Below are 144,179 nucleotides of genomic sequence, written 5' to 3'. Positions count from 1 at the left end.
TTCACATAGACATTCTGGTTATACCAATCTCAGTTTCTTTGAAGAATAATCATTTCTTCTTCCAAACAAATTGCAAATTTATTGAACAATAACTCAAATTTTATTGTTCCAATTATAATCATTTTAGATATTATTAATCATTCAAGTATTGGACTTTATAAATGTAATTGATTTGTTAATTTAAAGTCACCCTCTTTAATCTGATCCACTAGAAATATACATGTTTAATGAACAATTATCTTCAAAATTACAATTTTAAATCCATGCTGTCAGATCTCCTTATTCAGCACTCTTTCTACTTGTTAGAATAAATTTTGGTTACTGATAATCATTTCTACCTTTCTTCCTCAATTTGAGTATTTCTTCTTGGTTCTCATGCTGATTACTTGATACAGGGTCAGGCTAGCATGGCAAGTCATCTGAAGCACAGTGCTTCTGGACTGGATTTGAGGAGGCTTCCTCAAAGCAGTTCACACATGGTGCCTTATCTGGAAGAGATACCAGAGTCTCCCATACCTACACAAATCCTTCATAGAGTGACTTGCTGCTCCACAGCCCTTGACTGAATTACTAAAGTTGTCTGTATAAGGGTTTGTGGGTCTTCATGTTGATTCCTCCCTCCTTATTTAGCATCTACAAATTTAACCAATAATCTCTCACCTGATGTAATATCAGGTTTTCTAATTATTATACATATGCTTAAATTTTACTATTTCTGATTTTTGTGATCCATTTCATTTACTATTATTAAATCATGAAGATGCCTTACCCACCAGGTAGGTATTTTGTCAAAATAATGTGCCAAAATTATCTTCATTTTTTGTGTTTTGATATTATTTACTATTCTTACCATTAACAATAATAAGAATATACTGCTATTTTTGTCACTGGACTATGGATGAAGGGATGAACCTGAAAATATTTTCCCATGGACTCTTCTGCCTGTGATGACTTACTTACTTGAGTGCATTCTTCTCTTGTTTGTGATCACCTCAAATCTTTGATTTATTAGCATCCAGGGAACTTTTAAAAATTGTTAAATATGTTGTCACCTGGTTCACATTTTTCTTCTCTATCACTAATTTTATCAATTACTTATATAAACTCAAAGTTCATCCCAAACCCCTGACTCACAGGGTGATGCTTGCCCTTTTTTTTTTTTTTTTTTTTTTTATAACACCTAAGACCGATATCTAGGTTCCATTTCAGAAAGATATTCTAGGGTAACATGTTTATATTTTCATTTACAATTTCCTTACTTCTCAAATTTTAAAGTTAACATGTCTCTTACTCTTCTTGTATAATCAGCCTTGCTCTTACTCTCACAATTACCTTCACTTATACTTAAGCCTTATGAGTTCCACTCCAAATTTTCTTTTTTTGATCAAAATCTATCTCTGGGTCTGGCATCATTTAATTCCCAGGTTACCCATTGTGGTAACTCTCTCAAATCTTCAGTCACTTTCCTCTACCTCCAAATTCTCACCTCTGCCTCAACCCAATATTCACCTTTTTGTTTTTATACTAAATCATCTGAACATTGCTGGTGAACTCAATACAGTGCAGTTGGGTCCACTACAATATTTTGAAAATCAATCTCACTGTGATCCTCATTAACCCCATGAGATTCGTCTTCTATTGCTTACTATCAACTTTAATTACTCACCTGGCATTCCATTTTCCCCAATCACAGGCAGTTTATGGTGAAGTCTGTGTTGACAAAATATATTACATGCACTCATATATGCAGTCCTTTGAGGAAGGTTCAACTTGGCCTCCCTCAGCTTCAGACAGTGACAATGCCATTTTTCTCATTCCCATAATTGGTGCAATGCTATTTTCATAGCAAGCATCACAATTTCTTTTTATTGTCTGATACATGTGGAAAGTAGTATCTTGAGGATAGAATTTTGATTTATTATGTTGCATCTCTAACAGTGCAAAGTTCAATAAATGAATGAAAATAATAAATAAATGAAAATTTCTGGAGAAATCATTTGATTTTGCTTATCTCTCATTTTATGCAATGAGATTGTATGAATTTGGAAGAGAGTCCTTATTGTATCTTCTCATTTATAGCACATAATATTAATTCCAGGATTTTAATTATCAAACAGGAATTTTTAAGTTTCATTCTACTCTTTAAATATTTAATATATTAATTAATAAAATTCTACAATTATATAATTACAATTTAGGTATATCTTTTATAAAATAGAAAAAATGTTTATTACTACATACCCTCTTCTTTGAAATCTTTTGTCATCTAAAAATTTTCTCCCCATCTCGTAAAATTCTATCATAAGAATATAGAAGGTTTTTTACATTGGTTCAGTTAAAATATTTTTAATGCTTATCCACTTACATGAATCCCTTTTTTGTCTCAGTCTAGAGAGAGAAAATGAGATACAGATAAATGTATTCCTCTCTATAGGGAATAATAGTGTATCACAATGGGAATGTTTACATTTTTTTGTTGTTGTTTTTAGAAATACAAATGCATAGGACTTGTAAAAGGGTGCAATTATCTCTCTTGAGCTTAACACCCTAGAGGGCTGAGTTCTGAATTCATCTTCTAATGATTTTTACCTTGCTTCTGAATTACTTTCTCTCATTTTTGAAGGTTTTCTTCTTATTTTCACAAAATGAAATATTAAATAGAAGGAGAAAGACTGAAAGCCAATGAAGGTTGTTAGATAAACTTCCTTGTCTTTTATAGGGTAATAATGTTTGGCAGAATGAAGGACAGGAATAAGTGAGACATAACCCTATCTATTCCATTCTCCTAATGCTCAAGGTGGTCATTAGCCACTGATGCTACAGGGCCAATCAGTGTTATAAAGGACGAATCAGAAGAAGTCACACTTGGTTTCAAATCTTTCTTTGTAAATAGTTACCGAATCTTGTACATGGTACTTTACCACTGTATACCTTAGGGTTTTCATCTATAAAAGGACATATAATACGCACCTAATTTAGTCAATACAAGAATTATACCATATATGCAAAATCGTTAATATTTTTCCCAGCCACAGACTTTTTCCTAAAGCATCTAGCTAACAAATGATTAATGGCTAGAATGACTAACAATGGAGCCACACAAATGAAAGTCAAGAGAGAATTCTTTCTGAAATGAAATTTTTTTACTTTACACTGATGAAAGTGGTTATTATATCTAGATTATATTTACTTTTTGTATATATATAATTTAAAATAATATGAGGTAATCCTCAGAGCTATATGTTAGTCTGAAAGCTACACCTAAATCAACCATTATTAATGCAAAATATTTTAGCACACTATTTACATGAATCCAAAGATTCATTTCTACCATTTGATTATTATATACAATTTATCAAATATATTGTTTTTAATTTTATTAGTTTAAGTAAAGATGGCATCTTTAAAAAAATACATTTAAATCACCTTTATACATACAACACTTATATTAATTAATTGAGTGATCAAGTAAATATGAATATATGTATAAACATACATACTTATATGTATACATACTTATACATGGGTCCATATATGTATGCTTTCCAAATGTAGGGAAAGACCTTTATATGTAGATTTAGAAGGAGAAACAAAATAGGGATTCTTTGAATTTATACAATGTTACCAATTAAGAGATTTTATGAAATACTTTTCAAACTTAAAGAATTTTGCTTTCTTGCAGGAAGTTCATGAAATACTGGAATACACACCTGATTTTGAAAGGTAGAATGGAGCAAGGGAGGAATCAACTTCTATTAAGTACTCATCATGCATGCTCCATCAAAACCTTATGAAAGAGTAAAAACTTTGAGGCATGAAACCCCATTTTAGAGAGAAAGAATAAAAAAGACTCAGAGAGCTTAAATATGTCAGAATAGAAGAGCATCTGGATGTTGTCCCAGTGTCTTCTTGATATCCTTTATCTAATCCTTCATTTTATTGACTTTTTAATCATATTTGTTATGCCATCCTTGATTAGTTATTCCACATTTTGCATTTCCTCCTGCTTTTAAGTTCATTCATTAGACTGGACCATGGCTTTCTGTTTCTTAGTATGGTTTGTAATTTTTTTCCCCTGATATCTAAGCATCTTTTTATTTTCCTGGATGTATTCAGTTGGTCAGTTTCTCTTTGTCGTACAGAGTTTAATTTTTGTTTGCTTTTTTTTTTTTTTTAAAGATTTATTTTTATTTATTTAATTCCCCTCCCCTCCCCCGGTTGTCTGTTTTCTGTGTCTTTTTGCTGCGTCTTGTTTCTTTGTCCGCTTCTGTTGTCGTCAGCGGCACGGGAAGTGTGGGCGGCGCCATTCCTGGGCAGGCTGCTCCCTCCTTCGCGCTGGGCGGCTCTCCTTATGGGTGCACTCCTTGCGCGTGGGGCTCCCCTACGCGGGGGACACCCCTGTGTGGCAGGGCACTCCTTGCGTGCATCAGCACTGCGCATGGGCCAGCTCCACACGGGTCAAGGAGGTCCGGGGCTTGAACCGCGGACCTCCCATGTGGTAGACGGATGCCCTAACCACTGGGCCAAAGTCTGTTTCCCTTGTTTGCTTTTATGTTTAATCCTCTTTAACACTTGGTTCTCATTTATTCTATATCTTAGTAGATGCCATGTTCTTTGGAAAAAATTCTGGATCCACAAAAATGAAAGAAAGAAGGTAAAAAAGAAAAGGAAAAATTAAAAAGAGGGAGAAAGAACAAAAAGGAGACAGAAAAAAATAAATAATAAGAGGGAAAATAGTAAATAGGGATAAAAATGTAAAGAAGTTAAAATATGAAATAGCAAAAATAAAATAAAAGATGAGATAAAGGAGAATGAAGAAGAAAAAGCAAAACAGGGAAGGGCAGAAAGGAAAGGAAGAAAAGAAGGTCAATTTGAAAGAAAAAAGAAAATATTAAGAGAAAGGAAAGAAAAAAGAGGGTAAAAATAAAAAAATAATAGTTAAAAAGGGAGGAAAATGGAAAGAAAAGGGGAAATAAAAGACAAGGATAAAGAAGAAAATAAAGAAAATAAAAACAGGAGAAAGAAAGAAAATAGGGAAGAGGAGAATAAAACAAACAAAACAAATCTCTGGGCCTCCATTTTAGTCCACCAGGCTCCTTCTCTCAGCCTGCTTGTTTTTGCCAATAGATAATTTCACAGTCCCTCTCTGCAGGTATCTGAGTGAAGAGGGAAAGAGAGAGACAATACAACAAAAACAACATCAACAAAAAGGCCTCCTCAGGTCACCACAACTCACTGGTCTACTCCTCTCCAGCTACTTGTATCTGCCAATCAATCACCTCACAGCCAGCCTCCCCACTAGTACTTGGATGGAGAAAGAGAAAAAAAATGAAAGAAAACAGAAAATAGGAAAAAGAGAGGGAGAGAGAAACATGGCTATGTCTCTCAGTTCTCCCTGAGCCTCACCCACTCCTCCTACTCTAAGCAGGCTGGGCACAGGCCCACCTGTGGTTTGCTCCCCTCTTCCCCCACCTAGCAGGCTGGGTGATTTTCATCTCCCTCTGGGCTATCTGGGCTCCTGCCCTCTTCTGGGGCTGACTGGGCAGCTCCCCATTTCCCTTGTGCCCATTTCCCCCCACTCTCCAGCTGGCCTCTCCTATCACTGACAAACACCCCAGCTTCTCTTATGCCCAGCTAGCCTGCTACCTTCCCACAGTTTCTAGAAGTGTGTAGTCTGCTGTTCTCTACTCCACCATCGTGGATCTATCCAGGAGAGCTCATGAATGTATGCTATGGTTTCTTTCACCAACCATTTGCAGTTGTTGAGACTTATTAGCAATATTCCAGTGGAAAAGATTACTTCCAAGAAGCAAAAATGTCTTTGTGTCTTGGACTCCTGTTTCAACCGAACTTTGAAGGGCATGGGTTGGGACAGTCATAAGACCAAAGAACACACTACACAAGGGGTTAGGCATGAGCTTTACTGAGACTTAGGAACATGAGTGACTTCCATGACAGCCAATCAAAGCATGAAGTTAGTGTCCCACAAAGAAGTGAGAAATGGAAGGGGATATATAATGGGCTTCAGGACAAAGGCATTCCATAGGGTATGAGAAGAGGGTCATGTGTCTGTGTACTTGGTGTTTGGTGATGTTATCTCAGGAATGAGGTTTTACCGCTCAGAGGAGATTTGGTTTAAGACATTCTTTCTCATCCAGGGGTAGGGGTTTGATAAATTTAATTTAGGCTAGGTCATGCAGGCAGCTGCGTGCCAAGTGCTTGGTGAGGGCTGGGGCACTGGGGCCCCAAATCTCCCCAAATTTTATTAATCTTATCATATACTGATGAAGGTATAATGATATGCCTAGGAAATATGAATGATGAGCTTCATGTTAATAATTTTGCATCGAGGCAAAACTACAGATTGTACTCATTCACAGCCAGTAGTTATGGTGTGTGTGGGTGGGTGAGAGAGAGACAGAGCTCAGTAGACACGTGAGTGCTTGAGATAAATAATGTGCTGTAGGTGGCGGGCTTGGCCCTGTGGTTAGGGCATCCGTCTACCACATGGGATGTCCGCGGTTCAAACCCCAGGCCTCCTTGACCCATGTGGAGCTGGCCCATGCACAGTGCTGATGCACACAAAGGAGTGCCCTGCCACGCATGGGTGTCTCCCACGTAGGGGAGCCCCACATGCAAGGAGTGCACCCTATAAGGAGAGCCACCCAGCATGAAAGAAAGTGCAGCCTGCCCAAGAATGGTGCCTCACACAGGGAGAATCGACACAACAAGATGACGCAACAAAAAGAAACACAGATTCCCATGCCACTCACAACAACAGAAGCAGACAAACAAGATGCAGCAAATAGACACAGAAAACTGGGGTGGGGGTGGGGAAGGGGAGAGAAAAAATAAATAAATCTTTAAAAAAAATAATAATGTGCTGTGTTTATAACTGTATGGTGGCAGGGACATTTCTGGAGTGCCAAATCTGAGTTTGTGGGGATTTCCAACTATGACATTGTCTAAGTGCTGCCACAAGGAAGTTGGGAAATAGTATTTAAAAATCAGATTCCTTCATTTCACAGTCCATTCTTTTCCCTTCTTCTACAACATTCTTCCAGTTCAGCCTGCCCACTTACTTGTAGTGTGCCTTAGGGAAAATATTCATTACCAATTCTCATTCTTAAATTTCCATCTTTAAAAGTATTATATTTTTATTTCATGTTTATTTTCATGTGATAAACATAGGCATGCTTAATTTAGATGAAGTAATTTACTGAATCAACTATAACTGTGAAACATATATATTTTCAAAACCCTCTGCTCTGAGAGATTTTAGGGGGTGGAAATGTATATTAAATGACATTTTTATCATTTTTATATTCAAGATATCTTGAAATATGTTTGCTCATGATATTTAGAATTTTTCACAAATTTTGAATTTGTGTGCATCATTTAAAGTTGTATGTCAGCTAATTATACCAGATTTCTATCAAGTGAGTATGTACTTTACATTTGCATGTATGTTTATCTTAAAAAAAGTTAAAACACCCAGAAACAGAAGAATTATGTGAATATGCAAAAGAGGGTTTCACTTTTCCCTCTATTTACTTTCATCTTTGCACACGTTTTACTTTATTTTTATCAGTATTATCATTTTTAGGAGTTTCATGAGTATGGACCTAGACATTGTATGCATGAGAAGGAATGGGCATTGCCGTGGAAGCGATGTAGTAACCAGGGTGTGTGCTGTGGTAAAACAAGGCAGGCATAAAACTCTGAAGACAAAGAGTGGAAAATTGTAATGTCAAAATGATCAAATATTTCTTAAAAATTTATTCAAACTAAATTCACATAATGTAAAATTAGCCATTTAAAAGCAAACTATTCAGCGTCATTGTTAGTATGGTCAAATTATTGTACAACCACTACCTCTGTCTGGTTCCAAAAGCCTACCAACACTCCAAAGTAAATCTCCTTACTCCTTGGGCATTTTCCCTGTTCTTCCCATATCTCAACACTAAGCGTGCAGTAAATCTACTTTCTTTCTTTATAATTTTGCCTATCCTGTAAATTTCATATTAATTAAATCATATCATATGTGGGCTTTGTTTCTGTTTTCTCTCACTTAAGATTATATTTTGGAGCTTCATCCACATTGTAGCATGTGTTAGTACTTCATTACTTTGTATGGCTGAATATTCTTTTTAATGTATATTTCAGAATTTGTGTGTTTATTTATTCATTGATGGATGTTTGGGTTCTGTCTATGTTTTTTCTATTGTCAATAGTGCTTCCATGAGCATGAATATACATGTTCTGCTTTAAGTACTTCTTTTCAATTACTTGGTTTATACATGTAGGCATGGGTTTGTGTGGTCATATTTTAATTCTATGTTTAACTTTTTCAAAGAACCATCAAATTCTTTCCCATAGTTTCTTAACCATTTTGAAAATATTTCTTAAAGAACAAATATTAATTGACTCATCTTTTTTTCTGGAATTGTCTTAATTTATCTTTCATTATGAAGGATTGTTTTGTCAGATATAGAATTCTTGTCCGATAGTTTTTGTTTGTTTTTAAATATATTATTCTGCATTTTAAATATGTTCTTCTGCTACCTTCTGGCCTCCATTGTTTCTGATGAGATATAAGCTACTATACTTCTTTAGGATCTTTTGTATGTGGTAAGTTTCTTTGCTCTTGCTCCTTTCAAGATTCTTTCTCTGTCAGTTTTTCAAAATTGTATTAAAATGTGTGTGGAATTAATCTCTGGTTTACCCTACTTAGAGTTTGTTGAGCTTCATAGATGTGTAGATTCATTTCTTTCATCCATTTTGAGTTATTGTAAAAATTATTTATTCCAATATTCTTTTCACACCTTTCTGTCTATTGTCTTCTTCTGGAAATCCCATAGTGAATATGTTGGCCCAGTTGATACTTTCCAAAATATCCCTATGATCTCACTTTTTTCACCCTTTTTTTAAAATTTGCAGCTGAGATTGGATAGTTTCAATCATCCTGTCTTCAAGTTCACTGATTAATTCTTCTACCAGTACAAATCAGCTCCTGAATCTCTCTAGCAACTATTTCATTTACTTACTGTACTTTTCAGCTTGAGAATTTTAATTTGGTTACTTTATATAAATTTAAATTCTTATTGATGTTCTCATTTTGTTTCTGTATCATTTTCTTTGATTCCTTTGATTCTTTGAGCATAATGAGGACAATTGCTTGAGAATCTTTTTCTAATAATTCCATGCCTGTGTTTCCTCAAGGATAGTTTCTGTCAATTTCTTTTCCCCTTCGAATGGGCAATCCTTCCCTGTTTTTTGTATGCTTTGTGATTTTTTCCCCATTTTTTTCTCTTTATTATTTTTTAAATGTTACATTAAAAAAATATGAGGTCCCCATATACTCCCCACCCTCCTCACCCTACTCCTCCCACATCAACAACCTCTTTCATCATTTTAAATTAAACCATAACCCACTGAATGGACTGGGAGAGAGTGTAAACTACAATGTAAACAGTCATCCATTTTGTGTAGCAGTGTTCCAAAATATATTCTTCAAATGCAATGAATGTGCCACACTTATGAAAGAGGTTGTTGATGTGGGAGGAGTGGAGGGGATGAGGAGTGGGGGTATATGGGAACCTCTTATATTTTTTAATGTAACATTTTGTGTGATCTATGTATCTTTAAAAAATGATAATTAAAAAGCTGTATATTTTAATGTAATAATGTAGTAACTCTGGAAAGAGACTCTTCTCCTTACTAGGATTTACTATTCTTGATAGTGAAAGTCTCTAATCATCTTTTATTTAGTGAATTTTCCAAACTGTATTTTGAAGACTGTATTCACTGTGGTGTGTAGTCCTGAATTTTATATCCTTAACTGTGTTTTTCAAAGAATTATATGGAAGCAAAGAAAAGAAAAAGTAAGAAAAAAAGTAAAAAGCACCGTCTCTCATAGACTTTGCAGATTGACTCAGTGCTAGAGCATGCCTTCAACACATTAGCTTGTAATTCCCAGCTATGATTGAGTCTTAACTACCTTTTGGTAATGACTCTAGAAATCAGAGCCTGAAAGCATAGGGCCTTTTCAGGTCTTTTCTGAGCATACAACTTTTTTGGTTATATACAGACATTTAAAAATTTCTCAGCATACACAGACATTTTTTAAAAAAATAAATTTTATTGATACATATTAATAAAGCATAAATCCATCTAAACTGTGCAATCAATGGTATTAAGTATAATCACATAGTTGTGCATTCATCACTTCAGTCATTTTATAAAATTTTCATTATTCCAGTAATAATAAGAATAAACAAACAAAAAAACAACTAAAAGCTCATTACCTCTCAATTACTCTATGCTTCTTCTGCCATATATAGCTGCTGTTCTGTTTCTGTCTTTCTCTTTTATTTGGATATATACTTTGTAAAAACAGTCTTATATATGCAATATCACCCATATTAATATTTCATATAAGGTTTCTCTATGTTATATTGTTCCATGTTACATTTTTTAGCTTTCCTTCTACTAATATGCATGACCACAGACTTATCCTTTCAACCACTGTACATGGACAGTTTTTGATGTTCTAATTTCCCAAAGAAATTTTCTCCTCAGCTTTCCCAGTCAGAAACTTAGACTGTGTATTAGGAAGTATCAAAGGAAAAAATTTTTAGGTACCAGAGGCAGGGATTGAACCCCAAACCTTGTATGTGGGAAGCTGGTGCTCAAAAACTGAGCCACATCAACTACCCTCATGGATTTTTCATGCTTTTTGGTGTTTTTTTTTTTTTCCTTTTTTGCTCTTAGGAGGCACAAGGAACTGAACCCAGGACCTTCCATTTGGGAAGCAGATGCTCCACTCTTGAGCCACATCTACTTCCTTCAAAGATTATTTTGACACAGGTTATGTCAAATTTTTGTGCTTATCTTACAATGATTTGGAACAAGGTTGACTCTTTTATTTTTTAAAAGATACATAGATCATACAAAATGTTACATTAAAAATATAAGAAGTTCCCATATAACACTCCTCACACCCCCCATTCCTCCTACATCAACAATTTCTTTCATTAGTGTGGTATATTCATTGCATTTGATGAATAAATTTTGGAACCTGCTACACAGCATGGGTTATAGTTTACATTGCAGTTTACACTCTCTCTTTCTGCCCTGTGTGAATACTGAGAAGAAAGAAAAAGTTTTATTTAACCGATACTCATATTATCAATATTTCTCTCTTGTTTTATGAAACAAATTCATTCATTATTTGAAAGAAAATTCATTATTTTATATTAGATATGTTATATCTTTATGTGGTCCTTGTTATGTTATATAGCCCTGATTAAGTTACAAGGCTGCATTTTACAGGATATCCTTATGCACAGACTCAGAAAAGCTATACAACATGACCAAAATTGATAGGAGAAACTTTAAACCCTGGTCTGTTTGGCATGATGTTTTATTTTTCATCACTATGATGAACTGGCTTTCACATACACTATGTGAAGAATTTTCACATGTAAGCCTCATAAGCTAGACTTGTCTGAGTCTTTCTTTGATCTAATATATCCCATTCATTTTGGTGGGAAGCTGTCATTTTATATGACTCCCTACTATATGCAAAACATTTCACATAATTGGCAAGATACATCAGATCAAAGCATAAAATAGGGCAGGGAATCCACAAGAAGGGATATCCCAGAGTGGTCCACTGACCCCAGTTGGGGTGGTATCACAAGTTTCTTTGGCAATTGTTGACTGTTTGATGCCCCCAAAATGACAATGAGACTGGACCACATGTTGCAGGAACAGAAGATATAGTAAAGAAGACAAGTGCATTGCTGCAGCAATAGGCAGGCCACTGGTATGGGTGGTATCATTAGCAACAGCTGATTTTCTAGAGAAAGGCAAAGAAATCCATTATTTAAGGGAAGAGTTATAATCAGAACAGTATTTGTGGACTTCTCCCTCCTCCTTAGTGACAGGTCTTTCTGAGCAACTAGATAAGGATGAACACATGAACATATCTACCTGTTTGTTTTTAAAACTTGAGCATCATAAAAGACTCTCCCCAAAGGTTTGGAATCCTAAGATCTGGAACTCCTGAGAGAATGAAGATAGCAATTCAGATATAGAAAGAATAGAAGAAGAACCCTTATTTGTTAATTTTAGACCACTTGTGCAGAGAAAGGCTAAATCACAAACACAACATTCTGCATGAGAAGAGGTGCTGAATGGCAGACCAATTAATGTGACCATGATTGTCAGTGAATACTTTCTAGGAATTGATTGAGATAGAGAAAGCATAACAGGAGCAATGCTATGAATCCTTTGTCACCCTGGAGGGTGTGCTTATAGGATAGTGAAGCAGATGGAATTTTTTTTTCTGCAGGGGAAGAAGAGAAACTGAGTAATATTACCACTAACCCCAATGAACACAAGAGTTCCATAACTTGTGGGGTACTGAAGGAAACCATTCTCTTATGGAATGGCTTATTCTTGCATGTGGAGATACATGAATGATTCCCAGAGAGCTTCCCAACCCAACTATGGGTGGAAAACAATTGCAGAAAGCCAAGCCATATTAGGAGAACTGGATTTGTGAGTGTCAATTTATGATCAGTTTTTTGGGGAAAACAGAGCATACAATGTTTACTGGAGAAATGAAAAAATCATAAACTTGAGGCCAATACAGTTATACACTGCCCTAGTCACTCTCCTAAACCCCTTGGTCACAGAGTAGGTATATGCAATAGGGGAAGCTGTGATGGATCTCTCTGAACTGGACAGAAACAAAGACAAAGTGCAGAAATTTTTAAGTAGACCCAAAAGTGGGAGAAACAAAAAGACAGTATTCTCCTGGACACTCAAATGAGTATAACTATCTTATAATGGGGAAATAGACTTATATATATAGCCAAATAAGGCCCTTCTGGGGGGTGTTAATTTCATGAAGCTGTGTGCTTTGCTGTGGTATCTGGATGTCCCTAGAGCCCCCAGGAGAACTTTTGCTTGAGACATTGTTTACTGTGCAAGTTTGTGAAATCTGACTGAGAACTGCATACATGTAACCTGAGAATTACTTCCAGGCTCACTTTGAAATATTTAAGCTATAAAAATATAATTTTACAAATTACAAAATGTATTTTTCTAAATACATTGCTAAATAACATTTGGTAATAATCCTTCAGTGACAGGGATGCCCATCGCCAGGAGTCATAGTTCACATCAGAGGGAAGGTAGTGAGTTAATTTGCAAAATTTAGCTTAGAAAGATGCTACAGTTGAGTAACAAGGAGATTATCAGGAGGCAACTTTGGCATTAATTAGAAAAAAAGATTAGTTTCATTTCTATAGAAATAAGATAAGTAAGTACAAGCATTAAGACTGAGGGCTTGGCATATTGGCCTGTTTCCTTTTATTAGGCATGGCTTGTGTATTCCAGAGATTTTTGCCATACTATTTGAGGAAGTAGCAGGATTTTGGCAAGATACAAGTTTAGTATTTTGTCACCTAATAATGTGAGCCTCTATCTATAAAGAAAACATACCTAAAACAAAAAGTATAAGTTTATATCCTATAAAGGATGCTTTAAGTGCAGTTTTCCCCCATATACCACCCCACTATCAACATCCTATACTAGTGACATAACTTTGTTATAGATCCTGAAGGAATATTCTTATATTTGTTTTATTAACCACAATCCTTGGCCACCCCAGAGTTTTCTGTGTTATACCATCCCTAATATTATCTTCTAACTTTCCTTCTAGCAACACAGGTGATCCAAAACTTCCCCTTTCAACTATGTTCACACTCATACTTCCAGTGTTAATTATACTCACATTGTTGTGCCACCATTACCACCATCTGATTCCAAGACCTTACTGCGGCGGCTTGCTCGGTCGGTAGAGGTGGGGTCTGGCTGCGGACGAGGGGTTGGTCCAGCTCTGGATGAGGGGTCGGTCCCGCTCGGGACGAGGGGTCGGTCCCACTTGGGACGAGGGGTCAGTCCGGCAGCAGACGAGGGATCGGTCTCACAGGGGTTGCACGGTTTGGCTGACGGGGTCGCCCGGCGAAGCTGGCGACGAAGGGGTCACCCAGAGAAGCAGGTGACAAAGGGGTCGACCAGAGAAGCAGGCGACGAACTGGGGACAAGGGAGGCCAGGCCCTTGTCAGGGGCTCTCAGGACTGGAGGGCGCACGGCAGAAGAACTACCGCGGAGACAAGGTAAACACGCAAGTCCAACTTTATTGAGGGAGAGGCAACAGTTTTATAGGGACTGGGGAAGGCTGATTGGTCGAAGCCACGCCCTGTTCTGATTGGTTGCCGGAGAAAGGTCAGTGGGCGGTACTGGATGGGGGAGGGGTGGTGATTAGGGATTGGCTGTTGCTGTTGCTGGGGGAAGTGGCAGGGTTTAGTGATTGGTGGCTGCTGTTGCTGGGGTAGAGGGCAGACTTGAGTTTCCCGCCCACGCCTGGTTGTTGCTGCTGTCGGGGGGAGGGAAAAGGGCAGACTGGAATTTTCCGCCCTGCGCCTGTGCAGGGAGAAAGAAGGCATCGTGTGGCGCTATCTGGGAGGAGGGGTGGCCACGGAAGCATGGCTGCCGAGAAGGGGAGACCCGAGGGCACTCTGCGCCCATGCCGAGCTTCCTTCAGGGGTGGCAGTGAGTCCGACCAGCCACCCTATTATGGGGGCAGCGGCTTGGCCTGCCGCAGCTGCTCCCCCGCCAGGCCAGCAAACCACACTTCAGCCCGAGGGGTGACTGCACTTACATTCAACCTAATTATAAATTCTGCACAAATTAAATATCAACTCAATATTCTCAGCCCATTGTATCTCCTTTTAACCTATCCTCCAGACTGTACCCCACTATACTTATATCAGTGATATCATGCAATGCATACCATTTTTTTGTCAGTTTTATTTCATTAAACATAAAGTCCTCAAGGTTCATCCATGTTGTTGCATGCATCAGTACTTCATTCCTGGAGGCAGGGCAAGATGGCATCTGAGTGAGTGCATCTTACAGTCTCTCCTGCAAAGAAGTGGCTGAGAGGGGTTGGAGTCTTGCCAGAGCAGGCTGTTTTGGGGGCTTGCAAGGCAGAGGTGTATGGACATTGATTTGGAGAGACAGTGATGGAGGTGGTGCTTGCTAAAGGTAGAGTTGTGAGTTACAAATACAGAGGTCAGAAGCTGTGGGGAGGGGGGACCCTTCCCCCTAGAGCTGGTGGCTGCACTGTTCCCTGAGAACTGGCAGTCATGCAGTGGTGTTCCTGGGTCCTGTGATCCCCAGATATGTGGTCCCCAGGCCTGTGTCCCCTAAGCCCCCATAGCCTGTATTCCACAGACCTACATACCCTGAGTCTGCAGTGTCCCAGACTTCCCTTTTCTGAGTCCAGCACTCCTGGAGGTCAGGGATTCCCCCAGCCCTCTGGATTTGGACTGATTCTGTGAGTGGGAGGGATTCAGTGGGAGGTGCAGGAGAGGGGCTGGGCTAGTGTGTGTTCAATTTTCTGGTCTCCCCATCTTTATATGTGTGTGTGTTGGAGGAGCATACCTGCTGACTTGGGGAGAGCCTGGGTAGAATGGAGTGGTGAATTTGTTGAGAAAGCCCAATTCACTTAAATACCTTGGGATAGGAAACTTGGTCTGGGAGAAGGTGGAGTCAGAAAATCAACTAGGCCTCTGGTAGCACACCTAAAGGAGAGGGACTGTAGGAGGTGCTTTCCAAGCTTCCAACAGCATACTTGGGGCTCTTGGTGAGGTGTAGGTGCTCTCTCTCTGGAAATTAAGAGTCACCGTTTTTTCCTGTGGAGCTGGTTCAACAAGGACCCACTTGAATCACCTACTGGACCTCTCAGGCAGTATTCCTGCTGCCCTGGGAGAGAGGGAAGTGAGAAAGGGAGAAAGGGTAAATGTCAGGTCCCTATGCATTTTATTTAACTGCAAAGAGGATTCCTTGCTTGAAACTTTGTCTGGTATTTTGTTGGTTTGTCTTCTTACTTTTCCTTCCTCTTTATCCACCCAAGGCCCATTTTTCTTTTTTGCTCTTTTTCTTGCCTCCTTCCCCCCTCCCTTTTGTCCCTTTCTTTTTCTTTCCTTTCTTTCTCTTCTTTTTTATTCTTTTTATATTAGGCACTGCAGGGAATGTGTCACATTTGTTGTATTTCCTCATCCTCCATTTCCTCTTTTCTGTGTGTATTAATTTTGGCCACCAACACAATTCCCTTTCCTCTACATCATTCTATCCTCCATCATTTATTGTCTCTCTTACATTACACCTCTCTTTGGTTACCCCACTATTTTTCTGACTGTTTATTTATAATACCCTTGTTCTGTTTTCTGTTTTATAATCACTCTTTATATTATTGTCCTTTCTTTTCTTTTTACCTCTCTCCTAATCAAACTAGTCTTTTAATTCACACTATACATCTCCCCATATTCAGTTTACTATCTCATTGTATGTACTCTACTTTTCTTACAGTTATAACTCTACATACCTTACATGAGTCTAATATACATTCTTCTAGATTTCACATGGTTCCTCTGTTAATATTTACTATCAATACTGCTATTGTTCATTTTTTTCTTACTCTTTTTCTTTCTCTGGCCCTAATATTTTCCTTCAAGTGAACTTAGCCAACAACAAAGTAATAGAATAAGAACAAAGTGACAAAAAGAAGACTTAACATGCATGCAAAAACAGCTAATTAAACCCCAAACTAGACAAAGAAGCTAAGCAACGATTAAACCCATCTGGATAAAATGATGACCAGATAGCAACAAAAAACTACAAACCAAACCAATAATCAGGAAAACATGGCCCAATCCAATGAACAAACTAAAAACCAGGAAGAGGAGCAGAACATCAAACAAGTAATTAAAACTCTCAAAACATATATTAGGGACCAATCTGATGAAGTAAAGGAAGAGATTAAGAAGGTGAAGAAGACACTTGGAGAGAATACAGAAGAAATTGCAATCATACACAAAAAAATTAGCAGATATGATGGTGATGAACAGCACAATCCAAGATATAAAAAATACACTCTCAGCAAATAAGAGCAGACTTGAAGAGGCAGAGGAAAGAGTTAGTGGTGTGAAAGACAATACATCTGAAATCAGATAGTAGAACTGATTGATAAAAACATAGAAAAAGTCCAGCAGGGACTTAGGGACCTGAATGACTATGCAAAATGCACAAACATATGCACTATATGCATCCCAGAAGGAGAAGAGAAGGGAAAGGGGATAGAAGGTGTGTTGGAAGAAATAATGGCTGAAAACTTCCCAAACTTATTGAAGGAGTTCGATGTACATGTCCAGGAAACAAAACACACCCCAAACACCATAAACCCCAACAGGCCTGCATCAAAACATATACTTGTCAAATTATCCAAAGCTCAAGACAAAGAGATAATACTAAAAGCAGCAAGAGAAAAGAGAACCATTAAATACAAAGGAGGCTCCATTAGATTAAGTGCCGATTTCTCATCTGAAACCATGGAGGCAAGAAGGCAGTGTTATGACATAGTCAAGGTACTAAAAGAAAAAAATTTCCAACCAAGACTCCTCTATCCAGCAAAGTTAGCATTCAAAAATGATGGGGAGTTCAAAATATTCACAGATACACAGAAATTAAGAGAGTATAACAACAAGAATCCTGCCTTTCAATAAATACTAAAGGGAGTTCTGCTGGAAGAAAGAAAAAAACAAGAGAGACAGGGTTGGAGGAGAGTGTAAGAGCAACTAAAAAGACAAAAACAAAAAAAAATAAAAACAAACAAAATATGACAAACACAAATCCAAAGAAAATATGGCTAATATAAGTATTTCCTTGAAAGTAATAACACTGGATGTCAATGGATTAAACTCACCTGTCAAGAGACTCAGACTGGAACAATGAATAAGGAAACATGGCCCATCTATATGCTGTCTACAAGAAACACATCTTAGACCCAGGGATTCAAGGAGGTTGAAAGTGAATGGCTGGAAAACAATCTTACTAGCAAACAATAAACAAAAAAGGGTAGGAGTAGCTATATTAATATCAGGCAACATAGATGTTCTTTCAAGAATAAAGAACAATCATAAACATTTATGCTTCTAAACAAGTGTGCCTCTAAAAATGTGAGGCAAACACTGGAAAAATTAAGTGGAGGAATAGCTGCCTCTACAAGTATAGTGGGGAACTTTAATACACCACTATCAACTTTGGACAGAACATCTCAAAAGAGAATCAATAAAGAAACAAAGACTTTGAACAATATATTAGAGTAACGGGACCTAATAGACATATACAGAGTATTAAACTCAAATACAGCAGGATATACATTCTTCTCAAGTGCGCATGGACCATTCTCCAAGATAGACCACATGCCAAGACACAGAAAACGTCTCAATGAATTCAGAAAGATGGAAATGATATGAAATATTTTCTCTGACCACAGTGGAATGAAGCTGGAAATCTGCAAGGGCCAGAGACTCAGATTAGGCACCAAGATATGGAAGTTAAACAACACACTCTTAGAAAACAGTGGGTCAAAGAAGAAATCTAAAAATAAATTAATAACTACCTAGAAACTAATGAAAATGATAACACAACATATCCAAACTTATGGGATGCAGCAAAAGGAGTACTGAGAGGGAAATTTATAGCCATAAGTTCATACATCAAAAAAGAAGAGCTAAAATTGAAGAACTAACTGCATACTTAGAGGACTTAGTAAAAAAACAACAAACTAACCCCAAAGGAAGATGAAAGAAAGAAATAGCAAAGATCATAGCAGAACTAAATGAAATAGAAAATAAGAAAGCACTTGAAAAAATAAACAAAACCAAGAGCTGGTTCTTTGAGAAGATCAATAAAATTGACAAACCTTTAGCTAGACTAACAAAGAACAAAGGAGAGAAGATGCAAATACACAAAATAAGAAATGGGAAAGGAGATGTCACCACTGACCCCACAGAAATAAAGACTATCATAAGAGGATACTTTGAAAAACTATATTCCAACAAGAAGGACAATTTAGAGGAAAGGGATACATTCCTAGAGACACATAAGCAGCCTACATTGACAAAAGAGGAAATTGATGATCTCAACAAACCAATCACTAGTAAAGAGATAGAATCAGTCATCAAAAATCTCCCAACTAGTGGGGTGAGCGGGGTGAGGGGTATGTGGGTACCTCATATATTTTTAATGTAACATCAAAAAAAAAAAAAAAAAAGACAAAAAACAAAATCTCCCAACTAAGAAGAGCCCTGGGCCAGATGGCTTTACAGGTGAATTCTACCAAACATGCTGGAAAGAACTATCTTGCTTAAACTCTTCCAAAAAATTGAAACAGAAGGAACATTACATAACTCATTCTATGATTCCAACATTACTCTAGTGCCAAAGCCAAACAAAGACACCATAAGAAAGGAAAATTACAGACCAATCTCTCTAATGAACCTAGACACAAAAATCCTCAACAAAATACTTGCTAATCATATTCAGCAACACATTAAACAAATTATACACCATGACCAAGTGGGATTCATTCCTGGTGTTCAAGGATGGTTCAACACAAGAAAATCAATTAATGTAGTATACCATATAAACAAATTGAAGGAAAAAAATCACATGATCATATCTATAGATGCATAAAAAGCATTTGAAAAAAATACAGCACACTTTCTTGATAAAAACACTGCAAAAGATTGGAATAGAAGGAAACTTTCTGAACATGATAAAGAGTATATATGAAACACCCACAGCTAACATCATTTACAATGATGAAATTCTAAAATCTTTCCCTCTAAGATCAGGAACAAGACAAGGATTCCCACTATCACACTTTCTTTGATCTTTCTTGAGTTAAGTTTTGTGTAGTTTCAGATAGTGATCCTCTTTCACTCTTTTGGATATGGATATTCAGTTCTCCCAACACCATTTTTTGAAAAGATTATTTTGTCCCAGTTGAGTCAGCTTGATGGGCTTGTCAAATATCAGCTCACCTTCTATGCACAGGTCTATATCAGAACTCTCAATTTTCTTCCATTGGTCTGTATGCCTATCTTTATGCCAATTCCACACCATTTTGACCACTGTGGCTTTATACTATGCTTTAAGGCCAGATAGTTTGATTCCTCCAATTATTTTTTTCAGCATGTTTTTGTGTTTTCATGGTCTCTTTCCCTTCCAAATAAATTCCATAATTGCCTTTCCCAGTTCTGTAAAATAAGCTTTTGTAAATTTTATTGCCTTTTCTTTAAATCTGTAAATCAATTGGACAGGAAAGTTATCTTAATGATATTTACTCTTCCAATCCAGGAACATGGAATATCCTTCCATTTAGTAAGTGCTTCTTTGATTTTCTTGACAATATTGTATAGTTCTCTGTAAAGATGTAAAGATCTTTGCATCTTTAAGTTTATTCCTAGATATTTCATTCTTTTTGCTGATATTGTAGATGCAATTTTTTTCTTGCTTTCCTCCTCTGATTGCTCATTATTAGTGTATAGAAATGCTACTTATTTTTGCATGTTGATCTTATATCCTGTCCCTTTACTAATCTCATAAGACATAGTTTGTGCCTTTTGGGTTGTAGTTCAATTTGCTGATCCCTGCTGAATTTTTTTTCTATTTTTCATCTATCTTTTCTACTCTCCATGTGTTCTCAGATATTCTATTTTCAATGTCACTAGTTCTTTCCTCATCTTGTTCAAATATTCTGTTGCATACTTCTAGCCATTCCATTTCTACAAAGAAAGTTTTTGGAATTTTGATTGGGATTGCTTTGAATCTATAAATTATGTGCAGGATTGACATCTTAAGTATATTTATTCTTTTAATCCATGGATACAGAGCATTCTACATTTTATGTAGGTCTTTTTTCTCTTTTAGCAATATTTGTACTTTTCTGTATATAACTCTTTTATATCCTTGGTTAAATTTATTTCTAGATATTTGATTCTTTTTTTTTTTTTTTTGCTAGTGGGAGTTGTTTTCTTCTTGATTTCTTATTCTGACTGCTAAGTACTTGTGGATAAACACTGATTTTTGAGTGCTGATCTTGTAACCTGCCACTTTTCTGAATTCATTTAAGTGTACAGATTTCTTGAGGAATTGTCAGGATAGTTCATGTTTATGGCCATGACATCTGCAAATAAGGGATATCTTAAATCTTTTTTTCCAACTTGGATGCCTTATTTTTTCTCACTTAATTGCTCTGGCCACTACTTCCAGTAAAACTTTGAATATCAGTGGTGAAATGGTCATACTTTCTTCTTCCTGATCTTTCAACATAGGTAGGATGTTAGCTGTGGGATTTTCCTATGTTCTCTTTAACATGTTGAGGAAGTTTCCCTCTATTATCAGTGCTCTAAGTGTTTTAATCAAGAAGTGTTTCTGGATTTTGTCCTATACTTTTCTACATCAATTAGGATGATCATGTGCTTTTTACTTATTCATTTGGTAAATATGCTGTATTACATTAGTTGATTTTCGTTTGTTGAATCTACCTTGCATGCCAGGGAAAATTCCCACATGCCAAGGATAATTCCCAATTGATCATGGTGTATATATTTTTTAATATTCTGGATAATTTGGTTTTCTAGTAGTTTGTTGAAGATATTTGCCCTTATATTCATAAGAAATATTGGTCTATAGTTTCCTTTTCTTGTGCTATCTTTGTCTGGCTTCAGTGTGAATGTGATGTTGGCCTTGTAGAATAAATTAACCAGTGTTGCATCATCTTCAGTTTTTTTTTTAAGCTGGAGCTTGAGAAGAATGGATGTTAAGTCTTCTTGGAATACTTCTCAACTTCTGAATTTAATTATTTGTTTATTATTTAATTATTTACCAGAAATCTGCTGGCTTTTATAAAGAGTATTTATTTGGGGTAAAAGCTTATAGTCACAAGGCCTTAAAGAGTCCAACTGAAAGTTACTTCCTTACCAAACTCTGTTGCCACATGTTGAAGCAAGATAGCAGACTTGCCATCTTGTGAGGGTTAACCTTTCTCTTCCCTCTTAAGGCTCCATGGGTCCAGCTTCTTCTGATCTCAGCTGTTGGCTGGCACAGGCCTCATCTCTCTTCCCAGGGCCCAATTCTTTCCAGTCTCAGTTGCTCTGTTCTCTTCACAAGGTCAGCTGTGAACTCTCAGGTGAATGGTTCATCTGTCTTCCTGAGGTCTCTGCAGTATCTATGGAGGTCTCTATTCCTCTGTGTGTCTTCTTTTGTGTATCTACTTCTGTGTGAGAGTCTGTTCTAAAGGCCCACCAAGGGGCAGGACTAAGTCTGCACACCCTAATAATTTGTTTGAATCAAAGCCCTAATCTTGATTTAATCAAGTAAATATAAAGCCTTTGGATTTAAATCAATCAAAAAGTATCATTCCCCAGAGATACAGACCAGTTTAAAAACATGATCAGTATCTATTTTTTAATTCAAAAATATCAAACTGCTACAGTAACCAAATATCATTTCACAGTGACCCACAATTCTCTAACAAATCATTCAAACCTGATTGTTATGAAATTTTGCCTTCCAATATCATACCCTAGGTGATAGCTTCTTGATCTCAAAATGTTTTGGGGGAATTTCAAGAGGGCCTCTGGAAAACCACAAAGGATTTGCTCTTTCATCTTACAAAAAAGAGGTGATAAAACATTATGTTTCCTTGATATTTTATGAAATGCATGGGAAGTTTGTCAAAATTTAAAGGATTTTCTAATCATTTTTGGGGTAAGTTAGTACAGATAAAATGCTACTAATATAAACACTTCAGAAATTGTATAAAGTTTTAGATGTTTGTCAATACCCTCACATTCCATGAGTTGTCCTAGCTCTGATTTGCCTGATGTTAAACAGCAGTAAAATTACTTGACATAATTTCAACTATTCTTAAAATATTGTTTAAAGAATACTCAGCCTAAAGTTTATTTTTGCAAAAGAGCAACAATTTAATCATTTTAATGTTTTGTCATCGCAATTAGTTTTTATTCTGATGTTTCTCTGAACACATTTGCCAACAGCCCCAGGCTAGAAGCCTTCATATTCAACAAAAACACTATCTTAGTGACTCATAGAAAAGACTTTGCCGAGTGCTTTTGGGCACAGGCTACTAATCATGTTAATAAATAACTTTGAAATCAAAACACTGGACTGGGCCAAGATTCCAGAACTCTAGTGAAGGAATAGATATGTTCATGAGATTGCTAACCCAAAATTCAGTAGTAGAAGGAATTATTGGGCCCAAATTAAAAGATAAACAATCATTATAGTTTTGTTTAAATTATTGCTAATATTTTAATGTTCTATTTTCTAGGAATGCCTTACTCTCTTACCTTAAGATACCCAATTCATAAAATATTTCTCTTTTCTCCTTGCCTGACTTCTCTAGAATTTGGTAGCTCTTGTTAAACAATTTTATTTTTACAGCACTATAATTATTTGCATAGGTTTAATCAGAATCTGTACTCTTTATTAACAGGACATAATTGAAGACATTGGTTATATTACCAAGGCTTGGACTGGAATGTCATGTTTGAGAATGATGCTCAATTACTCACACATGACCAGAGCCTTTTAAGAAACTAAGGCTGACTTTTTGGAGCCAATGCTTTCAAAACTCTCTTGGAAAATCTCGTCTGGTACCTTGTTCTTTGTTTCCCACCCTTATAGGTCAGTAAAGAAGGTTAATTTCTGGCAACTATTTCCTTATTTTCTCTAACTTTAAGAAAGAGGAATTCACCCAGATGCATTGGCAAACTGTAGGTAAACTCTGGTGTTGAATTTTTGTCTTGGTTTCCTATCCTCAGGAGGTTTTTCAAAGTCCAACTGGAGGTTCCTTATGAAAACTTCCAGGAGACCAGACTTAAAAAGGCCTACATAGCAAATCACCATTCTTGTTGCACCTATGTAAATACTTAGGCCAAATCTAATGAAACCAGACTTATTTTATGATCAAGAATAATCATTTTGTGGTTATATTTTATCAAAAGGAGGGAGACTATATAGAAAAACTTTGGATTTCAAGAGAAAACTATAGCACGGTCCTACGGATTATCAGATTCTGCTCCTGTTTATTGTCTGAGCTATTTCAGATACCCTTATAAATGGCAGATAACTGCATGCTTTTGTTATCTACCTGTAAAATGGACTGGGTCCTGTGATCTTATATATCTTGTTCTACCCCAAATGCCTGTCAAAAAGCTAACAGAATCTTTGGTAAATGAGGGCTCCAAAAGACAAAAGGGGCATAATAGCCCCAATCCTTTGACCTGCCTCACTACAGAGTCCTGCTCTTTGATGTGCACCATCATACCTTCCCCATGAACATATGACCTGGAGTGAATAGTTATAAATACACCTGAAGTTATGAAACAGCTTTAACACCATTGTCAATGTACTTTGGGCTCTTCAGGCTGAATTTAACAGCCTAGCACCAGTGGCCTTGCTACACAGACCGGCTCCAGATTCCCTGACTGTCCATGAACAATGTTGCATTTACTTTACTACTTCTGACAACATACGTAAATAACCTAAATATTTTGAAGAACTAAGTTAAGGGGTTTTTATCATCAGTCAGGCTTAAACATTTCAAAGTTCAGAACTTCCTGAACTTGGTTCTTGGTTTAATGGAATATGAAGACAATTAGTTTGATTTGGATTTAGGTTTTCAGTTGTGATTATTACTCTATATCAGTTTATTTCTTGTTGTATAAACTGTTTCATAATCTTGTTCAATTTCCTTGTCATCCTCAAAATGGATGTCTTCTCTTAAGACAGCTACTAAAAATGAAAGCAAGATGGAAGTGGGACTTTCTCTAGTGGACCAAGACTAAAAATAAAAAATAAAAATAACCAAGTCACTCTGACTTGGAGAGAGGATCATACCCATAGACTACTCAGCTGTGTAATCCACCCTAAAGTATTAAGTGTAATGTAACTGCCAGCCAATGAACCTCACTGCAACCAAGTAAGGAAACAAATGTGAAACATGAAAAGGAAAAACTGAAGAAAATAACTGACTAAACTTAACCACCTGACAAGAAATCATTGGTAGTGATCAGAGTGGTTTGATCAAGTTTCAGTGATATCCTAAATTGCTTGATCTTTTTATCTTTTAACAATAATAGCCATCATTTTCTTTTCCTGATTTTAACAATAAAATGTTCAGTGTCCTACAATAACAATCATCTGTACTCTTAGTATCATTTTGGAACTCTTTATGAAATTATTAAACCTACTTCTGCGACGGCTTGCTCGGTCGGTAGAGGTGGGGTCTGGCTGCGGACGAGGGGTCGGTCCCACTTGGGATGAGGGGTCGGTCCCGCTTGGGATGAGGGGTCGGTCCCACTTGGGATGAGGGGTCGGTCCGGCAGCAGACGAGGGGTCGGTCTCACAGGGGTTGCGCGGTTTGGCTGACGGGGTTGCCCGGCGAGGCCGGCAACAAGGGGGTCGCCCGGAGAAGCAGGCGACGAACTGGGACTCAGGACTGGAGGGCGCACAGCAGAAGAACTACCGTGGAGACAAGGTAAACACGCAAGTCCACTTTATTGAGGGAGAGGCAACAGTTTTATAGGGGCTGGGGAAGGCTGATTGGTCGAAGCCACGCCCTGTTCTGATTGGTTGCCGGAGAAAGGTCAGTGGGCGGTACTGGATGGGGGAGGGGTGGTGATTAGGGATTGGCTGTTGCTGTTTCTGGGGGAAGTGGCAGGGTTTAGTGATTGGTGGCTGCTGTTGCTGGGGTAGAGGGCAGACTGGAGTTTCCCGCCCACGCCTGGCTGTTGCTGCTGTTGGGGGGAGGGAAAAGGGCAGACTGGATTTTTCCGCCCTGCGCCTGCGCAGGGAGAAAGAAGAAGAAGGGTGCCGCCCCACAAGGCATCGTGTGGCGCCATCTGGGAGGAGGGGCGGCCGCGGAAGCATGGCTGCCGAGAAGGGGAGACCCGAGGGCACTCTGCGCCCATACCGAGCTTCCTTCAGGGGTGGCGGTGGACCTGACCAACCACCCTATTATGGGGGCAGCGGTTTGGAATAGGCCTACCGCGGCTGCCACCCCTCGCCAGGCCAGCAAATCACACTTCAGCCCGAGGGGTGACCGCATACTTCCACTTCCTCAAGGCAATATGTACATCACATGTAAATGTTCAAAAAAAAAAAAAAGACATTAGCTCCAGGTATCACTCTCAGTAATCCTTCAGAATCTGATTTACTATTTTGTATATGATGGTCATATCCCAGTGATTGCTCAGTGGTATCATGGCAGAGATAGAATTTGCCTTCTTCCCTATTTTGAATGCATCTACCAGCACTACCATCTGTGGTCTCACACAGTCCCTTTTCATGAGCGGTATATCCAAAACAACACTGTTTCTAAAATATCAACTCCTTTTCTTTAATATCTTCCCACGTAATGTACTATTTTATTAACCATACAAGCAATAATATCAATAACTGTACAATTATTACATATTGTTATTGAGTATTACTAATAAATTTGAATAAGCTGGTACTGAATTAAGGACTTTATATTTATTATCTCTTTTAATTTTGTCACAACTCTTGTCTAAGATCACCAAGCGTGGAGTAAGTGTGACACTTGAACACAGATATGCTGATATCAGAGTTGTCTTTTAATGACTGCAAAATGCTTCCTCCTTATTAATTTGAATACTTTTATGTCACGTTGATGAATTGTGGTGTTCATGTATTCCAAATTAGTTATGCATTGAAGATCTGTGAAGCAATCATTATGATATATTCCTGAAATTAGAATTGTTTAATAAAATCTTGTTTTTCAAACTGTGTTGGTAAGTATAACTACAGAGGCTCAAACAAAGGAAATATCAAATTAGGACTAAATTATTGATCATATCAACAGTATGATTATAATCATTTTAATAGATTATCAAATTCAAATGTTAAATTCTGCTAAACGTTTGGAATTAAAAATATTTGATAACAAGAGAAATGTGATTACTTTATTTCACATTGTTAATTACCTTTCATGTATCTTACTCCTGGATTTTATATTTTGTCCTTTTTAAATATTTCCTTTAACGTTAAAACAGTTTAATATGCTTATTAATATTGGTTATAGTGTTTTATCAACTCATCCCTGTGGATTGATTGATCTGGACAATATCCTGAAAATAAAAACACAATCCTCAAAATTAAAATTCCCTAGTCTTTTCTATTTTCTTGTGCATATAAATATCCATATGTAAATTTATAAGTATGGAAGTAATTAATATATGTATCTATATTTGTCTCACGGCGTTTGAATATATTTATGGCACACCTTTATATCAAGTTAAGTCTATGTGGCATTATAATTCTGTTAAAATGTACCTTTGCAGTTTTTCAAAAAGTATTCCGCAGCTATTGTCATCCAGATTTGTTGATTTTTCATGTTTACTGTTTTTCAGGACCGTTGGCGCTAATCAGCTCCCGGTCTCGCGTTCTGAAGGCTCTTTGTCCTGCCCCAGGGCTACCACGCCAGGGACACGTCCGGGCCGCAGACCTGGCTGCAGGAGTGAGGCCACCCTGGTTAAGTCCCTGCAGCCCCCACTCCAGGCCTGGCCCGAGAGTGAGGCCTTAAGTGGGTGCACTGGGCAGCTGCAGGCCCGCAGCGGGCTAAGGGCCAGGGCGCGGGGCCACGGGCGCAGGTCGCTACTGCGGGCGACAGAAACCGGTGCACGCCGACCGCCTGCAACGCCCCGCGGGTGCACCCGGCCCCGCTTCCTGCCAGAGGGGCACCCAAGCCCGTCTTGGGGGCAGGAAACGGGGCACGAGCACGCAAGAGGAGGAAAGTCACCTCATTCCGCGCCATGCCGGCAAACTAAAACCCCAGGAAATAATAGAAACGGGGAGTCAAGGGGACTAGTTCCAGCAGAGCCCCGCAAAGCTGAGCAGCCCCTTTGGGGAGCGGGGGGCAGCGCCGCCCTGGGGGCTGGAGAGGCGCGGGCCGGGCAGGAGGTGGGGACGGGGGCGCCCCAAACCTAGAGCCGCGATCCGCCCTCAGCTGCGGCCGCGGTGGGATCGGGCCAGATGGCGGGTTCCAGCCCAGCCCCTCACTCCTGGGGCTCCCCCAGTCTGCGGGGGGCGCCGTACCCCCAGCCGGGGCCGGGCGGGAGCGGCCGCCGCGCGAGGTGCAGGGGCTCCGCGGCGGAAAGACCGGCGGTCGACGCAGCCGCGCGTCCTCCCCCATCGCCTTTCCCGGGTCCCCGCCTCCAGCAGTTGTCTGTGGCGCGAGAAAAGGGGTGCGGGCACCCTCCCCGCGCCCCCAGGCCCCGCCGCGAGGCCCTTCCCCTGGCCGCCTGCGCTGCCCGCCTGGGTGTACAGCCGGAGGAGGCGCTGCAGCCCCGCGCGCTTGGAGAAGGGGTGGCGTGAGGGTGCCGGCGCCAGCCCCCGCCTCCGCCACCGCCGGGAGCAAATGCGGATCTAGTTTGTTGAATTTTTAAAAAAGCATTTATAATTTATTCCATCTTATCAAAACCTCAATGTTAAAAAGTTTATATTTTTAAAATTGTAAACAATATTTTCTTAATGTTAATTACCTGTCCACCACTATAGTTTCTCTGTTGTATATAAAATGAAATTACATCTTTTTTGAAATAAAATTTACAGGTTTTTTAAAATCTACCTTACTGAGTTTGAAAAGATAAAGTTCATGGAACAAAGTATCAATGCTAGTTTATTTCCAAGTTTATCTTTTATTTTCTCTACTCCAGGCCTTAATCAGCTGATTCTCCAAAGAATCCCATATCATTTTTTCTGGGTAAAGTTCCTTAGAAACCATGATTTCGGCTTTAAGAAATTTGCTGCAGTTGGAATGCCAATCCTTTTAGGTCCTCTCAAGATGTACTTTATAAAGGCATATACGTTCATAGCCAACATCATAGCTTCAAAATATACAAAGCATAAATTAAGTCAAAACTAACAGGAGACAAAAGAAATACACAATACTAACAAGAAACCTTAAGCCTACTTTTAATCATAACTTTTGGAACACACAAAAACTAAGAGTATATGGAAGATGTGAAAAGTGTACATAATACTTTTTATCTAATTGGCATAAATATAACACTGCACCTAATGTTATAATTGTCACTTTTTCAAAATCACATGGAAGATTTATGAAAAACATACATTTGCTGGAGGTTAAAGAAATCACAAATTTCAAAATCCAAAGTATATATAAATTACAAAGGAATGAAGCTAGATGTCTGTAACATGGTTATAGTCATAGAACTCGAGCTTCATGACTATTCACTATCAATATTGGACAGAATTCTCTATAGAATAGTAAAATAGGAAGCTAACTCCCTGAATGGAAACTGGGAGAACATTCTTAATAATGGACAAGGAAACAAAATCCACAAGAAAATATGAATGGAAACTAGAGAAATATTAAATGGATAATATTTCATAAAAAGGAGAATCAATCCATGTATATGATGTGCTTTCACTTTTGTAAAAGCAATCAATGTAGTTCACTACATTAACAAAAATAAAAAGAGAAAAACCTGTTATCTCAAGAGCTGTGGAAAAGCACTTGACAAAATCCAGTCCAGTCGATGAAAAATCATTTTAAAAAACTAGAAATAGACCATCCTTATTCTCACAAAGAATACCTATACCAAAACTTGTTTCCAACATTATAAGCAATGTTGGGATTTTGAAAACTTTCCACCTGATATTCTATGTAGGAATGACTGCTACCATCATTGCTATTTAATTTGTATGTTGTGAATTGCACAAGAAATGAAGACAAGTAGTAAATAGCATATAAAAAGGAAGACATAAAATTGTCATTATTTCAAAATAACATAACAGTATTTCTAGAAATTTCAAAATAATCTATAATCTATTAGATTTAATAACTCATTACAAATTGGAAGGTCAATAACAAATCATTTGTATCTCCATATTCTGGAAACAAAAGATAAAATTTAAAAAGGTACTGTTTACAACACCAATGAAACTGTCAAATAACACTCATAAAATGTGTTTAAAACCCTTACATTGACAACTACAAAGCATTATTGAGAGAAGTGAAAGAAACTTTAATAAATGGTGGCACATATCATATGGAATATAATTGTTAAAAATTCCATTAACTCCAAATTTTTCCATATATTAAATTTAACAATTCCTCCTAAGATTGTAGGGTTTATTAATGTGAGTAATTCGCAACAAATTCTATATTCCTAAGCAATGGACCAAGATGGGTGAAAGTCAACCTAAATTAGAAGAACGGAATGGGAGGACTTAAGTCACCAAGTGTGAAGAACTCTCATGGGATCTATTTATTAAAGAGTATGTTAGTGGCACAAGGGTAAAGAAAAGAATTCGCATAACAAGTTAAGGAGTTTGAAAGCCTACCCACAATTATGCAACCGTCTGATTTATAAAAAAAGTGTGATGCAGTGGGTCAAGTTATGGCCTTTTTAATAAATGGTAATTTGTGAAGTGGTTGCCCATAATGAAGAAAAATTCCGGATTCCAATCTCACACAACAAAACAACATCAATTCCAAATAGATTAAGGTATAAAAGTTATGGATAAAAATAGAGGAATTAATTAAAAATACAGATTTTAGAAAAAGGATGTAAAATGTAATTTGTAATTTAGAATGGTAAGCATTTTGTAAACAAGCCAAATTAAGCGTTATTATTAAAAATTAATAAAGGGGCATTTGTCTTCTCCGTTCCATCCTCCCTCTCGCCCTCCTTCCACAGCGGGCGGGCCTGCGCCTCCTCCGCGGCGGCTCCCGGCTCAGCGACCTGCACAGCCCCCTCTCCTCCTCTGCTCTCCCAGGCTCTCACGCAGGTTCCGACTCTTCACCCCCAGCCTTTGCCTCCCTCGTGACCCCCTGGTCGTCCTTCCTGGGCGCTCCCCGCGCCCGCCCCCGCGCCCGCCCCCGCGCCCGCGCTCGCCCCCAGCTCGGCCCCAGCACAGCTCAGCCCCGCTCGGCTTCCGACGACCCCCGCCACGTGCAGCGGAGCTAGGGGCATATCTGTGACGTCACGTCCCTCCCCACCCTAAGTCGGAGCTAAGGGGAGAGATAGTGAGAGAGAGAGGGAGAGGGAGAGAGAGAGGGAGAGAGAGAGGGAGAGGGAGAGGGAGAGGGAGAGGGAGGGAGGGGACAGAGAGAGGGAGACCAAGCGGGAACGCTGGAGAGGAGCAGGAAGAATCCCCCAGCGACAGCTGGATTCGAAGTCCACGGGGCACCCGCGCACTCCCGACACTTGGCATCCCGGGAGCCCCGCGCTCCCCTCGGGCCGGTTTATGGCACTTGCGGCCCAGCCCGCTCCTCGGCTCGCTGGAAATCTTCCCGGGAAGCGGGGAGACGCGGACACCCCCTCTCGGTAGGGGTAAGTGAAGGCCGTCTCTCCTGCAGGGACGTGAGCTAAGGCGAGTCTGGAACTGTCTTCCACTTTGTAGAAGCTTCTTCGTAGGTGATTTGTGGCTCCCGGGGCTGCGGTTTCCCCGGCTAACGCAGCTGGCAGAGAGACCTCGCAAAGCCCTTTTCCCTTCGCGCATGTCCACACAGACACTAACACTCTATGGTGTGTTTAAGTCGAGTGGGAAGTAAAACTTTCGGCGGCATATAAAACTAGGCATCTTCCCTTAAATGTCTGTGTCAACGCAGCAGCAGGGACAAATCTTCAGGCCCAGAATAGCATTCTCAAGATAAAGGGCGGGTACAAAATTTCCTAACTGAAAGATTAGACCCCTTTCCATTGTTGCTCCTTGGAAAAAAAACAAAAACAAACCCTCCCATTTTAATTGGCAGTTTGTGACCTCTAAGGCCCAAGCAATTACCTGGGAGGCAGGCCTCCAGGCCAAGCATGCACAATGATTTTGGATTATAAATCCTTTAAATTAATCACCAGTCAACTCCAATCTTGCACTTCAGGAGATACATTTTAAATGGGTGCAAGGGAGAGAGCTATTTTCCAACTGGCTAAGAAAAATTGCAATTCTAAACCTGAGAAATACGCCACTCTGTTTATTCCGATTTAATTGCATTAGTATCCAAAAGGATTTTGAAATCAAACTGTCATGGGTTAGTGTAATTTTTACTCTTTTGTGTGAGCATTATAGTTTACTAAAAAGCTAACTAAATGGGAAAAAAGGTTTACAGTATGGACTAAAATAACATAGAATTAATAAACTCAAATATTTTAATGAAAAAATAACCTGCTTTAGATAGATTTCTATGCAGGAGTAATGACTACTCCTAGGTCATTACTAAGAATTAAAAGTGCTTTTTATCACAAAACTGTTTGGAGGAAATCCATCTAAAATCGAACACCACTATCAAGAAAACAAAGCACTTAAGCATAAATAGACTGAGGAGTTTTGTTGATGTAACAAAGTAAGCACACAAAATTTCAATAATCAGACTTTCTCTTTAAGTTAAATAGCTACTTCGATTTTGGAGTTGTTTTATTTCACAAAACTACCCTTAAACTATTCAGGTGCTTTATCCTTGAATTATGTATGTTTGTCTTCAGATGTTCCTATAGCATCAATATTAATTGGTTTTTAAATAGACTTAAACATGGTAAAAACCAAAACTACATTAAGTACTATTTTAATTTCCTTATATAATTACCCAATGCAAATTAATTTACTGGTTAATTTCACCAGTTTAGTTCATTTGTAGCATGTGTTCTTGTGCTGCTTATTTTTAAACTTTCCATTAAAGATGTTGTTCTGAGTAACAAATTAAATGGAAAAGGGAGAAATGTGAAATGATTTGAAATTCTTAAAACTATATATTTTTCCTGCAGTTTTATTCTTAAGGCAATTGTCAGAAAATATTTTTAAGTTGTGTTCTTTCTTAGTATTTGCCTGCCTGAATTGGCCAGTGTAATTCAGTGTGCCCATTTGCTGTGCAATACTTTTTGGCATACTCAAAACATAAAACTCAAGTTGGTCAAAACAAGAGTGCCTGGCATATAAATTCCAAACACAGGACTTGAGGTTTTGGGGTAGGGAACAACTTCCCATCAGGTAAAGTTGTGCATCTCAATTTGAGAGAGCAATTAGCCTTTGAAGCCAGCCCAGAAGTCTAACAACCGAATTTGTCACCCAAGATTTGTCTTGACATGACAAGGTTAAGGATCAGCAGGCAGGATTTGGAGGTCTTCTTTTAAAAACTACCCCTCTCCTCCCCCCAGCTATTTCCACTCTATTCATCTACTTGGCCTGGTCATTATATGAGCATTATATGCAGATTTCAGGGCTAATTTTGACTGCAAAATAAATTCCCAAATCACAAGGATATGTAGGCGTGAGATAAGGAAGACTCCTTGTGCTTCTTTTCAATCCTTAGAGCCCAGCCTTCTGAGTTCTTGAAGAATTGCTTTGTATTGCTTAGTTTGGCCTTCAGCACTGAAGCATTGGGGTGCGGGGAAAATGTGTAATAACTGATTGACTTTACACCCAGCGACCCCATCTTTTTCTTTTGTATATTTCATTTTTTTAAAAAATAAACACAATTTGCTGTTAAAAAATTAATAAATGGGACTATATCAAAATTAAGAATTCCTTTTCTTTATAAGACATCAGTAAGGTGGAAAGTTATAATCTACAATGTGGAAGAATGTATAAAGTCTCCTACCAAAAAAATGAGAACAGGATAGGTGACCAAAATAAAAATTATCCAAAAGCTTGAGCTTGTAATTCACAAAAGAGGATGTGCATGAGGCCAATAAACATACAAAAGGGTACTCTACATATCCAAGCATCAGAGAAGTGCAAACATTTTTTACATTACCACTTACAAAACTGGCTAATATTTACATGACCTATACCATCAATTGTTGGTTAAGATGTAAAGCAACAACCAATGAATACCTTACAAAGCAAAGTGTTTGGATACATTTTTTGCGAGCTCCTTGGAAGTTTGGGGGCAGTTCCAACAAAGACTGAACTTATTCTCAGTTTATAACCCAGCAATCCCCCCACACCAACAATTTATATTCCACAAATTTAGATATGCATTACCAAAAGATACATACTCATTTATATGTGCACAATTTAAAACAAACAAAAGAAACTACCCAAGCATCACCAAAACTAACATTGAGAAATGCATTTTGGAACATTCACACAGTGAAATAAAATACAGGAAGTAGCATAAATTAAATACAGTTATGATAAACAAAAGAGATAAATAACACTAATATAACATTCTGTAAGAGGAGAAACAAAAAGAAGTAACACATATAATTTCATTTATATGAGTTACAAAAATGTGAAAATAGTATGTTCTGATGGACCTCAGGAAAGTGGTTTTCATTTGTATGGTGTTGACTAGAGTGGGGCATGAGGGCATCTCTGGGGTTCTAGCACATTTCTTAATCTGGTTGCCAGTTACACAAGTATTCTTGATTTGCAAAAATTCATGAAGTTATCATTTTACTGAGAACATATTTTAGAATTTTAATATACTCAAGGCAAGTTGCCTGAAGAATTTTACTACTATGTCAGTAATTTCCAAAAGAGAAGCCCAGTTATAAGGGTGAGAGGATTAACCATGAACTATTTGATCTCTCCCTTGCCATTTTAGCAGGAAATTGTTGACAGCGTCTGAGACCTCCCAAAACACAGAAGTGGGATGGGTGGGTGGAGGTCAGCAAAACACAGCCCAAACAAGATCCTTATTCTCTTTCCTCAATCCCAGGTTTTCCTTTACTCCTCACCACTCTCTCACAGGACAGGATACTGGGAAATGGCTTTTAAAAAAGAAAATTAGCTTGAAATCAGAGACATTAATTCAGACTTGGTCAGTTTGGGGGCACTTATGAAAAGAAACAGCTTATGAGCAGGAGAAAGAGGTATATAAATGGGACTTAAGTCAGTCCCCAAATAGTTTCAGTGTAAAAATTTTCAGGAAGTCTCTCACATCATTTCAGTGGAAGCTAGTCTCACCGCCTGAGCCAACCAAATATGCTGAATGTCATCTTTTCCTTGCAGAATGTGCACCAAAAAAGCAGGCTTTTCCTGTTCAGATACTAGATACAGCCTTTCCAGAATCATAGAAAAAATAAACAAAGTTTCCCAGCTAAAATATGGCAGAGCCAGGACATAAAAATGATTTTTAATTGTGGACATTTGATAACAAATAAATCATTTCTTAATATAACCATTTCATGACACAATCATTTGCCAATTCATCCTCATTTAGAGATCTACTGAAGTGAGTGGGTGGATGCAGGCTCTGAATTGGTATGGTCTAAGTTTTGCAAGATAGTCTGACATTATATTAAAAGACTATTTTAATAGTTTGGATTGTTTTCTTATTCACCAGAAAATATACCTATCTAATTCAATATCCATGCTTTCTCTACAGTTGTGGGAATTGGAGAGGTCTGCACAAATTTTAAAATATATGTATTTTTATTAGAGAAGTTTTTAACTTACAAAACAGTCATGCACATTGTGGAATTCCCATATAACAACCCTCCACAAATGCACTACATTGTTGCAGGACTTTTGTTGCAGAATACAAGAACATATCATCAGACTATAGCTTGCATTTGGTAATTTGTAAATATACCACTATTATTATCACAGTACGTCTTGGGCATTGATGCAAGAATATTACAGTATTGCTGTTAACTATAGGCCATAGGTTACATTCCCATGCTTCTCCACATTCTTACCCCCTTTCAACTGTAATATATATTTGTTCTAGTTCATAGAAGGACATACTTGTATCTGTATTTTTAACCACAATTCTCATCTACCTATGTGTGCAGTATGCTATTCATTCCTTACATTATTCGTGGACTTTTTTTCAATAGACATTTTATTAAAGATTTATTTTTATTTATTTCTCTACTCCCCCACCCCATTTTCTCTTCTCTGTGACCATTCACTGTGTGTTCTTCTGTGTCTGCTTGTATTCTAATTAGGCAGCTCTGGGAACCAATCCTGGGACCTTCCGGAGTGGGAGAGAGCTGATCACTCCCTTGCAACACCTCAGCTCCCTGTTGTGCTATGTCTTCTTATTTTCTCTTTTCTGTGTATCTTGTGCGTCATCTTGCTTTGCCAGCTTTCTGCATTGGCCGGCACTCCCACATGGGCTGGCTCTCTATGTGGGCCAACTTGTCCTCACCAGGAGGCCCTGGGCATCAAACCTTGGACCTCCCATATGGTAAAATGGGAGCCCAACTACCTGAGCCACATCCATTTCCTCAGTTGACATTTACATCCCTAGACTTACCCTTTTCATCTACAATCCCATTTATGAATCAGCTGCATTAGTTCTACTCACTGTAATGTGTTAGCATCAACTTTATCAATTTCCACACTTTTACAGTCAAGTTAATTAAAACTTCGACATATATTAAGTATCAGTACCCCTTCTCAGCCCTCCTCTTGCAAAATTTTAAGTATGAAACGTAACACCTGTAATGTAAATTATACATTTTAGTTAATTTCTCTTATTATTTTGACTACTGAATTTTCTTCACTCACTAGATATTTGAGTTAAATTGGGGTTCAAGATTCAATAGTGTAAGTTTCACAATATTGATTCAATGAAGAAGTTAATAGAGGAAAATAAATTTTCTCAGATATATGTCAAGTCTTGGCCCATTTTTAATTTTGTCTTTTTTATTGTTGAGTTGTAGGATTTCTTTATATATTCTGGATATTAAAACCTTAATGGATAAGTGTTTTCCAAATAGTCTCTCCTATTGAGTTTTTTTCAATTTCCTAACAAAAGATTTATAGTGCTTAATATTACCTAATGGGTAATATTAAAAAGGAAATTAAGCAAAAAAAGGGTTTTGTATATCATGTCATCTGTTAGTAAACAATTAAACCTTATCCAAACAAAAGTCTGAGTTTTGTCCTTGGGTTCTAAATTATTATCTAGGCCCTAGGAATGTCATGGCATATAGAATTGTCCCTGTTGGCCTGTATACCTTGGGTCAGAGATGTGATAACAATGTGATTTAGGTTAGTGGCTTGGATTATATAGTATTAGCCTTCAGAGGGGCTGGTGGATGTAGATTGAGATCAGTCATGCTTACATGATGGGACCCCATAAACTGTGGACCCTAAGGCTCACATGAACTTCCATCTGTTTGCAATATCTATGTGTGTTGTCACACATTAATGAATGGAAAATAACACTGCCTTGACTCCTTGGGGACAGGATGACAGGAAGCTCCATATTTGATTCTTTTCGTGAACTCTGCCACATGTGTCTCTTCCCTTGACTGACTTTAATGTGTGTCCTAGCCCAGTTGATAGAATATAACTGTGAATATAACAGCTTTCAGTGAGTTCTTAGAGTCCTTCTAGCAAATGGTCCTGGGGATTCTCAAACTTTCAATTTACATTAAAAATGAGGATATATATTTCACTAAAAAGCCTATGAAAAAATGCACAGCATCACTAGCTATTAGGGAAATGAAATTAAAAGCCCCAATGAGATACTATTTCACATCCACTAGAATGGCTATTACTAAAATAAAAAGGGAAACCACAAGTTTTGGAGAATTTATGGAGAAATAGGAACACTCATTCATTGAGTGTGGCAATGCAGGTGGCAATGTAAAATGGTGCAGCTGCTGTGGAACAGGGTTAGATAATTCCTCAGGATGGTAAATAGAGAATTACCATATGACCTGATAATCCCACTACCTGGAATATACTCAGAAGAATTGAAATGAGGAACCAAAACAGATATTTGCACACTAATATTCATAGAGGCATTATTCACAACTGCAGAATGGCAAAAAGTTGGAAGCAAACTCAGTGTCCATCAACAGGTGAATGGATAAACAAAATATGTATGTATATACAAATGATTATAATTCAGCCAAATCAAGAAAAGAAGTCCTAATGCATGCTAAACTTGAATGAACCTTGAGGACATTACGCTGACTGAAATAAGCCAGAAAGAAAAGGGCAACTATTTTATTACCTCTCTTGATATGAATGGATTATAATAAGCAAACTCATAGAGTTAGACTGTATTATATAAGTTATAAGGGGTTAGATTGTGGTTAGAGAATGGGGAGTTGATGCTTAATCTATAAAAAATTTCTATTCATGTTTATTATAAGAGTTTGGAAATGGATGGTGGTAATGGTAGCCTATTATCTTGAGTGTAATTAACTGCACCAAATTATATAGGTGAATATGGTTAAATGGGAAAACTAGGTCATATATGTTACTAGACTCATAATTTAAAGATAAACCGTAAGGCTTTGTAATGCAGTGAACCCTTTTGTAGAGATGGATTATAGAAAATAGCACAAGTATAAGACTGTTCTTTCATGAATTATAACAAAGATATGCTAATACAAGATGTTAATAATAGGTGAAATGTGGAAAAACATTTATTGAATATAAACTATGGACCATAGCTAATAGTGCTATTTTAGTAAGTTTTTGTCAATTGTAACAGAGGTAACCACAGTTAAAAAGAGCATAATTCCTAGAGAGTATTATTATCAATTCTAACAAATGTTCCGCACCAGTGCGTAGTGTTGGTGGTGGGCTGGTGTATGGGAATCCTGATTGGTCTGTAAACCCACAACTTCTCTATTAAAAAATTGTATGGACTTCTTCCCAAATAATACATTTATATATTACCACTAATGTATTACTTTTACAACTTCCAAAGCAGTAATGAAGTTAACAGAAATGAATTCATAATTATGAAATAGGTTTAGTGTAGTCTCTGCTAAAAATCTTTTGGAAACTAACTTGATTCTGACTAAAATTTGTACCATAATCAGGTAAACATCAGATTAAAACATTCTAACTTTTAGTTTTACAACTGTTTAGTTGCAATTCTCAAAATAACTTGGATCTTGTTGATAATATATTGATGTATTAATTGTAATTTAAACAATTCTGCAAACAAATCTCTTACTACAGGCAAGAATGTACATATCCATGGAAATGTAATTAGGGGGAGACAAAGTGGAGGAGAGTTAATTTCCCTAAGGATTATTTGTGAAAAACTTTCTGCTCGTATACTGACAGTATAGTCTTTCCAATGTAATGAGATCATCGAGTTCTCACACTTTAAAATGAAGACAAAATTTTCAGAGGTTTAAACATTAGACTAAGACTATAAACACAGTTTGAGTCTCTGAGATGACTTAACTGGTTGTATTAGTCAGCCAAAGAGGTGCTGATGCAAAGTACCAGAAATTGGTTGGTTTTTATACAGGGTATTTGTTTGGGGTAAGAGCTTACAGTTACCAGACCATAAAGCGTAAATTACTTCCCTCACCCAAGTCTGTTTTCAGGTGTTGGAGCGAGATGGCTGCTGACATCTGCAAGGGTTCAGGCTTTCTGGGTTCTTCCCTTCTAGGATCTTGCTTCTCTCTGGGTTCAGGGTTCCTCTCTTCCCAGGGCTTGCTTCTTCCTGGGCTCAGCATTCCTCTCTTCCTGGGACTTGCTTCTGTTTCCTCTGTGAGCTTACTTCCCATGGCTCTGGCTTCAGGATTCAGCATCAAATTCCAACATCAAAACTCCAACATCAAAAATCCTCAACTCTATCCTTTGCCATGCCACCAAGGGGTGGGGACTCAACACCCTAATGACATGGCCCAATCAAAGCCCTAATCATGACTCAATCATGCCCAGGTACAGACCAGATTACAAACATAATCCAGTATATGTTTTTGGAATTCATAACCATATCAAACTGCTACACTGGTTAAATAAACTGAATTATAGGCCCACTATGTTGTTGCTCTTCAGCTTAAAAAGAGGGTAGGCTTGTGTGCTGTGTTTGTGACTTTGTGCATGTGTTTCTATGTATTACTGTTGTTTGTATGCAGTTATGTTTGCAAGACATATTAACTTAATCGTGAACTTTTCATTGTGGGCTCCAATCAAGTATAAATTTAATACATTGATGAAAAACTGGAATTAAAATGAATGTTTGCGACGAACACACAACAAATGGACACAGAGTGCAGACAACAGGGGAAAGGGGGGAGAAAAATATAAAAAGAAAGACATTATAATATACCAAGAAGAAAGAACAATCTAAATATTTTTGCACCAAAATACCTGAGGCAATACTGAGCATTCTAAGGAGGAAATTAAGAAAAATATTCCATTTACAATAGCAAATTAATGAATCAATTATTTTGAAATAAACCTAAGAATGTAAAGGACTTGCACAGAGAAAGCTACAGTCCATTGCTAAAGAATATTTCATGTTAATCGATAATCTCTACTATCGTGGCCTTCATCCTCGTAATTGATATTTCTTTTTATACTTTCAGTTTCTTCCTGACACATTCCTTTTTTTTTTTTTAAGATTTATTTATTTATCTCCCCTCCCCCCCGCCCTGGTTGTCTGTTCTCTGTGTCTGTTCGCTGCGTCGTCTTCTTTGTCTGCTTCTGTTGTTGTCAGCAGCATGGGAATCTGTTTCTTTTTGTTGCATCATCTTGTTGTGTCAGCTCTCCGTGTGAGTGGCGCCATTCTTAGGCAGGCTGCGCTTTCTTTCGCGCTGGGTAGCTCTCCTTATGGGGCACACTTCTTGCGTGTGGGGCTCCCCTACACGGGAGACACCCCTGCATGGCATGGCACTCCTAGCGTGCATCAGCACTGTGCATGGGCCAGCTCCATATGGGTCAAGGAGGCCCAGGGTTTGAACCGCGCACCTCCCATGTGGTAGATGGATGCCCTAACCACTGGGCCAAGTCCGCTTCCCCACATTCCTTTCTTAATATCATTTTTCTCTCTTTTTTGTTCCTAGAGAATTTATGAGTTTACAGATCCAACATGCAGACAATACTGGTTTCCTATATACCATCCCACCACCAAAACTTTGCATTGGTATGGAATATTTTTTATAATTGATGATAGCACTTTTTTGAAATTTTATTTTTCAAACAGTAATTAACTTGTTGCCAGTGATGAAAAGTCATTAAAATTGTGCTATTAACTATCATCTGTAGTTTACACTTGCTGTGTTTTTTTATATACCATCCTACTTTTCCATATACCACCCTATATGCTGGGAAGACTGTAGTGCATTTATATGCTGAGTTTGGCTTACAGCGGTCCCATTTGAGCTACAAGGAGGCTTTCAGGAGATAACTCTTAGGCAATATATAATACTAAGCTAAGTTTCAAGAACAAGGTTCATAAGAACAAATATCAGTATCAAGGGTCTGGGGCATTGTTCCTTTCCCTTGGCACTGCCTATGTACTCTAGGATTCTTGCTCTTTATTACAGAATGTAGCACAACTCCCCAGGTTGGGAAGTCAATACCCTTTTTGTTATTGTACCATTGTGTATATTTTAATAATTACAAACATATAAACTGAAATTTGGTTTTAAAAAAAGGTGAATTAAGCCATGTCTTTCAAAGTTCTGTCATTACACTTCACACCATTAGAAAATATCATTTTTGTTCTGATAACATAAAGGCAAATGGTGTCAAATGTGTGTGTTTTGGACACATATTGTATTATACATATCTGATATGAAATATTTAGAATAAACATAGAGTCATAAAGTACAATGTAAGTTTCCAGCATTTGGATAAGGGTAGGAAGTGAGTTAATCATTACATTGTAGAATTTCTGTTTGGATTGTTGGAAAAGTTTTGGTAATGAATGGTAAAAAATGGAAACACAATATTGTAAATATAATTAACAACACTGAATTATATATTTAAATGTGGTTAAAGAAGAAATTTTAGGTTATATATATTGCTACAATAAAAATTTTAAAAAAAATAGCCCTGTACAACACAAAGAGTGAACCCTAATATAAACTATGGAGTACAGTTAATGGTACAACTACAAAAAAGTGAGTTCTTAAATCAGTTGGAACAAATGTACCACAGTAATGCAATGTGTTAATAATAGTAGGGTGATATATGGGAACTCTATTTTATACATAATTCCTCTATAAACCTACTTATCTATTAATTTTTAAAAAAGTCTAATAGACATATAGGAAGTCATTGTAGGTGACTAATAAAAATGTGTGTATATGTCTCTGTAGGTATATGAATTATGACTGTGATAGAGGATAGAATGAGCATGGCCTGCTGCCTTTCCCTGTGACCCCAAATAAAGCCTGTACTCAGTATTAGATTTGTTACCCTTGCTCCTGGTATAGGTTAACAAATGTGGAGTGTTTGTGGAAATCTCTCTTTGCTGGCTGCAAATCAAGCCCTCCTGGTCATGGGTCACCTCTGTTCACTAGTGAAGTTATCCTTGCTCTCTCCCTTCTCTCTTTGGGAGTGTTGGTCTATCCAGTGTCTGTGTAAACTTTGTCTTTCTTGGCACCCCAGATACTTATATCGACATCTCGATTGCTGTCTTCTGTGTGGTAAGACTTCACCCCAGGAGGTGATAGCGGGTGACTTTCTCTCCTGACAATTAACTGTTTTCTGAAATTCATACTGGTAAAGTGAAGAATATTAGTGTGTTTTGTTCACATATTTACATCTTGGGAGTGTTACTAGAGTATAGGTCTGCATTTTGAAAAATTATTTTTATGGATTTTTCAATCAAAAGTATAGATCATGCTCTTAGTTGTTTTAGAATTATTATAGAGGAAGTAGTGGGCATGTTTTCTATGATTTCTGTCATTATTTACTACTAAGTATAGGTCATTCCATTGTCATCAGGTATATGTAATACTTGAAGTGTATGTTATTTCATTGTCAAGCAGGACTCTCCAAAATTAAGGTTATTGGGTAGAAAACATTGATTATTTCTGAAAACATGCACATTTGATGAGAAGTAATATATCCCAGAGACTACAATGGTCTTTAGAGAGCTTGGAGAATTTATTAAGCAACAAATTTGAGTCTGGGCCACTATTAACAATTGTTTTAATTAATTTGAGTGGCCTCTTAGAAGAACTGATTTAGTCATTTATAAATTAAAGTAAATAAATACACGAGAATGTGTTTTAATCCATTGCTTTTCAGCACAGGATTTTGAAGATCTAAAGTGCTATATTTTAGGTATAAGTACTGTGAGTAAAGTAATTATAACAGCAAAGTACTCATGAATCTTATACTCTCAGCCACAAATAAATCTCATAAATGCATTATCATCATTATAATACCATGAAATGATAAGTTCTACAAAATAAAATAAGGCAGAATAAAATAAAGAATAACTAAAAATACCAATATTGATAAAATAATAAAGTTCCTCTGAGATAGAAATATTTGAGTGAGACTTAGAGAAAATGAGAATGCAGGTATTTAAGGGAGAATTTTTTTCAAGCAGAAAGGCAGCACATGTAATAAGCTTACGTAATAAATGAGTGTTATTTCACAAATAAATGAAAGCAAGGTGGAAAGAAGGAAAGAAGAAAGAGGCCAGGTTGTGGAGGCTGCAGAGCAGATGAAACACATATGCTCCTAAAGGCTCTATTGACTTCCGATTTTGTTTCATTTCAAGAGAAATAATTTGAACGACTTTAAGAAGACAATGAAGTATATTATTTCAAAAAGAGTTTACCTTCTAATTAAAAGGATAGTGTGAGAGGTTCCAGGCCACGCTGTGCTTGCATGGAGGCCGATGCTCTAGCCCCCCCACCCCCTCCACCCCCCCCACCAGCTTGTCAGGTGGATAAAGTATATGGATTTTGCCTCCAAAAGTCCATCACTTTTTCTTCTCAGCATGCAATATGCATAGGTCCTTATCCCTATCCCTATCCCTAACCTTAGCCCTAACCCTAGCCCTATCCTGAACCCTAACTTCATTTTTTGTAAGTTATACTTTTTCTTCTTTCAATTTCCATAGAGAATAAAATGCAATATTAAGAATGTCTGTGAAGTTTTGGATAGTTGTAGTTTAATAGTATATTGTCAAGTCCACCTAGATTCAATGGAAGCCTAAAATTCAACCGTGTAACTGTGGGGTGATAGCATATTAGACAGATGTACTCCTGGAGACTTAAGGGTACTTTAGACAGCATCAACGTATTTCATGTGATGAAAAAAAGTAAAAACCTAAATATATCTTTTATAGTCTGAACTCTAAATAAGATTATGACCTCTTAGTAGATAATCCTATTCTGCTTTCCTTATTTTCCTTTCCCTCTGGGAGCACTTCAGTTTCTACCATTTTAAGGTATAACCAATTTTAATTGTTATAGGTTCCAAATCATTCTTTTGTTTTTGTTGGTTGTTTGTCCTTCATATCAGAGTTCTTCATTAATTTTAAAGAAGTGCACTAAGTGATTGGTGTTATACAGTAAATCTGGCTCAAGAAATAATCACCATTGCCTTCATTGTATGGCACCAACCCTATTTCCCTTTGGCAATCAGCATCAATCCCCCTGGCCAGTAAATATTCCTGTTTCTGTAAGTGAATGAATAAAAATAATATTGACTATGGCCATCTCACCCAAATCTCTTCTCCTTTTGGATACTGGCTTCTCAAAGCACTCAGGTACTTGCCATGATATAAAAATACTGGCTACATAAGATTTCATAGGAAATGTACATTGTTAAAAGAATAATCAAATTTGGTCCCTGGAATATTTCAAAATTGGACTGGCACAATCTCTCATCATTGATAGATGTAAATATAAAATTTATATATGACATTGTGTTCTCATCATGTGATCAAGTTGGGTCTATTGAATATCTGAAGAACCTATGCAAAGAGAAAAGAGAGATACAAGATGACAAAAAATGCCAGGTATCAGTTGTTTCATGTAATTGTCTAGTAATAAGGCTGGGACCTTTTATAAGAAGTCAACACTTTCTTTGATATTTAAGTCCTATTTTGAGGTAATGATAAAAGCAAAAAAATAATTGTAAAGTACAATAAAATTTCATAATGGCAATGGTATAAAGGTTGGTGAAAGCTAATTGATTTGGTTTTATCTTACATCTTTAGAGTGGTGAAATGTATAGTACAAATAAATGTCAAGGTAACTGGAGAAGAAACTCTTTGCAAATGGAATAAAATGAGGACTCATAAAGAAGACGCATAAACTAACACAAAAGAGAAATGAAACGTTAAAAGCAAAAGTTGGAATCAACCCAAATGCCCATCAATAGATGAATGGATAAACAAAAGGTGGTATTTACATACAATGGAATACTACTCAGTTTTGAGAAGGAATACAGTACTAACACATGGATAACATGGATGAATCTTGAGGAACTTATGTTGAATGAAGCAAGCCAGGCATTGAAGGACACATATTACATGATCTCTCTGATATGAATTAAGCAAATCAAGCTGTCTCATACAGCTAGAGACTGGAGATAGGCTTAAAGGAAATAGGGGGTGAGAGCAAGGTTGTGAGCCAATGCCCACATTGGCAGGCAAAAACCTATGATAGGAAAGTGGATTTGGCCCACTGCCTACCACACAGGAGGTCCAAGGTTCAAACCCAGGGCCTCCTGACCTATGTGATGAGCTGGCCCATGCATGGTGCTGATGTGCACAAGGAGTGCTGTGCCATGCAGGGGTGTGCCCTGAATAGGGGAGCCCCACACACAATGAGTGTGCCCCATAAGGAGAGCCATCCAGTATGAAAAAAAGTGCAGTGTGCCCAGGAATGGCACAACACACACATGGAGAGCTGACACAGCAAGAAGATACAACAAAATGAGACACAGATTCTGGGTGCCGCTGACAAGAATACAGGCAGACACAGAACACACAGTGAATGGACACAGAGAGCAGACAAATGGAGGGGGATGGGGAAGTGGAGAGAAAAAATCTATAATAAAGTGGAGGTAAGTACTTGTGCAGTGAAGGGATAGATGGGGACATGGGGATAGTATTGGTTTGGGCTTTGCAGGCTTAAAGTTGCCTGGGTTGGGAGGATGGGTCAAATTGTCCAAGGAATGAGAAGGAGTGTTGGGGGGGAGCAAATGAACACAGGAGATTGCTGGACATGTGGTTGAAACTATAATGTTGAGAAAATACTTTAGAAAATATATGGAAGGGTTACTGGTTTAAAGTGTTTGATGGAGGCATCTGGCACAGGGTGGCACAAGCAGGCTTCTAGGGAGTGTGAGTGCTCATTGTGTTATAGTGGATTTTATCAGTGGATGGAGAGCCATAAAATGAGTAGAAATGTGTTATGCCCCCATCCTGGGGAAGCCTGATGTTCTCAAGCAGAGGGGTGGGTATCTCTCAAGAGCACGGGTGGCTCACCATGGTAGAGGACAGACTAGTGTGTCAAGCCCTCAGCATTGTTGCAAGTATCTATGAATTTTGTCCTTAGAGCAATGAAGCTTGGTTGTCACTGTGGGCCCTAAGGGGAGGGGGAGAGGAATAGAATAGTTGGAAGAGGGGGTAACTGGGGGGGGGCAGTGGAAGTGTTCTGCATGATCCTGCAATGATAGATACAAGCCATTTTAAATATTACCAAAATTTATAAATGTAAACAGTCTAAAATGTAAACCATAATGGAACTATGGTTGGTAGCTATGTTTCAATATCTGTACATCACTTGCAGCAAATATAACATCTATATGTAAAAAGATCTTTCCTGGGGAAGGGGAAAAGGGTTTGATGGATATATGGGAGATCACAGAGGAGTTCAACTGTGGCAGGGGAGGAGCAATGGTGTGGGGTGTCATTGATGGGGGGATGCATGAGTGAGAGGGAGGTCTCCGGGGCATGCATATAAGCTATATAGATATGTTCAGATGTTCATTGGGTATTGACATAGAGGGTAGAGTATCACACCACAACTGAGGAGTGTTGATGCCCCATTCTGAGACACTTTTTTGCACTCCCTAATGAAGCAGCAACAATTCCCCAAGTACAAGAGCAGAGACCAGTGAAGAAGGATGGTCCAATGATGGGCCCTTGATACTGATAACTATGCTTATGGGCTTGTGTGCTTGAAATTTCAGCTCAGCCTAGAGCTGCAGGGTGCCTAAGAGTTACCTCTTGAGAACCTTCATGTGCTCAAATGTGTCCACTCTCTAAGCCAAATTCAGCATTTAAATGCATTACCTTCCCCCAGGGTGGGACATGACTCCCAGGGATGAGCCTCCCTGATGCTGAGGGATTACTACCAATCACTAACTGGTGATGCAATTAGAAAAAGACCTTGAATACAAAGGAGGAAATGGTAAAGACAAATGATTTTATATGGCTAAGAGACTTCAAAATGAGTCAAGAGGTCATCAGCAGGGTTGCACTTACTTACACACATCTCAGCAGGATCTCAGAGATGGCCAAAGTAGAAACAACACCAGGTAGTGATGCTCCTGAGTGCTGCAGAGACACCCAGGCCCTACAGTCCATGACAGATAACTCTGGAGTTCAGTGCCTTGCCAGTTGGCCCTACTTTAGAATTTGTGCTCATAACTGCGATGGAATTGGACTCAGACGTGACCTCTCTATGCATGCTTCTTCTGACACTTTTCTGAACCTGTGGTTGACACTGGGGTTGGTGTAAGCTCAGGAGACTAGAATCTCAGGACTTTCTATGTGCCAGCTGGGCCCTGAGCCTCAGCAGAGTTGCAAGACTTACTCTCCAGTTCATTGGACTTACCCAGTCAGCTAATAGGGAGGTGATAATGGTCAACCACCACACCTAGAAACAGAGAGTTTACAGCTGCAAGGAGCAGAATTCCATCCATCAGTCATGTGATATCTAAGCCCCCTCTTGATTTAGAGGTGGAGTGGACATCACCATCCCCAGGGTCCTCAGGATGGAGGAATAGAATATGGATTACAGTGGACTCACTGGTATTCTTCTAGAGAATTATTATGACTTCAACAATGGAAGAAATTATATCATTGATGTGGCTACAGTGGCTATGGGAGTTGCTGAAGGCAGGGAAAGGGAAAAAGAGATGTGATATTGGGGTATTTTCGGGACTTAGTGTTGTCCTGAATGATATTGCAGGGACAGATGCAGGCCATTATATATCCTGCCATAATCCACTGAATGGACTGGGAGAGAATGTAAAGTACAACATAAACTATAATCCATGTTGTGTGGCAATGCTTAAAAATGTACTCCTCAAATGCAATGAACGTACCACAGTAATGAAAGATGATGTCAATGTGGGAGGAGTGAGGGCTGTAGAGAGTGGGGTATATGGGAACCTCTTATATTTTTTACTATAACGTTTTGTATAATTTATGTATCTTGAAAGGAAGATAATAATTTTTTTAAAAACATGTTAAAGTGTTAACAAACATTTGTGTGGAATCAAACCAATTTGAAAATGGTTTCTTAATATTTAAGGTGAGACAGGGCGTTGACTCATTTATGAATAGGATGTTTGAAAATCCTTTGTCAGAAATGAATGAGTTTGGGTCCAAATTCAACTTGGCTGTAGTTTATAAACAAAGAAAATTTAATATGGAGATCAGGAGCAAAGGACCAGACATAGAAGCCAGAGAAGAGACACAGATCACCATGTGACAGAGAAATGCCATCACCAGAACCCTTGCAAATCTGAGAGAAAGCATGGCCTTGCTAACATCTTGATTTTGTACTTCTAGCATTCAAAACTGTGAGGCAGTAAATGCTGTGTTTTATAAAAAAAAAAAGAAGAAGAAGAAGATGCACGAACTGTCACAAAAGAGAAATGAAATGTTAAAGGCAAAATCCGTGGGAAAATGTGAGAAATAAATATTAAAATGAATAATAAAAAGTCAATAACTTCAATAATAGTCAATGTTAAGTTACCATTGAAGTTTATGTACCACAGAATTTATTCTTTATTTATATTCTATTGTGTGAGTGTATGTGCATGCCCTTCTTACCCGACCCAGAGCTGAATTGTTCCTTTTTTCCAAATTCCATACATATAAATGCAACCAAGTACTAAACTCATACATTACTATATTTTGACCATTCTTAACCAGTAGCATTAACACCAACACATATATTAACTACTACATCTACCACAAGGGTCCTATTACCACCAGGATATTATAATTTTTAATATTTTCTTAGCTCTTTAAACATATATACAGTAATCCATTCAAACTATTATTTATGATTGGAAATGATATATATACATAATATAGTAATGTCCAGTTTGCACTATCACATTGTGGACTGTAAGCCTTAGTAAGACCGAGATTCCCCATGGTTGCAATGATTCTCAAACATTTCATTACTTGTACCTCATCCTCTTAAGGAATTCCTGGGACTTAGACAAGGTATCCTTCAGTGCATCTTTCATGGATTCATTCCGTAAACTGAAGATGAAGGGATTCAGGAGAGGTGTGATGACACTGGAGAGGATAAAGAGGATCTTGTTGAGATGGAGACTACTATTCTGTGAGGGACGGACATATACAAAGATGGAGATCCCATAGCCCTTGGAGACTACAGTGAAGTGAGAGGCACAAGTGGCAAAGGCTTTGCTGTCCTTGTCCTGATGGTATCTTTAGAATGGTGGAGATGATATAAACATAGGAGATCACTGTAAGTGAGAGGGAGCTGATGAGCAGGACAAGGGAACTGAGGAAATCCATGAGCTTGATGGCACGTATGTCAGCACAGGCCAAATGGAGGAGTGGAGCACTGTCACAGAAAAAGTGATCAATTTCATTGGGGCCACAATATGGCAGTTTTGCTTTAAGGATGGTGGATGGGAAGATGAGGGAAAAACCACCAACCCAGGAGAGGATGACAAGCCGGATACAGAGTGAGCTGGTCATAATTGTAGGGTACTGAAGGGGACTGCAGATGGCCACATAGCGGTCATAGGACATGACAGCAAAAAGGATAAACTCAGTGCATCCAGAGAGGAAGTAAAAATAAGACTGGGTGAAACATTCACTAAATGAGAGTCTGTTCCTTTCTGACAGGAATCCTGCCAGCATCTTGGGAACAGCACAAGTTGTGGTTAATATTTCACTGAAAGAGAGGTTGCTGAGGAAGAAATACATGGGTGAGTGGAGCCTGTAATCCACAAAGATCAGTGTAATGATAAGGGTATTTCCAAGGACAGTCACCAAATAAGCCAATAAAAAAATGAAGAATAAGATGCCCCTTAGTGCTCCAGTAGTAGGTATCCCAATGAGAATAACTTCTGTCACCATGGTCCAATTTCCTCTCTCCATGCTCAGTAGGGAATCTCTTCTCCTAAGAGAACTAAGAAAGAGAAAGAAGCATGATTCATCAAACACTAAAACAGAATTTTCTAAGATAAGGGAGTTGGGCAATTTGATTCCTTCTAACAAGTTACATGATTGAAAAATATAGTTGTGCTTAATTTTTCTTATAACTTCAAGATAAGAATATATGAAAATCTATGTTCTTAATAATGATATGTAAAAATCAATTTACCTAGCAGTTATTTTAAACCCCCACATCCTTCCTTTTATCCCATATGTAAAAAGTCAGTAAGTATAATATACTTATTTTCATACACACACACACAGATATACATACTGTGTGTCATAATTGCAAGATTTTTGGTTAAGTTGGAATGAAAGCAAAAAATATATTTTTATTAAGCATTATTTAATTTTGTAGTTGATACTTTCAAATGAACTGATGTGCATTTAGATGTTATCTAGTTAACACAAGGCCTCAATTAAATCTACAAGGCACAAATTGTGTGCTGCAGCTATACCTCCAAGTTTAATTAATTTAGAGTGAAAAGCAACTGCAATTATGCTGGTTGCTGGAATGTAGAAATCAAATTAACTTTTCATCATTTATAAGCTATAAGTGACCCCCTATATAGAACTGACTCTTCACTAATGCTTTCTTTAATTTTTACTATAGTCAATGGAGGTTAATCTATTATCATAGAACTTTTAAATTGCAAGTTAATAAACAGCTAAAGGGAAGAGATATGAAGTGTATTAAACTTTTAAAAATTAGAGACTTTCCAGAACAAATTCTAGAACAACCTCCTAGCATTTCATTGATGCTTTGGAAGATCTCCAGAAATGTGTGCATGTCCATCAAGCATTAATCTTTAGCCTTAGCCAGAAATGTGTGTGATGACTCTTCTCTACATAGAAGTTAATGCAAGAATTATTCTCACTTTATGCAATTAATATAAATTTGCAGCATGTACAGAGAAAACTCCAAATTTGAAGATAACCTTTAAAAGATTTATCATTTTTAAAGAAAATTTTAACAACAGAATGTGATTTTAATAGGCAGGAAAACATCAAAAGAGATCCTCAAAGACAATCAAAGAAAATAATAAGAAAGTTTCTGAAAAATAAAGGAAGCAAAAGGAAAAATAAATATTTCCAAAATAATCACATAATTGAAAGTCAATATATCAATAATATTTGAAAAAACAATAACAAGTAATTATAACTTTCAGAATGAAATAAAAACAAAATTTTACTGTAGGCAATTTGATGAAGCATATGTAAATATAATGTATCAAACAGTAAAAAAAGCATTGTTGTATATGTCAGTGGACTTAATATATAAGAATAATACATGTTGCAACATGAATAGGCACATTAGAAATTGAGACAAAAAAGAATACAAGGAGGTTAAGAGTATATTATTGAATAATAAATTTCAGAAGACAAAGAGGTTGAGTATATATTATTTATAATAAATTTCCAGTAAACACAAATATATCTGTAAATTTATGAGGTAAGTGGGATTATATTATGCTTATCAAGGAAGATAAAACACAGGGAATAACATAAAATGAAATAAAATAATTTGACATACTCCATTTTTATTGCTGAATAAAGCAGAAAGTGAACAGTATGAAGGACAACATTAATATTACAAATGAACTGTAGCATTTCTAATTAAATTATGGAAATATATGGAAAATGTGAACATATGTAGAGAAAGATTCTATTCCTGGACTTGAAATCAGTATCTCAAAATTATATATATATTTGCATATATAACATAATTACAATTAAGTATCAGTATGATTTTTATTTTTGAAATAGGCCAAAAAATAAAATGAAATTCTGTAGAATAATACAGTTTTAAAATCTATCAGCTTTGATAATATACTATTCAATTACAGCAACTTAGGACAAATATCTAAAAATTATAAGGATGTTTTTAATATTTCATTTTATTTTTTAAGAAAATTGAAAGAAGTAAAATTTCAACTTACAAAAACTGAGGTTCCAGTGGAGGTTCTCTTGCCTAAAGACACTGGATTAGGAGACTGTCACCATGGAGGTAATGTAAAAATATGTAAAATTGAAAGATGAGATCAGGTTCTCAAATATTGGTATGCTCTCAAAAGTGTTAAAACCATAATACTGCATGGTGTTACTCAGGAGTTTAGCAAGGGGGATGAAGAAAGAGAGAGGTGAGATAGAGATAACATAGAACTAGAGCTAGAGGGCAGAGAGAAAGTGAGGGGGAGAGATTATTCAGGGAAGAAATAATAAAAATTGTAGGCATAATGTCTTTCAATGATGGTTAAAGAAAACGTGATAAGGAATAGTGATACTATAGAAACCAAAGTGTTGATGTTATGAAGCAAAATATTCTGAGGGTCTGCATTATTAAATTATTGATATGATTTCCTTAAACTTTTAAAAAAAATAAATATTTAAATCTATTAGATTGGACAAAACTATGCCTACTATCTATCCTTCAAGTAATTCTTAGGCATTTAATATGGGTCAAAGGCATCTTTTGTTCGTGCCTAACATCTAGGTATAATTTAGTAAATATTCTCTGTACGTTCCAGTCTCATTTTCTTGAACATTCAACTTTCTCCTTAATAATCCCAAACCTTGCTTGATAACATGTCTCCAGTGCCCAGTGTAACGTCCTTCGCTGAGGAAAAAGGAAGAGAATGTCCTGATTTTGATCCATTTTTCTTTCCTTTGGAATCAGGTTTCATAGCTGAGAAGATGGTTGTTTGTCCAGGAACTGTGGAGCCCAGATCCTCCAGTCAAATTACCACAGGAAATTGTCACAGCACAAACCTAGAAGAAAGTCTCACTGAGACTAGCAAGACTTTAAAAGCAGACCAGAACCCCTCAGGGGCAACTTTACTGAGGAATAACAGCAAGCTTGTTTCTTCTCACTCTTCAAATTACTTTGTAAACTCAATGACTCTATTCCATAGAGATACAAATACATGTAAAAAACTTTATTTCCCAGGAGACTTTCTTGGCTAAGGAATTTCAAATAATTTGAACAATGTTGTTCTGAGCTGTCTATACAGCCACAGAGAAAATTCATGAACATTCAAATATGTATGTATGTATGTATGATCTATAATCATGCAGGACCTGAGAGCTTCAGCTAGTTGTCCTTCAGTGTTGGAGAGACTTGAACTCAGTTACTGCTCATTTTCAGAGGGTGACTTTAATGAATGTAAAGGAGTATTTCATAAACAGAAATGCATGAATGCGAAGTCAGGAAATATCAAGTAAGGTCTGAAAATAGAATAGCAGAAGTATATGAAACAAAACTTTGAGAAATTACTCATAATGTTAAAATTTTAATTGTTTTAATTATTTAGGAATTGCAATTACATTTTATATGTATGCACATTTTATTTATTAGTAAGAATTGTGTACATTTGTACTCCCTGCTTTAAACCTTGGTATTATATCATATTTTCCTTATTCCTAACCATTTTATTCATCTATTGACAACCACTAATGGTGACAGAGTTGTTCTTACTCTTCAGGATTTATGTGTTATTATGTGACTCACTAAATAAAATAGTGTCACATAAAGGAATACAAGACATCACTAGTAGACATACAACCTAGGAGAAGTAGGACCAGGTAATAAAAATTGTGGTCTTACCGGCAATTCACGAGGATGTTGAAATGTGGTTGCATTTGAACATGTGAAGATGGTGGGAGGGAAAGTGGTTTTTGTTGGAAAAATAATTAAAAGGCTGAAATGAAAATATGCTTAGAAAAAGAAATACCTGGAAATAAAGAAATGAGACAAATTTAGTAAATACTAATTTTCAGTGCCCTTTAATGATAAAAATGATACACATTTCAATATAATCAATATTGTGAATAAATAAATTAGTTTTGTGCTCATTTGAAATCAGCAAAATTATAATACTGTGCCTTAAAAGAAAACGTTTGTTGAACATGTGGCCTGGCTTGACAAATGGACTCCCGACTTATCCCCCATTATTCCCCTTCTTTTATCACTCCCCATTCCTCATTAGAAATTCTTAAATATTATTCTAGAGTCTTATTTCTCATGGGATGTTTCCAAATATACCTGTGCCCATAAATGTCATTATCCTGATATTAGTAGTTTTGATGAAACCTGTTCTCATCAAGTTTCCCAATATTATTCTACAGTCCACATTATTGGTCAGAAGTTCCTAATATTATTACTTAGAGCCACAACTCTTCGTAGGACCTTTACCAGTAATACACAGTGTCACCACTCCTCATAAGAAGGCTATTACATTAATCCAGGGTCCCCGCTCCTTATCAGAACCATCCCATATTATATGCCACCCCATCCTCATTTCCCAATATAATGCTAGGAACTCCATTCCCCCAGGATGTTCTAAATATTTAACCACTGTCCCATGACTTATCAGAATCTTCCCAATAGTATACCAGTGCCCTGATTCCTCATCAGAAATTTCCCAGTATTATAGTGCTGCTTCCAATCCATTGCAACTTCACTGGTATGTCAATGCCCCTTATCCTATCAGAATTCCCATTAATATATCCTTATCAGATGTTTTCCAATATTACACTATTGTTCCCATTCTTCATAAAAATTTCCCAATATTACAGTTGTGCCTCTATTACTCTATAGGACATTACTAACATTACTAACATTATACCAATAATCCAATTCCTCAATATATGCATCCCATTGCTGCTATTCCTCATAAAAAATTTCACAATATACCAGTTTCTCCATTCCTCTTTGAGATATTCTTAGTATTATATCAGTGCTTTTCCTCATTATAAATGTCTATATGTGATTCCAGTTCCTCCATATTTCATCAGTTATTTCTCCATATTACTTCACTGCAACAACTTTCATAAGATATTTGTGAATATGCTTTCAGTTCAGTTTCTCAATGAAGTCCCAGTCTCCCATTTGTCTTCAGAGTTCCTCATATTATACCACTGCCCCCTGTCCTCATCTAGTTTCCCTCATCTTATACTATTGTCTTCATCCATCCTCAGTGGTTCTGAATATAACTGTAGTGCTCCTATTCCTCATTGGAATTTTCATAACATAGTTCAGTGTCAGAAATTCCTCTTTATAATAGTTACATGGATTCCTAATTGGAAATTTCTTATTATTATATATAAGACATTATTATTTGTTTTTCAGTATTTTAGCACTGCCCCTTTGATCAACTGAAGTTCTCTATGTGATATCAGTACCCATATTCCTCTTCATATAGTTCTTAATATTAGACCATTACCCCTTTCTCTTTAAAATCTCTCCCATAATACTCTAATGCTTCCATTCCTTTTCAGAAGATTGCAGATGTTATACCAAGACTCCCATTCCTCATCAAATTTTTGCCATATTATACTTTCTCTTAGTCTGCATCAAAAGTGTCTTATCTTCTGAACCCCCAATCCCAGGCAGAATTATACAATTATCACACCATTATATCCATTTCTCATCAGAAATTTTATATTTACCATTTCCCAGATACTCCTGATAGGTTTCTCCACATTAAGGAAGCCCACCATTCCTTGATAGAAGATTCCAAATATATTGGTGCCCCCCATTTCCTTTAGAGTTTTGTCCATATGATACCTGTGTTCTTAGTCGTCCTTAGAAGCTTTGCAATATATCAGCTGTTACTCCATGATCATCAGAATTTTCTCGTATTTTACCAGTATCCCCATTTGAGAAACTTCTTAATATATTATATGAATGCCCCCATTCCTCATCAGAAGTTTCTCTATTTGTTAACAGTTTCATATTCCTCTTCAAAACTTGTCCAACATCACACTATTTCTCTTTCCCCATTAGAAGTTTAACCCACACAATATCAGTCCTCCCTTTCCACACTTCAAAGTTTCCCACTGCCCATTTATATTAATATATTTATCCATATGATACCAGTGAATACATTCTCATTGAAAAGTTTTACAAGTGATGTCAGGGTCCACATTCCTAATAAAAGTTTTGTTATAAAAAGAAGCCTTTGTTCATTAGAATTTTCACAATATTACCCAAGGTTGACTATTCCTCATAAGAATTTTTCTCATGATATTATTGCCATATTTTCATTAGGTGTTTTTCAATATTGTGACAGTGTCACCATGCTTAGTAAGTTTTTCCATAGGGTTACACTATTACAGTGATCTTATTTCTTTTCTGAATATCCTCAGTATTACAGCAATGCAACCATTAATTTCAGATGTTTTGTCATATTATACCAGTGTCTGATATGGAAGTTCTTAATATTTTTTCAGTGTCCTGGTTCATCATTAGGAGTTTCCTTGTATTATATCAGAATCTCGATTCTTCACTGGGAATTTCCCATATTATATATTTACCTTCTTTATTAGATATTTCAGAAATTTCTCCATATGTTCCCAGTATCACCATTCTTCTTCAGAAGTTTTCTAATATTTTACTAGTTGCCTGTATACCTCATAAAATTTTCCCAAAGTTACCATTCCCTACTCCATTCCTCATATCCCATTTCCCATCAGGTATTTCCCATTAGAAGTTTCCCAATATTCACCTGAATTACCAAACATTAAAATGCACCTCCTATCTTCATAGAATCTGATCTATTATTATACTAGTGTCCCACAGTTTTCACAAGATGTTGCCCAACAATTATGCAAGTGCTCCCGTGTCTTATTAAAATTGCCCAAGATTATATCAATTCCACCATTTATTTTGTGAGGATTCACTGTATTATACCAGTACTCTAAACACTCACCATGAATTTCCCAATATTATACTGATTTCTTCCTTCCTTTTAAGAAGCTCAGCAATATTATACCATTACCCCCATTCCTTATTAATAGTTTCTCCTTTAGATACCAATGTTCCATTCATTTTCAAAAGCCCCAGTATTTATATCAGGGTTCCAAGTTCTGTTTTTCCTATTTTTTTCTTTTTGTGAATTTGAAATAAACTTGTTTATTAAAAATATCAAATTCTCATATTAAACAAAATCACAAAATTTTCATGAGGTTTGACTCTATTATAAGGCTGTGACTATTGCTTATTTGAAAATTCACTATATTATACCAATGCTCACACATTCCTCATCAGAAATTTGCTAATATTATAATTGTGTTCTCATTCCTCTTTGGAAATTTCCCAATATTATTCCATTCTTCCTACCCCTCATTCAAAATTTACAAATAATACATCAATAACCAGGATTCTCATCAGAAATATCTACCTATTATATAAGTGTACACTTTCTTTACAGGAGTTTCACAATATTATACTAGCAAACCTATTCTTAATTAGGAGATTTCCAATATTGTACCAGTACACCTTCCACATGAAAATTTGACCATTATTATATCCAGATCTCCATTCCTCACTGGACAGTTTCTAGTCCATCTTCCCTCATTAGAATTGTCACAATATTATTTTGGTTATGCTTTCTTTCCTAGAAGAAGATTTCTCATAATACAACAGTTCCTCAATTCTTATAGAAATTTTCCAAATATTGTACATTCATTCCTCTTATACAATTTTATATTGTTATACAATTATTCCTATTCCACATTGAACTTCAGAATTTCCCCCAGTTATGTTAGTGTCTCCATTTCTTGTAAGAAGTTTTCTCATATTATACCAGAGCCCACATTCCTTGCTGTAAATACCCTGGATAGTGCTATGGGTTATGTGTCCACCAACGTGTAAGTCAGTAAATAGTAACAAGGCAAGTGGAGAGTCAAGTATATTTCCAATGTTCTAAGTAGCCTGCAAGAATTGAGTATCTTTGAATAATTGATGATATAAATTTAAGTAGGAATATGCTCTTCTTACATGTTCATCTATGTATAGACCCTGTCATCATTTTATATAATGTTATCATAGATAGATGTCTAAACATTAGACATTCTTTCAAATCAGTAAATAAATTAAACTTAACAAGCAGCATATACATTTAACCAATTTCACCCCATTATTAATATTTGTACTCTCATGGGATGAAATTTTGCTCATTAAAAGTTTGAGTTCCAGTAATGAATCCCTGGACATTTACCAGAGTTTGCAGATGAGCAATAGGTTTATTCTTACTTAAGACTCAGATTTTAATTGATCACTTGTGACTCACTGAGATACATTGTCCATTTGGTATGGAAAACTCAATAGCCCAGAACTATCAAGCATAAGTACATAAAATACACATGCACACAGGCAAAGACATGTGTTGTCACATTTCAATAATAATACAGCTGAAATATTGACGTGATACAATAATGCATTTGGAACAATTAAGTTCAGTGGCTGTGGCCAAGGTCCTCAAGATCACTCTCTGGTTTTTATGTATTACTAGAAGGAATCATAGAGTTCAGAAAAAATGGTTAGACTCATAATTATGGTTTATTACAGTGAAAGACAAAACTCAAGATTAGTGATGACAAAGGTGCATGGAATGAAGTTCAGAAGAAAGAAGGTGCAAGTTGTCAATTTTCCTCTCCTAGTGAAGTTGCATGGATGAATTTAATTCACCCAGCAATAATGTTGAATATCAACACATCACAGTGGGGCCAATCAGCAAAGCTCCCACAAAACTTGCTGTCCAATATTTTTACTGAGAATTAGATAGCCATGTAGCACCAATATGACTTACCTCGGGTATTCATACTCCAATTCCCACAACCCCGAGGTAAAACTGACATGAAGTGATTGAAAGGCCCAGAAATACAAAAACAAGTATTCACAACAATCATTTTGCTATTGTAAAATACATGGATTGGCCCAGGGTCTCAGATATACAAATCACTCTTACTGTACAGGATATGCCAATGGCTTAGAGGATATCTCCCATTAGCCTGCCAACAGCCAGTTCTGAAGATCTTTGGAATGTGCAGAGCTTGGGTAAACTAAGCCTCCTGAGTTAATCCCAGCCCCCTGGCCCTTGGTCCGGGTTCTCTTAGAGAAAAATGATCATATTTTTTCTGTGCATCTGCATTTAGTATGCCATATATATAGATTTACAGAAATAGTATATGAATAAGTGTAACAATATTTGGAGGATTCAGGGTGGGGTAGGGATTCATTTAAAGAAACAACTAATCCACCATATAAAACCAATACATACATTTTCATATTCTTGTATTAATTTGGTTACTCATTTTTGCTTTGGCCTACAACTATTTGTATTAAACCATGGTGAACTATTTAGTATAGAATGTTGGAAACTGAGGCACAGTGGCCTCTCAAGGAGAGACATGCTGTCCCCATGCTAGTGCTGTCTCCATGGCTACACTTGCAACCTAAGGAATGTGGCAATTAAGAGTTCCCAGCAAATGGGATGAAGCTGTTAAAGGCTGAAAGAAAAAATGAGCACATACCTTTTGTAGTGAATAGAACACTTAGACTTTGTACCTTGAGATAAGATTTTTAAAAATTCCTTAGACTATGGGTAATGCTGCTTGATGTCACATAGGCTACATGGTCCTGCTTGTTGTCATGTACACTGGGGAATATAGAGAGCCCCTTGTAAACAACAAAGTTGTCTGAGGAATTATTACTCACAGACCCCCTGATCCCAGCTCTCTTATGCGTCCTTTCCCCCTTTTCTCTTTCTTCCATTCCCGATACCCTTTGGGTCCAAATCTCCAACATCTGGCACCCAACATGGGGCCCAAAGAAGTTAGTGAATCTTCCACATCAGTATTGGGAACCACGGAAAAGACCTCGCTGAGGGTTGTGTGCCATCCTAAGCAGTGTGACTCGAGTCTTCTGTTAGGTAAGTAACATTTTCTGTGAAGTCATCAGGGTAATGGGTAATCGAACTGGACGTGTGGAAGAACATTCACAAGTGTTAAAAACCTTATTGAAAGCTAGTGGGGTGCCTGTAAAAAAGTTGTGAGTTAAAAGAACTGTTTGCTTTAATACAAAAGCATTGTGGTTGGTTTCAGCCTCGGGGACGTAATGTCTTAAATTCAAAACAGTGGAAACGTGTAACAAAGGCTTTATGAAGAGCGTATCGGAAAGGGGAATCCATTCCTTTATCTGTGAGGGCTTTGTGCCAGCAAATTGCTGCCACCTTAGATCCTTTCCAATCACATGAAGATGAGGAAGAAGAAATTATTCTCTTTTCAAAACCCATAGATGAAAATGGAGGGCCATTTGAAAGAACTAAACTCTGAACCAAAAGGTGGAGGAGAATCTCCTGGCTTTATGCCTAATCCCAGTACTAATCCTTTTATAGATAAAAAGACAACTGTCTGCTCTAATGAAATATCCAATCTCCATATATCTTATCCAGGTGCTTATCCTAGTTTATAGTCAGTCCAACCTACTATACTTGATGAGCCACCTAGCTTATATCCAGTCCAACCTACTGCGCCCGATGAGCTGCCGCTTGTGGCTGCCCCATCCTCAGCCCCTGGAATTTTTTCAGATATGGCAGACACTTTACCCTGTGTTAAAAAGATAGTTGTTTCCAACCCCACTCCTCAAACACCCTTGAAGCGCTGTTTACTGCAAGGGTCTCGACAAGGGGATCTGGAGGCTGTGCAATTTTTATCAGGTTTTCTGGTTATATCATGACCAATTCCATCAGATGCTAATAATCCTCAGGGATGTGCTGAGTTCCATCATGAACCAATACCTTTTAAACTATTGAAAAATTTAAAACAGGCTTGCATGCAGTATGGGGTTAATTCTCCATATACGTTTGGCTTAGGTCAGGGCATGGCTCAGGCAGATAGATTGATTCCTTGGGACTGGGAAATGTTAGCCCGTACTGTTCTTAGCCCTGCTGAATTTTTGCATTTTAAAACTTGGTGAACTGATGAGGCTAATATGACTGCACGGTGAAATGCTGGTCAAGACCCTCTGATCTTGATATTGGCAGAACAGCTATTGGGAATAGGAGCTTGGGCAGGAGTGGGCAGACAAATGCAACGTGATGATGTAACAATAGTTCAAGTTAGGGGAAGTGGACTTGGCCCAGTGGTTGGGGCGTCCGTCTGCCACATGGGAGGTCCACGATTCGGTCCCGGGCCTCCTTGACCCGTGTGGGGCTGGCCCATGCACAGTGCTGATGCACGCAGGGAGTGCGCCCGTGAGGAGAGCCGCCCAGCATGAAAAGAGGGAGCAGCCTGCCCAGGAATGGCGCTGCCCACACTTCCCGTGCTGCTGATGACAACGGAAGCGGACAAAGAAACAAGACGAAGCAAGTAGACACCAAGAACAGACAACCGGGGGAGGGGGGGAATTAAATAAATAAATAAATCTTTAAAAAAATATATATAAATAAATAAAATAAATAAATAAAATAAATAAATAAATAAAAGTCATGCTTAGTTTTAAAAAAAAAATAGTTCAAGTTAGAATGTCCTGCTTAGCAGCTTGGAGAAAAATTTCAGCCCCTGGGAAACCTGCACAATCCTTTGCTAAAGTTATACAAGGAGTAAATAAGCCATATGTAGAGTTTGTAGCTAGGCTATCGGATATTATTTTAAAAACTAGGAATTCTAGATGCTAGAGACTTGATTTTATTAACTCTTGCATTCAATCAAGCAAATAGTGAATGCAAAAAAAAAAAAAAAAAAACCATTAGACTCGTTAAGGCAGCGGGAGGGTCAATACAAGACTATATTAAAGCTTGCCAGGACATGGGTTCCACCACCCACCAGATGGCAATACTAGCTGCGGTAATAAGGGGCAGAGACCCCAGACTAAAAGAGGAAGTTGTTTTAAATGTGGGAAATCTGGTAATTTTCAAAGGGATTGCAGAGCAAATTTCACTCAGTCACAAAATAATGGGGGAGGAAATACCCCCTCTAAACTGTGCCCTATATGTCAAAAGGGCTTTCATTGGGCTAATGAATGTAAATCTAGATTTCATAAAATTGACTCTCCCATGTCACTGTTGGAAAACTGCTTTGTGGGCTTAGCTCAAGGCTCTCAGACAAACAATATGAGCCTACAGGAAAGATACCCAGTCAGCAATGGCCAGCAGCATGCATCCCAGTTTCTGAATTAAGGGCAGCTACTCGAGGGAGCGCGGCTGTTGATTTACCTTCTACAGAAACTAAACTTATTACTCCTGCTATGGGTATGCAAATGATATTTACAGGTGTAAAAGGTCCATTACCTCCTGAAACTGTTGGCTTAATTGTAGGTAGGAGTAATTTAACTATGAAAGGACTGCTAGTGTTGTAGAATTTGAGAGAGATTCAATTATTTGTGTATAGAAAGGCCAGGACTCGGGAATGATTTTGAGAAGGAAAAATGGTTTATTGATGGCCGGCCGGACTCAGGAGCTTTCTGTTTCAAACCTGAGCCCTGAACAAGATTTTTGAGTCCCTTTTATACAGAGAGGAAAGGCCAAATGGTTCTTTTGTTTCAGTTCTCAATAGGCTTGAATTAGCATATATATCTTCCACATCCTAGGTAAGCTTTTAGCATGGACTTCATACATTCTAGATAAGCTTTTAGCACATTTGGTTTGCATTTTCCCTGAATATTTAAAGTTTATAGACTTAGCAATGTTAAACTGTTACCTGGGACTGGAGTCCTTGCTATGGTCACAAAGGGCAGGACTGCAGCCTCTTATGGTTCCACACCCACAAGTCAGGACAGACAGTTTAGGTTAAGGTTATCTCCAAAGAGACAAAGAGCCTCCCACCCAGAGACCACATCACTAGTACAAATTGGCATTATAGACAGTGATTATAAGGAAGAAATTAAGGTTATGGTGCAAGCCGTTACTCAAGTACAAGTTACTTTGGGGCAACGTATAGCTCAATTATTACTCCTGCCTTATTATAAACCATACACTCTTCCTTCTGCTAGAAGTGGGGGATTTGGGTCTATGGGGAATGAAATTTATTGGCCAACTTTTGTAGGCAATGATCGGCCTGAAGTTACTATTACCATTGATGGAAAAGTGTTTTGGGGATTAATAGACACAGGAGCTGATGTGTCCATCATTTCTAAATGATATTGGCCTCAGTCATGGATGTTACAAAAAGTCCTAACAGTCTTTACTGACATTGGCACTATGACAGATATTTATCAGAGTACCTCTGTTTTTTATGTATTAGGACCTGATGGCAAAAATCTACACTACAACCTGATGTGGCTGATGTTGGACTTAATTTATGGGGCCATGATTTACTAAGTCAGTGGGGAGCTTTTGTTCACATTCCTATATTATCTGAGCAGGCAAAAGCTTTATTTATGGATATGCAGTATAAGCCAAACATACATCAACAAGGGGATCGTAGAGGACTTGGTTCTGTTACACTGAGACAGGATTCAGAGACACAAAACTTAACATAGGGGCCATTGCAATAAAGGGCATTACTATTCCCATAATCTGGTTTACAGAAGCACCAGTGTGGGTTGATCAATGGCCCCTGCCTATGGAAAAACTCAATGCCCTTTGTAGTTTAGTAAAATAGCAATTATCTCAGAAACAGATCGAGCTCTCAAATAGTCCTCAGAATTCTCCAGTGTTTGTAATAAAAAAGAAATCTGGAAAATGGTGAATGGTAACTGATCTAAGAGGTGTTAATAAGGTTATGAGTCCTATGGGTCACTGCAACCAGGCTTTCCACAGAATTGGTCTTTGATTCCTAAGAACTGGTCTTTGATTATTATAGATTTGAAAGATTGTTTCTTTACTATTCCTTTGCATCCTTCTGATAAAGAGAAATTTGCCTTTTCTGTTCCTGCTCTAAATAATCAATCCCCTATGCAGAGAGGTCAGTGGTGTGTGTTGCTTCAGGGCATGATGAACAGTCCTACCATGTGTCAATTATTCATTCTTCAGCCTCTACAGGTGCTAAGAAAAAGATTTCCAAAAGCTATGATTATTCATTACATGGATGATATATTATTTGCACATTCTTCAGACGACAAGTTACAGAGTTGTTTCAGTGTGCTGAAAAGGTGTTTCCTGAGTATGGGTTACAGATTGCCCCTGAAAAAGTTCCGCGGAATGCCCCCTATTGTTATCTAGGTATCAATTGGCAAATGGACACATACGCCCACAGAAAATACAATTGAGACATGATAAATTAAAAACCTTAAATGACTTTCAAAAACTTCTGGGGGATATTTATTGGATTCATCCTACTCTAGGCATTCCTAACTACATGTCGCAGCACCTACTTCAAACTTTAGAAGGAGAGCCTGCCCTCTTAAGTCTGAGGAAATTATCCTCAGAGGCAGAAAAGGAATTAAATCTCATTGAAGAACAAATTTCACAGGGACAATTAACTCAAAACCTGACAAAACCATAGACTTGGTGATTTTTTCTACCCCGCAATCTTCAACCACCCTGTTCTGGCAAGATGGCTTTTTAGAATGGGTATTTATCCCCAATAATAAACAAAAAAGATTGCAAACATATTTACAAAAACTTATTTCTATTATTGCTTAAGGACAATTACGGCTCATGCAACTTAAAGGGACTGATCCTGATCGAATAATATGTAGTCTGTCTAATGATGAATTTAAACATCTTTATGCTACAAAAACACAATGGCAAGTTGCTACTAGTGATTTTCAGGGAATTATTTATAACCATTACCCCACTTCTAACATTGTTACAGAGAACAACTTGGACTTTACCAAAAATAGTTAAGTCATTTCCAATTGAAAATGCACTTACCATTTTCACAGACGGTAGCAGCAATGGTAAAGTGGCTTATGTCACTCCTTTTACAGAAAAGGTTTGGCAAACACTACATATTTCTGCACAACGTACAGAATTATCAGCTGTTCTCATGGTCCTACAAACTTGTAAAGAGCCTCTCAATATTATTTCTGACTCTGTGTATGTTTGCTCAACTGTTGCTCAAATTGAAACTCCTAATATCTCTGTAACAGATGAGATTTCTCAAATGTTCCTGCAATTGCAGGCACTCAATCATCAACAAGTAAATTCTTTGTACATTACCCATATTCGATCACATTCTGCTTTACTTGGCCCCTTATCCACACATAATGCACAAGCAGATATTCTGGTAGGGTCTATACAGAATGCTGCCAAATATCATGCTCTAATTCATATTAATACTAAGGGATTGTGACATAAATTTCCATCTTTAACAAAATTACAAGAACAAGATATTATAAAACATTGTTCTACCTGTGGTTCTCTCATGTCAGCACCATTTGATAAAGGCACTAATCCCCGAGGGCTGGCTCCAAATCAGACCTGGCAAATGGATGTCACACATGTTCCAACTTTTGGTAAATTGCAATATGTTCATGTTTGTATTGATACTTATTCTCACTTTGTCTGGGCTACAGCCCACAGTGTCATGTTCGTTCACATTTGTGGTCTGCATTTGCAGTTATTGAATGTCCTACAGAAATCAAAACTGATAATAGTCCAGCTTATTCTGGCAAACAGTTTGCAATGTTTTGTTCTTAATATTCCATTGCTCATGTCACAGGAATTCCTTATAATCCTAGAGGTCAAGCCATAGTTGAACGGTCGCATCATACATAAGCAATAACATAAGCAAATGTTATTAAAACAAAAAGGGGGAGATGATGGCATTATAGTACCAAAGGACCAATTGGCAAAAGTTTTATTCACTTTATTTTTTTTATTGACTTTGTAATAATATTACATTAAAAATATATATATGAGGTCCCATTCAACCCCACCCCCCCACCTCTCCCCCCCCCCCCCCCAGCAACACTCGTTCCCATCACCATGACACATCCATTGCATTTGGTAAGTACATCTTTGGGCACCTCTGCACCTCATGGTCAATGGTCCACATCATGGCCCATACTCTCCTCCATTCCATCCAGTGGGCCCTGTGAAGATTTACAATGTCCAGTGATTGCCCCTGAAGCACCATCCAGGGCAGCTCCATGTCCCAAAGACGCCTTCACCTCTCATCTCTTCCTGCCTTTCCCCATACCCATCAGCCACCATGTCCACTTTTCCCAATCCAATGCCACCTCTTCTATGTGGATATTGGATTGGTTGTGTCCATTGCACCTCTATGTCAAGAGGAGGCTCAGATTCCACATGGATGCTGGATGCAATCCTCCCACTTTCAGTTGTAATCACTCTAGGCTCCATGGTGTGGTGGTTGTCCTTCTTCAACTCCATCTTAGCTGAGTGTGGTAAGTCCAATAAATCAGATTGTAGGTGCTGGAGTCTGTTAAGGCTCAGGACCTGGCTATCACATTGTCAGTCCAGAGATTCAAATCCCCTAAATATATCTTAAACCCCAACACTAACTGCACCTCCAGCACATTAGCATGAAAGTCTTATGAAGAGGGATCCCATCTGAGTCCAGATTCATCACATATAAACACCATTTCCAAAGAGGGGTCATCTGACCTGGTAGTTAACCCCATCGGCCATGACCATAACTTCCATGGGTCTCTTAAGCCCTCAAAGGAACCAATATCTGGGGGTTGTATCTGCTTTATCTGTCTCCCAGACTCTGCTCAGTTGTGCTTAAGGGCAATCCTTCTGCCAGCCTCCAGACTCTTTTTTAGAGACTCGTAGCCATATAAACTCATTTCTCCTTTCCATTTCCCCCTTACATTAGGTCAAACAGCATTTTAAAGTCATGTTATTTTATGTAGACAGGGATATTCTGCTGATCCACATTGAACCTTCTGTATAAGGTCATTTTCCAGTTGCATCATCAGTTGGTAGTTGATAGTGGTCCCTCGGTGCCAGGGAGGCTCATCCCTGGGTGTCATGTCCCACGCTGGGGGGAAGGCATTGCATTTACATGCTGAGTTTGGCTTCGAGACTGGCCACATTTGAGTAACATGAAGGCTGACAGGAGGAAATTCCCAGGCACAATGCTGCTCTAGGCCTTGTTCTTATTTTAGGCTTATCAGCTCACAAGCATAGTCATTAGCGTCAGAGGCTCACTGTTGAACCCTCACTCCCTCCCGGTCCCCGTCGCTGCACCTGGGAGACTGTCGCTGCTCCCCTAGGGACCACAACAGAGCACCACTGGCCAGAAACCCAGTACCCCCCCTGCTGTGGTTTTTAATTGTTGCCACTATGAGTATATCCAAACATTACCATGCACCCTGGACATATGTTCTGTACAGCTCCCTGTCAGCCATATATCACCTGTCAATGGTATCCTATACCAGTATCCCTCCATTGCCATTGTTGAAACACTCTGTGATCCAGAACTCCCCGAAATTTGAAGCCCAATATAATGTCAGGGTCCCTTACTAGGGAATGGCATATAGCGATGGGTTTAAAGGTTAGATAAAGAATATGTGTTGACTTGGAAAAAATTCTATATCCTATCTTTTTCTTTCTTTTTTTTCCCCCTAATTATTGAGCTTCTCCTCACAGGAGCCCTAGACCACAGCAATTCATATATGCAATATACAGCACTCCCACATATCCACCACAAAACCTTTTCCCTTCCACAGCAATACCCTTACACCCTATTCACATCATATTTACTTAACGGGATGTACAGTGTCTAAGACAATAGCTTTCTAACAAGGTGACATCTGTGCTTACATTGTGTTGCATACTTTAGGATACACATTTTTTTACATTCTTAGTTATCCTATGTTTTACATTATGGTTTACATTATCAGTCTGTCATCTCCTATATGTTATGGTGTAATATTACATGTTTTATATCCATCCTTGTGTACTCTCACGAAACTCCTCTCTTACCCCCCATTTACCTTGGTTACACACATTTAACTCCATTTTCCCTTCCACCTTCTTGCCCACAGTGACAGCCAACCTCCGTTTCCCAAGGAGCCACTTCCAGAGATAGATGGAATAGTGTTCAGGGCCTAACTTGCTCAGCTGCCCCAATGCCCTGGGAGCCACCCTTTCTCTCAAGGGATACAGTTCCCTCTATTTGATGGCATTAGTCCTCCCCAGGATGTGGGTCCACCCCCACTCTCACTACTTGGGTTTCTACCCCATGGTGTCACCCACTCTGGCAGAATGAGCATTTAGACATTGCCCAGGAGCCCGTCCTGCATCAGACCCTCCCCTCCGTGCGTTCTAAACAGGTAACCCTTTATATTATATTTTGATATGATTTTCTCGGCATTTTACTCTCCACCAACACCTGACCCTCTCCTGTGTTCGTATGCCACCCCTCCCTCCCCCCACTTTTGGGCAATGTTACCCATCCGCCCCTCCCCAGCCACCCTCAAACCCGCAAAGCCCCAACCAGAGGCAACCCCTTGCCCCCCTTCTATCTCTTCTTTGTGTTCATACTTACCACCATCTCCTCTTAAATTCCACCCCTGCAGACATTGGCTCACTTCCTTCCTCCACCCTCCGATTTCTTGTAAGCCTATCGTTCAGTCTCTTGCTATCTAGGGCAGCTTAGTTATTTCATATCATTGAGGTCATGTAGTATTTGTCCTTCAATGTCTTGGTTGCTTCACTCAACATAAGGTTCTCAAGATTCATCCATGTTATCACATGTGTTTGTAGTGTGTTTGTTCTTACAGCCGAGTAGTATTCCTTTGTGTGTATATACCACATTTTATTGATCCACTCATCTGTTGATGGGCATTTGGGTTGATTCCAACTTTTGGCGATAGTGAACAGTGCTCCTATGAACATTGGTGTACATATATCGGTTTGTGTCCTTGTTTTCAGTTCTGCTGGGTATATACCCAGCAGTGGTATTGCTGGGTCATATGGCAGATCTATGGCTAGTTTTTTGAGAAACCGCCATACTGTCCTCCAGAATGTTTGGATCCTTCTGCATTCCCACCAGCAGTGGATGAGTGTTCCCCTTTCTTCACATCCTCTCCAGCACTTGTAATCTTCTGTTTTTTTCATAGCTGCCAATCTTATGGGTGTAAGATGGTATCTCATTGTGGTTTTGATTTGCATTTCCCTGATAGCTAGAGATTTGGAACATTTTTTCATGTGCTTTTTAGCCATTTGTATTTCTTCTTTTGAGAAGTGTCTGTTTAAGACTTTTTCCCATTTTTTAAATGGGTTGTTTATCTTTTTATTTTCAAGATATAGGAGTTCTTTATATATGCAAGTTATAAGTTTCTTGTCAGGTATATGGTTGCCAAATATTTTCTCCCACTGTGTCGGCTCCCTTTTTACTTTCTTGACAAACTCCTTTGAGGTACAGAAGGCTTTAATTTTGAGGAAGTCCCATTTATCTATTTGTTCTTTTGCTGCTCGTGCTTTTGGTGAGATATTCATAAATCCATTTCCTATTACAAGGTCCTGTAGATGTTTCCCTACACTGCTTTCTAAGGTTTTTATGGTCTTGGCTCTTATATTTAGGTCTTTGATCCATCTTGAGTTGATCTTTGTATAAGGTGTGAGATGGTAATCCTCTTTCATTCTTCTACATATGGCTATCCAGTTCTCCAGACACCATTTGTTGAATAGGCCACTCTCTCCCAGTTGAGAGGGTTTGGTGGCTTTATTGAATATTATGTGGCTGTATATGTGAGGTTCTATATCAGAGCTTTCGATTCCATTGGTCTGTGTGTCTCTCCTTATGCCAATACCATGCTGTTTTCACCACCGTAGCTTTGTAGTATGTTTTGAAGTCAGGTAATGTGATTCCTCCAATTTCGTTTTTCTTTTTCAGTATGTCTTTGGCTATTCGGGATCTCTTTCCTTTCCAAATAAATTTCATAGTTAGTTTTTCTAGTTCCTTAAAGAAGGCTGTGTTGATTTTTATTGGGATTGCATTGAATGTGTAGATCAGTTTTGGTAGGATAGACATCTTAATAATGTTCAGTCTTCCTATCCATGAACAAGGAATAGTCTTCCATTTATTTAGGTCTTCTTTGATTTCCTTGAACAATCTTGTATAGTTCTCGGTGTATAAGTCTTTATCTCTTTAGTTAAATTTATTCCTAAGTATTTGATTTTTTTATTTACTATTGTGAATGGTATTTGTTTCTTGATTTCCTCCTGATCTTGTTCATTATTGGTGTACAGAAATGCTACTGCTTTTTGCGCATTGATCTTATAACCTGCGACTTTACTAAACTCATTTATGAGTTCTAGAATCTTTGTTGTAGATCTCTCAGGGTTTTCTATGTATAGGATCATGTCATCTGCAAATAATGAAATTTTGACTTCTTCCTTTCCAATTTGAATGCCTTTTATTTCTGATTCTTGCCTCAGTGCTCGAGCAAGTACTTCTAAGACAATGTTAATATAGGAGCGGAGACAGTGGGCATCCTTGTCTTGTTCCTGAGTTTAGAGGGAAGGAGTCTAGGATTTCTCCATTGTAAACAATGTTGGCTTTAGGTTTTTCGTATATACTCTTTATCATGTTCAAAAAATTTCCTTGTATTCCAATCTTTTGGAGTGTTTTTATCAAGAAAGGGTGCTGTATTTTTTCAAATGCTTTTTCTGCATCAATTGATATAATCATGTGATTTTTTTCCTTCAATCTGTTTATATGGTGTATTATGTTGATTGATTTTTGTATGTTGAACCATCCTTGCATACCTGGGATGAATCCCACATGGTTGTGGTGTATAATTCGTTTAATGTGTTGTTGAATACGATTAGCAAGTATTTTGTTAAGTATTTTTGTGTCTAGGTTCATTAGAGAAATTGGTCTGTAGTTTTCCTTTCTTGTGATGTCTTTGTTTGGCTTTGGTACTAGGGTAATGTTGGCATCATAGAAGGAGTTGGGTAATGTTCTTTCTGTTTCGATTTTTTGGAATAGTTTCAGCAGGATTGGTGTCAGTTCTTTCCGGAATGTTTTGTAGAATTCACCTGTGAAGCCATCTGGCCCTGGGCTCTTCTTAGTTGGGAGATTTTTAATAACTGATTCTATCTCTCTGCTTGTGATTGGTTTATTAAGATCATCAATTTCTTCTTTTGTCAATATGGGCTGCTTATGTGTTTCTAGGAATTTGTCCATTTCCTCTAGATTGTCATTTTTGTTGGAATATAGTTTTTCAAAGTATCCTCTTATGATAGTCTTTATTTCTGTGGGGTCAGTGGTGATATTGCCTTTCTCATTTCTTATTTTGTGTATTTGCATCTTCTCTCTTTTTTTCTTTGTTAGTCTCGCTAAAGGTTTGTCAATTTTGTTGATCTTCTCAAAAAACCAGCTCTTGGTCTTGTTTATCTTTTCAAGTGCTTTCTTATTTTCTATTCCATTTAGTTCTGCTCTTATCTTTGTTATTTCCTTCCTTTTTCTTCCTGTTGGGTTACTTTGTTGTTGTTTTTCTAATTCCATCAAATGTGCAGTTAGCTCTTCAATTTTTGCTCTTTCTTCTTTTTTGATATATGAATTTATGGCTATAAATTTTCCTCTCAGTACTGCTTTTGCTGCATCCCATAAATTTTGGTATGTTGTGTTATCATTATCATTTGATTCAAGGTAGTCATTGATTGAGATTTCCTCTTTGACCCACTGTTTTTCTAAGAGTGTGCTGTTTGATTTCCAAATCGTGGTGTGAAATCTGGGCTTCTGTCCCTTGCAAATTTCCAGCTTGACTCCGCTGTGGTCAGAGATATTGTTTTGTATGATTTCAATCTTTCTGAATTCATTCAGCCTTTCTTTGTGGCCTAGCATATGATCTATCTTGGAGAATGATCCATGTGTACTTGAGAAAAATGTATATCCTGCTGTGTTTGGGTGTAGCGATCTATATATGTCTATTAGATCCAGCTCCTCTAATATACTGTTCAGATGTTTTGTTTCTTTGGTGATTCTCTTTTGAGATGTTCTGTCCAGAGTTGATAGTGGTGTATTAAAATCCCCCACTATAATTGTAGATGTATCTATTCTTTCACTTAGTTTTTCCAGCGTTTGCCTCACGTATTTAGAGGCACCCTTGTTAGGGGCATAAATATTTATGATTGTTCGATCTTCTTGACAGATTTTCCCTTTCACTAAAATGTAGTATCCTTCTTTGTCTCTCACAATTGTTTCACATTTAAAGTCTATTTTGTCTGATATTAATATAGCTACTCCTGCCTTTTTTTGGTTGTTGTTAGCTTGTATGATTGCTTTCCAGCCATTCACTTTCAATCTCCATGCGTCTCTGGGTCTAAGATGTGTCTCTTGTAGACAGCATACGGATGGGTCATATGTCCTTATCCAATGTCCCAGTCTGAATCTTTTGAGAGGTGAGTTTAATCCGTTGACATTCAGTGTTATTACTGTCAAGGAATTATTTGTGTTAGCCATATTTTGATTGGATTTGTGTTTGTCATATTTTGTTTGTATATATATATTTTTGTCTTTTTTTTTTTTGTTGTTGGTCTTATACTCTCCTCCAACTCTGCCTTTCCTGTTTTTTCCTTTCTTCCTGCAGAACTCCCTTTAGAATTTCTTGAAGGGGAGGTTTCTTGTTGGTATACTCTTTCAGTTTCTGTTTGTCTGAGAATATTTTGAACTCTCCATCATGTTTGAATGCTAGTTTAGCTGGATAGAGTATTCTTGGTTGGAAATTTTTTTCCTTTAGTACCTTGACTATATCACACCACTGCCTTCTTGCCTCCATGGTTTCAGATGAGAAATCAGCACTTAATCTAATTGAGCTTCCCTTGTATGTGATGGTTTTCTTTTCTCTTGCTGCTTTTAGGATTTTCTCTTTGTCTTGAGCATTGGATAATTTGACAAGTATATGTCTTGGGGTGGGCCTGTTGGGGTTTATGACTAGTGGAGTGTGCTGTGTCTTGGATATGCACATATGTCTCTTTCAGTAGATTTGGAAAGTTTTCAGTCATTATTTCCTGCAACACTCCTTCTGACCCCTTTCCCTTCTCTTCACCTTCTGGAATGCCTATAATACGTATGTTTGAGCGTTTTGCATTGTCATTCAGGTCCCTAAGTCCTAACTGGATTTTTTCTATCTTCTTATTGACCCCTTCTACTATCTGTTTGATTTCTGATGTACTGTCTTCCACATCACTAATTCTCTGCTCTGTCTCTTCTAGTCTGCTGATATTTGCTGCAAGTGTATTTTTGATTTCTTGAACTGTGGTGTTCATTCCCATCATATCTGTTATGTTTTTGCATATGTCTGCAATTTCCCCTCCAAGTGATGTCTTCATGTTGTTAACCTCTTTCATTACTTCGTCAAATTTGTCGGTGATAAATGTTCTGAGATCTTTCATTGCTTGTGCCAAGTTTTGCTCCTCTTCGTGATTTTTGGTTTCTTGAATGGATTCAGCCATGTTTTCCTGATTACTGGTTTGGTTTGTAGATTTTTGTTGCTTTCTGGTCATCTCTTTATCTTGACAGATTTAATCAGTTCCTTAGCTTCTTTGTCTACTCTTGGAGGTTAATTAGCTGTTATTTTTGCTTAGGTGTTATATCTTCTCTTTGTCACTTTTTTCCTTATTCTAATTTCTTGTTGTTGGTTTAGTTCACTTTAAAGGAAAGTATATTAGTGTTGGGGAAAGGCAATTGTGTGAGCAAGGGAAAAGTTTATAGTAGTATTGGTGATTTATGTTAACAAAGCAAGAATATGAGATCTGGGCGGATGGAGGTTAGATTCATGTAAATTTTGTAGAGTTATAGCAGTAGGTAGAGTACTTATTATGAGGTAGATGATTGAATATGGGAGGAATGTGGTATGAGCTAAAAAGCTATTGTTTTCGTGAGAGAGGGGAAGAGAAAAGAAAGGTACTAGTTTCAAGTGTGGATAACAGACAGAAAACAAAACAAAGGTATTAGGAATTAAGACTTAGACTCTTCGTGGATTGAAGAAAGGGAGGTGGGAGGTGGAATATAGGAGAGACAGTTGAAGGTGGTGGATATCAAGATGTAGGGGAAAGAGGATAGTGTAGGTAGCCTAAATCAGTTCACACAGAAATGAAGCAGTGGAGGATGAGAAATCCAAGCGAATGTGAGGTGTTTCCTGCCGCACCTATTGTATAATTGAGTTAAAATAAACTAAGTAGAATATGAGGGACAAGAGGGGAAGAGACAACAGAAAAAAAAAGGGGGGGAAGGGATGAGAGGAAGAAAGGAAAAGAGGGTGGCAAAAGGGTGGGGAACAGGTAGGGGAAAGAAAAAAAAAAAACCAAAACAGATATACACGAACCAGAATTAAAACACCCACTACACAGCACCTACCACACACAAAAAAAAACCTTAAATAACTGAGTAAAAAAAGACTTTGGGGGATACGCTGTGAGAGAAGACTTGGGGATAATGTGGTGTTAGCAATCAGGAAATTGAAAAAAGTAAAGAATAAGTCAAAAAGAAAATAAAAACAAAACAAAATGAAACGATAAAGAAAGAACGCCAACGTTGAAGGCTAGGGCATTTAAGGACCTCAGATGGACCTCAGTGGGTGATGGATTCAGGGATGGAAAGTCTGAGATATTGAGGACTCAATAGGTGTGAGCCTCTGTGGTTTGGGCCACCAGAGTTTAGGTAATTCAGGCCTGGCAACCTCCAATCTGGTCAACAGGAAGCCTGGGAGCCTCGCAGTGTAAACAGCCCTCAGGATCCCCACAGCTGGCTGCCAGCCCTATGGGAGAAGTCAGATCTGCAAACTCTATATTGTGACTGAACCCTGCAATTCACTTACTTAGCTGGGCTCATTAGTAAGTGTATCTTTCACTTCAGCTTTTGGACAGCTCCCGTCCTGTGATTCCAAACCACTGCCACTAGATGGCGCCTCTACACTGCAGCCACTTTACTAGTACAGATCCGAAGCCTGGCCTGTGACTCCGAAAACAGATTCCAAAAACCGGAATGCCCAAGCTTCGCAGAATATTCCCTAATCGGCTTCCAGGCGTGTCCCCCTCCCTTGCCGCAGTCTAAAACAATTTTCCAATTATGTCCCTTTTTTGCCTACAGCCTATTGGGTTGGAGACCAGCTGCCGGGCTTTTGGGGGTGGGGCTTCAGGCAGAAGCTCTACTGTTTGTGCTCGCAATCAAAAGTTTCTCCCGCTTCACAACAAAACACTGTCTATCTTCCCAAATCGATCTGCAAAGGCGACCCGTCGCATCAACTCGCCAATAGCTTGCCCAGAACTCGCGAACTCCTTAGCAACTCAGAGCCATCTAAAAGCGGAGCTGCCGGGCAGGACCGCGGTTCTCCCCACCCCCAATAGGGAGGAGCCTGTGCGTGGGTCTCACCTGCGGGCAATAGAACTGAAATTATATCTACTAGACCAATCCTTTCCGTTACCTTTCCACCCAATCGATGTCCAGGCACTTCTGCCCTGCAAAAATCCCAAAAAAGCCGTGCCTTAGAGAACCTGCAGCCGCGCCCAGCCGTCTCTTCCCGGAACAGACCACAAAGGCAAGTTCACTCGGCGTCCATCTTGCCTCCTTCCTTTATTCACTTTAAATTTCCTTAATGTATATGATTCAATAACACCTGCTGAACGGCATTATGCATTGAATAAGAATAAAGAAAAGGTATTGTGTGACTCAGCTAAATATCAGTCAATATATTAGAAAGATGTACTAACACTTCGCAAAAGGGAAAGGTTAAAATATGGGGGCAAGGATATGCTCTTGTCATTACAGAAGACGGGGAACAAATTTGGTTGCCAGCTCGACGGATGAAACCATGGATAGAAAAGAAGAAAGAGAATTTTGATGATTTCTCCTCTTTTGGTCATGTTAATGGTAACTCTGTGTCATGCAGGTGAAAATCACACTTATTGGGCATATATTCATAACCCACCTCTAGTACATGCTCTAACATGGAGAAACTCATCATTTCCTGTATTTTTGAATAAAACACATGTGTTTCCTGGGCCTATAGATGACAGACTACCCTTAAAACCTGATGAAGAAGGGAAGGAAATATATAATCTTATCCTTCCTTTTGATCATAGACCATTATGTATTGGAAAAAGTCCCCCTTGCATGCAAACAAAAAATCGGACTATGGTTATCATGAAAAATAATAGTACAAAATTATTAATAACTTTGTTTCCTTCATATAATTCTTCAGTAACTAAAAAGCAAAATGATAATTGTCCACTCCAAAAACCTGAAAAGAAAAAGGGATGGCAGGAATGCCACATAGAAAGAAGATCTGTCATTTTTAATGATTCCTATGGAATAGTGTGAGAAAGTGCTCCTATGGAGACCCCCAAAAAATATAATGGCCGATTTATATGGTATGGACTTAACAACAAGGGTCAACAAGTTAGTAATATGCAATATCCTTTTTCAGAACCTCTATTCTTGGGTGAACAAGTGGTATATACTAACAATTTTTCTATTTGGAAATGTAAAGGAAAATGGTTACCAACCCCTTGGATTAATGACACCTATAATCTTAATATACATAAAAACTTGTGGAAAGTATTTCTTGGAATTGCCCCTACTTATGAATGGATTGGTAATTACATTCAAACAGGTCAATATCTACAATTCAATCAAACCTATCAATTGAAAGTGTATGTCAGGGATCCTTTCATATTCATTACTGGAAAAGTAACCATACAAAATAATGCCTTGTTTTATAAGAATGGTGTCTTGTATACCTGTCTATCAGAAAGTGTGTTGCAGGATGGAGACACTGTCACAATAGCCAGAAGAGGACAAGGTATATGGATTCCTGTCCAAATGAACCAAATATGGCAGTCATCACCTGAAAGTCAGCTATTGCTCCACATGGTACAATAAATCATGAAATGGACAAAAAGATTTACTGAACTCCTAATAATTAGTATAATGGGACTAATTGGAATCATCACAGCTGCTGCAATCACTGCTGTAGCCTTGCATGAGACTTTTCAGACTCAACAACATGTGCATGATTGGCACAAAAATGCTAGTGATTTGTGGCATAGCCAAGAGCACATTGATGAACAGTTAAATAATCGGTTTAATGATTTTGAATCTGCTGTTTCTAATATAGGAGATCAATTGTATAATTTAAATTTGTTAAGGGGATTGAAATGTGATTGGAATGAAAGAAACTTTTGTATTATTCCTTTTGCCTATAATTCATCTGATATAGAATGGGGAAAAATTAAGAATCATTTGCTAGGCCATAAAAGTAATATCTCTCTGGAAATAATGGAATTACTAAGAAAAATATTAGAAACGTCTCAAAATCAAATTCATGTAGCCAATGATAAGGATATTTTCTCATATATGGTTTCACATATTACAAATTTTAATCCAGTTAATTGGTGGAAATCACAGCATTTCCTGTCAGCTTTAGGAATAGGGTTAATCATATTTGTTCTGTTGCTCATGATTCTTACCTGTGCTGGACAGTACTTTCAAAGAAAATTGCAAAGTGTAACAGCCATGGGACATGCAAATAATCTGCTGCTAGCAAAAGCACTTCAACAATTTCCCCAAGTCAAAGGGCTTGGCCAGTACTCAATGATGGGTAAGAATCTCAGAGGAGGGCAGCCTAAGACAGGCAAGATCACCTCAACTAAAACAAAAAGAGGGAGATGTTGGAAACTGAGGCACAGTGGCTTCTCAAGGAGAGACGTGCTGTCTCCATGCTAGTGCTGTCTCCACGGCTACACTTGCAACCTAATGAATGTGGTAATTAAGAGTTCCCAGCAAATGGGATGAAGCGGTTAAAGGCTGAAAGAAAAGATGAGCACATCCATTTGTAGTGAATAGAACACTTAGACTTTGTACCTTGAGATAAGATTTTTTTAAAACTCCTTAGACTATGGGTAATGCTGCTTGATGTCACATAGGCTACGTGTTCTGCTTATTGGCATGTAGGCTACATCGTCCTGCTTGTTGTCACATACACTGGGGTATATAGAGAGCCCCTTGTAAACAATAAAGTTGTCTGAGGAGTTATTACTTGCAGACCCCTGATTCCAGCTCTCTCACGCATTCCTTCCCCCTTTTCTCTTTCTTTCATTCCCGATACCCTTTGGGTCCAAATCTCCAACAATAGAAATTGCTAATTATTAGGTAAATCCAGTTCTTTCTCAAGCAAGACAATTTTTATTAGTATTAATAAAATTAATTTCACTGCTCTGCTTGTTTCTGAAATTACTGGAAGTGACAATTTTACTGAGTAGACAGATTCACAAATACAGAAACCATGAAAAATAAGGTTGGAATGTAAGATTATTTTCTGCTCTGAGCATTTTTTAAGGCACTTATATTGTTAGTGGAATGCTCTGGGTTCTAGATTTCTAGGTTTTGATTGATGTCGCATAAAAGAATTTAAGGACATGCCATAGGGTAGGAGTGAAATAAAGAGTTTATTAAGAAATGAACAAACAAAAATGATAGTACACAACCCCCGACATGGTTGCAGGCATGCTACAGGGTGAGGTGCAAAAAATAGTACACAACCCCAGACATGGGTACAGGCATGCTACAGTGTAAGATGTATGACCCCTCTCTAGGGGCTTCTGGTTTTATTGACTATCATTGGGAGTTAGGGTTTATGCTGGTTGGAGAATTTAGGACAAAGTAGGGAACTTCATTGAGTTGATTTTTATGGCCTGCTGTCTGGTGGTGATTGTCTTCTGGCTATTGCTCCCAAACCCTACTGGAGTTTGCTGTGCAAGGGTCCTATGAAAATAGATGGGTAGTGTGGGAATTTCCTGTTTTTCTCCTTTTTGCTGGGTGGATGCTATAAGCTGCATTCCCATAACTTGTTTTTGCATGCAAGCAGGCACAAGCTGTTGGTGCTGCTTTTGTAGCTGATGAGTGAATGCTGTAAGCTGCATACCTATAACTTATCTGTGCACATCAGCAGGTACAAGCTGCCAGGGCTGTTTCTGCAGCTGAGGGGCAAATGCTACAAGCTGCCTCCTGATAACATGCCTGTATGAGTACAGCAAAATGCTGCCTCTTTTATTTTTACTGGGTGGTATTTGTGTGGAAATTTTTTGGGTTTTCTGTATTCCCTCATTTTGTACCTACTTTATCCTGCCTCAATATAATATGGTTTTTCTTTTCATGCATTATTCATTTTACCTTCCCTTACTGTCAATTATAATTTCTCCTCATTCTAATTAAAAAAATTTATTTTTCACTCCTCCCTCTATTGTCTCCTCTCTGTTTCCATTCACTGTGTGTTCTTCTGTTTCTGCTTGTATTCTCAATTAGGCAACTCTAGGAACTAATCCTGGAACCTTCTGGAGCAGGCAAGAGGTGATCATTTTCTTGCATCACCTCAGCAACCTGATCTGCTGCATTGCTTATTCTCTCTCATCTGTGTCTCTTTTTGTTGTGTCATCTTGTTGGACCAGCTGTCCATGTGGGCCAGCACTCCTGTGTAGGGCAGCACTCTGAGTGGACCAGCACTTCACATGGGCCAGCTTGCTACATGAGCCAACTTGTCTTCTCCAGGAGGTCCTGGGTATTGAACCCTGGACCTCCTATATGGTATATGGGAGCCCAATTGCTTGAGTCACATCTGCTTGCCTCTGATTTTCTTTTACAAAAATTTCTCACCTTTGGAAAGGACATTAGGTTCAAGAATTGTGTTGGTCTGAATTGCTAGCAGCAATGCTACTCTAGCAGATGCCTCCCCTCAGTTCTTTCCCATTCTCATAGGTTAGGGCTACATAGTCCCTGAACTAGTGAGCTCTCTTGACTAATAGACAATATAACTGCATTCACTATCAACTCCAATTTTGTCAGATGCAGTGAAAGCACAGTCTACCATATCAGGCCCTTGGGAATACTGATATAAAGTTTTAAATGTTTAGTTAAGAGTTTTGTGCTAAGGGATCATTCTTGACTCCAGCATCTGTGGTTATATCCCAGGACCTAGGACCACTGCATCAGACAGGAAAAAATTAATTTGAGGTGATTTCAGGAAGAATTGTATGATTATTCCAGCATCTTCTCTCACCCTCCCTTCCTCATATTCCCCAGAAAAAAAGGAGAATCTATCCGGTGAGTACCCTCCATTGGCCCTTGATCATGAGAGTGAACACAGACATAAAAGCATGAAATCAACCCTTCATGCCTTTAGCTACCCACCTCCAATTCAGACAAGAAGTGTCCACTAGTTTCATGGGCTGAGTATCCTCTTCCAGAATGGGAAGGTGATTTAAACTAGCAATTATGTGTGCTTGCCAGTTTAAATCACTTCCCATCCTGGAAGAGTATATTTCTGATGGGCTTAGGCATATGCCACTTTAAAATACTCCTTAAATTCCCATAATGATTTTCATAGGGCTGCATCCCATGTAGGCCTCTATTTAACCGTCCAGGTTTCCATGACACATCTGCCTGGCAATATGACCAGGCCAATTACCACTACCCATAAATTTGTAAAAAAAACCCAAACACAGAGTGTTCTATCATTGTTTAATTCTTCCATCAATGTGAAGAAAGTGGCATGCATTTTGGGTCATTGAGCTTGTATGTTCTTTTATTTTTCAGTGAGTCTTTCCATGATACATTCTCTCTCTCTTTATTGTGTGTGTGTGTGAGTGTGTAGACAGTCTTTCTCTTGCTCTGTAGAGAGCAAGAGTGAGCAAGAGAGAGATTAGTGGAATTGGCTTACAAAACTGGGGATTAGCAAGTTTGAATTCCTTAGGCCAGGCTGCAAGTTGGAAACTCAGATGAACATGTAGTAGAATTCCCAGAAGAAGCTGGTTGGCTGAAGTAGAGTCAAAAATTCTTCTTTTTGATCTCTGAAGTCCTGAGTTCTGTCTTTTAAGGACCCTAACGTATTGGGTGAGGAGAATCCTCTCGTTACTGAGGGGAATCTCCTTTGTTGGGTGTAGGTGCAATCATCCGTATATTCAATGAACTGACAATATTCTGCTATGAACTATCTTCATAGTAATGGTCAGTTCATTGCTTGTTTGATCAAACAACAGGATATCATAACCTACCTAATTTGACACATGAAATTTAACACTACACCACCCATGTGGCCATAGGTTTCAACATTTCAAAAGGTCATTTCAAATTTGACCTAGGGCAAAGGAGGTAACTTTCTCATGGTCCTGATGAGTACATTCTTCAAGTATTTTGTCTGTATGCTCCTGCATAAATCATTTCTATTTTATTATGGAACACTTCAGGTCCCAACCTTCCTTATTCGAGTTTTTCTCTGACTATACCCCGGACATTACAGGTATGTCAGGCTTTGACTTATTTTATGTCCTTTAGTCATAAGGGAAGACTCTATTAACCCCCAGTAGCAAGCTAGTAATTGCCACTTAAACGTTGTATTACATTCCTGTTCATCTGTACGTTTTCTCATACAAAATCCCAGAGGTTACTGTTGGGTAGCACTGACAGATTTTAACCTAAGTTCTAGTCTGCATAAGTATGAGTTGATACCACATGAGGTAGTGCTGAAGATTTAGGTGATACTACTTTATTCAAGTTTCTATACTTTACTTTATTCTCCATGAGTTATCTGTTGCTTCCACAGGCAACACAGGGCTATTTTTCTGAGAATTTGTTGGTACCAACACTCTAGATTCTAACACGTCATTACTTAGGCAAGTATTCTATACTGCTTCAAATTAACATTCTCTGTGGGTTCAGGTAATTCTATTTAGCATGTCCAATTAATACAGGTCTACAAGCAAACTTGCATGTCTCCTGTTTTACAAGACTAGGTAGAAGAAGATTCCTCAGCCAGACAATATGCATAGCAATAATAGAGGTAAAGGAGATGCAAACTCTCTGCATAAAGTTCTTTGAAATATTCTTTCATCCAATGTTTCCCCATAATCCAGTTGGCCATTTTATACAAATATTCTCTCAATCTGTAACTATAGACCTCATAGGCACTCTGCCAACAGGTTTTGGAATCACAGTGCATTGGCTTTTTTCAGGGAGTCATAGAAATTTTCATCTCCACCTCCTGGCCATTTACGTATTCATGTGCATATGGCCTCAGGTCCCAGTCAGGGCCTGAGCCAGAAGATCAGACTTGCTTTGCCCACCCACATCCTCATGAATTTTTCTGTCCACCGGCCTTGTCAATTTTCTCAGTATCATCTTTGCCTTATGACTTTTTAAATTATTTCAAACCTAGGTAAATACAATAAATTTGTTTAGGGACCTCTAATATTAAGGTACTAGAAAGGGCTTCTATTAATCTACCTAAATTCAGATACTGCTAAATTAAGATGTTTGTTTTGACTACATCCATGTCTGGTATATTCACCCCAGTTCTCAATAGCCATTTAAAGATTTGCACCCTGCTGGGATGAGTCCCTTGATACTGCCTTTTCTTTCTCATTCTCTTGTTTCTCTAATTTGCTTTGCATCCATAACACCCATAAAAGAATCCAGGAAAACAAATCTGATTCAACCTCACAATCTACTGCTTTCTGGCATCAATGATGTTATATAATGTATCCACGCAAAATAGACCCACTTAAATACAGAATTTGTCATGACCTAAGTAAGGGGAATGTTGAGTGAATGGATATTCATGACATCATAAAGTCAATTCACCATGGACTGCTTATGTAGCATACAAGCTGCTTCATCTGGGGATTTCTACTGGCACTAAAAGAAGGGAGGGCAATTTGTCTCAGGCTAAATGGAATTTACCATAGCTTTTATCCAGTCCACCAGACCTGCCATTGCCTCATGAATAATTGTTGATGTGGCTGGCTCATGTATAGCCATTTGCTCAAAAGTAAGCCACGGGTCCTGCATCAACCCAAACATTCCCTTCCATTCTGCAGCTTTCAAAACCAACGACACTGTTTCTAAGTTAGTTACTGTCACAAGCAATTTACACAGAGTTCAGAAAATTGATGACACCTATTCACAAGTGATACAACTTATCTGCATTATAAACCTTTGTTTCAGTAGTTTGCATTACCTCCCCCACCAAATTCTGGACTATCTTCCTGGTGACCAGTGGCCACAGAGGTGCTATTAGTTGTTCAGCATATTTTTTCCTTGTGTGACCACACTTCAGACTAGCTGAAATCTGAGTTTGGTGCACCAAAACCCTCCTTTACTATAGTTTAACTATTGCAAATAACAATAATGAAGGATTGCATATTTAGCTAGTTTTGCTTTATTTTGCATTTCATTATATATCAAGTCATTAAACTCCTTAGCATTTAGCTCTAGTAACTGTTTTCAGAGTACCTTCTTTTTCATCCCATTGCTAGCCAATCACTCATCAATAGTTAATCAACTCCTACCCCTTCACCCTTATCTGTCACAGACAATACTTTTTCCATATTTCCATGAGTCAGTTTCATTCTAACAAATCTCACTTCTGATGCCAAGCTGTTTTTGCTCCCAAGGCCATCACAGGTTTGATGACTCACTAGGAAGTCTCAGAAGAGACATGCAAGCTATTATAATCACATTTTGTTTTATTACAGTGAAAGGACATATAATATCAGCAAACAACAAAGGCACATCAGGTTGAACTCCAGGAGCATACAGACAGGCACACATTTCCTCTTGTCCTCTCCTAGTAGAATCATGCAGTGTTTCATTCTCCCTGGAACAATGTGTGACAACATGTGCAATGTCTTTCTAACAAGGGAATCTCACAAGAGTATTGGTGTCCACGATTGAATTTGGAGGTTAGTCAGGTCCTCATGCAGCACCATGTGACTGAGCTCAGCAACTCAGAGCCCCGACCAGCCCAATGAGGTCAAGCAGATGCAGCATGGTCTAAAACTCAACACATATTCAAACAGGCAATCACCATAAGTTAATTGTGAGCATGAATTATCTAACATGGGTTGACATCTTTGGTTTACAAAGATATTCTTATCAAGCAGAATATTCCAAGGGCTCTGAAGTTATCTCCAAGCTACTTAGGAAGACCTGTGTACTGTGCAGCTTTCATACAACCTAGGCTTGCTGAATTAACCCCTTATTGTACAGTGTCATAGTTTTAATGTAATTGAGATAAACTCTATGCAGTCAGAATTTTGGGGAGAACAAATGGACTTTCATTTTTTTGATAACTACCATGCATTCACCCTCTGTGAAGATCCTTTTCAATCCCCTCAATAACTCTAAGAAATATCTATATTTTTTAAATTTTGCATTCATAAATGAGGGTTAAAGAAGTTTACTTTTAAATGGTGATCTGAAGTTGTAAGCTATGTCTACCTTTTAAACATACATCAATTTCCTCATTAATAGAAAGCAAATGATGCAACATAAAAGGCATCATTTGGTTAAGGAATATTTTCTGTCATTGGAATGAAATTTCAATTCAGCATGGTTAAATAGGACAGAAAGTAATTTGATTAAATTAATGTAATATTGAATGGAAGACATTAGCATGGGGATGTATGTGACATAAAATGCTCAATTCAACCTTTGTTTTTCTTATTTTTAAAAATTTTTAGATTACATAAGTGCTATATAAAAAATATGAGGGATTCCCATATGCACCACTCCCTCCCCTTCCCATACTTTCCCTTATTAACAACATCCTTCATTATTAGTGTGTTATATTTGTTACAATTGAACCCACATTTGAAGCACTGCTACTAACCATGGACTACAGTTTACATTATAGTTTACACTCTGTCCCACATAATTTTGTAAGTTATGACAAAGCATACAATGGCTTGTATCTGTCACTGCAATGTTATGTGGGACAAATCCAATGTCCTGAAAATGTCTGCATATTACACCTATTCTTCCCTCTCCCATCCCTCAGAACATCTGGTGGCCACTGCCTTTACATCAGTGATAAGAATGCTTCCATTGCAGGGATAATGATAGGTCTATAGTAGAATAGTAATAAGTCTACTTTAGTTCATTGTTCATTCCCCAATCTTGAGGATTTTGGGGTAGTGATACCCACTCTTCTTCTAACTAAGAGGGGGCTTAGATCCTATGGGGCAGATGGATGGAGCTATCTTGCAATCTCTGTTCCTTGGGATGGGCATTGTCCATCATTATCTCCTTGTTAGTTGTCCTAGGCGAGTCAGCTGAACTGGAGACAGCATCCTGTTTATTGCTGAAATGATATTATCATTAGGGAAAATAGGGGGTGTGAGTTTATTTCAGGACTCCTGGGGAGAACTCTGGGAAGACACAGAAATTTTCATGGGAATTAACTTTCATGTGGGGCTATCATACCCAAGAACTCTGGCTTTATGTAAATAGGATCAAAGGAATTAGCTAGAAAAAAGTGGTTAACCAAACTTTGGATAATTTTATTGTCAATAAAATGGGTAATAATTTTGGTGCTTTTTGAACCTATAACTAATGGATATTTACACAGTATATATATATATATTTTTTTTTTTTTGAAATGTAAGTTTTATTTCTAAAATTAGGAAAAATAATCATTAGCTATTGCTAGGCATCCATCTGATAGAAGTTTTGGGGTCTTTCTGCTGGTGTTGAGAACTTTTAACAGTAAGGTATCTTGTACAATAAGAATATGGGAATAAACACAGTTTTAGTGTAAGGATGTGATATCCTATCTAATGTCAAGGAGTGCAAAACCCTTGTAGGTAACCTCTGGGAATAAAGAAAGAGAGCATCAATTAAAAACATCACATGGTAAAAAGACTTATTTTAACCTACATAGAGGAGATTTTCACAGGAACTGAGATAATACCTAGGATTTTCCAAATACATTAAAAGTACACAAAAGGATAAAACATTTTTTCTCATGAGGAATTTCAGTTTCAATATGCTATAGTATGTCATATCATAAAATGTGTTCCAATTCCAGCCCCTCTTCATCTCATATCATCTTACTAATGTTATTCTGAAGGCAGACATAAACATAGTTAAAAACAAGCCTGTGTTTCAGATTGTGTGTTTTAACCAATATTTTTGTGCCACAAACCCATACTTTTGTGCCATAAACCCAGTAACAATTATTAGAGTGGATCAATTCATTTTTGGTTGAAATACCCTGATAGTAGGATTATGTTATACAATTTTGGCACCATTCAACAATAGTAGTTTGTTACCAGTTGATGGTCTAAAAAACAACTTGAAAAACTTTTGCCCAATAGTAAGACTTCCTTGCAAGGTTTGGGAAATGGAGGAAATTGCAAATTCTAACATATATTCCATAGTCTCTCTCTAATTTCTATTTCTGTAAAAATATTGGCAAAATTGATAGCTGGTACAAAAGGTCCACAGTACAGTTTTTATTGTAGTTCAGTCAGGAACTTCTTATCCTAGGTGTCACATTGTGGGGAATAGTCTTATGTTCATATTGCTTTTTATAGTAACTATCATATACAACATCACTTAATGATTACATTGAATTACTCAGGAAAACAATTAATTCATTGTTATTTGGTAGCAAAGGAGTCTTTGTGGCATCCAAGGGAAAAAAATTACAAATATTATATTTGGTTATATATATATTTTTGAAAAGCTTTGGTGGTTTTTTGTTTGTTTTTTAATGAAAGTTAATAGATCACAAGGAATGTTACATTAAAAAACATTAAAAAAAAAACAAAAAAATTAAGAGGTTCCCATATAACCCACTCCCCACCCCCCACCACATCATTTTTGTAAATTGTATTTTTTGAAGATATATACATCACAAAAAAAAGTTACATTAAAAAATATAAGAGGTTCCTGTATACTCCTCACCCCCCATCCCACTCCTTCTACACCAAAAACCTCCCCCATCATTGTGGCGCACTCATAGCACTCGGTGAACACATTTATTTTTAAGATTTATTTTTTATTTATTTCTCTCCCCTTCCCCCCACCCTGGTTGTCTGCTCTCTGTGTCCATTTGCTGTGTGTTCTTCTGTGACCACTTCTATCCTTATCAGTGGCACCAGGAATCTGTGTTTCTTTTTGTTGCGTCATCTTGTTGTGTCAGCTCTCCGTGTGTGTGTGGTGCCATTCCTGGGCAGGCTGCATTTTCTTTTGTGCTGGGCGGCTCTCCTTACGGGGCGCATTCCTTGAGAGTGGGGCTCCCCTATGTGGGGGACACCCCTGTGTGGCATGGCACTCCTTTGTGCACATCAGCACTGCACATGGGCCAGCTCCACATGGGTCAAGGAGGCCCGGGGTTTGTTTACCCTGTAGTTTGCACTCTCCCCCAGTACATTCAGTGGATTATGGCAGGATATATAAAGTCCAGCATCTGATCCTGCAATATCATTTTAGGACAACTCAAATTCCCAAAAATGCCCCCACATCACTTCTCTTCTCCCCTCTCTCTGCCCTCAGCAACTACTGTGGCCACTTTCTCCACCTCGATAATAAAATTTTTTCTATTACTCATCCCAATAGTTTTATAGAAGAATATCAGTAAGTCCACTCTAGTCCATATTTTATTCCTCCATTCCATGGACCCTGGGATGGTGATGTCCTCTCCATCTCTAGATCAAGAGGGGGCTTAGATTCCACATAGATGATGGATGCAATTACTCTGCTTGCAGTTGCAGGCACTCTTGATTCCCTGGTATGGTGGTTGACCATTTTCACCTCCTTGTTAGCTGACCTGGGTAAGGCGAATGAACCACAGAGTAGGAGTTGCCACTCTGCTGAGACTGAGGGCCCAGCTGGCACATGGTCAGTACAGAGATTCGAGTCTCCTGAGTATGGACTATCCCTAGCACCAATCACAGGTTCAGTAAATGTGACAGAAGAGGCATGTGTAGGAAAGTCACATCTGAGTCCAGCTCCATCACTCTCAGGAGCACAAATTCCAAAGTAAGGCCCATTGACATGGCACAGAACTCAAAATCCATCTGCCATGACCATACACTCTGTGGATCTCCATAGCCTTCAGAAGAACCAGTACCTAGGATTGTATCTACTTTGGCTTTTTCTGGGGTCCTGCTGAGGTGTGCATAAAGCATGAGCCCTCTGAAGACCTCTCAACTCTTTCTGGAAGACTCTTAGCCATATAAACTCATTTGTCTTTGCCATTTCCCCCTTTTATTCAAGGTCAAAAAGCAGTTTTTAACACTTGATCTAACATGTAGGCTGAGATATTCTGCTGGTCTGAATTGACCCTTTTATTTGAGGTCTCTTTCTAGTTGCTTTTCCAGTTAGTGATAAGTAGTAATCCCTCGGTACCAGGAAGGCTCATCCCCAGGTATATTTTAACTCAAGAAGAGTCATAAATTCTTCAGAAGAAATACTACTATCATATGCTGACTCTTATTTGAAAACAATTAAATAGGAAATAAATGCTTCAATTCCCACCATTACAATTACCCTGTTAAATTAAAATCATTTTCAAACCAGAATCTATCTTTTTCAGTATTCAAATTAAAGACTTTGGGTCTGAGGTGGAAAATCTTTTCCAACTCCTGGGTTCGTGCCATTTGATAAATGGAACAATTAATCTGATATTCATTAAATAGCCTGTTTTATTACTGATATACTTGGCTTGAGGTTGTAGGCTGCAGAGAAAGTCTAAATAAGGTTATTGGCTAATCCCATTTATACTATAGCCCTTTTTTATTATTTACAAACCTTTCCTAATGATGTGTGCTATATACAAATTTTAAATGAGTCTACCCACCAATCCTGCATCCTCCATAGCTTGTATCTTAGAGAAAATACATCTGGAAAGAGGCTCTGTTCCTGCATCAACATCCTTGAGGGAAATCTTGGCCTGACCTGAGCAATACTATTGTCCTAAGATTACAATAATGTGGCAATTCTCCTGCCATGGAGAAGACAAAACCAGAGATGTAGAAAATAAAGAAAATATATCCTGAATACTTCCAAGAAAAAAAGTGATAAGTAGATGCATTAGTCAGTCTTTTCTAGTGAGACAGAAAAAAGACAATATATATGCATACATATATTTATGCAAATATTATTAGATTTTAATATGAATTGACTCATGAGACTGTGAGGATGGGCAATTTCAGATTCCATAGGGTATGGTACAAGCTGGAAACTCAAATGAAGGTTTTCAGTGAATTTCCCAGGAAAAGCTGGCAGGCTGAAGTAGGCATGAGAATTCTCCTTCTAACTGCTGAAATCATCACTACTCCTTTTTTTAAATTTTTTTTTTTTAATTTTAAAGACACTCTAGATGCTACATGAAAAAAATATAAGGGATTCCCATATTACCCAATCCTTCCCCATCCTACACTTTTCCTCACTAACATCCTTCATTAGTGTGTTACATTTGTTATATTTGTTACAACTGATGAAACCATACTGAAGCATTGCTACTAACCATGGACTACAGTTTACATTACAATTTACACTTTGGTCTGCACATATTCTTCCCTCTCCCATCCTTCAGAACCTCTGGTGGCCCACTACATTTACATCAATTATAAGAGGTCTTCCATTGCTAGAATAATAATAAGTCTATAGTAGAATAATAATAAGTCTACTTTAGTTCATTGTTCATTGGGTGCAATGGGTGCAGTGGTTCTACAGGAGAAATTTTGGTGAATGTATGGAATCAATTGCAAATGTGACAAAAGGAAAAGTTTCCTATATCCAGGAAAATCCCTGCTTGGTGCAGTTGAGGGTTCCCCTGGAGTTGAGTCAAAGGCGTAGTGCTGGCTGAGAACACGTGTTGTGGGGTGTTTCTGTCCTGGGCAGCTTTGTCAGGAGCTTTTCCATTGCATTGGTTGGTGGAGGAATCCCCTTTTGACTCAGCTGAGGTTGTGGGGAGCTGGACAATGGGGGAAGGAGAGGGGAATTTTGTCATGCTTGTGGATGGTGCCAGAGACCAAGGGCCTTGTGGCCAGGGTTTGAGAGCTCCTTCTGGATGACTCACAGGTTACTCCTTGGGACCTCACACATGAACCCTGAACACAGTTTCTCAGTCTCAGACCTTCTCCCTCTTACAGGACACACTTGCCATAGAATAGCCCTCATCTCCCATCCACACTTTCTTACACAGACTCTTAAACTGTTACCCAGGCATTCTCTCTCAGATACATGCTCTAGAAATTTCTCTCAGCACACATCTGTAGACATGCCTCATGTAAATGGGTGCACGTTTTGGAGCTGACACCCCATCACAGCAAGTGTTCAGTCTTACCCTTTATCTCACCACTTTTCTCCTAGTATAGTCCTTCTCTGTTTCAGGCCCAATTTACAAGCTGAAGTAAATTCTGCCAACACACAACACGTAATGCCCTAACCCAGGGCTCAATAAACTATGGGCCTGGGGCATGTGGGCAATTTGATTGTTTAAATAAAGTTTTACTGGAACACAGCCCCACCCTTTTTTTTAACATATTGCTCATGCCTGCTTACATGCTAAAAAGGCAAGAGGGAGTGGTTTTGAGAGAGGTCTTGTGGTCCACAAGTCAGATATTTACTATCTGGCTCATTAAGGAAACATTTGCTGAACTTAGCTTGTGCTTTGCAGGACTCCTAGTGCCTGTGGACCTTGCTTTCTAAGCACAGAGTAAATTCATGCCTTATGACAGCAATACAGCCTCCCTGCATTTCAGAGTGCTCTTCACTGAGACACTGCTCTGTTGTGTGTTTCCTAATGACTATCTTAGTTTTTATTCTGCTTTAACCATGTTGTTTAATTGTCCTTTTTATTTTAGCTTCCTTATTTATAATTCCAGAAGCACTGCTGAATGATTGTTCTTTAAATACAATTTAAAAATATTTTATTGTGGTAACATATATATCATTCAAAATTTTCCATTTTATCTATTTTCATGTGTTCAATTTAGGAGTATTAATTATTCACACATTGTCCTACTGCCACCACCACCCATTACCAAAACTTTTTCATCACCTCGAACAGAAGATCTATACCTTTAGGCATAGAATCCACATTCTGACTACTCCACATCCCTCAACTCCTAGTAATTTGTAATCAAATTTCTGTCTCTAAATTTGCTTATTCTAGGTATTTCATATAAGTGAAATCAAACAATATTTGTCCTTTGTCATCTTGCTCATTTCACTAAACATGATGTCAATATTCACCCATATTGCATGTATGAGGACTTCATTCCTTTATGTGGATTAATAATATAATATTAATAATAATAAAATGTAGTATGCATTTACTACATTTTGTTTATCCATTCATCTGTAAGTAGATACTTGGGTTGCTTCAATCTTTCAGCTATTGTGGGTAATGCTGCAACGACCATTCATGTACAAAATAGCGGCTCCAGTTCCTGCTTTCAATTCTATTGACTATATACCTAAATGTGGAATTGCCTTATCATATGGTAACTTCATGTTCTTTCAGAGGACCTGCTAAACTGTTTTGCACAGCAGCTGAACCATTTTTCGTCTTCCCCAAAATATGTAGGACTGTCATTCAAGTTCTCATCCTCAAAGTTTTTTTTTTTTAATAACCATCCTTGTGGGTGTGAATTGGTTTTTATCATTGTGGTGAATTTGCATTTCCCTGATGATCAGTGAATAAGAACATCTTTTCATATATTTAATAGTCATGTGTGTCTTCCTTAAATAAAAGTTTTAACACGCACAATTACGGACAACGTAACTCACCTCTCCCCAGCCCACGACTGCCTGCCTAGCAGACACCACCACTCATGCAGCCAAGCTCGTGTGTCTCCTCTCTTTGCAGTCTCCTTGGAATTTTGTAAACATTTTACTTACCTTAACCTGACATAGTCAAACAGGAAAGTAAACTGGCCCGTGCGCCAGGGCCGTCCTTGTCCCGAGCCCCCCGCAGACCGCGGGCCCCTCCCAGGTGCGGGCGGCCCAGCGGCTCCCTGCTCTCCGCTTCCCGGCGGTCTCTGGCGGGGCTCCTGCGCTGGAGCCCCTCGCGGGGGCGGCCCCGCGCCCCGCACGCGTCTCACAGCCCTCCGTGCACCCCGCATGCGTCTCACAGCCCTCCGCGCTCCCCGCACGCGTCTCACAGCCCTCCGCGCGGCGGGCCCTGCAGCCTCCGTCCAGCCGCCCGGAGCGTCCAGGGTGGCACCGCGCTGCCCACGCCCCGGCTCCAGGGCCTCTCCTGGCCCTGCCGCTCCTCGCGCGGCCCCGGCGGGTCAGGCAGGCTCCACTCAAGACCTGAGCGGGGACCCGGGTCTGCGCAGAGCTGGAGGCCGCGCTGCTCTGTGGGGAGAGGGCGGCCCCGCGGCCCTGCGCTGGGGTGGCGGCAGCGCGCCCCCTGCCGGAGGACAGGACCAGCAAGGGGGCCTGGCTCCGCCTTCCAGGGGAACGAGCTGCGCAGAGCTGTCCTGGGAGAGCGGCCTTGTCCCCAGCACCTCCGATTCTCACGTTGCTGTCTTGAAAAGGAGCCGCAAACTCCGGAGCACCTTTGTTTACTGGAATGTGGGTCTCCTGTGGCTCAGGCCGAGGAGTGAGATCGACGCTGGTGCCTCCCCAGAGCTGCCCGGGCAGCGAGGCTCACCTCTGACCCTCGAGTTCAGGAAGGGGCCTCAGGCCCCCGAGAACTCGCTGCAGCTGTTGGTCTTGGTCTGGGAGCTGGGCTCTGTTCAGTGGGGAGTGAGGGCGTGACGAGCTGGGCAGGCGCTGCCTCGAGGGGCTTGTGAGGCTGTGGCTGGGCTCCCTGGCTGAGCCGCAGTCGAGGAGCTAAGAGCCAGTTGGTGACTTTGGAGGTGGCTTCTGAAGCCCCTAGAGATGACACCCCTTCTGGTGGCTTATTGGGAAGGAGTGCCTTGTCTGCTTGCTTAGCCGCCTGTTTTGTATGATTCCAGAACTCACAGACTGATGTTTGTGATTTGTTTGTAAGGCAGGGCACCTTACTGTGGGTAAGTTAGCTGGAGAGTCTGTTTGTAGCCTCAGCCCAGAACCTCTTTTCTTGTAACAACCAAACTACACTTAGGAATAGTTCCATGTGTACGGTTAATATATGGAAATTCAATAGATTTTATAGTTAAAGTATTCTAAAGTGATCAGTGTTTCTAACAAATATTGTGATTTTGCATAACAAAATTTTCCCACCACCAGTGTGAACCTTGTAACATGAAGAACTCTGAAATGTGATCCACCTGTTTGTAATGTAAGAAAAGAGAGCGTTCTGGGAATGAGGTAGAGGGATTGTGGGCTATTGATTAACCAGTTTCCAAGAACCTTTACATTAAAAAATTTCCAGGAAAAAATAATTGGCTTTGTGTAAAGAGTGGTGTCTGAGTCAGTGAAACAAATGGGAATGGGTAGATCAAACCTGGAGAGTCATCTACAGGCAGCATCCAGGGATAACTTCTGAGTGGGATGAGAAGCCCAATGGACTGCATTCTTAGAACTTCCTGGCCCACTGGATTAAGAATGATCCTGGTTGGTACTTTTGTCCTTTGCCCAGACCAGGCAGGTGGGGCAGTTTTTTCATTCTGTTCCAGGGTCTTCTGTGGACAGTGGTGGTACGTGCATGGAGTCCCTGTCTAGGATGGAGTCTGAAATTCCATGGACCATCTTCTTTCAGATCTGCGAGGTGAGTGGCCAGACAAAAGCTTGCTCTGCACTATTCAGTTTCAAAATACAACTGAAAAACAAGACCCTTTTGTGGTTAAGGTATTCCTCTTCAGGAAGGAATGCAGAACATTCCCATGGGTAACAAAAGCTTATTAGGAGAAGAGATGATTTTTATCCAAATGTCTCACCTCCATAGGGGAGCTTAATTTTTATGCCTGTTCAAATCTGTCAGTGGCCAGGAAATAGGGCCAAGCCCATGAATCAGTGAACTTCATAGTTACTCATAAGCCCTACTAGAAAGGCCCTAACTATGGCAATTCCTGTCAGTGTGAGGGTGAAGGCTAGCAATGGTCCACATGGAATATATCAAAACCAATAATGCCTTCATTAGCTGGGGTCACACAGTGGAAGGTTGTAGGGGCCATAAATGACCCACCATAATGGGTTTGGCAAATGTCTCAGCGATGGTGTCCTCAGATCAAAATCAGAGCATTATCAGTTTACTGTTGGTGTCAGGAGTTACAGGGATCACTGTATACCTGTATACTTGTATCTAAAAGGCCAAAGAATGAAATTTGTTTCCCCCACTCTCCCATTGACCTGTAGCCTTGCAGTAGGGCCTTTTACTCCTGGAGACAGAGGGACCTCAGTGGAAAGGTCCAGGTAAAATTATGCTGGGCCCTCTAACCTGCCCCAAAGCACATAAGAAGGGGTGGAGAGAACAGCCCTTTGTCTGTCACAAGGTCCAACATAGTAGGACCACAGAGGTTTCTTTGGTTGTGAGGGCAGAGGGAGCTGAGAGCCCTGCAAATCAGCTGTTTTCAGGCTAAGACTCCCAGTGTGCAACAGGGTAGGTGCACCCAAGTCTGTACAACTTTCACGTGTAGCTTGAAGCAGAGGCAGCTCCTGCAAAGCCAGCTAGTGAGAGTGTCCTAGTTGGAGGAGAGTCTTCTTCGGTAGTTCATCTCACCTGCTCTTTAACCTTGAAGGCAGGATGTGCTGGTTACCTGCAGTACAATGCCCAACAGGCTTCACTACCCCATTGCTCATGTTGTGAACCTGTGTGGACCCTGCCCCTGACAAAACCCAGAAAGGGCCACCTCTTCTGCAGCAGCTGCTCAAGGGTGTCCACTGGATACTCCTGTGCCAAACACTCTGGGATGGACAGCCCCCCAACCCTACGGCTGCCGCCATTGCTCTCTTCATGGTGGCTGCTGCCAGGGAGCTCTGAGGGGACAGAGCAGCAGGCTGCACTCCCCCTTACCAGCATTAACTACATGGCCTCTGTTTCTGTATAAGGGAACTCATTGCCTAAGTTCTCTTTAGGGCTGCTGGCCAAAGTGATACTCAAGTGTTCTGCATTCATTTTCTTTTTTTTTTTTTTAATGGTCCATAGCTTATATTTTGTATATTTTTCTATACACTCTGTATTATTAACACCATGTATTACTATTGTGCATTTGTGATAGTTAATGAGGGAACACTCTTATATTTGTACTGTTAATCACAGTCCATCTTCCAGCATATTATACGCTATTCTACAAATACAGTCCCATACCTTGTACAATGTATCCAAAATGTGCTCTCAGTGGCTCTCACTTTCATTACAGATTGTGTAGTCATTACCTCAGTACATTTTTAAATATTTTCCTTTGTCCAAAGGGAAAAAATCCCATACACTCTTATTATTATTTTTTAAATTTAACAAATCAATTTTACTGATACATATTAATAAAGCATATAAATTCATCCAAAGTGTACAATCAGTGGTATTTGATATAATCACATAGTTGTGCATTTATCACTTCAATCATTATTAGATCATTTTCACTATTTTAGTAGTAGTAATAATAATAAACAGAAAACAGACAAACAAGAAAATCCTTCACCTCTCATTTTTTGTTTGCCCTGCTGTACATAGCTGCTATTTCTGGCTATCCTTGCAAAATTTCTATGTTCTTTTTAACTGAAATTTCAACAATTTTCAATTACCATAGAATGTGACTTTAACAGGTCTCTTGGAAGTTGCTCAGCTCATGGGTTCTATGTGAACTTCAGTGACTGACTAGAGAGCCATTTCACTAACTTTTTTTGTAACCCCACTGTTGTGTCTCCAATCTGACACAGCAGGCAAACTCTGCCAGGAAGTAGGGGCTAAAGAGAAGGACAAACATTCCCACTTGGCATTGCAAAGCTTATACATACAAACCACTAGCATTCACCAAGACTGACGCATAACTTTCACTAGCATTTCCCCAGACCCAATATTAAGGCTGAAGAAATGCCCCCATTGGATTTCAGTAATACCCCTCAAGAAGGTTCCATGGATTCTGCTATCATCCCTTTTATGAAATGAAGTACCCCACAGTACTGATAGCATCTCCTAAGAATGTCCCATGGGATCCCTAAACCTGCTTTCCCAGGACATCGCTGTGCTTAATTGACTACCCTGCTCTGGGTGCTAATTTAGTCAAGAATGAGTTGAGCTTCTGGGGGTCAATGGTAGTCAATTAAAATGTTAAAGTCAAAATGCAACTAGAAAGTCATTATTAATCATTTACCAAAAAAGTATATGCAAGAGTATGAACTGAGTAGAGCCGCTGCTTGTCCAAGTTCCACTTCCCAAAGGAGCAGTGCCAGAGAGGGAGATTCAGATGGGTCAGCACAGGCATGGCATCTTCTCATTGTTGAGGGAGCTTTGAACAAAAGGACCCCTCCGTTTTATCATGCCAGGATCTAGGAGTGAAAAAATACTGAAAACTGAGTCATGGTGGAGAAACCATCTTCAAGTTCTCCTCGTTCTCCCTCTGAGAAGGAGTTCTCAGCAGAGGTGAATTAGAAAGTTTCACTTCTGGTTCCCTGATAGCGAAGTCTTCTGAAGGATTAACTTGGCTGGGAATGCAGATGTGCACAAGATCATGCTTTATAAAACCCATGATAGTAAAAACACTCTTGATGTAAATTCCCCAGAATCGTAGAATTTTACTATGTATTTCTCATTTTCCATGACCTTTTCTTTCACCTATCAAGTAAGTACTCTCTTGACTGGAAATGCAAGGTCATGGCATGTGTGTCCTAATTTAATAAAGCCTGATTAGAACAGTATTCCAAAGGTGTCCTCTCTGAAATGGCTCTCTCTATGGTGCCCCTCTTAAGAGAGGAGATAATATCCTGATTCATGAAAGGTAGACTTGACCACTAATTTAAACAAATTAAGACTGTGTATATAAGCCCCAGCATATTCATATGTTTAAATATCTCTTCTTTCTCCACAGGAACATTATCCTCCCATACTGTGGCTGCCCTGTAGCCTGGGCATAGTATGTGGATGCTGTGCAGCAAAGCCCTTTTCACAAGTTGAAAATAATCTTTGCTGCTCTTATCACCAATACTTAAGTTTTATTGGTTATTGCAACATAAATTGGTCTTCATTGACTGATACAATATCAAATGACCAACTTGTACACAAATACCAGTGATACATAAGAACTTTGCTCACTCCAAATCCTTACCAACATTTAGGGGTTTCAGATTATTTTTTTCCCGTCTACTGAATTGATGTCAGTAATTCATTGTGTAGACAATGACTACTCTTTTGATTTATTCATTTATCTTGCCATAGATTAAATTTTCCTGTTTTAAACCTTTATATGCATTATATCATGCAATGGTAAATGTTTGTGTAAGAGTCCTTTTTTTCCAAAATAAAACTGTTTTTAAGATTCAACCATATTGTTGGGTGGGCTAGTAGTTTCTTTATTTTTAATTGTGAGTAATATTATATTTTATAAACATTTCACAGTTTGCTTACCACTTTTTCTTTGATGGAATCCTGTGCTATATCCATACTTTAGTTAAGATAAATCTGCTATAGGTACTTTTGTGCAACTTCCTTTGGAAATAATTTTCGGTTCTCCTGAGTAAATAATGGAGACTGAAATGGTTGATTCATAGGCTAGATAATAATTAGTTTTATAAGAAAACACTTATCATTTGCAAAATGTTTAAAATGTTTCACATTACCAACAAAATTCATGAGAGTTTAGGTTGAGCAAAATTCTCTCAGACTGAATCATGTTAATTTTCTTACATTCCAGCTTACTTATTTTTTCTTCTATTAGGCCTAATCTGCTGTTGAAACCAACTGGGGATTATTTTTCTTCTATTGTGTTATTCAATTCCAGTGTTTCTGTTTAGTTCCTTTTTCCTTATTTTAATTCATGGCTCCCTGATATCCTGTAGTTGTTTCTGCATGTTTCTGAGCATTTTGAAAACCAATTTTACTTCTTTATTTGGTATGTTTTCTCTTAATTCTAAATTATTTCTGATGTTTTCTGCTTTTCCTTTGGATGGGGCAGCTTTCACATTGTTGTCTTGTATTCTATTGCTCTACACTATATATTTTCCTGTTTTATCTTGACACTTATCAAGTTAAGCCTTCCTACAAATAAGATAAGCTTTAGACAAAAACATATATTCCTTTCTGTGTCTTGTGTGTGGCATATGCTAATAGCCTTATGAATTTCCCTGTTTACAGGAATCTGAATGCCCCTTCTATACCTGATGGAATGGACACATGGTATAGGATCAAGAATACCATTACATGGTTTTATGGGCAACACAGAAAAAATAAAGTGAAAGTAGCAGAGACTCCCTGAAATCTTTGTTGTGCTGCGGTGTTCCCAAACCCTGAGCAGGTTGTTCTGGGGGCTTGCAGGGCAGGAGGTGTCTGGATGTCGATTTGTTGAGAGAGTGACAGAAGAGATTCTTGCAAGAGGTGGAATTTTGGGTTTCTGACACGAGGTCAGAAGTTGTGGGTGGGACCCTTCCCCCTAGGGCTGGCGGCCCAGCCCTGGTGATCCCTGAAAACTATGTTGTGCTGCAGTGTTCCCAAACCCTGTGTTTACTGGATGTGTGGTTCCCAGGTCCATATCCCCTAAACCCTGGTAGCCCACACTCTACAGACTCACATAGCTTGAGTCTGCAATATCCTGGACTTCCATTCCTGAAACCAGCATGCCCTGAGGTCTGTCTGAGATCCATGATTACCCTAGCCCTCTGCATTTTTTTTTTCCTTTGAGCTTGGAGAAGTATACCAGCTGACTTCGGGAGAGGCTGGGAAGAAAGGAGAGGTGAATCTGCTGAGAAAGCCCAATTTACCTAAATGTCCTGGGATAGGAAACTTGGTCTGGGAGAAGGTGGAGTCAGAAAATCAATTACACCTCCTCTAGCACACATAAGAGGAAGGGACTGTAGGATGTGCTATCTAAGCTTCCAATAGCATATTTGGGGTTTCTGGTGAGGTGTAGGTGCTCTCACACTGGAAATAAAGAGTCATTGTCTTCTGTGTTGAGTTGGTTCAACAAGGACCCACTTGAATCTCCTACTGGACCCCTCATGCAGCTTTTCTGCTGCCCTGGGGGAGAGGGAAGTGAGGAAGGGAGAAAGGGGGAATATCAGATCCCTAAGCAATTAATTTAACTGCAAAGAGGATTCCTAGCTTGAAACTTTGGTTCTTTTTTTTTTTTTTTTTTTTGGTTGTCACTATAGTTGCATTGTTTCCTGTTTTTTTCTCCCATTTTCTCCCCCAAGACCCTTTTTCTTTTCTTTACCTTTTTTCCTCTCTTTTCCTTTCTTGCTTCCTCTTTTTTGCCCCCCCCCTTTTTTCTCTTTTATTTTCTTTTCTTTATATAATAGGTGCTACAGGGAGTGCTTCACATTTGCTTTGTTTACGCATCCTCCATTTCCTCTCTTCTGCGTGTATTGATTTTGGCCAACTACACTATCCCCTTTCCTCTACATCTTTCTATCCTCAATCATCTACTGTTTCTCTTACATTCCACCTCCCTTTATTTGGCCCCCAAATTGTCTGACTTTTTCTTTCTAATACTTTTGTTCTATTTTCTGTCTTTTATCCACTCTTGATATTATTGTCTTTCTTTTCTCTTTCCCTCTCTCATGAAAACACTGGCCTTTTAATTCATACTATATTCCTCCCCATTATCAGTTGACTATCTCATTATAGGTGTTCTACTTATTGCTATAATTCTACACAACTTACATGAATCTACTATCCATTCTCCTAGATCTCACATTGTTGCTCTGTTAACATTTATTTTCAATACTACTTCATACATTTGCTTTTCCTACTCATTTTGCTTTTCCTGGCCCTAATATTTTCCTTCAAAGTGAATGTTAGCCAGCAACAAGAAAATAGAATAAGAACAAAGTGACAAAGAGAAGACATAACCTTTATGCACAAACAACTAATTAAACCCCAAGACTAGACAAAGAAGCTAAGGAACTGATTAAACCTGTCAAAATAAAATGATGACCAGACAGCAGCAAGAAACTACAAACCAAACCAATAATCAGGAAAACATGGTCGAATCCAATGAACAAACTAAAAACCAGGAAGAGGAGCAGAACATTGGACAGGTAATTAAAGCTCAAAAAATATATTAGTGACCAAATTAATGAAATAAAGGAAGAGATTAACAATATGAAGAAAACACTTGGAGAGAATAGAGAAAAAATTACAATCATACGCAAAAAGATAATGGATATGGTGGGGATGAACACAACAATTCAAGAAATCAAAAATACACTCTCAGCAAATAACAGCAGATTAGAAGAGGCAGAGGAGAGAATTAGCGATGTGGAAGACAGTACATCTGAAATCAAAAAGATAGTAGAACTGATCGATAAAAAGGTAGAAAAAATCCAACTGGGATATAGGGCCCTGAATGGCAATGCAAAATGCACAAATATATGCATTATAGGCATCCCAGACAGAGAAGAGAAGAGGTGTTGGGGGAAATAATGGCTGAAAACTTCCAAAATCTACTGAGGGAGATGGATGTACTTGTCCAGAAAGCACAATGCACCCCAAACACCATAAATCCCAACACGCCCACCCCAAGACATATACATGTCAAATTACCCAATGTTCAAGACAAAGAGAAAATTCTAAAAGCATCAAGAGAAAAGAGAACCATCACATACAAGGGAGGCTCCATAAGATTATGTATTCATTTCTCATCTGAAACCATGGAGGCAAGAAGGCAGTGGTATGATATAGTCAAGGTACTAAAGTAAAAAATTCCCAACCAAGAATACTCTATCCAGCTAAGCTAACATTCAAAAATGATGAAGAATTCAAAATATTCACAGATAAGCAGAAACTAAAAGAGTATGCCAACAAGAATCATGCCCTTCAAGAAATACTAAAGGGAGTTATGCAGGAAGAAAGAAAAAAAGAGAGGTAGAGTTGGAGGAGAGTGTAAGAGCAACAAAAAAGACAAAAAGAGAAGGGAAAAATGAAAATATGAAAAACACAAGTCCAAAGAAAATATGGATAACATAAATAATTCTTTGAAAGTAATAACACTGAATGTGAATGGATTAAACTCATCTGTCAAAAGATTCAGACTGGAAGATTGGATATGGAAATATGACCCATCTATATGCTGTCTACAAGAAACACATCTTAGACCCAGGGATTCAAGGAGGTTGAAAGTGAATGGTGGGAAAACAATCTTACAAGCAAACAATAACCCAAAAAAAGGCAGGAGTAGCTATATTAATATCAAACAAAATAGACTTTAAATGTGAAACAAGTGTGAGAGACAAAGATGGACACTACATATTAGTAAAAGGGATAATCTTTCAAGAAGAATGATCATAAATATTTATGCTCCTAACAAGGGCACCTCCAAATATGTGAGGAAACACTGGAAAAACTAAGTGAAAGAATAGAAGCCACTACAATTATAGTGGGAGACTTTAATAAATCACTATCAACTTTGGACAGAACATCTCAAAAGAAAATCAGTAAAGAAACGAAAACTTTGAACAGTATATTAGAGGAGCTGGACCTAATAGACATATACAGATCATTACACCTGAATACAGCAGAATATACATTTTTCTCAAGTGCACATGGATTTTTCTCCAAGGTAGACCATATGCTAGGCCACAAAGAAAGGCTCAATGAATTCAGAAAGATCAAAATCACACAAAATAATTTCTCTGGACCACAGTGGAGTGAAGCTGGAAATCTGTAAGGGCCAGAGGCCCAGATTTCACACCAAGATATGGAAATTAAATGGCACACTCTTAGAAAAACAGTGGGTCAAGTAGGAAATCTCAAAAGAAATTAATAACTACCTTGAAACTAATGAAAATGATAACACAACATATCAAAACGTATGGGATGCAGCAAAGGCAGTACTGAGAGGGAAATTTATAGCTATAAATTCATACATCAAAAAAAAGAAAGAGCAAAAATTGAAGAACTAACTGCACATTTGGAGGAATTAGTAAAAAAAACAACAAAGTAACCCCACAGGAAGAAGAAAGAAAGAAATAACAAAGATGAGAGCATAACTAAATGAAATAGAAAATAAGAAAGCACTTGAAAAGATAAAACCAAGAGCTGGTTCTTTGAGAAGATCAATAAAGTTGACAAACCCTTAGCTAGATTAAGAAAGAAAAAAGAGGGATGATGCAAATACACAAAATAAGAAATGAGAAAGGATATGTCACCACTGACCTCACAGAAATAAAGACTATTATAAGAGGATACTTTGAAAAACTATATTGCAGCAAGAATGACAATTTAGAGGAAATGGGAAAACTCCTAGAAACACATAAGCAGCCTATATTGATGAAAGAAGAAATTGATGATCTCAACAAACCAATCACAAGTAAAGAGATAGAATCAGTCATTAAAAACTTCCCAACTAAGAAGAGCCTTGGGCCAGATTACTTCATAGGTGAATTCGACAAAACATTCTGGAAAGCACTAACACTAATCACTGAAACTCTTCCAAAATATCAAAACAGAAGGAACATTGCCTAGCTCATTCTATGATGCCAACATTACCCTAGTACCAAAGCCAAACAAAGACACCACAAGAAAGGAAAATAACAGACCAATTTCTCTAATTAACCTAGATAGATAAATCCTCAACAAAATACTTGCTAAATGTATTCGACAAAACATTAAATTAATTATTCACCATGACCAAGTGGGATTCATTCCAGGTATGCAAGGATGGCTGAACATAAGAAAATCAATGTAATACACCATATAAACAGATTGAAGGAAAAAAATCACATGATCGTATCCATAGATGCAGAAAAAGCATTTGACAAAATACAGCACCCTTTCTTGATAAAAACACTGCAAAAGATCAGAATACAAGGAATTTTCTGAACATGATAAAGAGCATATATGAAAAACCCACAGCCAACATCGTTTACAATAGTGAAATCCTAAAATCTTTCCCTCTAAGATCAGGAACAAGAGAAGGATGCCCACTATTACCTCTTCTATTTAACATTGTCTTAGAAGTACTTGCTCAAGCACTGACACAAGAACCAGATATAAAAGGCATTCACATCAGAAAGGAAGAAGCCAAATTTTCATTATTTGCAGATGACATGATCCTATACATAGAAAACCCTGAGAGGTCTACAACAAAGCTTCTAGAACACATAAATGAGTTTAGTAAAGTCGCAGGTTATAAGAGCAATGCACAAAAATCAGTAGCATTTCTGTACACCAATAATGAGCAAGCTCATGAGGAAATCAAAAGACAAATACCATTTACAATAGTCAATAAAAAAAAATACCTAGGAATAAATTTAACAAAAGATGTAAAAAACTAATACACAGAGAACTACACAACACTGTTCAAGGAAATCAAAGAAGACCTGAATAAATGGAAGAATGTTCCTTATTCATGGATAGGAAGACTAAATGTTATTAAGATGTCTATCCTACCAAAACTTATATACACATTTAAGGCAATCCCAATAAAAACACAGCATTCTTTAATGAACTAGAAAAACTAGCTATGAAATATATTTGGAAAGGAAAGAGGCCCCAAATAGCCAAAGACATATTGAAAAAGAAAATTGAAATTGGGGGAATCACACTACCTGACTTCAAAACAAACTACAAAGCTACAGTAGTGAAAACAGCATGGTATTGGCACAAGGAGAGACACACTGACCAATGGAACCAAATTGAGAGTTCTGATATAGATCCTCATATATACAGTCATATAATATTTGATAAAGTACCAAACCCTCTCAACTGGGAGAGAATGGCCTCTTCAACAAATGGTGCCTGGAGAACTCAATATCCATATGTAAAAGAATGAAAGAGGATTACCAACTCACATCTTATACAAAAATCAACTCAAGATGGATCAAAGACCTAAATATAAGAGCCAAGACCATAAAGACTTTAGAAAGCAGTGTAGGGAAGCATCTACAGGACCTTGTTATAGGAAATGCCTTCATGACCTTCACACCAAAAGCACAAGCAGCAAAAGAACCAATAGATAAATAGGACTTCCTAAAAATTAAAGTTTTCTGCACCTCAAAGGAGTTTGTCAAGAAAGTGAAAAGAGAGCCTACACAATGGGAGAAAATATTTGGTAACCATATATCTGATGGACTAATATCCTGCATATATAAATAACTATATCTTGAAAATAAAAAACAACTCATTTAAAAAATGGGCAAGAGATCTAAACAGACACTTCTCCAAAGAAGAAATACAAATGGCTAAAAAGCACATGAAAAAAAATGCTCCAAATCTCTAGCTATTAGGGAAATGCAAATCAAAACTACAATGAGATACCAACTTACTCCTATAAGATTGGCAGCTATGAATAAAAACAGAAGATTACATGTGCTGGAGAGGATGTGGAGGAATGGGAACACTCATTCACTGCTGGTGGGAGTGCAGAAGGATCCAGCCATTCTGGAGGACAGTTTGGTGGTTTCTCAAAATCTAGCTATAGATTTATCATATGACCCAGCAATTCCACTGCTGGGTATATACCCAGTAGAACTGAAACAAGGATGCATACCAATATATACACACCAATGTTCATAGCAGCATTGTTCACTACTGCCAAAAGTTGAAATCAACCAAAATTCCCATCAACAGATGAATGGATAAAAAAATGTGGTATATACATACAATGGAATACTACTCAGCTTTAAGAATTAATACATTACAAACACATGTGATAACATGGATGAATTTTGAGAACCTTATGTTGAGTGAAGCTACCCAGGCATTGAGGACAAATACTACATGACCTCAATGATATGAAATAAGAAACCAAGCTGCCTCAGAGAGCTAGAGACTGGATGATAGGCTTAACGGAAAATGGGGGGTAGAGGAAGGATGCAAGCTGACACCTACATAGGTGAAATCTATGATAAGCTGGAGGTAAGTATTTGTACAAGGAAGGGATAAAATGAGGGCATTGGGGCTCCTTTGGGTGGGACTTTGCAGGCTTGAGGGGGGCTAGGGATGGGGGGAAGATGGGGGAACATATGAACATAGGAGATTGTCAGGTATTGGGTTGAGAATATAATGTTGAGAAAACTTTTTCAAAAATATAATAAGGAATGATACCTGTTTAAGATGCTTGGAGTGGAGAATCTGATGCAGGGCAGGCTTCTAGGGAGTTTGTGAGTGCTCATTTTGTCATAGTGAGTTATATCATTGCATGGAGACCCATATAATGAGAGTGAAGGTATACCCACATCCTGGGGAGGACTGATGTTCTGAAATAGTGGGAATTGTATCTCTCAAGAGAAATGGTGGCTCCCAATGTGTTAGGGCAGTTGAGCAATTCAAGCCCTCAACATTGTTGCAAGTATCTCTGAACATGGCCCTTCAAGCAATGAAGATTGTCACTGTGGGCCCTGAGCAGAGGGGGAAAGAGGTATTGAATAGATGGAATCAGTGTAACTGTGGGGCAATGAAAGTGTTCCACAAGATTATGCATGGATGTATATAGGACATGTTAAATTACACCGAAATTGTATAGGGGCCTATAGGCTAAAATGTAAATCATAATGTAAATCATAGGATAACTAAAAATAGAAAATTGTATAGTCTAAAATATAAACCACAATGTAAACCTGTGTTACATTGTTTGAAAGCTATTGTCTCAATATCTGTACATCAGTTTCAGTAAATATAGTATGAACATGTAAAAAGATTATTGCTGTGGAAGGAAAAAGGGTTTTATATTGGATATGTAGGAGTACTGTATATTGTATATAGGAATTACTGTGATCTAAAACTTTTGTGAAGACAAGCTTAATAGGAAAAAGAAAAAGAAAGGGCATAGATGCTGAGGAAAAGATGGAAGAAGTTGCCTTGCAAATTTGCATACAGGTCAACACATTGCAGTGATGGAAGGCAAAACATCAAAAACAAAGCTTTTGTATTTTTTAATTTTTTGGTACCCTAATTTATTTTTACCTTAATTTTTCTAAATTAATGTGTATTCTATATCTAACCTTTAAACTCATCACTATATTCCATTTTACTATTAACAGAACCTGGCAATATATTGGGCTTCATTTTTGAAGAAGTTTTGGATCACAGAGAGTTTCAACAGTGGCAGGGGGGAATACTGGTGTGGGATGTTATTGACAGGGGACACATGGTTGACAGGGAGTTCTCCAGGGCATATATCCAGGGTACATAGAAATGTTTGGATATTTTCATAGTGGTTACAGTTAAAAATGACAACTGAGGGAGTGCTGAGTTCCTAGCCAGGGGATCTCTATCATATTCCCTAATGGAGCAGCAATAATCCCCCAAGTGCAATGGCAAAGACCAAAAAAAGGATGGTTTAACAATGAGCCCTTGACACTAATGACTATGCTTGTAAACCTGTGCACCTGAAATAAGAGCGAGGCCTAGAGCTGCAGGGTGCCTAAGAGTTACCTCCTGAGAGCCTCCATGTTGCTCATATGTGGCCATTCTTGAAGCCAAACTCAGTATGTAAATGCATTGCTTTCCCCACAGTGTAGGACATGACTCCTGGGGATGAGCCTCCCTGGATCCATGGGATTACTACCAAGTACCAGCTGATGATGTAACTAGAAAATGACCTTCAATAAAAGGGTCAACTCAGACCAGCAGTATATCTCAGCCTACATATAATATCAGGAGTAAAAAATGCTTTTTGACCTGAATAAAAGGGAGAAATGAAAAGGACAAATGAGTTTATATGGCTATGAGTCTCCAAAAATGAGCTGGGAGGTTATCAGAGGGGTCGCCCTTACCCACACCTCAGCAGAGTCCCAGAGACAGATAAAGTAGATGCAACCCCAGGTATTGTTTCATCTGAGCACTGCAGAGACCCACATGTTCTCTGGTCATGGCAGATGGAGTTCAGTGCCATGTCAGTTGGCCCTACTTTGCAGTTTGTGTTTCTGTGTGATGGAGCTGGACTCAGATGTGATCTTTGTTCACAAGCCTCTCCTGTTACTTTTACTGGACCTGTGGTTGGCACTGGGGTTTAGTGTATACCCAGGGGACCTGAATCTCTAGACTGTCCATGTGATAGCCAGGCCCTGAGCCTCAACAGACTATCAACTCCTACACTGTGGTTTATTGGACTTACCCCACTCATCTAACATGGAGGTGAAGAAGGTCAACTAGCACACCAGAGAGCCAAGAGTGTCTACAACTGAAAGCAGGAGAACTGCATCCATCATCCATGTGGAATCTAACCCCCCTCTTGATATAGATGTGGAGTGGACACAACCATTCCAGGGTCCACATGATGGAGAAATAGAGTATGGATTAGAGCGGACTTATTTATATTCTTTCATGAACTATTGTGATTAGTAATCAAAGAAAAATGTAACATTGATTTGGAGAAAGTGGCCATGGTAGCTGCTGAGGGTAGGGAGTGGGAAGAAGAGAAAGTAGCAGAAGGAATATTCGAAGATATAATGGCAGGAAGCTTCACGGATGTAATGAAAGACATGTATTTGCACAGTCAAGGAATCCAAAGAACCCCATATAGGATAAAATCATGGAAAGCCATGCCCAGACACATTGGGGTCACACAGTCAAATGCCACGGAGGAGAGCATCCTGAAAGCTGCAGAAGTAAAGCAATGTGCTTTGTTCAGATGAGTCCCCATAAGATTAAGGAATGATTTCTCAACAGAAATCATGAAGGCAAAAACCAAGAAGGAAAAAAGGCAAATTGTGATGAAGTATATAAAGTGTTGACAGAAAATGATTTGCTTCTAATACTATTACATCTCATGAGACAGACTTTCAAAAGTGAGGAGAAGATTAATGTGGGCAACCTCATATCAAAGCAAACAAAATATCCTGAGGGAGTTTGTCACCACTTGTGCTACCCTACAATGTTCAGCAAGTTCTTCAGACAGAAATGAAAGATCACTCAACAATGAGTAGAATTACATAAAAATTTAAGATCTCTGATAATGGTAAACTTTTTTGTAATTATAAAAACCAGTAATAATGTATTGGGTTTTGGTATGTAACTCCACATTTTACAAGCTCTAAAATTCAAGTGCATAGAAGTTAAAGATAATCTATGATTTGGGATATACAGTGTATAAAGATATAATATGTAAGAATTACAACAACAAGAGGGGTGACAGAAGGAATAGGAATAGTATACATACATATAGACTGTAGTTAACTCTATAATAATAATATTGGTTTATCAGTTGTAACAAAGTACCACAGTAATGTAAAATATTAATGTAAATATTAATGTAATATATTAATATAAAATAAAATGATTAAAGTGTATGTTTTGGGGAATTTATGTGGGAACTCTGTTCTTTCTGCATGACTTTTCTATAAACAATAACAGCTGCTTCCTTATACAAAGAAAAACAATGTATAATGATAAAGGGATCAATTAAAGACAAAGTCAACACCTAAATATATATATAAACAATTATATATATATATATCCAGCAAAGCTACAAAATATATGAAGTAAATATTGACAAGTTTATAGGGAGAAATAGATAATTGTACATTATTAATAGAAGAATTCAATACACCTCATTCAATAATGGATCAACCATCTAGACAGAAAATCAATAGGAAATAGAGGGATATAAAATGCTAATGATTAAGAATACTAGTAGGGAATATATGGAAATTCTCTATTCTCTGCATGAATTTTTTGGTAAACCAACTGCTCTAATAATAACATGAATAAAGTGAAAACACCCACTAAAATCATGGTGAAATTTGTTTCAAGAGAAAAATTAATTTTATTTTATTTATTTTTATTTTTTCTCTATTTTTTAAAACATTACATTAAAAAAATATGAAGTACACACATACCCCCCACCCCACTCACTCCACTTCTCCCAAACCAACAACCTTTTTCATCATCATGGAACATTCATTGCATTTGGTGAATACATTTTGGAGCACTGGTGCACCACATGGATAATGGCTTGCATTGTAGTTTACACTCTCCCCTAGTCCACCCAGTGGGCCATTGCAGGACATACATTGTCCGGCATCTGTCCCAGCAGTACCACCGAGGACAACTCCAAGTCTTGAAAATGCCCCCACATCATTTCTCTTCTTCCCTCTCCCTACCCTCAGCAGCTACCATGGCCACTTTCTCCACATCAATGCTACAATTTCTTCCATTACTAATCACAATAGTTCCATAGTAAAATATCAGTATGTCCACTCTAATCCATACTCTAGTCCTTCATCCTGTAGGCCCTGGGATGGTTATGTCCACTCCACCTCTTTTTCAAGAGGGGGCTTAGATTCCACATGGATGATGGATGCAGTTCTCCTGCTTGAAGTTGTAGGCACTCTTGGTTCCCTGGTGTGGTAGTTGACCTTCTTCAACCTCCCTGTTACCTGGCCAGGTTAAGTCCAATAAACCAGAGGGTAGGAGTTGCAAGTTTGCTGAGGCTCAGGGCCTGGCTGTCGCATGGACAGTCCATAGATTCAGGTCTCCTGAGCATACACCAACCCCAGTGCCAACCACAGGTCCAGTAAAAGTAACAGAAGAGGCATGTGTAGAAAGGTCATATCTGAGTCCAACTTCATCACACTTAGAAAAATTGTCTCCTACACAGAAGCTGGAGAACTTCCCAAAACTTAAAAGGATTGGTGATACTAATAAATGTTGTTTATTTTAGAATTGTAAATCATTCTGGGAACAAATACTTTCCAGATGAGCACTACTTGATGTTACAAATCTAATAAAATAAAAATTTATTCCAAATTGGAACTATTTTTTTAAGAAATTGCCACTTGTTGGTTTTTGGCTTAGAATATTGTCATTATAGAGGAATATTAAAAATCATCTTGGGTAGTGTACTTGGCCCAGTGGTTAGGGCATCCATCTACCACATGGGAGGTCCACGGTTCAAAACCTGGGCCTCCTTGACCCGTGTGGAGCTGGCCCATGCGCAGTGCTGATGCACACAAGGGGTGCCATGCCACACAGGGATGTCCCCACATAGGGGAGTCCCACATGCAAGGAGTGCACCCTGTAAGGAGAGCCACCCCGTGCAAAAGAAAGTACAGCCTGCCCAGGAATGGTGCCACACACACGGAGAGCTGACACAGCAAGATGATGCAATAAAAAGAGACAGATTCCTGTGCCGCTGACAATAACAGAAGCAGACAAAGAAGAACAAGCAGCAAATAGCCACAGAGAACAGACAACTGGGGTGGGAGGGGGGAAGGGGAGAGAAATAAATAAAGTAAATCTTTTTAAAAAATCATCTTAAAGCTCTAAACAAATATCTCTTACCTTTTCCATCCATGTATCTGTGTAACACAATCTTTCCTCAGACTCTTCAACCGAACCAATATATTGCAAAAAATGAAGAATCGGATATGATAATCCAGCTATTTCCCAGTAGTCCATAAATATATGGAATTTCAAAAGGAAAAACCTTTTTTATTTCTTCAAAATGTATTTTAGTTTTGGAAAATAACATTTTTTGAAATACATTATTTCATTAGAATTTAATGATTATTATTTCAAATAATTTAAACATGATATATATGTTTTAATTTATAATATGGTAATTTCCCTAGATATTAGCAATAGGAATATAAGTTATTTAAGATATTCAATCATTTCTAGAGTACAGAACCCCTGAAAAAAAATATGAGAACTGATGATTTATGTAAATTTTATTAAATCATATTCTGCCATATTTCTATGTACCTCAGGTAATATATTTTTGCATTTATTTTTCCTACCATACCCTCTTCTGAGTGCTAAATTTCATGAAAATATTAGTGTGGCTTTATTAGTTGTCTGCCCACCATTTTCACTCATAGTCATCTTAAGATACCAAATCTTTCCAATTCTTCATTGCATTTTGTTTCTCTCTGAGTATCCTTGCCATATCAGGGAATTTTTCCACCTCTAAGAAGCTGAGTAATCCTTCATGTATTTACTTATTTTTCCCTGAATACAAATATAAAGACTAAGAAGATGGAGTCCTTATGAAAAATGGCAAAGATTTCTTGGCTTTTTGAGGTTACCTGGCTCTGGTTAAGCCAAAAATACCCTGTACTAAGTCAAGTAAGATTTCTGTTTACATAGATTTGATTTCTTATCTCTACTCACCACATACTATCTACCAACTTTCATAACTGTGTTGAGAACCTGTAAGGGTATTCGAGGCTTTTATTTTTGAGCATTCATTTCCAAGACTTTCCTTAGAGTTTCTAGCCCTTCCCATGCTTTGATACTTTCCTGATTGGCAGCAATTAATAAGCATTCTTTAGAACAATGACAAATAGGCTACTTCCCTATAACCTGCTTGTGTTAGTTTTTCCTAACATTATTGTCATTGACCATATTCCTTGCCCTCTTCCAATTGCAAGGAGACACTTTTGGTAAGAGTCTTACTACATGTCACAGATTCTTTTACTTGCTTTTTTTTTTTGGTAATTCATTCTAAAATGAATCCCAATGTTATTCAATTTAGTAGCTGCTGGCCAAATTAGTTTGTTTTTCTTGATATATTTCTTATTTTTTTAAACTTTATTGAAGTATATCATGCATACATGAACAATACTACTATAGTAAAAGTTGTGAACTTATGAAACAGACATGCTTAACATTAAACAACTTTCCTTCATGCAATAATATTTTTCTAAATCCTTAAAGTATACTTTTTTTGAGGTTGCCTGATTTTATGGATATACTGTTATATTATTTTTATGACCTGATATAAAATTGAAAATGTACTGAATTACAAGTGACTATTAAATATTTTGTAATACTTCTTATTTAAGTTTAACAATAACAAAAAACTTTACTAATTTTATTGCTAATAAGCACTATTACAAGTTTAACTAATCACAAGAGTATAGCAAAAAACTCCTTATCAATAAGGAGTTGAAAGAAATTTATTCCTCTAGATGTGGGAAATAACCAATTCTCTAGGGCTCCTGAGAGATATGACCCATATGTGTTCACCCAAATAATAGCCATGTTTATAAAAAATCTAGAAGCACAATTTTTCCTATGATTATGTGTAAGTGTGAATTCCTTGAAGAAGTGACTAGCTGAATTTTAATAAGGGAAGAATGAAGCAAGATCACAGATGTTTTAAAGTCTCCACAACCGTGCAAAAGAAATATTCTTATTACAGAAGATAAAAATGGTTCCCCATTTCTCAGGTATATTTGTATGCTTTAATTAATATGTTTTAAAAAAATGGCTAATAAAAATTCACGGAGATAGATATGATATGTTTCAAGATCATTACCATAATTATTTCTTACTTATATCATGAATTGATAATTATAGAAAATCTGAAAGTTTCTGATTTTGGTTTTATCATTGTTTAGTTTTACCTGAAGATATGTATGTGATTCATAGGCTGTATCCCAATACTGAGATATAAAGATTCAAATTACCAAGAAATTGAACTAGTGAAACCACCATAAATTATATATTATTTGAACTAGATAGTAAAGTATAGTTAACAAATTCAGAGCCAACAATGAGTTACAATAGCACTTCATATACACAGTCTTCATAAGCAAAATAGTCCTTCATATATGAATGGAATTTATGGAGGTACACAGTGAAGTTTAACTATGACAATTTTTAAATTTATTTTCAGGATATTAAGAAATAAGATTTTTATTATGCTCTTGTATTTCATGTATTTAAAAACTGAGGAGGAATATGTATCCCATGTATTTTTCCACATTAAAAAATTGGAAATAAATACTTTCTACACACCCCTAGGTAATAAAGAGCAGGAAAATATCATGAACTCTCCCTCACTCTTATGCCTAATGCTGTCACTATGCACTCTGATGTAGAAAATATATGGTAAATCAGCTGAAGGAAATGTTAGAAATTTACAATCTAAGTTAAAGATGCATTCTGAAGAGAAAGAGGGCAGGAATGAAACTTCTAAGGATGAATACACATGTGTGGTTTGATAAAGTAAATTAAAATATCATCTGGAATTTTTGTTATGTCCAATAACCAATCCCTTATGCAAATAGCATGAAATTAATCACTGAGAATTGTTTTTGATGTTTAATAAAATTTCTGCCAAAAAGACTTTCTCTTACTCATAAAAGCGGGGAAATAAGAAATATGCATAATGGGAAAGATTATCATAGATGATTTACATAAATATTATGCAAAAATCCTATGAATTCTTATTAATATAATCAATGAGAGTAAGCCAACACCATTAATAATATTACCCACATAAAAAGCTTGTAAATTGTATGCTATTTTGAAATTACAAATGGATGGTGCATAATAAATAATCTTACTAAAAGTTATATTTCTAACATTTTATAGGTATTATACCTCCAATTAATTATTCCAATTATTAAATTAAATAGTTCTCAAATGAGATCCTCAAGATAATTAGTTTTAGAATTAAAAGTATAATTAAGACAAAAATAGGATTTCTTAGGGTTTGGCTTTCACCAGGTCAAGCAAAATAATAGTTGTAGTTTCAATAGTTATTTTGAATAAGATTTCCCTAAATCTAGAAGAGCATGTAGGCAATATATCTGGACAGAAAATTAGTCTTTCATCAAACATTGAAATTCATGCCTGATGAAAGGAGAGATGGTTTAAGGAAGAGTAATATTAGGTGCAATGCATTTCTTAGACTTTGTGTGCAGCTGAGAAGATAAACTGGGAGACAAAAAGGAAACTTTGGGAAACAAACAGAAAAATAGGAAACAAGTAGATTCTCAAGAGAAATTTTTTTTTAAACATTGCTGCAAAGGATGACAGAAAGGACTCAAAGGATGAAAAGGCTCAAAGAATATAAAGGTTCAAAGGGTGAAAGAAAGAGTGATGAGGCATAATTCATCTGTTGTCCTTTGTATTAAAACCGTTTTGAGACTTACCTTAGAGGGATTCCTCAATTGTGTTACCAAAAATAATTGTTATTCAGCAGGCAGACATGGGTGATCTTAGCAACCATCCTAGTCACCTGTACATGAGAGTACTTGTTCAGTGTTCAAACAAAAGGGCTATGCAGAGGGTTTCTTACTATGAGTATCTGGAAATAAATTTTTTAATGCATAAAATGGGAAAATAATAATGAGATGTCTTCTGCCAGAGTTTGAAAAGGTAGTTTACTAAAATACTATAAATATGAATCACAATTTAAAGGTTTATGGGCCTTAGTTTCATTTTAAATAATTTTATATATTTAGATTTTTTTAATATATAAATGTTGAAACCAGCATATTAGAGCAGAGTTAGGAAAAAAAGTGTAAAGGAAAATCATTGATTTCAAAATACTGTCTTAGCTCCATTTCCTCTAAGCTGATTTTTTCAAGAGATACAAATACTCATTGATACTCATGGTTTTGGCATTTTTCTTTGTGAGTGATTTGGACTATTTCCATTTGAGTTCAATATATTCTTATCATTTTAATACTTTGACTACAGGAAAATGACAGCATATTAAGAAAAATGGACAATCTAACTATCTTCACTGAATTCCACCTTATGGATCTCTCAACCTCCAGAGAGCTCCAAATCCTGCAAGGCCTGCTCTTTTTAGTGATTTATCTGGGAGCCCTGACTGGGAATCTTCTAACTGTTACTGTCATTGTCACTGACCCTCATCTGCACTCTCCAATGTACTTCTTTCTAGGCAACTTATCCCTCATAGACCTTTGTTGCATTTCAGTTACTGTTCCCAAAATATTTGTGAATTCCCTGTCAGACTGTAAACTGATTTCCCTCCCAGCATGTGCTGCTCAGATTTTCATGTCTGCCTCACTTATATTAACAGAGCTTTCCTTCCTTGTGGTGATGTCCTATGATCGCTATGTTGCCATTTGCCACCCTCTGCACTATGGGCTCACCATCACCCCGTGTCTGTGCATACAGGCAGCTGGTGGCTCATGGGCAAGTGGGTTGGTCTACTCCGCTGTCCACACAGGCATTATGTTCAGGCTTCCTTTCACAAAATCCAATGTGATCCATCAATACTTCTGTGATGTACCTCAAATTTTGAGGATCTCATCTTCAGATGTTTAGTTTTCTGAATTTAGTGCCATAGCACTTAGTGCTTGTATTCTGTTTATATATTCTACTTTTGTGATGAAGTCCTATTTTGATATATTTTCAGTGGTGCTTAGGATGCATTCTGTGGAAGCCCGTAACAAAGCCCTATCCACCTGTACCCCACAGTTGGCTATTCTCATTTTCTTTTTAATATCTGGGTTGATTGCTGCCCTTAGCCCTGTTGAAAATAAAGCATCTCTCAGTAATCTTCTCATGGCCATCTTCTATTCCATGGTGCCCCCATTAATAAATCCCATCATCTATAGCCTGCAGAACAGAGATTAAAACTGCTTTATGCAGAATGTTCAACAGGTATTTTGAACATCTGCATAACATCTTGTTGCTTACATAAATGACAGTCAGCTATGCATCTATGTTTTAACTTTTTAAATCCATGCATTTGTGTAATACATGCATTTTTTCAGGAAAAGTTTCTCTATATTTTTATTATTTTGGATGTTGTTTAGATGAATTTTTCAGAAAAACAAAGAATTATATCATATGGAGAAGACCATGGATAAGTATCTTAACAGGTGGCTGTATATTTCAGAGAACTTCAAGGTACAGGGTCCTGCCACCCTAGAAGAATATTAATTGTTTGCATTAGAAAATTCAATCAAATTGTTCTCTTTGCATTTACCTTCCTATAAGTGACTGCACTAAGTAATTAAGTGATTTTAATCAAGACTCAAATGCAGAATTAAGGACACAGAATAGACCCAATGATGAGATTCCCATTAAAGTACCTTCCCTCATTGAAAAGTAGATGACAAATAGCTACCCTAAACAGACCATATCCTTTTTAAACTTTTTCCTCTGCTTGTGAGCTGCCTGAATAGGCACATATCATGCTTCATTCATTTAATCTTTCTGCATGGTGAAGAAAAATATTTATAAAGTATGTGAGAGGTAGCAACAGGTGAAATTGGGTTTTGTTTGGAGAATATTAGATATTGATTACGCTATTGGATGCACTTTCACCAACAAATAAATATGAAAATGTATCCTTTCAATATGTAAATGGTTTTAATTAATTTTAACAAGAGTGCTCACTCCATCAGTAAAATATTTTATGGTTCTTATTGTTTTCTTTCTCTTTTATTTGTGATAAATCTAGGTAGGAATATATGAAGTTGGTTTTCTTTTCAAATAAACATTTTTGCTTTAGTCACAATTTCCTTTTGTTACACTACTTTTATACTATTGTTTTCTATTCTTTTCTTTATTACTTTCTCCTGCTACTTAATTTTGGATCATTTTGCCTTTCTTTTCCTGGCTTTTTGAGTTGGAAATGTAGGTTATTGGTTTTAGACTTTTCTGTTTCCCTAATATAATCACTTACCAATTTCAAACTTCTTTGTATACTCTGCTTTATTTGTATTTCATCCATTTTTCTATTTTCTATTTTCTTTATCATTCAATTGAAAATATTTTTTAAAATTATCCTTTTGTTTTCTTTTTATTTGCAGATTGAAGGTGTGCTGTTTTATTTCTAAAAGTTTAATTGTTGTTGATATCTAATTTAATCTATTTTTTATAGAGAAAATACTTTGTATAATTAAGTCTTTTCAGTTCATTGAGTCTTATTAATGGCTCTGTATCATCCATTTTGCTATATTCTTAAGGAAAGTCATAAATAAAACCATTATAATATTCTGCTACATGTTAGAAGTTTCTTTCTTACAAGGTTTATAATAATGAACTGATCATAAGGTTTACAATGGATAACAGTGACTTGCATTCCCATAACATAGACCAGGCCCCCATCCAGAGCCTATGAGTTCAGATACAGTTCATTTCCTCACAAGAATAGGCAAAGAAGCCACATGACACCACAAACCCCTCCTGCATGCCTAGCATTCACTCCCCCTAGCCCACTGCCTCCTAGTCATTCCTATCAGCCCTCAGGTCTTACCCAAACCCCAATTCCCTCCTGCTTACTAAGCATATGCCCACCTATGGATGTACTGTATAAATTCATGACTGCCTCTGCCAGAGGTGGGCTGGAGTCCCTCTTCAGATCCCTGCATGCTGGTGGGGGGCTGAAGTCTATTCTTCAGACCCCCTACATTGGGAAAGCTTCCCAGTAAACTTCCTGCCTGCAATCATGTCAGTCTCCATGTCCCAGTGAGTACCATTTTTCTCTAAGACTACACAACTCCAGAATTTCAGATGCTATCTCTACTTTTTCCTAAATGTCTGTTCTGCATGTTTAATGTTTTGCATATATAAATATATTATATATATATGTAATTACTCTAGACATGAATTAGTTCATGATTCCATAAATCACAGGAAATACATAATCCCAGGTTAGCCTTCCTATATAAGAAAAGAGTACTTAGAATCATTAGATTTACAAATACGCAAACACAAAAGAAAATCATTTTCAGAACTACATGAACTAATGAAAAGGGATTTTTTAATAGAAATTAAGAAGCTATTATAAAATACCCCAATTCAATAAACTCAAAGGAAATTGAAGATCATTAATATATACATATATAAAAATCATGTGCATGCATATATGTATGTGTCTATTGTGTATGTGTATATATATATGATGGGAAAACAGGGTACAATAAAAAATGAATAGAGAACAATAAATCCTTTAGTTCTTACTCATATTATGGTTCCAAAAAATTCAAAGGAGTAGAGGAAATTATTGTATATAAAACCTAAACTAAAGACATACAAAAACCACTTAGAAAGGGGAAGAAAATAGATAAATGCCAAAGAGGACTAATTTAGTAACACCAACATATGGTAACAATAAGAAATCAGAGAAAGGGAGGGAAATATTACAAAATAACTATTAATAAGGAATATGAGAATCATTCTTGAGAATTGAGATACAGGGGAATAAAAAATGTATATACTTAGTCATGATCTTTAGACGTAGAAATATAAAGTGAATTCTTAAAGAGAGGATCTTAGTCAGGAAAATATGAATAATATTAGGACGACAAAAACTCAGAAGTGTCAAGTATTTCTTAGAATCTTTATTGTCCACTTGAATTTTCTTAGGCTACTACATGAATGAAGTGACTGTGAGAGTTCCACTTCAAAAGAACATTGAAAGGAGGAATTAGTATGACTGTGGTATGTGGAGCATGTAATGTCCACATTACATTTAGCAAAGAAGGATAGGAAGCTGACTGAGAAAGATTTTCAGATAATAGATTTTTGTAGAATAGATGAGGATATATTCAATAAATTAGGTATTTCAAATATGCTAGCATGTAAGCCAAAATTCTACAAAAATGTTGGTGATATGAGAGATGTGATATATTGACCAAGTTATATTTATCTCAGAAATAGATATATTGTTTAAAATTAGAAGATTAAATATAGCAATTCATGATAGAACTCAAAGGAAAAATATTAAAAGGTCATTGCTGGGGAGGCATTAAATATATAGTTACAATTCATTCATTTTGAAAAATTTAGCAAAAAAAAAGTAAAAATCTTCATTATAAAAAAATTAATGCTAAAAATAAATTATCTGATTTCAGTCTTCAGAGAAATTAATGTATGCCTGATATAAGCATTATTTGGTAAGGAACCAGGCAAAAAAATACCTGCACTCACTGCCTTTCTGAAATGATAAAGTGAGGTAAGAAAAGGAAAATGAAATGTATGAAAGTTCAAAAAACAGGTAAAAGGATAGCAAATAGAAGCATATACAATTCTCAATGTGTACAATAAAATATCTACATATGTAACATGAGAACATACACGAATAAGAGTTTGAGAAAGTAATTGGTTGGATAAAATCAACCAAAAATATCAAGCACATATACCCTAGAAACAAAAGATTGTGAAAATTTTAAAGTGGCAATAGCTAATAGCATGACATTATATGCATATTATATCTATCTACATACAGATATGTAACATAGTATAATAACTTGTGAAGAAAAATTTAAATATTCATTGATAAATTTAAAAAAATTAATGGAAAGTTAGGCCATATAGATAGATTGGAAAACTCAATATTATAAAGACATCAGTTAGTTTTATTTATTAAATGGCACTTGAATAAAATTCCTAGCAGATTTTCTCTTCAGAAATGACAGGTTGGCCCTAAAGTTCATTTGAAACCTTACTAGCATTAACACCTCTTAGGAGGTCAAAATTAGAAGGATTTCCTTAATGGCAACTCTTGCTATTAAAAAAATAGTAAGAAATCACTGCACCGTAGGAAAAAAATGAACAGAAGTTACCAATGCAACAGAATACAACCGGGATGGGGCGGTGAGGGGGGGGGGGTTGTGGCTAGGGGAGAGAAGTAAATAAATCAATAAATCTCTTTTAAAAAAAGAACACATAGGAATGCTCAAAAGTGACATATACAGTAAGGTAGTGAACTGAGACTAGCATGTATATTTTGGTAATTCTATCAGAGCTATTGGTTTATAAAATTATTCATAATAGAAAATATGGAGTGCCTACAACTGAAAGCAGGAGGATTGCATCCAGTATCCATGTGGAATCTAAGCCCCCTCTTGACATAGATGTGGAATGGACACAACCAAGCCAAGGTCCACAGGAAGGAGGAATACAGTAAGGATTAGAGTGGACTTAATGATATTCTATTCATGAACTATTGTGGTTAATAATCAAGAAAATGTGGCATTGGTGTGGAAAAAGTGGCCATGGTAGCTGCTGGGTGCAGGGAATGGGAGGAAGAGATGAGATGTGGAGGCATTTTTGGGACTTGGATTTGTCCTAAGTGGTACTGCAGGGACAATTACCAGACATTGTATGTCCTCCCATGGCCCACTGGATGGAACGTGGGATAGCGTGGGCTATGGTGTGGACCACAGACCATGGGGTGCAGCGATGCCCAGAGATGTACTCATCAGATGAAATGGATGTGTCATGATGATGGGGGAGAGTGTTACTGTGGGGGGAGTGGTGGGGTGGGGGCGGTGGGGGTGAATGGGGACTTCATATTTTTTTAATGTAATATTTTTTAAAAAATGAATAAATAAAATAAAATAAAAAAATAAAAAAATGAAAAAAAGAAAATATGACATTTAATTCCTCTCTAACAACCTACACAAAATAAAGTAATTAAATAATATACCACAAATGTCTTCAGGACTTTCAAATAGGAAAGAATTATTTGGACTGAGGTGGAGGAGAAAGAGGACAAGGAAAATGAGGATCAGTGAGAAGAGGAAAAGACAAAAGTACATACAATGTCAGTAACAACCCATATTTCATTCCTGCTATTGGGTATTTGCTTATATTCTCTTTAATCCTGATAAATCTAAGTAGAAATTAATCAATATGTCTGATATTTTTAAAGAAAATTGTTTTCTTTTGTCATCTTTTCCTGGGGTTGTCTAGTTGCTATATCATTGCTTTCTTTTCTTTTCCTTTATAATTTTCTTCCTCCTGCATTTACGAGTATCACTTTGGTCTTCTTTACCTTGTAGCAGGAAATATTGGTCATTGTATTTAAACCTTTCACCTTTTCTGTTATTAACATTTACAATTTTAAACATTTCTCCAAGCACTGCTTTACATTCATTGTACCATATTTTATATATCATAATTTTATTAAAATTCAATTTAAAATATATTTAAAATTCCCTTCTGATTTTTTGAATCACAGGCTGTAAAGTTTATCTTTTTAAATAGTCAAAATATTGTTTTGTGTTGATATCTAATTTAATTCCATGTGGTCAGAGAACATACTCAGTATAATTAAGTCCTTCTAAATTCATGAAGACACATTTAATGATTCAGTATGTCATCAATGTAGGTATATTCTCAAGGGAAGTGGTAATTGAAGATGCAATGGCCATATTTCTGAGGTAAAGAACAGTATGAATTGAGTAAATAACTACACAATGATAGAATCTAAGTATCATATTTTATTCTCATTCTACACTCAATGATAACACAATAGTCACAAAATTAATTGCACCTATTACATATCTTTCTATTTTTATATAATTTGAAATTAGTCTGGAAAAATTACCTATGGTTTCAAATTTCTGCATTTTCATCACTTATCCTACTTTGTTATTTGCTATATTACTGATTTTAAAATAATAATTGTCTTCATTTAGAAGAATAAAATTTAGTTTCATGCTCAGTTCAAGGCAGAATATTCTAAATGTGTAAAGCTACCTTCAAAAACATTACTCTTAGTATATCTACGTGTCATATCCATCAATTATCATCTATCTATCATCTATCATCTATCTATCTATCATCTATCTCTAACTGTTGTATCTAATATTGTTTATGTGTTCCTGTGTATGTGTATGTGATTACAGTAATTTATAAATAGAGACATTTTGCAGCTAATTGTAATACTATACTACTAATAATAGTGAACAAAATAGCTAAAAATATCCTAAAGATGTGGAACAAAAAATACATATTTAGATGAGACTGCAGTGCAAGGCAGAAGTTGTAGATCTAAAAGAATATATTAAAAACATAAATATAGAATCATGGAAAAATCATTAGAGGACAGTTCTTATCTGCATGTTGGAATCAGGCTTGCATTAAGAATTCTAGAGCACCAGACATTACCCTAAAGAAAATGGAAACAAATAATAGAGTACAGAGGGTTTTTTAAAGTGGGTATGTTACCGGATGGCTCTGGTTCCTGGGCTTCTAGGTTCTTGGCCTATGTCACATAAAAGAATGTAAGGACTTGCCATAGAGTAGGCAAGGGAGTAAAGAGTTTGTTAAAACAAGAAAACAAGGAAGTACATGATCCATGCTGGGACATGGACCGTGGGGGGAACTGCAGGGTGAGTTACAAGCGTGGGGCCCCAGGTCAGGTCTTTTCAAAGTCTTTCCTCCTTCACCTTCATGATTTTGAGGGTGAGACCCAAGCTGTTTGCTGTTCTGATTGGTTGCCCACCTGCCAGTTCTCAGGAGGCCAAAGATGAGGTCTTTTTAGGATACCCGGGGCTTTCCCCCTAGTCCAGAATGACACTATCATTGCCAGGACCTCCTCTCGGAAGATTTCTGAGTGTGGTCTCATGGCCATCTGGTCTGTCATCCTGTTGTCTACAGAGCCAGCCACCTTCCCCCTTTCTCTACACTAGCCTGCCTCAGGTATTTATGATTCCTTGTGCACTTGGACTTTATGGAACTCTCAGATGTTCTTTCCACTCCGTCAAATTAATTTTACAGCATTCATATGGAACATTGTGGCAGTTATCATTTCTTTCTAAAACCCCAAATCACAGGAAACCCATAAGAAGCACATTTTTTTCCTATACAAGAAAATAAGTTTTAGGGTCACTGGGCTAATGATATATGCACAAATGCAAATATATTTACAGCTTTGCATGTAAAAATGAAAAATCATTTCATCAAAATGAAGAGGCTTAAACATAATTTAATTCAATTAACTCAGAGTAGTGCATGTAGAATATATATATTTATGAAGGAAGAGAAGGAAGAATAGGGCTAAAATTGCAAAGACAATGAATAATGAAAAAGCAATAAATTTCTCAGACTTTGCAAACATGAAGGTTGAAAAAAAAAAAGACAAATGTAGGAGAGGCTACTGCAGGGTCTAAAGGTGACAGTCTGCAACTACCTTAGGCTTTTTATATAGGCCAGCCTGTGAGGGTAAACTGCTAAAGGTGGTTCTCAGCACTCCTGCCTGCAGCAAGTCTTGAACCAACAGAGCTACATCCATTTTTCCACTGGGGGGTAGAACTACTTTATTGGAAAACATTGTCAGGGCTCTGGCAACTCTGGGGGTGGAGGAGTGGACACACCCTGCAGTTGCTGCTCAAATTCCTCACTGTGAGGGGCTACCCCTCAGGAGGTGGTGCTGGCGCCTGGAGCAGGCAGCCTGAATGCCAGGACTTACACTGCACTCAGCGCTGGAACCATGGCCACTGGTGCCTGAAATGCCCAAAGGGCCACCCACATGTGCCCTCACTGTCTTGGTCACTGCATCCACTCAGCCCCCAGTGCTGCTAGACTGCACTTGCCCTGAGGGGCCCTAGGGCTTGTCACTTGGGCTCCTGCACCTAAGAGCTCCAGGTAGGTCTGGGTCCCCCTTTAGTCCTTCAACCTGAGCTGAAGCAGAGGAACTTGACTCCTCCTTTAGCCATGCTGTGAGGGAATAAGGTCAGGGACCAGGTGAGGTGATTTGTCCTCCCTCCTATTGAACACATCATGCTCACACTCAATTGTCCTCTCTGTCCTGGTCTGGGCACAGGGAGGCCTCAGTAACTATCATTTCCCAGTCCTGGCTGTGTTTAGGGCCTCAGAGGGTGGAAATGCTGGATTCTGGACCTCCTCATCCTGTGAGCGCTTCTTCCTGCTCCTTTAGGGCTGTACCAGGGCCTGAAGCCCCAGCTTAGAGGGACCCCTTTGCCCAGTGGTGCTGTGGAGTTCTTCTCCCATGGGAATTCTACTGCCTTCCAGCCCATTTATCTACTGTTTAGTGACCAAAGCCACACTGCCTGCAGGAAGGCCCAGCCCCTCCTCTGTCTTGCCCTGGTTGCTCTTTGTGTTCCTCTTAGAGCCCTTTGGGGGCAGCTTCCCATGGCTCAGCTCCTTATCCTGCACCCCCTAGCCTGCCTCAGTGAAAGGGGCTGACAACTCTCTGTCATTTCTACCCTGGAGCTGGATGTGATGGTGGAGCTTTCTTACCCTCCCCCTCTGTCATCCCTGGGAACAGCAAATGGGACAGGGGGCCCGCCAATTAGCAAAGACCCTCTTTTATGAACACTTCCATTGTAGTCCTAGACAGGATCATCTCATCCACAGCCTGCCCGTGTGCCACGTTTTATGGTCAAGTCTCTACCACCTTTACCTTTAGGCTGTAAACTGATGAACAGCTTTCCATGGGGTTTTTCTGTTTGGGAAGTCCCCTTTAGTTGGAAAAATCACTTTCATGCTTCCAGCAGCCCAGACTAAAAGCAGCATGAACTTGTCTATATCTCCACCCTGTCAGTTTTCCTGTTCAATATGGGCAGAAATATATTGTAGCAGAGGGTCAGTAGTTAATTTTCCCAAACTGCTTCTCTCAGCCCTAGAAATTTGAGTTTGCAAGTCCTCTCTTCAAATAAATGTTTCAGCCAAGCTGCATGATCCTCCCTGACTTCTGCAGGTGTCTGTCTTATCATCCATATGTTGCTCTCAGATAAAGTCCTCATTATCAGTTTGGTTTGTAGCAATGCCATCAGTAGTTGTTCAATGAATGAGAACAGGCCAAACCTGGAGCCTGCAAGCAAGCCAGAGCTGGTGAAGCTCCCCACAGGGGGCCACAGACTGTTCTCTGGAGTTAATTGGGAACCTTGAGCTCCTTTGAGAGTCAGGTCATTGTGGGGTAGCCTACGGGCACCCAGGAGCCAAGGAATAGTTTCCCTACTATTCCTAGAACCCACCTTTCTCATCTCTACCCTTATTTGCTGCATTAATTCACCCACTTGTCCCCACATGGCCAGAGGGAGGCCAGATGCTCAGTGAGCCTATCACCTCCTAGGGAGCCAGCACAGTCCTGGGATGACTGAACTGTCAATCCCTTGATCCTCCCCTATGCCATGGTGTACCTTTTGGTGATCCAGCTGACTGCAAAAAGCTGTCATTCAGAAAGAAAGACATCTAAAGAAATGTCAGCCAATTCCAATATAGGTGTCCGTGTCACCAACGGAAGCACATCTCACATAGCACTGGATGGAGCAATGTTTTATTGACATGGAGAAAAGGTAGAGCAAGCTCAGCTTCACCAGCAGGCATCAGTTATCCATAGCCAACAGGTCTCAATCTGTGGCCAATGCAGAGAGAGATGTATATGGAGCAACACTCCTTGTGTTTGCATGTCCTATGTGAAGAATTCCATTCCTTCCCCTCCAGGGGCATATATATTAGGGTGTAAAATGGATGGGACAAAACACGTCCATCAGAGTGAGATGATCTCCAGTGAATATTTACATCTATTTGGGCAAAAGGAGAAAAAATATACCAGCAATCCCCTTATCTATTAGGGTATTTTATTTTCTCCTGCCAGGTTGACACACCAGCTTCTGAGGACAGGAGATATCTGTGGGTTCCATGGAAAGGAGGCAGGCTGTGCTTAGACTGTCCCCTTCCACATGCTCCACTCCATAAATACTTGTTCTCCATCATGCAGAAAGCTTGAATGACTCCAAAGTGGCATGCACTTTTTCAACCAGATCAAATGGAGAGAACAAAACACCCAAGGGATATTCTTTATGGAAGACCAGGATCTTATAGTCAACTTTTCAATGAAGAAGACAGCTTAAGCACAGATTTCAGTACTGTTGTTTTCTTATGTTCTTATTCTGCAGTTATGCTCAATTCTTAACACTTTATTACTTGGTATAAGCATTTATATTAAAGGTGAATGCAAAAATGCAATTTGAATAGAATTCTCTAACTCAAGACAGCTACTATTCTCTTCCTGGGTGACAGTAACAAGTACCTTGGTGTTCTCTCAAATGTAGAGGTACCCGTTAAGGTAGTAATCTATGATATTCTCCATATTTATTGTAGGCTTTAAATTTGTTCTGATATAGATCCTTGAATATAAAGGGGGTTCTGGTTTGGGCTATCCATGATACTGGGGGAAGGTTGGAGGAAGAAGCAGGTAAAATCTGGGGATTTGTAGGTCTGTGGTTAAAACTACAATGGCAGCAATGTATTTTAGGCAAATATAGCATTGTTCATGAAGAGCATCAGGATTTGCAAGATTTGTAGCTCCTGGGAAGTGGAGATACCCATAAGGAAGGATTCAGTGGAGATAGTGAGATTGTGCTTGTCTTCTAATGTGTGAAAGGCAAAGTATTACATGATAAAATATGCTAAAATCTAAATGAAGATTCTCATATATTGGTATCAATATATGGGTTTGCATCAGGAATGCAGCTTAGCAGAACTGGACAAAAGACAGTATTTAGAAATGAATGGATAAACATATTTCCCTTTTCATTTTATGTCTGAATTTTTTCTAAAATGATAATTTCAGAGTAACATATTCTATGTTCATTAAATGATTTAATATGAAATCTACATGCATAAACATTTCAATTTTTGACTCACAATTATACCATTTCAGTAAAATATCTTTTCACATCTACCTGGGCACATCCAGTGACTATATTCTCATTTTCTGATTAGTGAATGTTCATTACAGACATGCTCAGTAAAGCCTCTGCATCAGTCCATTGGTTGCACAGTCCACCACTATTTATAGTGCCCTTTATGTATCAGCTGACTAAGAAGATTGTGGATATCTTTCATTATTTGAATTGCTGACTAAAAATCTCACCCTATAACAGTTAATAAATGATTTTGAGTTTTTTTCTGAGACTAATTAAAGGAGGCCAGATTATGTCTCACTATCCTTTCATTTTACCTGTAATATAAGACACCTGGGTCATTTCAGTTGTAATATAAGACATCTGTGTGAGCCCTTTCTTTCCTCCTGTGCCTCATAAACCGTAAAAGATAATAATCAATTCCATCTTTTTGTTGCTGTGTATACCAGAGTTCCCTTGTGGTCTCTCTGGTTCACCTTCTCACCTGCACATAGTATCTAAGAAAAGCATCCCACATGATGTTACTCTTCCTCAAAGAGCCCTCCCTTCACTCAAGCATGAACATCGAAGGGTTTCTGGTGCAGGGCTTCAAGGGTGAGGGATATGTGGGACAGGGCACACCTGGGGCATGCTTCTGTGGAATATGAAACACTTCATCTTGTCATGATGTTATCTCAGTGGGTGGAGACCCACACAATAAACAGGAAAATATTCAGCTCCCAACCTGGGGAGTCCTGCCATGCTCTCAGTTAGAGGCCCAAGAATCCCTGAAGAACACAGGCCACCTAATAAAAGGAAACGGATCAGTATGTCAAGTCCTCAATATTATTGCATGTAACTATGACCCTCATTCTTCAAAACTTTAAACTTGGTGTTTACCATCGGGTCTCGATGGAAAGGGGAGGGAACAGTAGAATAGATGGAACTTAGGACATTTTTAGGGCATTAGAATTGTTCTGCATGATCTTGCAATAATGGTACAGGCGTTTTAAATTTTGCTAAAACCTATAAAAGTGTCTGGTGCATAATTTTAACCATGATGTAAACCACTGACCATGGTTAGCAGCAATGGTTCAATATTTGTACATCAAGTATAGCAAATGCATCATACACATAGAAAATTTTATTAGTAAGGGAGCATGGGAGAAGGAGAGAGGTTGGATGTATGGGAATCCCCTATATTTTCTATTTGACTTTTCTGTAATCTAAAGTTTCTTTGAAGATAAAGAAAAAATAAGACACTGGAACATAAGGAAGAAATTGTCACTGTACATTAAAGATATAGAACTCACAGTGATGAATGACACAATGAAACACAAATGATGTCAATATATGGGCTACTTTGTTGGCTTTAAAGAAATAAATTTGTTTCAATGCAAATTCACAAATATTCCATTGTGTTTATTTTCATTGCTTGCATTTTCTCCTCTATCTTCCTTTTCCTCCTCCACTGAATCCACAAAATTCTTTCCTAAATTAGACTTTGAATAGATCTTTCAAAATCTCATAATGTTCATGTGGTGGTTTGGAGTTGTACAGAACCCCTAAAAATCATGTTCTAAAACTTAATCCATGGCTGTGGGTGGGAAGCCATTGTGAGTAGGACCTTTTGATGAGGTTAATGTGGGGCTCACTTAAATGAGGATGAGTCTTAATCCTAGTGCTGGAGTCCTTTATAAGCAGAATGAAATAGTTACAGAAAAGGCAAGCCACAGAATGAGTAGCTAGAAGCTGAACATCGGTGGAACCTGGAAGAGAAGGGAGAGATCAGGAGACATTGACATGTGCCAATCCAAGCACAGGCTAGGAACCAAGGATCACCAGGATCCAGCCCCAGAACATCGTAGTCTTCAGGGAGAAAGCGTCACCTTGACGCTGTTTTGATTTGGGCACTTCCCTAACCTTAAAACTGTGAGCAAATAAATTCCCATTTCTTAACCTGATGCATCTCATGGTGTTTGCTTGATCAACATAAGAAAATGAAACAGTTGTTTTCCACATTTTATTATTTAATCCACTTGGTTTCATTTTGCATATGTTGTTGCATAGGAATATAATTTTTTTCCCAACATGTATACCATGTGCTATAATGTAAGCATGAAATATGCTTATACTCCCATTGCAATATCATATTGTATCTGTTTTTTAAATTATTATTATTCCTATGAGTTCTCTATTCTGCTACATTTTTCCTTGTCTACTTTTGCTTTATGTCATAATGTTGAACTACTAATATTTTATAGCAAGACTTGATGTCTGTTATAGAAATCCTTCTAAACATTTTCTAAGAATTGTTTATGCTGTTTGGGACTCACAGGAATTTTAGGGCATACTTTCCAATTTGTACAGAATTAAATCTGTCAAGATTTTTATTCAGATGTCATTTAATACAGGTATATAATTGATACACTTTAATTTTGAGTTTAAATTCCATAAATACGGTCTAATAATAGAGTAATTTATTACATTTTTAAAATTATTTACTGTGTAGGAATATAAAATTGTGTAGCCATTGTGGAAAATATTGGCATTTTTGCAGAAAGTTAAGTATAATATTACCATATGATCTCACAATCACTCTTGTAGGTTTATACCCATAATCATGGAATGCACAGAATCAGTTATTTGCACACCAGTATTAATAGTGCCATTATTTGCAATTGTCAAAAATTGGAAGGAGCCCATATGTTCATTAACTGTAGAATGGATAAACAAAGTGGGCTTTACATAAAATGTTATATAAAGGGATGTAGCATTGATACATGCTGCTGAATGGATGTATAGTGAAAGCACTATGTTTAGTGAAATAAGCCAAAAACAAAAGTACAAATATTGTATAAACTCCTCATTATGAAATAATTAGAATATGAAAACTCATAAAGTCAGAAATTAAAATACAACTTACCAGTGTCAAGGGTGGGTTATGGAATGAGGAATTAATGAATACTTGGTACAAAGTTTCTGTTTGGTGTGATGGAAATTTCTTTAATGCATGATGATGAAGGTATTACAACATCGAGAATTTAATTAACACCACTGTATTGTATAGTTGGTATTGTTTAAAATGGGAAATTTAGTTAGTATATATATAAAGAATATTTTAAAAAAACCATAGATCATAAAAGAATGAACCCTAAATTAAACCATGGACTATAAATCATAATGTAATTAAAATGATATTTTTCATCAATTGTAACAAAGGGACCACAGTAATACAAAATGTGTATAGTAGGGAAAACTGTTGGGGGAGAGTTTCTAAGAACCCTTTCTGCATGATTTTTTTCTGTAAACCTACAGCTGCTTAATGGGTGTTTTACTTTCCATAGATTTTACTTCTTTAATCACCAAAACTGTAGACTTCTATTTTTGAGTCTTCATTTCCAAGATTTTCCAGGGAGCTCCTTATCCCTTCCCACATTCTGAAACTCTGGATTGACATTTATCAATGAGAATTTTCAAAAAATGGCATATGGGCTGCAATCCTCAGAACTTCCTTTCAATATTCTTTTTAAAACAACAACAACAACAAAAACCATGAGCCAAGTTAATTTGTAGCTTCCCTTTTTTATTTTTTTAAACTTTAAATGGACATTTAAAAATTTTATTGATAATTTTAACCCTCACTTCAAATAGTAATGCTGTACAAAGAAAATGACCAGGACTCAGGTCTCCTTCATCTCATTGCACATCATTCTGCAGTGTATACTTTGATTTTTTCAGTTTTATGAACTTGATTTACAATTCATTTGAGTGAAATAATGAGGTATATGGAGGGTTTGGATTTGGAACTAGGATACTCTTGGGAAGTCAATTGTATACTTGGGTTGCATAGTGAGAAAGTGGAAAATGGATCCAAGTCAGTGGAAAAGGCCTAGATATTCATTCTGCCAGGCCAGTTTGTAACAACAACCTGGCTAAGTCATTGTCTTCTTAAAGATTATTGCAATCACAAATGGTGATGTGAGATGAATGACCTAACACTATTCCAGTATATATATTTCTTCCACAACAGTCAAGTGACTAGAAACTCTTTTGGCATTGAACAATCAGAAATGCCAAGTTGACCTAAGAATGCCCTTTGTCCCTCTCTCTGTTCATCCTTCATGCATCCTTCATGTCCTGTTCAGCAACCCTTCCCTGAACTTAACACTTTACTGTCAAGTCTAGAGTGAGTGACTGAGGCACATTTAACCAAGATGCTCCCTCGCTGCCTCAGCTGACCTAGGTTCAGAATGGGCAGTGATAAAATACTTTTTATTCCTGATCTGAAGACAATTCAAACATGCAGTCCACTTATTTCCTAATGATGTATGAATTTAAAATAAGACTTAGAAGAAGGATACTTTTATTAAATACTTATTCAGTAAATATGAAGGTAAAAGCAAATCATTCAAAATTTCCAAAGTTATACTGTTGCCAGAAAAGTGGGTTCATATTTCAATGAGCATGACAGGCAAATCCAGTGATGCTGGGTTTTTCAAAAAGAGAGTTTATTGCATGGTGACAAGTATGGAGACAGGTCTCTCTCAATAAGTCTAAAGAATTTAGAACTTTCATGGGATCTACACAAAAGGAGGTGGGGATAGTGTTGTTGGCAGATATTGGTGAGTTATGTCATAATTATGGTTAATAGAGAGTGTGTAAACAACTGCCCCCAAAGCCCTTGAAAACTGACCGAAGCCTGCTGGGAGCAAGCCTTTGGCTATAGGTTACAACAATTGTAAATTGCTCAGCTAACATAAGATAATATGTCAATGTAAGGAAATAAGCTAATATGAAATTTACAATTACAGGTGAAACTGCTGTAGTCAGCAGCTATGATCTAATGGGAAGTAGAGGACTTTTCTAAGGAGACAAGGGAGGGTTGATAACAGGTAACGGGCTAACTAGGAGAGGTCTCATTGTCTAATGGTGTATGTGCCATTTTTATAGGTGTAATTACCAATCATTTGTTGATGACTGAATCCATCAGTATTTGATTAACCATTAAGGAATTCCACAATATATAGTGTTATAGATAGGTAGATAGATCAATAGATATAGGTAGATAGACATAAATAGAGATGTATATATTGATATTGCATGCAAATAATACATTTCTTTTTAATGGATATTATATGCCTTCAATTCTAAATTACCAGAAATTGAAAGAAAATTTTTGACTTACTAAAAGCTTTTTAGTAAAAATATAAATGGTATATCTATATGATATTGTTACCTTTTAAAAACATTAAAAATGTGACAATACAGGGCATATGCCCAGGGTATATGGTAATGTCTATATATACTCATAGTGGAAACAATTAAAAACAACAGCTGGGGGGGTACTGGGCTCCTGGCCGGGGGGTCACTGTTGTGGGCCCTGGGAGAGCAGCGGCAATCCTCCAGGTGCAACGGCAAGAACCAGGAAGGAAGGAGGGCCCAACAGTGGGCTCTTGATACTAATGGCTACACTTTTGAGCCTATGCACCTGCAATAAGAACAAGGCCTAGAGTAGCATTGTGTCTGGGGGTTTCCTCCTGACAGCCTTCATGTTACTCAAATGTGGCCACTCTCACAGCCAAACTCAGCGTGTAGATGTGATGCATTCCCCCCAGCGTGGGACACGACACCCGGGGATGAGCCTTCCTGGCACCGAGGGATCACTACCACATACCAGCTGAAGAAGAAACTAGAAAATGACCTTGAATCAAAGATTCAATGCGGAACAGCAGAATATACCTGTCTACATATAATAACATGACTTCGGGAAGCGGTTTGACCTAATGTAAGGGGGAAATGGAAAGGAGAAATGAGATTATAAGGCTGTGAGTCTCAAAGAGTCTGGAGGTTGTCAGAAGGAATACCCCTATGTACAACTGAACAGAGTCTAAGAGACAGATAAGGTAGATACAACCCCAGGTATTGGTTCTTTTGAGGGATAAAGAGACCCACGGGTTTTATGGTCATGGCAGAAGGGGTTCACTGCCATGACAGATGGCCCTTCTTTGGAGCTGGTGTTTCTGCGTGATGGAAATGGACTCAGAGGGGATCTCTTTTCACAAGACTTGCATGCTACTTTATTGGAATTGTAGTTGGTGCTGGGTTTAAGATATATGTAGGGGATTTGAATCTCTGGACTGATAATATGACACCCAGGCCCAGAGCCTCAACAGACTTCAGCTCCTACACTTTGACTTATTGGACTTACTCCACTCAGCTAACATGGAGTTGAAGAAGGTCAACCACCACAACATGGAGCCTAGAGTGTCTACAACTAGAAGCGGGAAGAGTGCATCCAGTACCCATGTGCAATCTAAGCCCTCACTTGACATAGGTGTGCAATGGACACAACCAATCCAATGTCCACAGAGAAAATGTGGAATGGGTGTGGGAACGGTAGCCATGGGGGCTGCTGGGTGTGGGGAACGGGAGGAAGAGATGAGATGTGGAGGCGTTTTTGGGACGTGGAGTTGTCCTGGATAGTGCTTCACGGACAATTACGGGACACTGTAGATCCCCCCAGGGCCCACTGGATGGAACGTGAGAGAGTCTGGGCTATGATGTGGACCATTGACTATGGGGTGCAGTGATGCTCAGAGATGAACTTACCAGGTGCAATGGATGTATCATGATGATGGGAGAGAGTGTTGCTGTGGGGGGAGTGGGGGGCGGGGGCGGTGGGGTTGAATGGGACCTCATATATTTTTTTAAATGTAATTTAAAAAAATAATAATAAATAAATATTTTAAAAAAAAAAACCAAAAAAAAAATGTGACAATTCAATTAGCAGCAGATGAACATCATTTTATCCTTCTCTAGACAACTGATTAGTACAGTTAGGCAGAGAACTTCACAGCAAGCAAGCTAACTTGGGGTACATTTCTCCTTTTGCTGATTTGGCCAGGAAAGGTGTATGACCTGCTCATTGCTTTAGAGAGGTGTTACAAGTCCTGGTTGGTTGGTTTCCATGCTTTGAAACCAGACCATGAAAACATGCATTTTACTGCTTATTTTATTAAATTCTATTAAGTAATAAAAATACCACAGAAAAATTCATGTTGTTTAAAAATCAATGGGCATTGCTAAAACATGTAATAATGATTATCAAAAATATGCAACAGGTAATAGCAGATGTTATAAAAACCCCTGGCTACCCAAGACATTTCTTGTATTAAATCCTAACAATCTAAATACTTTCTAAGATTCTCAATGGTTTTATTAGGTGGGAGGTCTTATTGGATACATAATGCCATAGACTGTCCCTCCTACTAAATATTAAAGGGAATTTAAAGAGTAGATTAAAAAAAAGAGTAGGATTCAATTAATAACACACAAACATATTTCAATATTGTCTTTGACATCCAATACAGACGATATTGACAATATTAAAACAAATATGAAATATCACAAACCCGTAGAAATTTAGATGATAATATAATTCGAATTTTATAACTAGGATTAATTTTCATCACTTGTTTTCCCACTCTGTAAGTTTCCTGATACACATGGTAAGAAATAATATTTTCTTCTCCGTGCAGAAATGAAATGTAATTTCATGAAATTTACTTTCTGATTCCCAAATTTTATTTGGTTCCAGGTTTCTGAAAGAACTCCAGCAAGTAATAATACACAAATTTTCAGAGCAGTTTATTAACTTACGTTTTAAGAGAACTCCCAGTAAACAGTGTTTTTGTATTTACCCCTTTCCTTTGCAGGGACCACTTTCTCCTAGTGCAACGAAATCTTCACATAACTTCATGTATTTGGATATTTATCGCGCTCTGCCAGAGATTTATTCTAGGGATTTCCTGTTTTGTTTTGTTTTTGTTGTTGTTTTTTAAATTGTAATTAACCATCGCTCCGTGGGCGGTTTCAGCGCAGTGCGACCGCGGCAGGGGGCGGCGACAGCGAGCGCCGCGCTCCCGCCCTTTACGCTCCAAGGCTTCCCTCGGCTCCCGCGAGTGGCGAGGCTCCCGGCGCTCTGCCCGCCCCCGCTACCTCCTGCCGCCCAGGTCCGCGCGCCAGCAGCCTTGGGCAAACTAAGCCAGTGACCCTCCCAGCAATGCCCAAAGCATCTGGCCATTTTATTTGACTTAATTATGATCCCCAGCTGGACCTTGTTCCAATGATTTCAATGGAAAGTTGACCAAAACACTCCCTTCGCCACCATTGCCTTATTTTTTATCAGTTGATTAGATCTGGTCAGTTATTTTGATCCTTTATTTATTTTTTAAATTTTGGTTCCTTTCTTGATTGAAGTGAGATTCTGTAGGTGGCTGTTATATCTCTTTTAAGACCCTTGGAGTGCGGTTACAGTAGAATAAAAGAGAAGACATGTGATATTAATATTGACTGTAGGAAAAACAATAAACGTCAAACTTATTCAAGCTAAAAACTTTCATCAAATTAAAAGTGATGGATGAAGACGATGTGGCCTCCCACATGAGGGGCCCCGGTTTCATTCTGGTGCTTCCTAAAAAAAGAAGAAGGCGAGCAGACAGAAGAGGGAGCCATCTCAGGGGGGAAATTTTTGAATGGAATATCTTTAATCTGATAAGAAGCATCTACCAAAACAAAACAAAAACAATCATTCTATTTCTGGAGGCTGAATACATTCCTATTGAACCAACTCTCATTCATATAATCACTATGAACTCTAGAAAATATGAATGTCCAAGAAGACACTATAGAGTAATGATCAAATAAATGTATTAATATCATTGAAGGTGTTGATGATTGGAGGGATGGGATGTCAATGAATAACTTTCCCAGTTTTAAATCCTGCATCCTGATGGCAGGATTGAACATACACCATGTGAAGAAACTGCACTTAGGGTATTAATATCATCACATTATTATTTACCTATATAAGACTTAAAGTATATGTAAGACCTTTCTGTGGATAAGAAAGACTATTTGAAATATATTCAAACTGTGTACATTGATAATATATTTAAAACAATATGAATATAGATATGGATATAGATATAAATTATATAGATATAGATACAACACAAGCCAAAAGCTGCTGTGGCTATACTGCTATACTGCTGCATTTTAGTTCGCTAAGCTGCTCAGGCAGGTACCATAAAATGGGGCTGTCCATTAAAAATAGAAATTTATTAGTTCACAATCTTACAGTTTTGAGGCTGAGAAAAATATGCAAATCAAGGCATCATCGGGAGATGTTTTCTCCAGGGAGCCTGGCTGCGGTGATCCTGGACTCTGTTCTGTGGCAAGACACATGTCAGCATCTGCTGGTCTCCCCCTTCTTTTCCAGGTTTAATTTCTTCCAGTTTTTTTTTATTCTGTTGTTTTTCTCCTTTAATTCCATATTCATCTTGTTTATAAAGGTCTCCATTAAAAGGATTAAGACTCACATTGGATCATGCCTGAACTGAAGCAACCTAATCAAAACATCCTATTAACCATAGTTTTATACACAGAGGCATGGATTAGCTTTAAGAACATGATTTTCTGTTGTACATACAATTTGAAAACATCAAAGGCTACATTCTTATCAAACGGTGCATACATGAAGGCTCAATATTAAGGTTATTTTTGCATCATGATACACAAACACTGTTCAATTTATATTCACCTATTATCATGCCTTTCAAATATATAATGCCTAACATGTTATATCACAAGTATAACATAAAATAGTCAAAATTATACCTGGATATGTCGAAACAATTCAGCCAGTGTAATCATCATGGGATAGCCATTAGGAAAGGTATAAAAGTTTTGAACAGTATAGTTGACTAACTCCTAATGGTGCAGAAAGTACATTCAAGTATGTGTTGAGTAGTTTGAAATAAAGTATATGTTGTCTACTTACAGTTGAATTAAACTGGGAATCAATGACAATAAGGTACATAGCACCTCTAAGAAATGTACTGAGGCTTTTTGCTTTCCTAACGCGATAAAAATGACCCACCTATAGCATTGTTGTGGAGACTGAACAGTTATTGTAGTGCTTCCTAATATGTATGCACGTTGTGCTGGGTACTAGTCTAAATGGTTACATGTTCCACTTAGTCCTATCCTCAAATGGCACTTGAGGGTGGACACCATTGTTAATGTGCTAACATGCTGAGCTACTGAGTTATCAGAGATAAAACAACGTGATGACCGTCCAGCTCACAGGCTGCTGTTATGGGCTTTGGCACCGGGCTCAGATATACTTTGGACATTTTCAGAAAGACTGTTTTGTCATCCCTAACAGTACCATGAGTTGTCTTGACTAGTGAAAATCAGTCTATTCCTGAGAGGAAAATCCTCAGGACGAGCAGGAAACCTCAGTGTCCTGGGACTGGGCTGAGCCAGGCTCTGGGTCTTCTCTGCTCTTTGGTCACTAAGATCCACAGGCATTTCACCTTAAGATATATCTTATAGACAAGTGCTGTTCACGGACAGATTTTACTTGGGTCCTGTTCCCTAACCATCTAGAAGCAATTATCTCTTTGGAATTACCTGTGGGCACTGGCTGTTAGTGGTGCCAAAGCCTGGGCTCCCAGGGGTTTTCTGTGATGCCATTGGAGACCCCCATTTGGATATAAAACTTAACACGAAAGCTCCTGTTACTAGAGAAAGCTTCCAGACAGGATGTCAGTCATATCTACTAACTACGCCACTCATCCTTGCCTAGGTAAAGCATCAGTGGACCCTCATCAGAAATCTTTATTTGTTTATCCAGTGTCAGTAATAAGCAAAATTAACTTTTGAGACTTTGTTATCAACTCTTTTTTTTTCTCTCTTCCTTCCCTTCCCTCCAAGAATCACCTGCATTTCTTTCCTGTACTGCTTAGTTGATTTTTTGAGAGAAAGCTGTCAAGGGGACTATGACAAAAATATGTATATGTATAAATATAAGCGATACTCACCCAATGAGACAAATCTCTTCTTTTGCATTCAATGAAATAAACTCAATGCAAGTAGTTTTAGCAGAATTCAGAGCTGTTCATGGAAGCAAAGAGTGAGCTGGTTGCAGCACCAGGTGGAGCAGGGGCAGGAACGACTCTGCACACTGAGCAGAGCTTCAGTAGGCAGAATGCTAATTTCAGTTTATACTTGGATCTAATTCTGATGGGAAGTATTTTACCTAAAAAGAATATAAACAATGATTTATGTGTACTATTGCAAATTAATTAATTTCAAAAATTATTTCAAATTATTTTCTTTTTACCCAGCACTCTACTAGATGCAGTCAGTAGTATGTAGTGAATAAGTGTCATAAAAATAAATTGTGCAAATGACCCCTTATACTTCAGGTATAATTCTAGGACTTTCTTACAACATATCATGAAAACCATGTAAGCATTGTTGATACTTAAGTTCCACAGCTTCCAGACAATTGCCTGCACATAATTCACCCTAAAATATCTTTAAAGATAGATATTACAAATAAATATTGTGAGAACGTCTCAATCAATAGATAAATTAATATATTACTTATCAAAATGTCTTCTAAGTCTTTAAGTCTTTGTGGAAAAGGCAAAAAAAAAATTTGTTTTTACAATTTGATATAAACACATACAGATAACCCAGTTATCTGAGAAGAACATAACTTTGTGAGTTATCCTCCTATAATCTGTATACTAGTTAAGAATAGTCATAGTTATAAACTGTATTCACATGTGCATAACCTTTTACAATGTCATACTTGGTCTAAAAGAAAATTGCATTTTTGAATTCAGAGTGCTGTCTTTCATATACTTCTTTGTTTGCTTCTGAAAAAAAAGAGAGTAATATGAATTTGAGATGGAAGTTAGATAAAGCCCAACCTCCCCCCTTTTAAAAATTTATTACTTATTAGTTTATTTTCCATTAGCATTGCTACCATTATAAGAATATCTAATTACTTTCACAAATATTTATTCATGAAGTCGGTATTTTTACAATTTTTTTAGAAAAGGAAATTGAGAACCAAAGATATATGTGAAGCTCTCATACAGAGTAAATAAATGGCTGAGTCAGATATAAAACATACCTTCTCCTGTAATCTGCAAAGATTTAACTCTGCTTTGCTGCCACATTATAAATTCAAGCTAGAAACCTACAATTGATTGGGGATGGTGAAATAATAAAATATGTTCACTCTGTGTTCCAACTGTGAAATCCTGTTGAATTTTTTAATATGGTAGAAAAAGTCTCATTTGGAATTTAGTAAGAAAAGAATGTAAGCAATTATTTTTAAGGTCTGAACTTCTTCATGAAGCTGGCTTTAACAGGTTAGAACTTCCTATAAATATTGAAGTTAGCTATTTTTAATCAAATTAATGATACAAGAATGTCAGTAAGTTTTCAGTAAACTTGGTGTAAAACAAGAACAACTTCTTGTTGAAGTAGTTTTTTGAGGAACCCTGAAACAAAGAGGAGTAAAGACAGAAAGCTTTTATTCCTGAGCTCGGGAGGTCAGTCTGAAAGTAACAGGCATCCTGCCTTCTTACAGGGAGCAGAGCTTCTCTAGAAGTAGTTACATTTGTCAGGAGAAAAGGAACAAGGAGCAGGAAGGTGAAGTGCATTAGCACTGAGGATTAGAGAGGCTGGGTAAGCAAGTCTGAAAGGCACATTCTGTGGTTTCAAGGCAACAAGGCAAGCCATTCCCATTTTGATGACATGAGTTAAAATATGACTCACAGCTGAAGGAACTTCAAAAGAAAACATTCTGCACTTGAGGGTTAAGTAAGGGCTTTGCTAAGGGTGATTGTGAAAAGGAATTTTATGAAGGACTCAGGTGTGAGTACAACATCCACTAACAAACCACACATCAAGAAATGTCTATATCAGCTTATTCAAGTTCTGAAATATGTTCAGATTTTATGGGAAAAGATAATAGTATTTGACACAAAGCAAGAATAAGTATATTAAATTTAGTGACCCTGATATTATTAATATATAGTTCTCCCCACAGGTAATATCTACCTATCAAGAGTTGCAAGTGATTATTTTGAACAGAGAAAACTAAGCACCTGTGCACATTCAGTAAGTACAAGGAGAGGCATAAGAAATGTATGATGGCATTTAAAGGGAATAATTTAGTAGCCATGAAATGGATTGTAATTGGTTATAATATTTTGATAAGCTCTGAATAAAATAGTACCCTTCAATCTCTACTCAGATTCTACAAGCTCATATTATCCTAAATATTAACATTCCTGGAACATGACTAATGACAGGGATGCCTAGAAATTAACTATATTAAATCTTTCAATCTTCTAGGCAAAACTTTAACTTCAAGTAGATCCATTTTATAACTAGAAAGTGATAGAAATGTAAGTAGACATAAACACAAGTTCAAAAATATATTTTACTTGTATCCCTATTCTGGAAACAAGGATAAAAAAAGCAGAGAGACCAAAAGGAGAATGAGGAAACATTATATTACATCCTATTAACCAAAATGAATTAGAAAAAATAAAAATGTTTTAATGTGGGCAATATATGAGCTAGATTAATTCCTTCTACATGTGGATACTCCATGTGTCTTAAGGGTTATTTATCTGACTCTCCATGGCCAAGGTACATTTTCCTAAGATGCCCAACTCCACCACAGTGACTGAATTCCTGCTTACAAGATTTTCTGATGTGTGGGAGCTCAGAGATTTACATGCCATGCTGTTTCTACTGATGTGCTTGGCAACCCTGATGGGGAATCTTCTCATTGTCACAGTAATCACCTTCAGTTGGAAACTTCACATCCCCATGTATTTCTTCATTAGGAATCTGTCTATCTTAGACATGTGCTACATTTCTGTCATGGTCCCCAAGGCATGTGTCATCTTCCTGCTTGATGACAGGACAATATCCATGACTGGATGTGCAGCTCAGATCTTCTTTGTGCTTGCATTTGCTACAGTAGAGCTGCTGTTCCTCACCGTCATGGCCCGTGACCGCTATGTGGCCATCTGCCAGCCCCTCCAGTATACTGTGATCATGAGCCCTCGGGTTTGTGTGCAGATGACTCTGGCCTCCATACTTAGTGGTCTGACCTATTCAGGATTCCACACTGGCAACACATTCCGACTGCCGTTCTGTCAGTCCAACGTGGTCTTCTATGACATGCCCTCTCTTCTGAAGCTCTCCTGCTCTGACACCTTCAACAATGAAATTTTAGTTTTCATCTCCGCAGTGGTGATTTCCGGTGGCTGCTTTGTCTTCATCATCATGTCTTATATTCACATATTTTCTACTGTGCTCAAGTTTCCAACCAAGGGCGAGCAAGGAAAGGCCTTTTCCTCTTGTGTCCCTCACATCCTAGTGGTGACCATCTTTCTCAGCTCAGGTGCTGCTGTGTATGTGAAACCAAACTCCAGCTCACCCACAATTCAGGTCATGATCAATGCTGCGTTCTATTCTATAGTTCCTCCTTTCTTGAATCCTATAATCTATAGTCTTAGAAACAAGCAGATAAAGGAAGCTGTAAAGAAAGTTATGAGGAGAAAGCTTAATTTAAGAAAAAGCATAATTTTTTGAAGCTGAATTTTTCAATCATGGAAAAAAATCTATTTTCAGATTAGTGTTTCAGGGAATTCCTTTTTACCTGTGATTCATTAGTGCTTCCCCTTGATCACAAAGCTGGATTTGCTTACAACTGTATTTTGGTCTTAATTAGCTCATGTACTTACTTTGCAGTGACTTTGCAAAAGAGCTAGGCACTGATCAGCACAACAAGATGAAGTTTCCAGGTATACTCCCAAGTGCCCTCAGAGAGGAGTCTCTTGGCCCTTTCAGAAAATTTCCTACCTGTGGTGTGTGTTTTAAAGTTGGTATTGCTGTCTAGGTAATTTAACATTTAATGTTAAATTACATTTAATGTTTAATTAAAATTAAATTAACAGTTAATGTTAATTGCATTTAATGTTTAATTAAAAAAACAAGCTGATTTTAAAAAACAATGTTTCAGGGAAGAGGCATGCTATGGCATCCTCTTCTGGTGGGAATTACATGAATGTACTGCATATTGGAGAGTGTCTTGAGCCAAAGAACAATGAGTGCTGTGTGTCCTTTAATGCTTTCCTGCTTTAATTTCATTTTAAAATCTCCAGCGCATTGGGCCTAGGACTGATTTTTGTTATTTCTTCAGCCAAATTAACAGTATGTAGGAGAAGAGCAAACTTTCATAGTGGCCTAATACTTTGTGAATCTTGAAGCTGTATGATGTTGTGCAGGAGATAGACAAAAGGAAGCCAGGTGTTTGCTTTTTAAAATAATATTTACATATTTTTATTAGAGGAGTTGTGAGCTAACGAAACAATCCTGCACAATGCCAAGATCATCTGGGTTCTGTGGGCAGTTAGCCCTGCAGCAGCAACAGTGCTTTGTACCTCAGGTACACGTGACAGTAGGAGACAGGTGTGGAAACACTGAAGCAGAGGGGAATATTCCTAATGACAGCAGCTGGTTTGAGCTTTGGATTCTCTTTATGTTTGTTTCTCTACCCAAGTACCCAGTGATAAAATAGGAAACTTGTCAAGTAGCTCCCTGTTTGTGGACATGCCTTAATGATTCCTGGTTTGTACCTTTTTTTGCCAGTTGTATCAAGAAACAATCTATAATAAATTCTAACAGCCTTTCTATGTGTTCACCTCCCATATTAAGAAGAGTAGGTCTTTCCCTCCCAGTCATTGTGCCTTCCCATTTATCTTAGACCTTTTCAAAACACTTTTTGAAAAATCAATCTGAATTCTAACTTAATCAAGGTTATACCACTGTTGATGGAAAGTCACAAAGAGACCTAATAGATAATGTCAGTAGTCAGGTAAAGAAAACGATGTGATATTTTGAAATGGAATCAGCCACTGAAGAACTGTGTGAGTTGTGTGACAACCAGAGGAACAAAAACATGTATAGTGGGTGATCTTGGAAGCACTTATATGCAGATGTTGCCTTACATGTACATTTTCACATCTGTTGTCTGTGTTGGATGTATATTGGGCTTCAGTGTAACACTTTTAATATGCATCATTAATCAAAAATATTATCAATGAGATTGAATCATGTGAGAATTGGCAAGTACATGCAAATCAAGTCTACTTGGATTTCAACCTTTTCTTTCTTTCAATGTAACTTTTAAATGAAATAGAGTAACCAGTAGACAGTTTTCAAGATGACCTTTCTTCTTAAGTTTTCAAGAACATTTGAATACTATTATTGTAGCTGCATTTTTGTTCACATATGAAAATATGTATGTAAAATTATTTGATAGAAATTGATAAAGTCAATTTTACATATTTGTAACTACCAACAATTAGCGTTACCAATATGATGGTAATAGCATACTATTCAGACACTTACTTGCCTGTATACAATATGGTCATTTACTAATTCTTATTAAACTTATGGGCAAAACATCTCATTGTTGATGCAATTTGTAGCTCCATTAATCCTAATGAAGTAGAAAATTAGTTCACAACATATAGAATTGAAATATATTTAACAATATCAGGAGGTAGGAACAAAGCTTTATTATAATTAAAAAATGATAATGAATGGAAACACAAATTCACAGGAACCAATGAAGTTAATCAGAAATGTTAAATAAGAAGGTTAATAGGAGAAATACATATATATATATGTATCTTTTTATGAAAACATTGTCTGAAAGGATGATAGCACAAGTCTGTGATAAAAATGAGAACCACTGAGCATACATTTTTGATGGACTGTACAAGGCATGGAACTGTATAACAAAGTGAATCATGTGGTCAGTGACAGACTGTGGCTAACAGTAAAAACATGAGAGCATTCTTTCCTGAACTATAACAAATGTATAATTCTAATACATGGCGCTGATATTAGGGAAGTTTATGGAAAAAAATACACTCAATGTAAGCTCTGGACCACAGTTAGAAGTAATATTTAGATGATGTTCTTTCATAATCTGTAACAAAATTTCCACAACAATGCAAGGTGGAGGTGCAGGGCTGATGTATGGGAGTTCTGCATATTATGCATGATTGTTTTGTAAGCTCACAACATTTTTAATAAAATTTTTTTTCAAAATTCCTACAATTCAACAATAGGACAAAGTAGAAAATTAAAATACGGGCAAGGGACTTCAGCAAACTTTTCTCCAAAGAACATATAACAATGGTCAATAAACACATGAGAATATGTTCAATATAATAAGCCATTTAAGAACTGCAAATCAAAATCACAATAAGATTCCCCTTTATACCAATGCAAATAACTATTATTAAAAATGCAAAATGACAAGTTTTGATGAGGATGTTGAGAAATTGGAATGCTGGTACGTTGTTGGTCATAATGCAAAATGGTTTTAAGTACTGAGGAAAACACTTCAGCCTTTTCCTCAACAAGCTAAACAAAGAATTACCATATGAGTTAGCACTTCCACTTCTAGATAAAAACCCCAACATTTGAAAATAGGAATCATATTTATATGATTATTTAATATATCAAATTTTATAGGAGCATTATTTGCAATAGCCAAAAGTTAAAAATAATTCATGTCCATCAACAGAAAAATAGATAAACAAAACATGCTGTAGACATAAAATAGAATACTATTCCTCAGTAAAAAGGAATGAAATTTGATAAATGGTCAACAGGAATGGATCTTGAAAACGATATGCTAAGCAAAGTAATTGAGACAAAAAGCACAATTATTGAATTATTCCATTTATATGAAACATGTAGAATAAGATTGTTCATAGAAACAGAAAGCAGATTTGAGGTTACCAGGGGATGGCAGGAGGGTGGTAATGGAAATTATTGCTTAATGGGGATGGTAGCACACATTTTATGTGCAATTAATGTCCTTAACTGTGATTCTTAAAAATGCATAAATGGCAAATAAAATTAAGTTAAAATAATGAAATTGAGAATAAAGCTCCACTTATTTTAGTATTAAAAAGAATTAATAGTTCAGAAATAATCATATACATTTATGCACAATTATTATTCACAACGGGTCCAAGGCAAATCAGTTGGCAAATTAATAGTCTTTCAACAAATCTTGCTGCAACACCTGGATATCTAAAGGCAAGCAAAACAATTTGGTCTCTGTTATCACATCATACAGAAGAATTAACTAAAAATGTATTATAACCATATATATAAGGGCAACAACTGTTAAAATCCTAGAAAAAATTGTAAGAGTAATACCTCATGACCGTATATTAAGCAAGAGATTCTTAGATATAACACCATAAGCAGAAGAAATAAAAACAAAATTAGGAATTTTACAGTCCAAAGAAAATAAAACTTTCATTTCAAAGGACATTACCAGGAATGTGACAAAGCACCTTATCAAATGGTAGAACATATTGCAGGTCATATCTAGAATACAGCTCAATCTAAAATATATAGGCAAGGAATTTACAGATATATAAAAATCTCTCACAACTCAATAATTTTTTTAACTTAGCTGCTTGTAGCAGTTTGATATTGTTTATGATTTCCAAAAATAGATATTGGATTATGTGTGTGAACTGTTTTTTTCCTCTGGGCATATTAGATTATATTGGATTCAGAGGTTTCACTTTCACTTGACTAGATAATGATTTAAGGCTTTAAT

The 144,179-nt window shown here is 37.7% G+C and overlaps 2 protein-coding genes across 2 annotated transcripts; one reads left to right on the top strand and one right to left on the bottom strand.

Annotated features, from left to right (window-relative positions):
* Positions 1–49,222: 49,222 nt before the first annotated feature.
* Positions 49,223–91,632, bottom strand: LOC139437234 (olfactory receptor 6M1-like). The gene is made up of 2 exons (XM_071210876.1): positions 91,409–91,632; positions 49,223–50,048 (listed from the first exon to the last, which is right to left on the bottom strand). The coding sequence occupies exons 1-2, from the start codon at positions 91,630–91,632 to the stop codon at positions 49,223–49,225; spliced, it is 1,050 nt and encodes a 349-aa protein (XP_071066977.1).
* Positions 91,633–139,174: 47,542 nt separating this feature from the next.
* LOC101422449 (olfactory receptor 14C36-like) lies at positions 139,175–140,113 on the top strand. The gene has a single exon (XM_023588601.2). It carries the CDS (start codon positions 139,175–139,177, stop codon positions 140,111–140,113), a length of 939 nt encoding a protein of 312 aa, XP_023444369.2.
* The last annotated feature ends 4,066 nt before the right edge of the window (positions 140,114–144,179 follow it).

This window comes from Dasypus novemcinctus, chromosome 21, assembly GCF_030445035.2.
Source record: "Dasypus novemcinctus isolate mDasNov1 chromosome 21, mDasNov1.1.hap2, whole genome shotgun sequence".
In the NCBI taxonomy this organism is placed as follows: domain Eukaryota; kingdom Metazoa; phylum Chordata; class Mammalia; order Cingulata; family Dasypodidae; genus Dasypus; species Dasypus novemcinctus.
Note: the sequence above shows the minus strand (reverse complement) of the source record. Positions and strands in the feature narration are given on the sequence as shown.

Bases quoted from the DNA above. Each gene is read 5' to 3' on its own strand.
- LOC139437234 (XM_071210876.1), bottom strand. From the start codon at position 91,632: ATGCGGGGTGCACGGAGGGCTGTGAGACGCGTGCGGGGCGCGGGGCCG. The intron at 50,049-91,408 runs GTAAGTAAAATG...TCTCTTTCTTAG, and splicing joins TTTGACTATGTCAGGTTAAG to TTCTCTTAGGAGAAGAGATT.
- LOC101422449 (XM_023588601.2), top strand. From the start codon at position 139,175: ATGCCCAACTCCACCACAGTGACTGAATTCCTGCTTACAAGATTTTCT.